Here is a 136,895-nt window from a genome sequence, read left to right on the forward strand (position 1 = left end):
TCCAGAAACACCCAATAATACCAAGCGAGATATTTTTGCTTAGTGAAGTACTTGAATTGCGGACAATTCCTTTAACCGTTAAAGTATCGTATCTGTATCGTAAAAAACAAATGACGTTTCAGGCTCTCAGCATAAGAGGGCAAATGTCTTAAAGTAAAGTTAAAGTTAAAGTTTAACGCAAAGGTCTTCGACGTTATAAGGTTATCGAAAACGTTGAAGTATGCGCAATGCTTTCTCTTTTACTTCTTTAAATGTCGAACTTTTCATAATAGAAATAAAGCGCTGCTTAACTCAAGCTTGTGTGGGAAAAAATGTTAACTGCTGTAGTAGCAATACAGTACTGTACTAACTGTAGTTACATACGATCTCATTATACAGATAACTTAGCTGTTATTTAGAAAGTAGCCTAGCCGACGCTGCATCCGATGTGTATCGTCCATGCGACACGACAAGACAAAAGTTGACGAAAACAGACAAGAAATTTCTAGAACCTCACTGTTAGCAAACTCATTAGTGCATTTAACCCTGCAGAAGAAGTCTTTTGGGTAAACAAATACAAACACTACATTCAGTGAATCCCAACTCACAAAGCAAAGTCCACCTAAAATTGCTTATTCTTTTGTGTCATAGTGCACATTTGCACATAAAGCAAACACTAGCACAAACCTGCCTACGTGAGTTGTCGCAAAAGGTGATGTATAGTTTGCGCGCAAATATAACGCGATAGGCCGAAAGCACCGAATAATACTTGGTAACTTAAACATGCACTGTGCCAAAGGTCTTCAACCATGGTTTACACTTTACAGGCTATATTGAGCTACCGTGTAGTTATTGTAATGCTAATATAGCGCAGTAATTGCGCTCTGCTGTTATCACACAGCATAGCGTTGCTTCACAACCGCAACAATTTAGTTTATTTGAAGCCACCTCTTTTACTTCGTAGCCTTTTTGCTGTAACTTCATTGCGTTATGCAACCTATTCAATACAGCGTTGTACTGTGCTTTTAGGCAACTTGTAGAAAAGCAACCTCGCCATCACGTGACACCGTATGTTTCACTGTTAGTGTGCCATTTAACTACTGCAGAAATTCATCAGAAAAATTGTGTCGTTAAGGCGACATTTCCCCATTAAATGTCATAATTTCGTATGAAGTTTTTGGTAACCTAACTTAACTTACTGTAGGTTATCATGCTATATCATATCATACAGTTTAGTAGTCGGGATAGTTGTTACCTACATTTATTACCACTAACATTTCAATCACGTTTTTAACATTTGTCACTGTTTTTTTTCTGTTCATTATAACGCTTGCTAATAACGACTAGCTTCATTTTTTGTCCCCACCACGCTAATGACGAAAATAAAATGTTTGGTTGATCGATATGTTACAATATGGTAACTTAAAAGTCTTAAAGAAGTTTACAAAAATTAGAATGCGTAACAATCAGAACTTACCCAACGGCTGGCTTGGTAACCGGGGCTCGAGGGATGAGAAATCATCATTGCGTTTGAGTCGTGCAATAACTTTTCTCAGTTCAAGAATGAACATTATTAACTTATAATATCAAATTCTCCAAACTAACAAAACCGTTTATCGTTAACAACGAGCTTCATGACCCACTTTGTGGGAATGAGACCACGTCAGGTTAGCGTGAGTTTGCAATCGATGGTCTACATTGTAAACTCTGCAACCTACATGGCCTATTTTCACAGCTCCTATGGCCAAATCATAACTTATACTCAGGCATAATTATTATTAACCGATCAATTCCCATGATGTTACCGAGCTTTTATTTGCGCATTGTCTGATTAGGAACTCTGGAATTTGAAATTTTAGATTAGGTCTACTATTTTTAATTGCGTGAGTTGCATGACACGTAGTGCACCGCTTGTCGTTAGCTGGAGGCTAAAACTACTGTATACTTACTTGGCACCACAAACGAGAAATCACTTCTAAACAATTTTCAGTTTGGTTTGGCAACTTTCAGTTTCTAGGCATCAGTTTTAGAATTTTACGATTTAGCGTTATCCTTATTCCTTGAACTACTAAAAATTTCCAGCTTCACAAAGAAATGCGTGGTTGCGCGATTCACGCCAAAAACACGTTCAAGACGCTACTTATATTTATTTGTCTTTTGACATTGAGGCTGAATGGAAGGGCATGGTGAAATAAGAGAAATAATTATGACGTTATAATACCTGGTTCCTGATATAGGAGTGCTTTAGCAAAAAAATCCTACAGATTCTACTCAAACAAGGTTTTGTTGCCATGGAATCCAAAAAATTGTTTTAACATTTGATTTACAAATTCACTGATTATACTAATCAACAATCACACTACTCTGCATTTGACGATTCATCGATTTGGTTTTTGGGAATCGTTATAGTCTACTGCTCGAATTTATGGTAATGGTTTTGCTGTTGTGGTACTTTTGGAACGCCATATAACAGAAGTTACGACCTTGATTTATCATTCAATGAATGCGTTGGTGTCGAGGAGTTTTTTGGCGTTCGGCACATCTGTGCTGTAACGCTGGTGGGAAGTTCACATCCACAAGACAGCTTAAATATTATTCCAGAAAAATTGCTAAGAATGAGGTCAGGCTTCAGATAAATAGGTGTAGTGATGGATGGAGTTTCTTATCTCTTACAAACTGGTACCGGTATATATTGAGATGTGCGCTACCTGAAGATATAAGCTAGACTTGGCATGTTACTGGCTCACTGCCGACCTATACATCTTTGTCGGGTTCTGTCTGTCTGTCAGTGTGTTTAAATGTTTAATCCTATATATTGCCAAACTTATTCCAACTTATGTTGACATTTACTTCTTGCAAATATAGGCTTTTTTATTAACATTGGAGTGCCCATAACAGGTAGAAATGGCGGAAAACTCTGATGCATTTTATCAGCTTCAACAGCAGGGACGTTCACAAAAGGCTACAACATTACTGGAACATTTGTGTATGCTAAATATTGAGAGTCAACCGTCAACATGTCGAAATACTTCCATCGTTTGTACGATCGGTAAATTACAGTTGCTAGTTACATTCAATTTATTACTCGGAATGCGCTGAAATAATTATTATTGATTTGGTGGCCATGCTAACCTACCATCTTATAGCACAATTGTATTATTGCTATCTTGCTTGTTTTAAGCCCTTGGGCTTTGCCACTTTTTCCTGCTCATTAACTGTTCGTAAGCATGTGCTTTATTGTGCTATACCTACAATGGCTAGCATTCCTAACTTTCACTCCGCACAATTAATGGAAAAAAATAAACAATATCATATTATACAATTAGCCATAACTTTTACCTGTTACCTCTGAGATTTCTTTTAATTATCATGTACATAATTATGGGAGCATAGTAACTAGTGCACATATATATACTATATACTGCACATATTCAATCTGAAAATTTTTTGTTTTTAAATGAAGAGCTTTGCAGCAGGTTGCAATAAACTTTTAACTTTTGCCTGTACTACAAGAAATAATAGGTATATATAAAAATATACTGTTGCTTTACAGGACCCGCTTCCAGAAGTGTGGAAATGCTAAGGAACATGATAATATGTGGTATGAATATTGCTCGCATGAACTTCTCCCACGGAACACATGAGTATCATGCTCAAACTATTGCCAATGTGCGTGCAGCAGCTGATAGTTTCAAAAGTAACCCTGTTTACTACAGACCAATTGGAGTAGCTCTTGACACTAAAGGTAAAAATTCACGTATATATACTAGCAGAAAGATTTTAATAATTTTTGATGCGTTTAACTTTAACAGCTATTTTGCATTGCTCATCAGACACAGTTTCATAACATTATCAATTTAAGGCCCAGAAGTTCGTACTGGATTGCTGAAGGGTGGTGGCAGTGCTGATGTTGAATTGGTGAAGGGCAAAACTATCAAACTGTCTTTGGATGAGGCCAATTTTGAATGTGGTGATGCATCAATGATTTATGTCGATTATAAGAACCTTTGCAAAGTTGTATCCATCGGCAGTAGAGTGAGTCTATGTCAGGGGTGGGCAAACTGCGGCTCGCCGGCAGGTTTTTTGTGGCTCTTCTAGTCGAATCGTAAAATTCCAAAAAAATTGTAAAGGCTACCAAGAGTACCGTTTATGAACGTTTCTCTATTTTTCTTTTTTTTATTTAGGCCAGCATTTCGTTTATGATGTAACAGTAGACATAGAATCCGACATTGTTTTCAGGTATAGACTCTATACTCCATGGCAAAGGTGGGCAAAGTGCGCCTCGCCGACATGTTTTTTATGGCTCTTCTAGCTGAAAAGTAATATCCCAAATTGACTACTAATAATATAATAACCAAATTGACAAACATTACTGATTTTGCGGCTCGCTGGTGTTTATAGTTTTCCGCAAGTGGCTCTTTCATTGAACAAGTTTGCCCACGCCTGGTCTATGTGTTCTGAAGCAAATGGTTAATAAATTTCTAATTTCTGTTGCTTGTCAAGCAATAACCTAGTAATTGACTCAAGGCTAATTTTTATCCCAACTGTACATGGAGACAAATGGTGCTTGTGTTGTCCTGCTGATTAAATTACCAGATCTTATATTCTTCACTTCAGTGTAAATAAAGGTCACCTTGCCTTGCCATATGCCGGGATCACGTCACACCGGTTTCTAATTACATCTTGAAAAAGCAATATGGGATTAAGTCTTTTGATTTCACCTAACATGAAGTAAACATCTGCCATTTGGCAGATTTTCGTTGATGATGGCCTCATATCCTTGTTGGTCAAGGAGAAAGGACCTAACTATTGCATTTGCGAAATTGAAAATGGTGGAATGCTTGGTTCAAAAAAAGGAGTTAATTTGCCTGGAATTGAGGTTGATTTGCCAGCTGTCAGTGAAAAGGACAAGTAAGCTAAACAGTTGACCACTTACAGTTGCTGTCATCACTTGCAAGTGTTTTGTTCCAAACGATATCTACTGTACTTGTATAGCTGTTGTATGATTTTGGTTTTGCTTTCTTAAGCATCTTCTTGCGTTGCACTAAGGTGGATTGAAATTATTTTGTTTGATATAATTTGACTATAAGTTTCTGTTTATATTTTTTCATGACGCCAAGCGACAGTAAATAACGTACAACTGCACATACATCTAAACTATGGTTGAAGTACCTATAAGCGATTAGAAAACTGTTATTGCATCTTTTTAGACAAGATCTTAGATTTGGTGTTGACCAGGGTGTTGACATGGTGTTTGCTTCGTTTATTCGCAAAGCTGCTGATGTTCACGCTGTGCGTGAAGTTCTTGGGGAAGATGGCAAAAACATAAAGGTTGGTTGGGCTGCGGCTTACAATTTCATGTCAGTAAATTGCACACTTACGTATTAATATATAAACAAGCGGTCATGTGTGTTAGGGCAACTGCAACTTAACTTAAGTAAAGATTACAGTTTTTCTTAAGTCTCCATGTGTAGAATAATGGACCAATTGTTGTCTTACAGATCATATCCAAAATTGAAAACCATGAAGGTGTGGTAAAAATTGATGAGATTATTGAAGCAAGTGATGGCATCATGGTTGCTCGAGGCGATATGGGAATTGAAATTCCTGCTGAAAAAGTATACATACTTATATTGAGTTACATGTATTTGTATTGTGTGTTTTTAAAGTGTTGGTTTGAAAGTTAATAAATTTGAGAACTATTCTTAGAATATTTTTGTTGTGAACAGGTTTTCATCGCTCAGAAAATGCTCACTGGCAAATGCAATCTTAAAGGCAAACCAGTAATTTGTGCCACACAGATGTTGGAAAGCATGATAACGAAACCACGTCCTACACGTGCTGAAGCATCTGACGTGGCTAATGCTGTACTGGATGGGTCTGACTGCATTATGTTGAGTGGAGAAACTGCCAAAGGTACACTATTTCTATTTTGTGTTCAACATATACTGTAAATCGTTACATGTGTTAGCTTATGACAATTTTTTAAGACTGTAATTTGGAACACATTGCTTTTTTTTCAGGATCTTACCCTCTTGAATGTGTGAAGATGCAACATCAAATTGCCAGAGAAGCTGAGGCCTGTATTTTTCACCGAAAGGTGATATATGTCGTAGTTTATTCAACCATACCTTTGTCTGTTGGCCTTAATCAAACTAATAAAAATGTCAGAGTTCCCAAGCTAATATGGTTTGTCAATCTTCAAACAATTCAGTGTAGCTTAATGTTTGCTAAAGCACTTGTCCTTTAATTAATGCGTTGTCCACTACTTTTTTAATTTACGCTGTCTAGTGTTTACTTCTGCTGCTCTGCATCAGTTTACAGCTGGTTGATCAAAGATCGCTATGCATGAGTGCCTTAGGTTTATCAGGTCTTGTAACCACAGAAGTTTTGCATTATGGGCAACTAAAATTTCAAATTAGTATGGTGATATTCTATTTAGGTGTTTGAAGAATTGAGAATTTCCAGAGGTCTGGCCACTGAACCAACTGAGGCAATTGCCAGCGCCGTTGTTGAAGCTTCGTTCAAGTGTCACGCAGGTGGGCGCACATTTTTTTTGTAAAACCTTATCTAAAGAAGACATAAGATTAAGATGAAACGTTTGACTATTTTTCCACTTAATTTAAATATTTTCTGAAACTGATAATTGAATTTGTTCTTTATTTAATGGTGCCAGTAATTATATTCAACATACAAAAGGATATAAAATAGTTAAAACTGTAGCATGCTGATTGATACAAGAGCGAGAACTGTAACGTTACAAAATTAATCAAACTAATTTCCTTTAGCTGGTATTATCGTCCTAACAAGATCTGGAAAGTCTGCTGCGCTCATTGCAAGCTATCGGCCTCGTGCTCCTATTCTGACAGTCACTAGATTTGAACAAACTGCGCGTCAGCTTCATTTGTGGCGCGGATGCTTCCCGATTGTTTTCCAAGTTTGTTTTTTCTATAAAACCTAATTCTATTGCTCGTTGCTGCACAGCTAAATATTATCTTGTTTTTTCTGGTTACGAAATCAGGAAGTAAACTTTATGCTGAGTATTTCCTTATCAAAATCTTAATCCTCGGATGGAGGAAAAATGTTAGTACTATTAAACTCGAGGATGATGCCCGAGAAATCTCCCGATTTTGTTGGGAACAAAGGAAGGCGTAGTTTACGCTTTGCGTAAGGCCATTACAACAGTAGCGTTTTATGGTATCGAACCCGCATCGCATTATTGCTGATCTCGCGTTTTAACCGCTCGGCCACCGAGCCTAAAAGAACGTCTGTGTTTAAATTCTGCAGAAACCGGTCGTGTCTCCATGGTCTGATGACGTAGATGCACGTGTACAATTCGCAATCGAAGTCGGCAAGGCGAGGAAATTCTTTGCGAAGAGTGACTTTGTGATTGTCGTCACTGGTTGGCAACCGGGTTCTGGCTATACCAACACAATGCGTGTTGTTCAAATCGAAGAGTAAAATAGCACACCGCATCTACTGAAAACACGGCTTCAGTTGTTATGTTCTGTACTTAAGCTTTGCCATTGCCAAAATATCTTATCTGTTTTTAGAATAGTTGCAGTTTTCAGGTACCGTATGGTATTCCGTTGTGCTGTAAAAAGGATGCATGATAGTTTTTACTTAGATATTGCCAGCATTATATACGCGGTATTACAGTTCTTTGCGTGTGAAATATAGATACATATTACTATTCCTACTAGTTTGTTTTCTGTATTCTACGTCGTAAAGTTCAAAGGGCACTGTGTAGAAAAGCAAATTTGTTTTGTCCTTAAAGTATATATTCGGTTTTGACAAAATATAGTAAATCAACGAAACACAAAGCTTGATGTTTCAAAACTGACTACTATACATAAAGAGTACAAAACCGAATGTTACGGCAGAGATCGTGCCGTACTGAAGTACGGTGCTGGGGCTAAATGTGTTGGGACAATCTTCTTGAAACTTGTAGTCTGCCAGGTAGAAGTTTTCCGCAAACAAAGTTAAAAGCCATAGAAATCCTAGAATTACGCAAACGACAAAATTAGCACCAAGAATCGCATTCGCTCTGCCATTCCTTTTTCGACAGAAAATTACGGCTGCTGTACCTGTCAGAACAAAAGCAGTGAATGTTACTACAACGTTTTTATGACTGGAAGCTAGTAGAAATGATCTCTCGCTTAAACCTTCGACCACGAAATGAGTGACTAAAATTACTGGGGTAGCCTAACCTTATCACGCACGAGTGTGGACAGTTAAACAACATATTTTTACAGAAATTAATTTACTGCTACCTGGTACAGCCATGATCGCTAAAGAAGATAACACCGACCACAATTGGTCATCTTCTGGTCGGACATTGTAATTTAAACAATAATAGAGTTTGGCAAGTACAGCCACACAGTAGCAAAATTGCTGGAAAGTTAATTTTGGATTGCAGCGTGGAACTTTCAGCAATTCAGGGCATTTTCTTTCTTCAACTTTTCCCTCGGGTACTTTCGTCAAAGGTCTCCTACTCCGTCGACCCATATTGAAAACATAAAAAGCAAAAATAAGTTCTGCTTCTTTTGATCAGGAGCTTTTACTGGTGTCTTGATGAAGCCTTTGACAATACGTTTTCAAATGCAATACATTTTGATGTAACAATACCTTTGTTTACAAAACTGTATGAAATCTTTTCCTGGACAACCTGAAACTATTGTATGTCCATCAGTCTTAAGCTTAAAATAAAGTGCCTAGGAAGAAAATTCCAATTTTCTTCATGCGAAAAAATACGAAAGAAACTTTTATTATCACCGTTGAAAAACGAGATTCTCAAAAACGTTCGCCGCAATTTACTACTTTTGAGCTTATTGTGAGCTTTGTGGTGATAGTACTCGTTCTGGAGGTTAGACTCGAAGTGCTAAAGGGTTGGGTCACCGCCTCAGAACTAGAAGAATACGAGAAGAGTACATTGCGGATCATAATCTACGCAGCTGCAGCAATGTTTTCCGGTAAGCATTGCAAGATTAAATATATTTCCTGGTTAGAAAATGGCGCATAGGCTAGCTAAGAGACCGCAGGATTCTGTAGTAGCCTATTTACAGTCAGTGCTTTTCAATCTTTTTAGTTTTACGTTGTACACACTTTGACGATTTTTTGTGAATTTCAGATGTTGTAATAGATCTGCACAGTAATTCCTCGCTAGCTTTTGTTTAGTTTATATAAGTTATCAAATTCACTGGCTTGCGTGGTCGGCTGAATTTCAAACAAAAGTAAATTCATCTTCAATTTCCGCAAATTAATAAATCTGCGAGTGACCCGAGCTAGACTGTTTACAATTAGGCCAAGGACGTTAGGTTAAAGTACTTCATAACGAAAATGCCAATCTAAAAGTAGAGTTACAGCAAGTGTGTTTCTATTGCAGGCTGGGTCAGTCAAAGCCTTGTCCCTTCAAAGTCATCCGAAGCAGCATTAAAATTTGCATTGGTATTTCTTATTTTAAGTGGTACGCTTTGGGTTGTTATGTGCCTTCTGACTACATTCTCTTTTTACGAGGTTAAAGAAACATGCTTTATGTTGATAAATCTTACTTTGCTTTCTGTACTTGGATTTAATTTCGGTATAATAGTGAATGTTAAAAGAAAAAACGAGAATAAACAATTACTGTGAGTACCTGGACAGCAACAGGCCATCTTCAGTAGACTTATATTGCGCATACAGTAATAATTAATTATTATTTAAGCTAGTTGCATCATGACAGGTTTTTCTGTAAAAAGGTAGTTAAAAGTTTACAGGTCAGTTTCATTCGGGAAAGTTGCTTAAAATAGAAGTATGACAACTATCGCAGATTCTTTTTATTTGATTCTTCTCTTTCAAAACATATTCCAAGGTTTGTTTGATTCGAATTAATTTTTGGATCCAATTAATCTATCTTTGTATTGTAGTTAATTAACTTGGGAAATTACATGCGCTTATCAACTTTAGGCTAGGTTATCTTCCGCACCCTTATCTGTAGGGGGAAAAACGTCAGAGTTATGTGCCTTTGTTTTTACTCAATATAATTGCGTAATAGCATTCAATCGAACGTAATAGCATTCAAGAGTTCTTCAAGTTTATTACGGCAGTTTATTCTTCACGTATTCAGCATCAAATACGTTACAAATGTGAATTTTCCTACATTTTCACTTTAAGGTTTTAAATAATCTGAGAACAACTTAACTAGTGCAGAATACATGTACAATGTACAAGTATATTAACATTAGCTATTGACTATCGTCAACTTTCTTTCACACTTCCTTTGGTTGGTCTTTTCCATCCATACAAAAACGTCGCACCAAGAACCATTATCGTCCCAGTCATAAACAACCTGAATTATAAGAAAGCATAAACACATTAATTACACAGATATTAACACAAGCAACACCGTCAAGAAATATCCCACTTCCATCTAAAATTCTTAATATTACTGTCATGGTTAATAAAACATGATTTTATTGACAGAACAAATTTATGGAGGTTGATATAAAAGTATGAATACCCTGTCAGTTGAAGATCCTCGAAAATAAAATGTGAAATCATACTTGACAATATTATTGATATAGATGTTGCGAATCCCTTGATGATGTTGTCAGTATATTGCACAGCACATGCAACTAGAAGACCACCATAAGCCTGTCAAAAACACAAACATCATTGAATTACTAAAGACCACCAGAAAAAGTATTCGATATATTCGATCCTGCTTATTAAATCATATTGGTTTCAGCCGATTTTGGATTTAATTCTGGTAATTCACAAACTGAAACTTTTGTTACAGACATACAATGCAGCACCATAAATAAAAAATGTATCGTGTGTTAGAGGAGTCACCTTGGCGGCCCTTAGAACAACACACTTCGGCTGTATTAAGAAAATACAAAAGATACAAAGAGATACAAGATACAAAAATACAAGAAGTAGATTCTACTTTATTTGCACGGTTATCCATGAAATGATTTACTAAAGACTGGATACCTGCAGTAAAAGAACGGCAATGACAAGGGCATCATAACCCTGCAGAAATCCACCTTTAGATATTGCCTTCCAGTCACTATATAAGACAGTCATTGCAGAAAACAACATTCCAAAGATGGCTTGAAATGGTAATGAAAGGTGTTAAACGCTTTGGTAAACAAAATCCGTGTAGAGTCTGAGATGTATAGTATTTACTTTTGTAACAGAAATCACTAGTGTACATTTCAGCAATATGAAAAGGGCTAACAGCACACATTACTTATAATTACATTGGGGATCTGCATAAGCACATTAAACAGGAATGGAAAATAATACAGCTGATAACTTAATTGCAGGAAAACAAAATTCATGAATTGAAATGTGATATCAAACGTTACCCATCTGAATGTTACGAATCCACAACGATAAAGAAGACTGCTTCAGTAACAGTTCGAAATAGACACCGGCAAATCCACTACTAAGACAGGCTATCAGAAGGACAGTTAGACCAAACAATCGATTGGTCACAGTTAAATCTGTTTCTTCTGTTTCGGTTGGCATCTATATAAAAATAAAATGATGGTCGTACTTACCATATATCAAAGCACATAACGGGCAATTACATGAAACTTAACAAATACACAATAGCACTTGGCAAATAAATTCTGAATGTTTGGGCGACAATTTTGCATTCAACTTAAAATGAACATTTTAACTGTATCAAAAAAATGCCGAAGGATATAGCATATAAGACATGCTTTCAGTTGTATCTCATTTGATATTGAAAACATTTTACTTGATCATACAAGCGAGTCGAATCTTATACATCTAAAGTTATTGTTAACGTACAAAGAGCACGTCATGATAATACCTGAACGAGAGCCACACCTATCATTAACAATAGCAGGGCAGCCCATTGTTGACGTGACAGGGATCGTCTCAATAGAATTACAGAGCATATAGCTGTTGTTAAGATTTTCAGTTGATAGGTTACCTAGCAATAAATGTTTATTTTGTGAAGCTGTAAAACCAATAAAACAACGTCAATAAATCAATTAAAAATATAAACATTTTCCCATCACAAAAATATATAAGTTAGCAGTACTTTAGGAAAAACAACTACATCTTTGCATAGTTTTATATGTCGATTCACACCATAAATATCTCCACAACAAAGAAACCTGATAAGTAGCAGCATCCAGGTAGGACAAAGCAACAAACAAAAGGTTGTTTTGAATAGCATATATTCCTGATGGCACAGCAACCTTTATAGTCTCCATTGGATGTTCGAAAAGCCCAGTACGCAGTTCAACGTAAAGCCTTCGCCAGTTGAACTCTAAATGGTGGATAACAATTCAATGAAGTAAAAAACCTTAATACAGTACAAAGATGAAATATATGTAAAAAGGTGAAATACAGACAAAACAATTTTTATACTAATAAATGTCAATAAATAAACATTAAAAAATTGTATTCAAAACAATTCAGAGTTTTAGGTGTTTCTTAATACCAAAAATAAACAACGAAGGCTTACTTGCACCAACGAAAATGATCAGCAAACATGTAACCAACTTTACACACTCAGCCAGAAATATTACTGTGCTTGTTAAGTATCTTGGGCCAGTTTTGTGCACAGTTCTGGTGTACCTCAGTATTAAGACCATGAATGATGTTTGCATTACCAAGAGAAGTAGAACTAAATACTTAACAACAGCCATGATTGGACTATTCTCTTAAAATACAGATTAAAAACAAGCAAACGTCAAGTGCAAGCTAATTCTACAATCACAGTTAATATCATGATAGTCAGTACAAGTACATAATGTGCAAATAATAAACAGTACAAAACTTTCTATGACTACAAATACAGGCACAAAAAACTATGAAGTTCTTTTGATTTTGATGCTTAAGATAGAATTCAAGGCAAAAATACTTGAGTTGAATAACGATTTTTGCAAAATTACGATAAGAAACATTACAAAACCAAAATAGTACATCAAATTTCACTTATGCAGTGCAAGAATACAGTGTACTTATACAGTGCAATATAATATAAAACATCTTAATTTTCATTTCAAGTTTCACTTAGTGCAAGGAAATTTAAAATACTAAGTGCGATACTAGCAATGAAAAACAAGTACGATACCAACCTGATACAAAACACAGAAAAAACAAGTGTAAGTGCTACAGGGTGCAAGCTGCAAAGTGTAAAAAAAGTATATTATTACAACATAATAAATAAATGCCATATATTTTTAGTTTTAATATAAAGGTATCATCAAATGGTGCTATGGTCGCCAATCAGTGGACTTTAGTCAATGTATAAAATAAATATAAAGCATAAAAATATAAAAAGGCCTTTGGATATTTACAAACTTCATACAGCCTGCAACAGTCAGTAATGCATACTTTTTTAACAAATTTCAGTTCGGCGATGAAATTCAGTCAATCAAGTTATATTTACATACATAATAGAGTAAAAAAGTTTTATACTATGACAAAGAGCATGGAATAGCAGCTTGGCTGCATAATTAAGCTCATTCAGCAAAATTAACCTGATCCAGTTAAGCAGAAAATTTACAGTGTTGAAGATGAAGTAGTCACTAATAACAACAAGATTGCATCCTGCAATAAGGGTACCACCCTACCAGCTCAAAATAGATTTAATGTCATTAAGTTCTTTCCAGTGCAAAAATAAGAATTCATAAATGCATATTTATAAATGTACAAACAAAAAGTATATAAAATATATAAAACGTCATTCATAAAAACACGTCATCATATGCATGAAAATATATACTTTTTATAAAAATAAAAAACCTATATCCTTTAACTGTAATGAATATATATATATACTCACAAGCCACAACAAACTGCAGGATAGTTGTCTACACCATATAGTCATTCTCTTCAGATGAATCTTCATCAGCAAAGCTAACATGTGAAGTTGACACAGCACTCCTAATACGACTCATAAGTGATTCATCTTGCACTTCATCTACATTAGGAGAATCAGTAACAAAATCCACCATGCCACTAATACCATGTATCTTCAGCTTTGGTTCAGGGGTCTCTTCCGAGCGTTGTTTCGCCTGTTGACTAATCCCTTGCCAGCTCTTCTTGATATTTCTTCTTCGTTCACTCTCTGATGTTTTCTGATGGTGAATAACCATAAGTGCACGATCATCTGGCTTTACTTCATGTAGTGGGTTAACACCGACCTCACCTTCGCTAGTTATACGCTCTGCATTAATACTTATGCCATACGAAGACTGAAATTTTAACTTTTCATTAATCCTGTGCGAGCGTTCCATGACAACAACCATCGACGCCCACTGACGCCTCCAAACCTTCTTTGATCGTTGTGTGATTTTTTCGTATGTTCTCGTCATCATGGCAATCAACATGTTAAGAAGAAGTATATGCACCAACATCATGAAAATGATAAAGAGAATTATGGAAACAGCTGGATATTTGCCCGCCATCACATCTGAGTAACTAAATTCTCCAAAACTCATCTGAAACAAAGTCATGAATGTGCCATGCTCTGTTAAGAAGGCATCTACATTTTGCCCCTCAAATTGATAAAAAAATGCAATCCCAAGCGTTCCAATAATGATTCCATAAATAACAGCAAACCGAACGATGTCACTGCCAAAGATTTTATAAATCATAGTTATAAATGGGCCAGTTAGTTCCCAGTTTCTCAAAAAGAACAACATGTATGACCACACGCCAGGCACTGCAAATACAAGCAACCAATCTTCAACTGAATATAACTCGGCAAATCTGAATGGAATGCATAGCAACAAAAGAATACATGAGACCTGATAAAAGATTCTGGATGGAATAGTTGCAACATTTTGCCAAAACCCAAACAGTGATTCAAGATATATCTCCCGTACCAAGTAATACAGCACAAGAATAACTATTAGAATTACTAAACATTCAAACACATATCTGGCGATATCTGTAGCAGTGGTTCCATATCTCAAGTCTGATGCAGTATTCGGGCGCAGATAAAGGGCAACTGATAAGAATAAGATGTGCAAGACAAAAGAAGCCAACAACCGATAGAATTTCATCTGCCCGAATTCCTTCCATTTCTTGTTCAACAGCTGGTGCACAACGCCATCAGCAACTAGCTCTAAATGATTGTCTTTCTTGCCACGAATAATCATCATCAGTGCAGAATTCCAATCTGTTTCACCGTTGGGACCAATAGTGTCAAGCGATTTCAGTGGGTATGCAAAGCAGGTAACAGTGTTATAGGACCAATGATGCTGGGATGAAATTTCTAAAATCTTCTTAAACATTTTGACTCTTCCAAGTTTGGCAGCTAAAGCCAATGGTGAAAGATTTGTAAAATTCATCACGTTTGGGTCAGCCTTACTCTTAACATGCTTCACTGCATAGTAATACATATCGGGTTGATCGTGAATAACGGTCAAATGTAGGACGCTGTTACCATTACGATCTTGCTTGTTTGGGTCTGCTCCATGATCAATCAACATGTCATAAATTTTATGATTTCCAGTACTTGCTGCAAAAGACAATGGGTATTCACCGTAGTAAGCGTAGCCCTCAAATTTGTGTTTCCTCAGTTTGATATCACCTCTTTTCACATCGACAGGGATAAAAAACTTTCCACGAGCTCTAGCATGGATATCAATATGACCAGTTTCCAACAGTAGCTTAACTGCTTCAATATTACCATTAATCACAGCAAAATGAAGGCAGGATTCACCATAGTATTCAAAACCTTCGTATAAGTCCCAAGCCAGTTGAGGATGCTTTTCCAAAAGTGCTCTTGCTACTTCAATATGTTTTGGTGATCCGTTTAGAAAAAGCATATGAAGAGGCGTCTCGCCTATAGCTCCCCGATGTTCCAGTTTCCACTTTGCTTTATGCTCATTAAAGGGCCTGATTACACTATCAAGGGTGAGGTTGGAAGTGAAAGACAGTGTGTCTAATCCGTCTGTTTCAACAATTGGACTTTGTGTAATGGTTAATATCGTTGTCATAGTTTTCCTTTCTTTTTTCTCCAAGTGCTTTTTGGTAACCTGAGTTTGCTGATTATGCCATTTCTGGTATGTCTCTTCGGTGACAATCTCACCATCTTCAAACAAATAAAAAGGTTTGATGAAACTATCAAAATATTCTTGTATTCTCTGCTTTTTGACTTCTGGGCTATCGTCTGGATTTTGATCATAAACTTTTAGGAAGTTGCCACCACCAGAAAAATCAACCATTTTATAAATTTCGTTCTTTTGCATTTGCTCGTTTTGCTGCTTCCATTGTGAGTCAGGATCAACATTCTTCGTGTTACGATAGAAAAATTTGTTCCACTTCTTCATGTTTAGATTGTGTAAATTTGACTGAAACAACTTAACATCAATTGCAAATTCAAGCTACATGATATGGTTTTGTGCATTCACAAATTTTCAATGTTTATCAGTGCCCATCAGATCACTTGCATAGCCTTAAAAATATAACAAAAAAACTAAAAAATTCACTTAAGCCTGCCAAAATTATTTGGAGAGTGTAGGATCACATGCAAGTCATTCCATGGCATTTCAGGCAGCTTAAACACAATTTCTCATGTTTTTACATACCGATACCATTTTTGTAATGACTAACAAAAAAGATTTCAATGATATCAAACAAGGAGTTTTGAAGTTATAACAATTAAAGATTAGGTATATTTTTTTATTAATTATATATATTTGTGTTTGCTCTAGCAAGCCAATATGGAAAAATACAACTTTATTCCTTTTGTTTTTCAAATATCTGTCTCAAGTCTGTCTTGTAAGCTAGAAAGATATAAATTTGTTACTCTACCCACAACCCGTAGGCTTCTTATGGTGCCACTTGCCATACTAAAATTGGTAAACATAACTGGTTTCTTGTCGATCTTTAACAATGCAAAGTTGCAAAAAAACATTACAATTTTTGAAATTACAAACCATTTCACGACTAAATTAGCGTATTGACTGGATATCTTGCATAGAATTTCCTAAAATCATTAAAAAGATCCATTTCCCCATTATCTTTATAATTATTACAGTGCTTTAGCCGCAATTTACCTTAAAAGGTTGTTGCCTGGGACAATTTTACTTTATATAATTACAAATTTATATAATTACATTGTGTCTGTTGCCCTGTAGAAAGAAAAATGACTAGTTTTTACTCTAGTATTGTTAATGCTTGTTTGGTCTTGGGTAATTGCATGATTAATTCTAACTAGATTTTACATAATATGGAAGCTCATTAACTCAAAGCAGAAGAAAGTGCTTGTAAATTTAAGCTGGGTTATTTAAAGTTTAAATTATGCAAAGTCTGCTTTACTAGCAAAAAATATCCGCCAAATCAAAGCCATTGTACCAATGAAAATTTAAAACTATTTGTACGAAATCACAACTGTCTGCAGACACTTTGTTATGAGTCATGACATGATAAGCCATCTAGTGGAATCAATTGTACATGCACACACAAGACTTATCAATGTGCTCGCTGAATTTTTACAGGTTCCCATCAAATCATACCAAATCCGACAAAGTTGGCTGCTTCAACGCTAATTTATTATAAATAACAAAGATTTAAGGCTTTAGCGTTTGGTAAATTGATTGCACAAAAATACATTTTTTATTTATTTATTATAAATCGGTGTGAAAATAAAAAGTATGCTTATGCCCAGATTTTGCGAGTGAGTCTGAGAGTGCAGATTTTGCACTGTAGAAAACTGAAAGAATGAAACGTAAACGCTCGCTAAGCTATTATATGTGCCTGTTGCCTTCAGTTACGGGTTCGCTGTAATTTATCTTCGTCCTTTGTTGCCCGGATCCAGATATTCGAGATTTAACACTAGAAGGACGGCAATTTTCGTATACCTAGAAGGACGGAGTGCGTCAATTGACGCAAAAGGTCAAAACGGCGCAAATCTAACGTTTTTTGTTGAGAAAACTGTGCTGTTGCTCCGAAAAAACTACTTCTATCGCATGTCCGCTATGTCCATTTTAATTAACAAAAGCAATCGCATTGAAAATACAAGCCGTCGTGCCTAAACACTTCTGTTTCACGTAACTCCTTGTTCTTCTTGCACTCTTTCGTGACTTCTCTTCTGTTCTGGCGCATTTTCCCTACGAGGCTGCACTTCTTTTCCGCAAGTCGCAACGCCAGGTCAAGTGAGGTGAAAAAATTATCGCAAGTGACGTTGTAACCTCCTTGAAAAAGCGGAGCCATGAGTTTCAGTACAACGTCGGTGGGCACACTCCCTTGGGGGCTCCTTGCGTCATCTTTTCCAACGTAAGGAAAACCGTTGAATAATTATTTGTTTTCGACGTCAACTGTCAGCCAGAACTTTAGACCAAACTTGTCTGGTTTATTGGCCATATATTGGATGAACTTGCAGCGTGCCTTACACAGCAATAGTTGCTCATCCACAGTTATCTTCCACTGTGGAATGAGTGCTTTTTGGCAGATTGATATAAAACTGTTCCAAAGTTGTGAAGCGAGTGCAAATTTATCATGCAATAGATTCCTACGCCTTTCCGTCTTCAGATCGAAGCGAAGGAATCGTATGAGCTCCAGAAACCTGTCTCTTGCCATGGTTTCGGAAAACATCGTACATCCCCACGAATTCCCCCACAAACTCTTCACAGGGAAATTGCGCCCTCCTGTCACGCCACGAGCAACCATCGACCCGACGAATTTCTCTAATTTATCTAACTAAGAAACTCTTACTACACTTACGCTTCGATAAACTTCAAAAATTCCGATATTAGGCTGCGCTTGTGACGAAACTACTCTGTTTTGCAGAAAAGTCGACTTGCATAGTTTGTCGACACGTTTGTCACACCTCTGTGCTGGCAGCTGTGACCTAATTCGATAAACCTGTAATTATCAGCAGAAACAAAACATTACTCTCTATTGCGAGAACTGGTTTTTGTAGTGTGAAGTAACAATGCGTCAATTGACGCGCCCCGTCCTTCTAGGTAGTGACCACGTTAATTATCTCTACCGGTAAAATAAAAACTTCATATTCATGGGTTAGTTACCTAACACTAATGTAGGAAAAGTAAGGAAATATCAAGGTTGTGCGATGCCCCACTTAAAAGTTATAGATTCACTTAGGTTGAAAATGCGTCAATTGACGCGCCCCGTCCTTCTAGTGTTAATAGGCTTAACTGGTTAATTCTAGTCTCCAGCGAACTTGTAAATAAAATGTTTTGTAGGATAGGCCTATATTATGCCTAAAATTTCGGAAATTTCATTGTCAACATCCACCAGCCCATTGCCTGACGGAAATCGAAGCGTAACATAGCTAGGCTAGCTTTACGTACCTCCGGCAGATCCGGACGTTCGGGTTATAGCCTACCATGCACTGAAAGAAACATCAACATTCTGTTAACAAGTCTTCGATGCGGAGGAATCCCCTAACCAGAAAAAACTATATTCCATTTGCAAAATGTTAACATTTTTAGCAATTATGGAAAATTAAGAAAAATATTCGGCTTATTAACGCTATTAAAACAATATTTGAAGCTGATTCAAAACAGCTGTTGAAATATAATAGAAATAACAGAAAAACTAAAGCACTTATCGGCGCTACCGTTGTTATGCTCTTGGGCAAGATATTAACGACGCTTTTTGCTGTTTAGCGGTTTTTGTAAAACTTGTAATTCGGGCAATATCAAATAAAAAATACAAATAAAACAAACATTTAAAGAAAAACGCACAAGCACAAACAAAAATCTGTCACTGGTCCTCGAGTAACAGCATCTTTTACGCAAAAAGTACCGGTATCGACTATCGAGTACCGACAAAGTATCGAACTACTTGTCAAAAATAATACCGAATACCGGAATGGTTGGTACATTTTTTGCTAAGTACCGGTACCGTTACCAACGGTAATTTCAAAGTACCGACTGCCCACCTCTGCCAATGGGTGATATCAGTAGGCTGTTTGGCTATCTTACAATATTTGTCTAAAAATCTTTGCAACAACCAATGTGCGTTTAGAGGTCGTTTTTGAAATATTATAATTAATTATTGGACAATGTTCACTCAAGCATAACTATACTTTGAAGGTAAACCGCAATAACTCCAACATTTTAGCCTTAAAACTAAGCTTACATATATTTTAGTGATTTGCTAAAAACTTAGCAATATGTTTCAAATTTTGTGCCTACGCTAAAACCTATCATTCAAATTTTATTAGTGTTTGTTTCTAGTTTTTATAAACATAATATCCATGTAAGCCTGATAGCTTTTGAATTGCCCGAGGCTTAATTGCGTTTTGAAAGTAAGTCGATCAAGCACGACTGTAATTAGGCCCTACTATATCATCAATATCTTGTGACAAAGCACTTAGCTAGCCTACCAGGCAGACGAGTTGCAGCTTTTGAAATACTTGGTAAGCGTAGTCAGAAAAAATTCAACAATGGGTTGAACTTCCAGTAAACTGCAATTCTTCTCAGTTTTGTAGGAATCAGGAGGAACTTTATTGTTTTTTAAGTACAGTAGGCCAAGATACGTGGCTACGTAGAACGTACTATATTTGGATCAGATCAACAATTGCAGCGTATAGCAAAAATAAGCGATCAAACGACAAACAGCGCTGTGCATAACAGCAGTTTCCATGTTTTGGCACGTTTTTGCTTTCATGCGTATGTCTGATATCTCCAGTTGCACGTTTACAGACTTAAGCGTACGTTAACTATACAAGGCTTGTAAGCATTACACTTGTACGTAAATAGTGGACTGGGCATTGCTATTTTCGGATGCTTTTGGGCAATGTGCAGCACGTTGTTTTCGTCAAGAGAAAACGACAATTAAATAGCCTATTCAATTGGCTCAACAAGCATTTTTAATTAATGCTGTCAAGATTGTCACAAACAACTGCAATCAGATTGTTGTAGAGCTTTTAACTTACAGCTTCAGGCCGCATAAAGCGAAGTTGAAGGTTTGTGTTTAGCATATACTTATACATGGATATGCATATACAGTATAGTATAATGTCAATTTGTTGTAGTTTCTATAATCAGTAAGCATTTTTCGTACAAGCCAATGGGAATTGACCATATCATGGATTTCTCCAAAATTAAAGTTGGTTATTGTGCGAGGTTGACAAACTCTGTTTACACGTGAGCAAGGAGTGTACTCAATTGTGAAAATTAGCCTTACTGCAAAAATGACCTTGGTGAAAGATGAACTTTATAACGTGTAATAATTTATTTTATGTGCAGTTGCTCAGCTTCAGCAACAACGATAATATAAATTTTTTCCCAGTAAGGCGCTGTCATTAAACGATGGTCAATACATGTAGCAGAATTGTAATGACTCGAGGCACTTTTTCGAAAAAGGACTTCGCTTGACTTGTGTCACTTTCTAGAACATAACTTAAAAACTTGACTTGACTCGGGTCGGTCCTTGTTCAGTAGACTTCTGCATCAAGTAAAACCATTTTTTCTTTCGTCCAAACTAAATAGATGTAGCTTGAAATGAAATTTGTCTGTCTATCCGAATGAGTTCCGGCCGCAAAACGAAACAAACTTTAAAACGTTTCTTGTTGATAAAAAAGGTGTTTTTGCGTTGGTTTTTTGTGCCTTGGCTTCAGACATCATTCGACTTGACTTGATTGTTAAACGATAAATGACTTCTTGACTTGCAACTCTTTTGATAACTTGGTTACGACTCTGATTCATAGTATAGAAATATATCAATTATATTGTACAATACGTAAAACTTATGTATTGGCTATGGTTAGGCATAGCTGAATTAGACAAAAGCCTCGGGCAAGATTTTTGACAAAATTAATCTTAAGGCATGATATAATACAAGCATGTTCTACAATAAGTTTGCAAAATTCGTAGCAGTATTGTGTTGCGTTTGCTTCCAGGAAACATGCACCGAAGAATACAAACCAAACTGGGCATCTTTGGATGCCAGACCTTTACCGACCTGGTAAGTGGTTTAAGAACAAAACGAAGCAATTAAATGTGTAACTGCAATCTAATCATAAGCATTTACGTTTAAAGGTACGACAAGAGTAAAATTGGCGTCTTCATACACTGGGGCGTGTTCTCCGTCCCAAGTTTTGGTGATGGCTTTTTAGGCGAATGGTTTTGGCAATTTTGGAAAGGACAACCTCGTCCAGTTGCCGTCGAGTTTATGAAGAAAAATTACCCTCCTAATTTTCAGTACGCTGACTTTGCTCCCATGTTTACTGCGGAGCTGTACGACCCGAATCATTGGGCTGACGTTTTAAAGGTAAGAGTACTGCGTACAGATTTTAAGCTTTAGAAGGCAAACGTTGTACTGTAAAAGTACATTATGATTCAACAAACGCTGCACGGTGTATATCTCCAGGCATCTGGCGCCAAGTATGTGGTGTTGACATCGAAACATCACGAGGGGTATACGAACTGGCCTTCCATCAACTCTTGGAACTGGAATTCAATGGACGTTGGACCTAATCGTGACTTGGTCGGAGATTTGGCCAAAGCAATTCGCAACCGAACGTCGATTCGTTTTGGTTTGTACCATTCCCTGTACGAATGGTTCAACCCATTGTACTTGAAAGATAAAAAGAATATGTACACGACACAAGACTTTGTGAGGTAGAGATGTCATGGTGTTCGATTTGACATTAAATGGTCTGACTCGGTGTGAATTGACAGGAGTTGAATAAGCCGTGTATATAACTTATATTTTCTCAGGACCAAAACAATGCCGGAGCTGTATGACATTGTGAGACGATACAAGCCTGAGGTTATCTTTTCAGATGGACAGTGGGAGGCAGACAGTAGTTATTGGAACAGCACACACTTTCTTGCCTGGCTTTATAACTCAAGTCCTGTCAAGGTATTCTTAGCACTTTGATTACAATGTAAAGGCTTCTTTCATTTTATAGCTTATGTTTATTATTGGCATGTGTGCCGTTATAGCGAGTTGACGTTAATGTTTGTTCACAGCAAACGATAGTGACAAACGATAGATGGGGCAAGGACACCCTTTGCAAACACGGCGGTTACTTGACTTGCAGAGATCATTACAATCCAGGTGTTTTGCAAAAGCGAAAATTTGAAAATGCTATGACGATTGATAAAGGTTCTTGGGGGTTTAGAAGGAACGCGGAACTCGCAGATTACATCACAATTCAAGACCTTCTGCAGGTATGTTATGATATCACCATCTTTATCCTCGGGCTGAAGAAAGTCTTTGCACGACTTGGTGATAATTTCTCGTCGCTCCTGCCTCAGTTGCCGAGCTAGCCTTTGTGCAAGTTCCAATGGATACACAATTTTCTTTGTTATTTTTTGTATGTTTTGTTTTGTTAATTGCTCAAAGTTGGAGCTGTTCATCTAGAGTAGACCACTGAACAGAAGCAAACGTCGTTCATGTCTTGTTTAAGGGTATTATAACAGTGGCGCAACTGATAATCGAATCCGGTTCGTATATTTGCGAGCAATGTGGTTTAACTTTTCCGCCACTTCACTGTCGAAGATGAAACACGAAACGTGACTAAAATCGAATCTTTACAATGTTTACCGTAAAATGGTGTAAAATTGGTGTTTTTATTGGTGTAAAAGTACTTTTGTTATTTTAGGAATTGGTGACGACGATTAGTTGCGGGGGTAATTTGCTGATTAACATTGGCCCCACCAAGTCTGGTACTATAGCACCGATATATGAGGAACGGCTGCGTCAAATGGGGCAATGGCTACAAATGAACGGAGAAGCAGTGTATGGAAGCAAACCATGGAAATATCAAAATGACACGACGAACCCGCATGTTTGGTACACTGCCAAGCAAGGAGGTGATGTTGTTTACGCTTTCCTCTTCCAGTGGTCTCAATCGGTCACACTCAGGTCTCCTCTTGCAAGCTCCTCATCTGCAACAGTTGATCTCCTCGGAGGCAAACCAAGTCTAGTATGGATGCCTTTGAAAGAAAAAGGAGTGAAAATTGAAATTCCCGCATGGTCTAATGCAAAGTGGGTAATGGTATTGAGGCTCACTGGGTTTGCTGGATAAGTCTGTATTGGAGTTTCCCTCGCTTGTGTTAAATATGCTCCTCGAATAAATGTAGATTACAAAAATAAAAAAATTTTCACGATAATTTATTTCGCTTCTCATTCTATTGTTGATTTAATTTATTCCTTCAGTAAAATCTTTTGGGCCTAATTCGTGCTTCAGATAAAGTTTCGGGCTCGGATTAATAATATGAGGCCTGCTTACAAATCGGCTGAGGTCATCTGCGCTAAATTTGTTTGTTTTGGAATTTTCACTATTTGGTAGATCATCAAAGAATTTTTGTATGATTGATCATGCTATAGGCCTACTGTTTGAAATTATTAAGTTTTCATGTGGAGTACAGCATATACTGTGTACTTACATAAACTTTATTTCGGTGAAAACTTTGTGATTACCTTAAACTACTGTAGATGAGGCCGCCGTATGTATATGTAATAAATAATGTATGCCGCATGCATTTTGACGCATGTCCAACTTTTGCTCGATTTCCAGTGGAACACAAGATGAACAGAGATTGTAGAAAACTGAACGAACGAAACCCAAAGGCTTGCCAGGCTGTTATTTTAGCTTGTTGCGTTCAGTTCTGCAGTTACAGGTTTGCTGTAGTTTACCTAAATATATCGTTTTGCAATAGACTTTGGCTTGCACCATCGAAGGCTTAGTAAAATAATCGGTTGATTCTACCGCGAAATTTTGAACAAAACGGTTTTCTAAGCTATAAACTCCTTTTAATTTCGGAAATTGGTACTGAAGCTCACAGGCTGAGTTTAGTAAGATTCTCTCAGCTATGTGTAGCTATGCTCCTTGAATGTATTCAGAATTGTAGATATGAAAACGAAACAATAAAAAGGATTCCCCTTGCTTGTCTTTTCGTCCTTAACACCTTCCTCATTTTAGTCATATGTTTTAGAGTTTTAAATGTTCGTGAGTTTTCTAAGGAAATAGAGATAGCAGCCAGGCAATAACTTACAGTAGAAATTAATCGGCTAATATACGCTTAAAATCTCAAGTCTGTTAGCGGTGTTTATAGTAAGTTATAATTTGTTCATTCACTTTAGCTGTATTACAGTTTACAAGCTTCATAGTAACTTCTACATATTGGGCTACTTTTCTAATACAGCATAGGCCTAATTGGGTTACCTAGTTCACTGAACTAATATGGCCATTTTCTGGAATTGCATCATGGCATGTCATCAGGCTAGATGCTTACAGGAAATTTATTTCGTTGGAAATTAACCTTAGACAGCTAGCTAAAATATGTTGTGTTCTTATATATTTTTGAAGGAAAATTCTGCAGGTGAGAGTTTGACTTGGTTGGTTGGGAGGGATGCCACCTTAGAATTTAAGGTATAGCTGTTTGACAGTTAGTCCTAACCCCTACTTAAGCTCTTCAAATTTATAAACCTGGATTGTGTAATGATATGGTGGTTATTGGAATTCATTTAATCCAATGATAACTATTAGGCGAGGTGTAGCCTATGATTTTGAACATTTTTCTGATATCAGGCGTTTATTCTTTTTCAACTTATGCTTATTGCATTGTAGCTGAAAGCGTTGTTTGTACCGTGCAAAAGGTAAAAGACAAAAATATGACGACGTTTTGTTATGATCAAATTAACAAAAGCATCAGTTTTTCTTATGGTAGATGGAGCAAATTGCTTTCAAAGTTTTGTTAAAGTCAAAAGGCGGTACTTCTGCAAAAGTGCATTTTTTCATATTCTGCTGTACCTCTGGTAAAGGTACACACGTTTCTAATCCCTTAAGTATGTCATTCAGGAGAAAACAATAGTTGTGTTGTTACCAAAAATAAGAGGCTTGTGAGTAGGCGCCGTGGTAAACATTACATGGGCTAGGGCCATGGCAACTTCCCAGTTTGTTGCTGCAACTTAATTTCTCGTAACAGGAGCACTCGGCGAAGAAAAAGTATATTTTTATCGAAATCGTTTAAAACAAGAGACGCACTGCTTTAACGAGCTATTATGAAACAAATTTAATGGCCCTCAAGCGAACACAAGTGTGTCTGGCACAAAACGAGCACGTAGGGTACTTACAGTTCCAAAAGACTGACGTGATTCCTATTACAAAGGAAGTGCCAGAATAGCGCACTTAATGCGAATAGTTGTCCGAATAGGATGATGGATATTGTGACTAGGAGCATGTTAAAAATGAGCAGGAAGTTTATTTCGTTTATAGGATACAGTTGGTATGGTTTATAATAACTAAAACCGGCATCTGCATTTGCTGTATGTTTCATTCTGTTACACATTTGCAAACAGTAGCATTTGATTAGAGTGACGCTCTCTCGGCTGTATTTTCATATGTCACCGTATTTACTGGTAGTCAGGTTTGCCGCATTGTGCAAAAAGATAACTGAAGCATCACTTGAAAACAACCTTTCATATTTGATGAAACACTATAAATTTGACAGTGAAGAATGTCAATCGAGATAGGACAGCATGGACTAAAGCAAAGAAGGCTGGGAATATTAAGAAATTCTTATCCACCAAATGTTGTCATTCAGACTCCTTTGTATGAGAGGGCTATTACATCAGGTGGGGTTGCTCGATTGTTTTCTTATTGATTTAAGTTTAATTCTTTTAGGTTTTACATGAAGATGTATGTTTTTTCGCAGCTAAAGCGCGGTCAACTAAAACGACAATTAATAATGTCTTATCAAATGACGTTTGCAAGGAAAAGCTGAACAAGCTGCGTCAGATCAGTATAGATAATGCTGCAAGAACCATGAAGGTGATATGTTTTGGTAAACAGAGATGTCAAGTATTTAAATTTTATCATGATTTGATAAGAAATGCCTAGCGTAAACATTTTCTTTAAAGGCACTTCCAGTAAAAGTCCCCGAAAAAGATCGCCCACTAAGCAGATTGAACGCAATCAGAAAAACGCGTTGTTCCACTGCGCCAACGTGCGGAGATACAAAAACCTTTAACAGTCAAGCTCGACGTCCCCGAACTACATCTTGCTCTTCGACTAACGAACAAAATCTTAGTAAGATAAACAAACAGTTCTTCGACAAAAATCGTCTTCCATCTCTGGAAAGACAACGCCCAAATGCAATGGAAGCTGCAAAAGAAATCGATTCTTACAACAAAAGCCAACATCGAAGTAAGTATAGTTTTAAAGACAGATGTCATTATACGAAAGCAATTCTTCTAATCAAAATCTAACATCTTTAGCGGCACCACGTGGAAGTACTTGCTTACGGTTCGCATCCAGGAACCTTTCACGAAGCTTGTCTGCGCCTTCTAGTGTTTATCGTTCTAGTACGCTGCAGGGAATTCAAAATCCGATTGGGCCCAACGCAAACGAGACGAGAAATTCCCTTTATTCCAAGGGAAGTTTTGGACACATGATTTTAAGTAACGGCATGCAAACCGATCGAAAACGAGCTTCCACTGCTCCGTTTTCGAGAAGAAAACCTCAAAATTTCGGAGGTGTTTCTGGTGTAATTTCCTGTAAAGAAGGCTTAATTAAACTAGATGAAGGACCTCTTGGAATTGTAGGCGAGACGTGTACAAGCGTACGCTACAAACAGCCAAACGCACGTCTAAAGCATTCAGTCAAACTCAGAAAAGAAAAAATGATTCCGCGAAAAATGTCAGAATGCCCTCCCGATAATCCACCTCCTAGCCCGCGTCAGAAAATCTGTCTCGTTCCGAAAGCTATAAGTCAATCACTAGAGGCAGCAACAGGCTGTACCTGCAGAACGGTTAGGTTCAGTTGCACCAGCAACCAAATCCATGAGTATAAGACTACAGAACCTATCAACGCAGATGTAAATCCTTCATGAGAGATTTTCGTGATTTAGATGAACACTGTAGATTCACATTATTAACTTATCTTCTGTTTTTTTTGTTTTATCTTTTTCGCAAAAGTATTTTCGCTGTCCATATCGTGCCACTTAAAGCCGGTCTTCTTAAAACCACTCTGCTAACCATTTGCTACACTAAATGTCAAAGCTTTATGAACGGTGTTTTTGTGTGGACAATGTATTTCTGTTGCCAAAATTGTTTATAGCTGCATTGCCCTAACACACAGATGCTGGAAATTCAGCAAGCAGTTGTTACTATAAATAACCAATGAGTTGCGATTTAATATTTTGCGGTAGAAAATATTTCAGTAAACAGGTGATCTTTTCATGATTTCTTCCTCGAATGTGATTCATTCAAGTTTTTATTTCACAGCAAGACTTGCAATTTTAGATCTTCATATCATCCAAGAAAAAACATTAAGCTTCGTAATGGTTTTATATTTTCTATTTTTTCATTAAATAATGTATTATTGTCTGTTTCATTAAATAACGCCAAACACTCAGTTCATTAATTGAACTGGTATTGTTTTATTGCAGCGCTTTCAATGTACTTCACTGATGATGATAATCTAATAATAATGTCCTCACCATCAGAGCGTAACATTAAGGCACATGGTTTGACATAGACATCAAATAATTAATAACATTCATGTATAAACACTACGATCCCCTCGATGGTTCTCAGTTTGTAACATACGCAATGAACCAAACTGATGAAGACTAAAAAACTGTATCAAAATTATTATTTTTATCGCCACCTAACGGATAGGTTTTCACCGAGATTTTGCAAAGTATTAATGTCGTCCTTTTACATAAAAGCAATAATAATCAAATCAATGTATGTGATAATGCAATGACGAAGATTTGCATTTGCGTTTGAGTAAGCATTACAACTTCCGCAAATGTGAACAAATAGCTTTCTCTGTTCTGATTCAGGGCAATGCAATTTCAATCCAAATCTATTCAAGACAAGTCCAAAGCGGTCAGCACTTAGCAAAGAACATTTGGATTTCAGCGAAAGCTACATGAAGCATATCTATAACATATATACAATGTTCTGTGCATTTTAGAAACTCATACTTAGCGACAAAAATCCGTTGACGTTTAAACAAAAAGGTTGATGAATTTAAGGCTATGTTTTACATGCTTTAGTATTTCTGTTATTCTTGTTGCAGTAGAAGTTATCGCAAATATCGAGGTTGGCAAATGTCCACAAACTCGTTGCAAAATTCCACGCGCTGTAGATGAAGACCTTCACAAAACTGAAAAACCAATTTATCAAAACGTAGAAAAACGATTACAATAATTCAACAAGTGGTTGACCAAGTCAAAATTAATTTCCAACTTTTACAACCGCCTATATGGAGATAATCCTTCATATCCGCACATTTCCTCGGTTTTTAATAACGATAGGCTGATATGATGCATTTGGATAATATAAAAAAATCAAACTTTTAATATTATCAGAACATGTTTTTTATTTTACTGCTGTTACTTGTTTGATTAACTAGGACGTGAAAGTTCACCATGACGTTGCTGTTCAGCGAAAATTTATCCGTTAGGTGACGGCAAAGCATAATATTTTTCATACTACTTATGATCAATGCCTACTCTACGCCTGGCTCATCAGAGTATATTACACATCCTTGGACTAGTTGTGCTGTTAAAAGCAAAAAATAATAATAGATAAAAAACATTTACAAATGTTTCTTAATCTCTGTAATAGATCTAAAACTCCAAGCATTGTCGTTGAGAACTTGAATAAACCATGTGCAAAAATAAAATCTAAACAGCAATTCAAAATGTGTAATGTTCTTGAGCAGGAACGCTTTTGCAAGTCAAATACATGTGTTTGGAGGCTAAAATTTATTCCAACTTCATAAAAATAAACCCGTGTTTATTTCCCGGTTTTCTGCTTTATTTAAAATTCTTAGAAAATGGCTTAATGTTAAATAATACGAATCAGCAGTGGCTATTAGTGGAATCTTTAAAACTGCCAGGATATAAGTGGTAAGATAAATAGAAACAAAGCTGTCCGATTGCTTACAAAATACGATGAAAACAACAAGGCTGTAAAAAAATATTTACGCCCTGGGAGCCGTGAAGAAAAACGACCCATCAAATAAGGTTATTGCATCCTGATTATGGTGGATCGTGTATCACGTGATTTGTAACTCGATGCCTTATCGGCTTATCGTGGATATAACACTGTATTTTCAAAACAGACTATTCATGCAGGCTTTGGATTGCTTTCTTATTCATCAATCCCTCAGAAAACTACCTGCTCATAACCTAAATTTTTCTGTTGAATTATTGTCATAAAACCGATACTTCTAGTAAAGTTTCTTTAGGTATGAAGTTAATTAGCACCGAAAGTGTTTGCCTTTTAATCTGCATATTAAACTGTTCAACCATAACTTTTCTTTTTTAATTTGGCAGCTAATCCAGCTGTTTTGGACGCAGAAAAACATTTTTTTTCTAGGTAGCTTTTGTTACGGCTTTGAAGACACATGGAATGGTATTGAGAAAATCTCAGTCGCGTCATTTTAACCTTTTTGGAACGGTGGTCAAAATAACTTCAGCGCCGTTCAGTCAACTCACAGCAGCCAACCACATTTGGTTTGAAAACTTAATAGTTTTCGAAAAGAGAACAGGGTTGAGGTTTGGAACCATTTTAAGAAAGTTTACAGTGTCTTGATAAGCGATACAACCTCGAATATTCAGCGAAAAGTGCTGAGTTGGCTTAAAATGATGGGAGTGCTACAAATGACATTGATAGTGCTCTCGGTGATAAAAACGTCGTAAACAACTCAATACGATCTTGTTAAATCGCGAAGAGCTGTTGATGACGCCAAAAAGTCAATCATTTACAACATCGATTTGATATAGGCAAACTGTGGTGATCAGTTAAAGAGAGTAAACGTTAACAAAAACAAAACGGTGACCAACCGCTTCACACCAATATCACTGCCTTGAGACACTTGGGTGTGCTCCATTGCTTTGCGACAATATTAAACTGCTGGTATTGACTTAAACCAACGGCAGCGGGTACGCAAAAGGTTTTGACTTGAAATACCGCAATAGGAACTTATTGTTAAGGTACGCTTACTGAGGAACTTGTTTCTGCGTTTACTAACTTCTTTCAAACACAGACTTCTTTGCGTTGGTCCGGCGTACCTAAATACAGAAAAAGTGTTGTATTTTACAAATTATTGAGCTCTGTACCGCCCCATGTTCAAAGAATTTTTTTGTCTTGATTTTAAACCTTCAAATTTCCGAAACACACATAGGCGTGCTTATTATAATCTAAAGCGTGCGGAAAGAACAGGAGTAATCGTTCGGATAATTGCAGCGAAGCCAGATATTAAGCAATAGATCTTTGCCCATAATTTCCTCCTGTACAATCCCGAAATTAAAGCTTTTAAAACCGTTGTTAACCTCAACAGTTTAATTTCCTTAGTGACAGATCACGTCTGACAAAATTAAAACTAAAAGCATTAATAGGAAGTAATTGTTTTATTCTATACATTGCTTAATTTAAAAAACGTCTGATACTTTTGCTGGTACGTTTATTGTCGAAGTTGTCATCAAGGCTTATTTCAAGAAAATGCTTTGTGTTTAATTCAGCACAAAATTAATCGCTCCCGCCAAAAAACTGTTTTCGTGCGAGGAACTGCATGGTATTCATAATTGTGTTCTTGTCTTTTTTCAGATTTTATATCAATTATTCATTTGAACATCACTTGCTGATCAATAATTTTACCGAAAATTCCAGACAAACACAGAATGCAATAAATTATTCATGAAAACAACCGTGATTTGCCGATGTTACTTTTTCAACAATATCGAACTGGGCCTGTGTTTTATTCTTCCTTCTATGCTCAGGATAATTTTCAATTGATTTCTTTCCGTTTCAGCTGGTGCACGAGACGACACTTCACGGCTCGTTCGACAGCTGCAAAGCGCGCTTGGATTACCTTAACGTTGATGGGTCTAACTGTGCGTAATAGCCAGCAAGACCCGAGCCTTTTGGCTGTCGAATGAATCCAGTTACAGTTTTAAAAATCGATCAGTTTATCATAGCGCTTTTCATTGTTATTTGTTTTACCAAGACTAGGATTTTCTTGTCGCGTATTCCCTTCTCTATTTTCATCAAATTGTCACAATTTGACTTTTAAAAACAGCGTGATTTGTATGCCAATCTGATTCATTTTTCTGTACTTTCAATTTTTCCCGTATAGTCAATGCCAAAGACTATTCAGCCTATAACCTACATCTCCCGTACTTTATTCTACCGTTTCAAACAAATGCAGGTGTCCAATAGCTTAGCATATTGTTCCAATCGCGTTTACAACTATTTCGCATCAGTCACTTTCAATGTGAAGTGCCAACGTTGCAAACCTTTACCAACACGGTATATATCACAAATTTGTTGACTGTTTGTGAGCGTATTTCTTGTTATATTATGCTATACAATTAACAAGATTGGCACCGTACTTTTGGTTCATCACTGTCAATGCTGTTAATGTCTCCAATCAATTACGAAAAAAAACGATACGATACCACACACCAGCAATCTATCGTGTGCAAGTTTAAAAAGAAGCGACCCCAATTAACCACAAATTTTGTAAACTGATTTTGTTGAGGTTACCGTCAGGATATAGAATTGATAAAATGTCTTTTTGTCAAAGCTCGGACATAGTTTTCAAACCAGCGCGGAAATCAAATCTTGATTTGTTTCCGAAATCACGTGCGAACATTTAGCCGTGGGCGCCGGTTGAAAGGAAATGGTAACAGTTGCAATTTCCACTTGATATATTTTATTTATACGTGGGTTGATACATAACGCGATTATGGTATAAATGTTTTACGACTAAACAGCTTTACTTTACAACACAGACCTAAGGCGCCACAATTTCGAGACGTTGAATTTGAATTATTAATAGGTAAAGCATATGTGGTTCTAGCCTGTACTCGCTGTCATGTTGCATTGAACTAATAAGGAAAAACGCAACTCTTATTTTGAAAAACGCTTTTAGCGTACATTTCAAGGTAATTTGTTTAAAACGGCAAACTGTTCATGGTGGCGCCATATTTTCAATTACGTCACAAAAGGACATGGTTTGGGACGAGTATAGGCCTGTCCTGGTACTTATGAGATATCGATGGTGCTTAAGTGCAGGCAACAGGTCTGGACTTGCTGTGGGAGATTCCCTTTTCGCGGTCTAGTAAAACTATACTTACTAAGGTAAAACTAGTAGCTTTCGGAACCTTTTGTAACTGATTCTAGAGACTCTAGAATTGGACTTCTGTTAAATTGTCAATTTAATCTCCAAAACAAACAAAGTCCTCTTTAAAAAAAACGCGAATGAAAAAGACCTTTGAGATATACTGAGTCACATGAACAGACCTACAAATGTAATGCAGACCTGAATTATATTAACGGATATAAAAGTTAGCTTAAACCTAGTTCAGATGGATTTTCCAGTACAAACCAACACTAAATTTTGAGATTAAACTGGTGAAATTAAGATACACGAAGACATCATTTAAAAATTTAACCACGCATTCTTTTCACTTATTTTTAGTGGAGTGAAATTCCGTTGATTACTCGAATCATGCTTGGAAAATTACGAGCCCGAGTATAAGTTCAGTCCCATTGCACTTTGCCTTCACATTTACCTGTATGTGAGGATTTGTAACGCTAAATCCTGCAAACGTAAGTAAGTAATACATATTGATTACGATAAATAATACGATTGATTTAAATAAGTGCAATGGACTAAAAGCTTATGGTTCTACAAGCGAGAGAAACTATTTGGTTACTGAAGGCCTTTGTAGAATTAAGGAAAATCGGTGTTCTAGACGTTATTTGAGATTGACCGTCAAGGTTAGGCCAAAGTTAAAAAACTTGTTTACTAATAAGCACATAATTTTGGCTTCCCGCGCGTAGTAGTTTAATTTTTCGGAGGGCGCTTACGTTGCGGCCTATTGACTATCTTGTGATATTTTTCCCGCCGTGTTTATGTAAAGTTCACTCTCTTGCTGGCTGGCTACTTCAATCAATGACTGTTTCACATCGTTCTGCGCACTTTTGAGCCACTTGCTGAAGCATACAAACACAATCCAATACACAGACTGGCTCTTAGTCATTGTACAAAGAGAAATGATAACTTGCTTGTTTGACGATTACGTCATTGTTTAATGAGGCGTGTACGTCATAGCATAGGTGGCTAGAAATTTATTACTTTAAGCGGGACGTGTTTGCGAGGTAATGACGTAATGCTTATTGTACGATACCGTCATGACAGACAGAAAATAAGTGTAGCGCTTATAGGTCCTCATCCAGAGGTGGGCAAACTGCGGCTCGCCGACATGTTTTAGTTGCTCTTCTAGCTGAATAGTAATATGCATTATTGTTCATTATCCATGCATTGTTTACTGTATTTGTGTTGACACTACTGATTTTGCGACTCGGTGGTGTTTGTAGTTTTCCGCAAGTGACTCTTTCATTGAACAAGTTTGCCCAGCCCTATTAACCCCAATAGCAACGTCGAAAAAAATCCAAATTTTGTAAGAAGAATCCAAACTAAACGTTTCAAATTTTTCAATTTTATTCAGTACAAATGCCCAAACCAAACTAACTCAAACTCTCACAGTTATCCAAAAACTTTGAAATAATTGACAAGTTTCCATATTTACCCTGCTATCTCTTGTGTGGTGGGATTATTTCGATGTGGGTACATCGCTGATGGGTTCCCGCGTTTGTACGTCATAAAATTTGAAAAACCAACAAACGAGGTGGGAAGGTTCTCAGTGCTGGGTTAACAAATTGTAAAATGGCGTTACGTCATAAAACCAGCAGCGATGTGCGGTTGCTAGGATCCTTTTTACCCGATAAATGTAAGATAACTATAAATATAATTAAACGAGCTTTTATCAGTAAGTATTGTAATTTACGGCATACGTTTGGGAGTGCTTTAAGTCCTGCTTAGTTTGGGAAAAGATAAAATGTCAAAACCGCCAAACTTTATTCGGCAACTTCAGTCGCGCGGGACGGAGAGAAAGCACTTGATGTGGTCATAACTTTCAGATTCACGATAAATATTGCTTAAAAGATTTATCCGTTCAAGAGCTGGGTGTGGTGGTTAAAATAGGCCTTTTAATCCGCATCACGCGCTCTAAGAAGTTGTTTGGCCGGCAACAAACAAAGTTTTAACGCAAAACTTACAGCCGGCGCTATTAGTGTAATTACATTTGCACTGACATGCATGCAATTTTCCCCAAGAGTTTATTGGCCGACAGTAAGTTATTGGCCGACAGTAGGTTTGATCCACGCCCTGCCACGAAGCGAAACGCGTTGCTTTTCTAAAATATTGCGTCGACCGGCAAATGATTTATGCGACTTACAGAGCTGTGTTTGTAAATAAATCCCGATAATCGGCCCTGGGGGAACTGTCACGCTACGGGTTTGTAATCACGGAGTGGAGTGAAATTAGAAACTGGCTGTTAAAATTAGCAAACCAAGAAATGGCGGGAAAAGGGAGTACACGTCACAGCGTACCCATTACGACGGTGAAAATGGAGCAAGTGTGGCGTAATATTTACGCCGATACCCACTAGTTGTAGCCCTTATATAACTGATCGACGTCGTTTGCGTTTGTAAGTGGTTACAGGAGAAGGAAATCGGCAAAACTACTGGTTGGAAGAGGTTAAATTAATTCCTGAAAGGAATCTATCAGTCGCATATACGTGGAGTACAAAACCAGTGAATCAATAAACACAAGGCGTACAAAGCGAACAAAGGCAGGCGTCGTATGGTCAATTGCGACGGTAGTCCTTCGTGCTGTCAAATAAACAAATGCGTTTCACATAAAAACATTTGAACGACGGGCACATAATTTTTCTCCGACAGAAATTGCATCTTTTTATCTAACTTTGTTTATTAGCCACGACAGTAATAATTAATCTTTATTGACGGACGTAACGGCGATGCGCCCACACGTGCAAATGATGACAATCCAACGAACCGTAATACAGGCAGATGTTATTATAAAGATTGAATTAAAACCATAATAACGGCTTAGATGTGATCAAATAAGTAACTTGACTCAGCCGTTACGACAGCGGCATCTCGCCTATTATGGACCGTCTCGAAAACTTTTCTTTTTATCGTTGGAAAGACAAACCAACGTCTTGTGATATGATGTCATAAAACCGCTCTAATCTAAGTGGCTCACAAAAGCGGCGGGGACAGAGTCAATGGCGAACGAAATATGGAAACCGGTCTGCTTGGAGTAATTTAGCATCGTCCGCCTGACAGCTCGCCATACCGATGCGACAAACCTATACTATCATTCCAGTCAAATTGCCACAACATGCAACGGGAAATTGTAAAGCAGTTAAATAGGCTTACAGCGGATGGTTACATGATCCTAGTGAACAATTTAACCTGAAGTGGATAGGTCCCTTTCTTAGCGATTTCTTTGCAGGCGTGTGATGCGCAAAATCCCGGGTGTTATCCATATCGAATTACCATGGCGATAGTTTTGCAAAATACTTGCTGATTCGGAGTCCCCGACCACAAGCTATTTATTAAATTTTAGCCCTTAATAAGCTCTGTACAGTGCAAGTAGTGTAAGGAATGACCAACATGTGACAGGATGTCAACGGATACTTCTTCCTGCTGAAGTTGGGTAATCTGATACGTTTGGAATTCTCCAACAATGGCAATAGTGAGGGTAGTGCCAGGCTGACTGCCCACGGATTTGAGTCATGATAAAATAATAGAGATCACATTTCCGCGTACGTTGGATTTTGATTAACACAGGTGCTGTCCAGGTAGAAAATATGCCGCTGGTATTGCTGTTTACATGGGAGTACATACAGTAGTAAAAGCATTCCTTAGACTTCTTCGTATGAGCCTTTTACTGACGACCGGCAACCGCCTTAGTAATGTCACGCTGCTGTGACGTTTTTACATCACGATTATTAGCGAGGAAGCGCGAAACTTCCGTAATCGAAGCGGCTTTTGTTTACTTTTTCGGGCCCTTTAATGCAAACAATGCCTACCCTTTTAAGCCTATTAAAGCATAATGCCCTCATATTTTCAATCCCTAATAAGCTTTTCGAATATTTCCAGCACAAGGTTGAATTGGAAAATTTTGTTTTTCATATCTGTCGCAAAAAAAATAACAACACAAATAAATGGCAATGAGGAAACTTGCGTAAAATTGGCGTTTCCATGAAACAAAATAAACAAACAAAAAACATAAATATATGAGAATCGCTCAACACAGTCGCTCACCAGAACCACAGAGAATAGACAAATTAATCTGCGTCAAATATTGTAGCAAAAACCGGCAATAAGGACGTGCAAATCGGCAGCTAGCGAACAGTATGATTGGGGCGCAATAGCTACAGTGAAAAGTAAGGCAGTTTCGACTCTTGTTCAAATTGGCAGCAGCAGGGAATAATTGGGCAGTACTGATGAATTCTGATGGCCTTGTGACGAAATGTAAATAACCTGTGAAAAGAAAGTAGAACATTTCAATGCGTTGAAAAATAACGACTTTTTGTAATATTTGACTTTACACTAAAGAGGTTAAACCTTCCATAGCTGATGCGTTTAAAACAAACACACTGTAGTACTCGACGTTCTTTAGACGCCAGTATAAATGAACCTAACCCACCAGCAGAAGCACCTGGCTACGACTACACAATGTCCTTTGTGAGCAAATAAACACACACGAATCTATTTTGCGAATAACGGTTGTCACGGGGACAAAAGAACAGCGGAGCGTGAGATTTCCGGTGCCTTATCGCGCGGGCGCAAGCTAGGTGCGCACAGGAAAGATTGCCATAGCAACTATATAAGGACTGATAATAACTGCTCGCAATACATTTGTCCTATGCTTATTATATATTAGTTGATAATACCACCACTACATTGGGATATGTGCAGCCTCATATGCATCTGCCAGCTACTGTTTCATTAAGTGAGCACACACATGCGCGCGGTTCCCACAGTACGTGCCACGGCGGATTCCAGGTGTTGGCACCTTTTGTCCGATGTCAGGTGAAAGCGTCGTAGTATTTGAGGAGAGAAATTACACGACGCCATTGAAAGCGTGTTTAAATGCTTTTTAAATGAGGTTAGAATGCGGGTACAAGTTGATTGAATGCGCTACTTAAACTCTGTCGCCAACTGGCAATGTTAAGCCAACTTTTCCCACGACTTACGCTCCAACGGAATTCGCTACGTAAGAACGTCGTTGACAACGTGAAAGAATCGGTACCAGAATACACAATTCTATCATTAATTGGATTAGCTCGCAAACCAAATCTTAACACGTGGATGCGATTTACACAATGTAACCGCGACAGTTCAATAAACAACACTGGTGCCCGGCAAGGTGGTAATATAACTTCCTTCACAATCGTATTCAAAAGTCATCGGAACCTCTGATAACGTTATTTTTTTAAACTTTGCGGAAAACATAATCTTACCGTGAAAGAAATGCCGGCGCCTTATTCGGACTGCTGGGTCGTAATCGGCCTGGTAGTAGTAGTATTTGTAACCAATGATTGATTTGTCCGTTTGGTCGTGGAACGCAATTTGCGCTGTTGAACCATTTCTGTAATACAATAGACGGGTTAAGCGATGGTGCAACACAGCAGGTTCATCCAGTTGTCGAAACAGTAGGGAGCCACTGTCGCTGCATGAGAACATGTTAAAGTTTATTGCCACAATCGTACAAGCGACGAACTAATCCATCGCAAGAAACGACTATATCTTGGGGCGACGGTGACATTTTATTACTTGGACGACGCGTTACAACGCCGAGAGAGTTCCCATCATAAATATTAATAAGAAAGCATTCTCACGGCGTTTCGGCACATCGTAAGGTGCTATTAGCACATGTAAGGCCATATTTCGACCGAATGGCTGAACTATTACATGTTAAATCGTCGCAAAATAACCGTATTCTTCTTTTCTATCTTTTCCGGAGTAGGAAATAATAAAATGACAGAAATCTTCAATTTCCTTACTGCTAAAAGAGAATTGTTTATCAAAGATTAAACACTCAAATATACCTGTTATTTTACGTTGTTTCAGCGGTTGTTCTTTTCGAGTTCGCTTGCTACACTGTCTTGCTGCAAATAGTTGCCTAGACGCTGGGCGCTTTGAAGGCAGAGTGGTTTGCATGTCCATCACAGTGTTTTCGTTATCGTTAGTGGTGGACGTGATGGCCTCAGCAGCTTCACAGGGTACCATTTGTTCCGATTGACTTTGGGCGACATCTTGTCTTTGCACAGTATCTTCACTCATTGGGGCGTTTTGAGTGGGCGCTGTGATTTGGGGGCTGGTGGGCAGGGGCACGCGCAAGGCAGTAACAAGACGAACGACGGATGGGTTAAAGTTGGAGGATGATATTTTTGGCGGACTCGCAAACGATGGGACCTTTCTGCTCAGTGGACGTCTAGCAATCATCGACGCGCTCTTCACCGGGCTGGCGTTTTCATCACGGCAGCTTAGTGGCAAAGGTGAAGTGCGAGGTTTGGTTTCGCAAAACAACTTCTGGATACGGGGGGAATTTTTCGGAACTGGTGCACTGTTTAAATTTCTTGCTTCCGAATGATGCGGACGACACGGTCTCGTGTAGAAATGAGGCACCTTTTCAGGATCTTGCAGTTTCCACTGGTAACGCGGGACCTTCGGGGACGTCGGGGCCGGAATGGATGCCTCGCGGGCGTCGGATGGCTCGTTGCCAGCGGAATTTTTTATGCTGAAGTCGAAGCCCCACAAGTTTTTTAAACGTTGGCGTTCAGAATCAAATAAGTGTTCAACCATTCGTTTAGTTTCAGATGGGTCAGGAAAACTGAAAAGTCGTCTACAAACGGGACTGGATGGCTTGATATGTGGACGCTCTGGAACAATTCTTGCCATTTTTTGGGCTGGGATAACCATATTATATTTAAGATATATAGAAAACAGTATCTTCCACTAAGCCTAAATAATCGGATAGAGAAAGCTATCAGCCTGCAAAAACAATTCATATTAGTATTGAACATAACTTACAGAATAGGCATGCAACATGTGCCTTTCATTCTGAGCGAATTCATGACTCCCTAATATATTAGGCCTGCTACAGTACTACGACAGTTAAAGACTTACTCGCTACAGGTTGAAACGGTATATGTATCTGAGCAGCAACTCTCTACAAGTGCAAACCCAGTAACTAGCTTATCCAGTTGTCCCTGTCAACCTAGGCCTATAATGTTTCATCGCAACGTCAAATATCAATTGTAGGTATTATGAAAATGACCGCATCAATTCCTGATGATTCCTTGTAGTCAATTTCCGAGTAAAATACAACTAGCTGCAAATTCGAGCACAAAAAATCGGCCAAGTTTATCACAACTAATCTCAGCCTAAACAGCGACCGATCTTCAGGGGCTTGCAACTGGTTGTGTTACGGCCTTTCTTTACAACTGCGAGCGAGTTGTACGATGCTTGTCTGGACTCGCCTCTCAAAACAACAAGTTTAAACACCAACCGCTCCCAACCGTTTCTTATCCACGCATTTGTCCGTTTTTCTTCTTTTACTCGCGCTCGCCGCTCCTTCGGTTTCTTTTTTGCTTGGTGTTTTTCTTTATTTCTCTTCCTCCACCGCGAGTACATCTGTCGCGTTCGTCACTCAACCGTAATCGATTTGGTTTGCCCCATCGACTGGTGATGTGCAGTGTGACGCTTAAGGCTCCGGTTGAATTACTGCTATTTGCCTCGACCAATGAACGTGCTCCATAAAGTGAAGCATCACTCAAACTAGTCTGTTTCTACTCAACGCATCTCCAGTTTTAATTTCGTATACAAGACATTGACATTTACTTTTAAAAACTATACTCATGTATCGGATGATGCTTGAACGTGGCGATTCTCCATGACACTTACAAGATCCGCTAAACAACAGTTGTTATACCGCTGTGCGAATTTATATATTTTATAATTGCAGTTATAAATCCGCCTCCCTACTGTTGCTTTTAAGCAACCAATAGAACCGAAACTTTATTACTTTCATTTTGATATGTTGTTACAAGTAATAATTTCGCTGGTTACAGCTTCAGTTTAATTTTCAGCCTAAAAACACTTTCGCATCGCCTGGAAGCCTTCATCGTTATTCAAGTCGACTTTTATGAGCTCCACAGGTAGCCGGACTGGCACGCGCTAAATTTCATGGAATTCAATTTTGAAAAAGCGCTTATAATTGCTGAACAACTGCTGTCGTTTCAAAAGCAACATACGGCAGGCGTTAAATAAAAGAGACATATGTGACCAAAGGCGACCCTGCGCTTTACGCCTGACAATTTGTGACGTGACAACAGATGGAGCGAAAAAGTGTGGCCAAGTGTGCAAGTGTGATATCGCAAGCAATCAATAATATACCATCTTGTGAGGCATTGTTTTTTAAGTCGCTGTGAAACAAGGGCATTCAATCGGTTATATTTTCTTTCCGTTGTAAAACACAAATTAGTTTGAACCAAATTGGTTGATAAATTGTAGCACAATCACAAAGCAAGCTAACAGCCGTGCAACGAAATGCGATATTTAAGAAATGTTAAACGTACGTATTACGCAGAGCGACTGTTTTTTTTTCAGTACTGGCCTTATTAGTCTGATTCGAGTTCTGGTTTTGTCTTTCATCGCTCAACACTTGGAAGTTAAAGCCGATTTTAGCCGATAAAGTATTTTATAAAATTTCTTAATTTGGCAAGATTTAAACGTCTTTTAGACCAAAGTTCACTGAGAAAAACCGAATTAGCCGTTTTCAATTAAGAAAGCAGCAGGATTGACTGCTTCGTTTTAAACGTAGTCTAAAGGCAGAATATATAACAACACTTAGAAGGTTAAGTTTTAATTATTGAACACGATGGTACACTTATGAAGCAAGCTCAAGCTCGTGTTGAATAATTTAAAGTAAATCTTTGGAATGCTACAATGTATTCTGCAGTTGATATTATATACTGAGGTTATCACGGTTCAACCGCAGTCCATTTTCATGCACGTTGCATTCAAAACCAACACAACGACAACCAATTGTACAAAAAGGAAGTGTAAAAATCTTCTTAACTTTGGAGTTGTCCCAACACAGGAATTGCTCAGCCTTTCGAAAAAGCGGCTTCTGCAGCGTCTTATAAAAATGTCCGTATATGCAGCTGTCGCGTCCCTGGCACGAGTCATGGGATTCTAGTTGTTGAGTTGGCACAATGATGAATCGGCAAACTTATGACTCCATCACGGGCAATTTTTGCACGCGCGTACACGAAGTTGGGCTCTTTGTTTGCCGTTGCAGTGAAAATGGAATGCGTTTGCAGTTTGTTGTTTTCCTGTATCCGTGTGAATTTACAAGGCAAAAGCAAACTGTCCAGCGATCATGTCCTACTTTTATACGTTTTCGCGCCCTTATTTCGTTTTCTCTGCAACTAGGTGCTATTTTGACAAGTTCTTTGAATTGCGCAATTTCTATGGCACTCATTTTTGGAACTTGAACTACTTCGAGTTGGCCTCGTCAAGTTTAAAACATTCGTTTTTATCTAAATTACTGTCTTTTAATCCGATATTTACAGAACATAAAAGCAAATATTGACAAGCGGTTACATATACCACGACGCAGCGTCCCGTCAAAGACGATATATTGATCAATAATGGCGTAGTCAAGCGAAACTGACAGAAAGTTGACATGCGCAAATAAAAGGCAGTAAAATATCTGGATAAAAATAAGTAAAATTGCGATTAGTGTTCTCTAGTCTACAGAACTCACTTCAAACATTTTCATTACATTCCTATCAGACGTCCTTGGACAGGTCATAAACTTCGGCAGATGATTTTGTACGTGACATGGCGCCTGTCGTAGACTAAAATTTTGCGCAACTGGCGCGGGTCTTTTTGCGAATTGCGGTTACTGCGTCGTGTAAAGTTCTTTCCCCTCATGGATTTCCTTCCCGAACTTGACATAATCGCGATTGTTTTGTCAAAATTGAAGGCTTGCAGTCTAGGTAGGTGCTAGCAAATAGTAGCCTTTAGTTATACCGTACGTCGCCTTGGTAAAATAAAGCGTTTGGTTCCTTCCGACGCTCGCATAACTTTTTGCTATCAGCCCAAACATAATGCTCATGAGAGATCATACGATAGGTTTTATTCTGAAGCAAAATCGTTGCTGATCATTCACGACATCGCAATTTTCCGAAGACCGAGAAGAAAGCGTTGTGAGGAAAACTAATAAACAAAGGCCACGAAACCCAGTAAACATGTTTTTTGGGAAAAAAGCGTAAATTATGACGTTACAATTTCAGTAACTTGCTTAGGTGCTGACGCGCTGCGTCCCGTCATCTTAACCGAATCAAGCTCTTAAATTGATCATCATCGTTAACAAGCAGTTTGTCAATCTAGTTCAGTCAACCCATGACTGTCGCGAAACGAATTGGAAGACACATATTTGGCAGTCTGACAAAACTGCACTATGGACCAACGTGATCGTATCAGTTGATGACAACACCACGCCTAGTGTACCTCGACACACGAAATGTTCATTATCCTAGGTACCTAATAGCCCTAGAGTCAACAGGCGTAGTATGCTTTGTTATCAAACAAGAGTCTGTGATGCTCGTTTGTGTTTGTTTTCAAGAACACTATTTTCGAATAGGGTTTCATCTTACAACAAAATCTGTGGGGAAAACTTATCGCTTTAACCAAACCTGGCGATTCCCAAGTTGTGCGTTGTCATTTACTATTGACGTCGTGATTTTGAAGGTCGTATATGCATTTAAAATTCGAACTCACGCCTACAAGTGCGTCAATTAATCTCGAGGTGTTTTGGAAACAAAACCAACTAGAATAAATGTAATCTAGGTGAAAGCTATTTAAACAGCTATACTCAGACAATATTGTGTAATGTATGATCGTTTAAGTGGCGTTTTCTCAATAAATATCATGTTTTCATGCGAAGGTGAATCTACACAAGTTGAAAGAGTCGTTTGTGGGTTGAAATTGATCACAAGTGATAACTTAAATACGACGTAAAGATAACAAGCAACGCCATTTGTGCTCGTATTGTAAATGTTTGGAAATTGTTATTGTTGTGATTAAGTCTATTGCGAAACGATCTCGGTTGACCTTTTGTATACATACGGGACGACGCCTGACCGCACCCAACCCACTATCATTGCTTTTCTGCTGCCTCATAACAACGTACACCGTTGTTGAATGTTCATGCCTGAAATACATAAACCTATTTGCCCTCTGCGTATACATTTGGAACAATTTTACCTTGGGGCATGATATCCCAATTAGATAGTAAAATTGTTTTGGCCAGCCACCGGTTCGAAGAACGCATAAAATTCATCGAAAACAAACTTTTAACGGCAGGCTCGCAAAATACGAAAACAATAAAAGCAAGTCGATGAATTTGAACGGTTGATTTAAGCAAGACAGATCGCTTACAAAAGCTGTGACCAGTTTAGGAGAAAGCGCACTGCAGAGACCCTTGTTGTTTTCTCTGTTATGAAACATATTTGAGGTGTTTGTGATGAAGTACGCTAAGAACCCGTTTTGATGACGTCATGTTCTTAATAAACGTTAAGTTGATTTACAAGCCGTGAGCAAAGATAGCCAGAAACCGCAATGAGTCGCTCGTCCCGCAGTTTCCCGCCCAGAACAGTCACGTGATAAGGCGAGGTTGCAAAGCTGCGTTGAATGCTGCAAAGAGCACCCAGCAGCGTAGTATTTCGAAATGCTTCTCAGTGCATAGAACATAGATAGATTAAACTACTTGCTAGCTGTCTCGGCTGTTGATTTAGGCCCGTTTGTTTTGCCAGCTAGTGCGAGTAACGAGCACTGCTACTCCAAATAATACGATTTTATGAACAAACAAAAACTCGTTATCTATAGTTTCCATAACCTAATACAAGAACTGAACTCTGCACGTTGCAAAAACATAATAAGCTACACGTACGTTTTACGTGACTAAACGACCGTCGAAAATTTACAGCCATAGTAATAAACCAAAGCGAAGCATATTCAAATGGTCAGCCAGTTCAAAGACTACAATTCTAAATCATATTAATCCTGTTCGTAAAGCCAATATCAACACTGGGTTAGGGTTTCTTTGTTGTTAATAAGGAAGCATGATGTTGTAAGCTTCTTAACTTGAACTTTTGTCCGGTTTTAGAAACAACCAAAAGGGATTTGTAACAAAAACTGTATTATCCATGTGGTTTAAAATAAGTTTTGTTGTTTGTCTGAATATTAAAGCAGTGGAAAAGAAATTGGAGCATATTTATTAATTACTACGTTAATCCGGAATTCGGATGTAACAAACAGCAATAAATTCTAAATATTAATTGACTGTCCTGCGTTTAAAATTCATTTATTTCCGCGTATTCTCTATTTATAGTTCCCGCTTCACGAACACCGACATGGGTCGTTTTAATTTTCACCAACTTTTAGATTGCGTTACGATTTCGTCTGATTGGTAACCGTAAGTCTCTAAATAAGGACATGGCGTGATATAAGTTGAAAACAAAACGCACAGTAAGCAAAGTTGTGGTTTTCGGCGTTCCAAACCTTGCCTATGGATTGCCAATTGGCCTGATTCAGATAACATCGTACGATAGCGCGTCCAATGGCTGACATTGCCATTTTCAAACCCCCCGTGAGTTTCAACTATAAGATCTGCCATTCGAGACCTGCCAATTCGTCAGCATCCCTCCATTCTTAACTAAGGTTGATGGTGAAATGTTTTCTTTTTTTTGGGCAATAGATCAACGTTCCTATATGTAAATGGCTCTAGTTGTAAGACGGCTTCTTCCCACTGATTCAAGGTAATTGTTAATCGAAAATGTCGTTCGCTCTTGACTCAATTTCATTAAAATGAAATTTACTGATCATTTGTTCGGGTATTTGCTTCATTATGATTGTTTAAGATAACCCTATAATTAATGAGAAAGTTATTTTGCAGCGAACCTAAAGCTGTTTAGAATGGCCACGTTCGGAAATCGGCTATAAATCACAAGATTATGATAGCGTGGACTCCCTATGGCTTCTGTGATAAAGAACGCAGCTGACCCTGCGAAGAAGGCCTGTTTTTTAATAAGGAACGCTATATAAGGAGTAACAATAGTCGGACGTATTATCCACACAGGAAGTGGGCGTCGAAATGAAACATAGAAATTGACCAGAAATGCGGTCCGTTTTTGCCAAGCGCGCATGTATCATAGCCTACTACTGTTATAGTAATACCGGTTATCAAAGCCTGTCGTGACAACCAAAATAACATGTTTGCGACGGCCAATAAGCTAACGAAAGCGCTTGAAACGATATTAGAAAGGGTTACTCTCGAACACGGATGGGATGACAGTTGCGCGGGTTTAATGCAGGTCAAACGCAACGACTTGTAAAATTGTGGTTCTTTGTTTTTCCTGCCAGGAGTTAATGTTTGTTCAACAAAAAACGGGAAGCATCGCTGAGTACAATAGGCTTTTTATGATTATGTTATGCTAAGCGATAACTTTGTTTCAAATTAACCAAGGAAAAGGAAGTAGCGGTGGTAGTTTTAAACCCCTTAATTACTCTGCTTCGCTAGATATGGCACGCGGCCGTGTTGCAATTACGCAGCCGTTAACGTGAAAAGAACGGAACAAATCATAAGAAACACGGACTTAAACATCGGAGTAATTACTTTTTTATTGCCTAATTACTACCCACATGTACTTACACGCTTTTCGCATGGAAGGTTTGTCATAAACAAGCAAAAAACTGTCCGTTAATTGATGAAAAATCATTATGAAAGTGCTACGCAAGAAAAATGTTTGGCCAATACTGATACCATATTTGTGCAAATTAACCACAATTTATTTCAGTCAACAGCGCGGTCCATGAAATTATTTGTCATTAAGAAGGTATAGGTCATTGTGAAGGACATGATTAAATTTCCAAGTGTACATCTTCGCTTCCACCAGCTTGGAAGTGCTAACAGAATGCAACCTCAAAACAGCAACTGGCGTTTACGCAAGTTGTATTTCACGCAAGGTTCTATTTGTTCTATACAAGTTCTGGCATTTTCGGTAGTTGTAGTCAAAAGTATTGTAATAGAATTTTTTAACCAAAAATAGGCCGCCTGGCAAGCATATAGTAATAGCTCGTATGAGCAACTGCCTCAGCGAAATGTTGAAGCGGCTGTAAGCTGTTTGGAATTACTGTTAAGTTCCAGTTCGGCTGAACCAATAATTTGTTTTTGATTATTATCTATATGTGCTTGAATATCCAGAATCCGCAGTATATTCCACTCTTTACGGCCTTAAAATTTTCACGGCGTTTTATGCGATATACTATATTTTATACTGGACGTTTAGCTCACGCGACGAGAAAGTCACTGATCAGAGGTGGAGGTTTTATCATTTTTAAGAGCGAAGTTACTGGGCTACCTGACCACGAAACTAAAGTATTTAATCAGAGTCGGTGACACTTTGATAAAGTTTTACGGAGTTCTTACGGCTCTTCCCCAACAAGATGTTACTTTAAAAATCAAAGGTTTCTTTCCGGTCGAACATGACGTGTGATGGCACTTCTGAGGAAACTTACAGCTATTTTGTTTGGCAAGCGCGGTGGGGTGCTATGTAAATGGTACCAGCTTGTGCAATGTCCGAAATGATTTCGGACTGACAAAATGCCGTAAATACGGTCTCCACGAAGTGTGATGTTGCACAGCTGGGAATACATAGAATGGTGCTTGACTTTCCCTAGCACTTAATACGTTCTAAAATATTTGTTTTAGCTGTTAAGCGGCCAATTTAGTCGCCTATTAACTAGATATCGTTGCATGTGCATACAGTTATTTGTTTGCGCTCAACAATTAAAGATCACACCCCCTCATAGTAACATCGCACTTTAAATGGAAGCAGTCGCAGCTGTTGTTGTTTCATCCATAAATTATTTATTAATCTCCTGACATTTCATCGTTTGCGTTGAGTTATTTAAAATTTAGCAAAATGACAAGTCATTTCACAACGATTATTTTAAATATTAATCGTGCAATACTGCATCAAAAAATTATCACAGAAAACGGGCACGAATGAGATCGGAAAGTTGTTTTCAACGTATTTGTTTATCTTAAAATATCTCTTGGAAACCTCGACAAGCAGCTTCGGAATGTATAAGCGTCAAGGCAGTGCTTAATATATCATATAGCTACCATAGTGTAACGGCATTTCGTAGTAGACTGAAGATGATAATTCACTCAAGTGTTTCGTACCACTATGTGCACGAGTACTCCGTCCAAGATAAACAGGTTAATTATAACTTTTCGCTGTTGTCATAGCGATACTGACGTAAGCAGCATAGTAAAATGGTACCGGGAGTTTACCTGTGTTGGAACGGAGAAGACCAAAATCAAGAATCTTTTCTCAACATAAATTTTAATCATATAATGAAACGAGTGGCAGCAAAGCGTGAACTTTTAGTTACAATGTAAATGCATAGAAAATAAATATACTACTACTGTACATAAAGAAAGCAAGTCGTGTCGAACGGAAAATAACACGAAAACTGATGGACGTCTGAACATGGTCTTGGCGATGGCAAGTGTGACTTCATTGGTTGTCGGCGTCCTAGAAAAAAAAGACAAGTTTTAATCGTGCGCGGCTCAACAACCAACGATAGTAAATCGAAAGGCACCGCTGGGTCATGTTTTGTAATAAGAGATACAAGCTACGATAACTTACAGGCGCGTAACCTTAGGCTATAACAAAACAGTTGTCACTTTGCAACACATTTTGTTGATGGAAGATCACAAAAATCTAATGGTCGTTAACTTAAGGCGCGTGGCCTGTTTTATGTGGCACCTGTTTTTACGTGACCTTCGCATGCCTTAGAAAGTTTCCGTGTTTCCCCACGAGATTTTAAAAATGCGATCTTTAAATTTGGATTACAAACAGTAGCGATAGCGATTTAAGCTGCGTCGTAACAGGTGGTGTTTTTGACTACAGTTTTCTTTGTTAAATGTAGATAAGCTCATGTTTACAGAGCCTTCCCTTGCCTTGACTTGTAGTGGGTAAGCCAAAAAGACGTTATTATGACTCAAAGGTTCGATGCTGCAACATAACATGGACCTACGAAAAGCAAAACCAAACTTCAAGTGGAAAATTACTAATTTGCGCCATCTCCCGCAAAAGTAGTTTCAAGATTAGTTAAGTCGCCGTTCCGTACCATTAAGCGCGCACACTTCCAACCATAAAGAAGATCGGACAGCTAGGCGCACGCCAGCTATTAAGATTACTTGATTGTGTGCTCAAGCGTTTATGTTAAAACAGCAGATATGTTGCGTAATAATTACAGTCTTACTCCGTGCTAAACAGATATCACTTTGCTTTTGCAAAGTTACAAAATGGCGGTTTTAACCTTTCGCAAAAAGTGGACGATTTCTGGGGCTATTTTTACATGCTGGATGATTTATTGTTATTTCGTGTTTTTGTAACATTCAATGAAGTTTTCAAAAGCGACATAAAATAAACGTCATTGTCTCCAAACTCCAAAAGTCCCTTTGTGTTCAATGATGCGTTTTTTTTTTCAGCAAAAAGAGCGAAAAATACAATCGAACTGTTTGTTTCGACAGACAACGGTCGTTCACCACCGACGTCTACGATTTCCAAAAACAAACCGAAGGGGGTTTCCTACAAAGAACTTGCCCGGGCCGGCTCGCTTAATTTACATGTCCATATAGATTGATATGCGTTACTTTGTCTCAAACATCATGCCCGACACATTCTTTCAGCTTTATACCCACCATAGCTTAACCTTGTTTTGGTCGTAAATCGTATAATAACGAACGGGGAAACGCTTTTAATCCTTCCAAGCACCCACCAAGACATAAATCTTTAGGGAACTGCAAAAAGGGACTTTAACTGCTCTCGGTTTAACCGGCAGGCATTGGAGACGAACTTGCACAGAATAACCCCGGCAGTGAATCATTTGCTGAAAAGGAGCAACGACCCAAAGCCGCCACGGTTCGGCGGTAATTTCAACAAGAAGTTTAGGAGTATTATCCATACTACGGCGAGCTTGTATGTTTTAGGTATTTGCCGGGGTGGAAGTATTACCTTGATAAATTCGCCGTTGGTCTGCCGCGCTTGTTTTAAAAGAGACCTGACATCTCGATTAGGTCTACGTCGAACAACTTTTGCGCCAAGTCGTGCTTTTCCCGGCTGGGTGCGATGGGCTGGTCGACCTGATTTCCTGCTGCGATGCGCATCTGTAAACAGAAAAATAAACGATTTTAGTGACTTGTGATCATTATCGTGGGTTGCTACCCTTCCATTAAGCACTACGCGTGACCTAAATACACATAAAAGAGGTCGTCAGGCTATCTTTCCTGCTACGTCATAATGGAAAGCTGAATGACTGAAAGTAACCATATCATTGCACCGACAATACAGTAATGCTGTGTGTAATACGTATGTAACTATTTGGCTAGTTCATGTTAGTTAGAAGCAATAGCTTAAATGATAATGGTTAGTAACGCATAACATCCGTTTTTAATTATTATGAACATATTTGGTGTTCCGACTAACATTCTAATCTGAAATTCCATTGCCAAGAATTGTAGTACGCCCATTCTATTTTAGGTGAAATGAATTTAAATGAAGGTAACTACAATACGTACCAAAAAAGTCTACAGTTGTATATGTGACCGATTTTACAACATCAGGAAACTACTTCACTGACAAAATGTCGGCGGGAAATATACGTCGGATAATGTGTAGATAAACATTCGGCCAAATGCGAACTAACTATGTCGGGAGAGTCGCAATGACAGTATCTTTTAAATGAGTACATTTTTTATAAGAAACTGTAGAGGCCTCTTTCCGGATGTTATGAAACTCTGGTGTTGGAATAACTTAAAATTAAGAACTGTTTTTCGAAATTGTCCAACTTATCTCAGAAATTTGCTACTGGCGCAACCAATCGTTTGTTGTGCTCGTGTTAAACGCGACCAGTAGCCAGAATATTGTACGACTATATTCAAAACCTTACAGTAATTTAACTCCAATTCTACTATTTTCTTAACCAAAAACCGCTAATTCGACTTATGTTTATACCGAATCTTGCTTAAACAAGGTCATGTCTTGATCAGTTAAAAAGTCGCTCTATAGTCTATAAGCTTTGTGCCCAAGTTTAAGGCCAAGTTACTAGAAGCTTCAACTCAAAGTTTCTTACGAAAAGGTACCTCAGTAAAATTGCGGTTAGAAACAACCGACATCGAAGTTATTTATTTCTTAAAATAAAATTCGTAAAAAGTTTGCTTCTTCACAGGGAAATCTATCGTAAGGAAAATAATTGGGCATCCATATTGATTTCGTGAAAGGAATAAGACCAAGACGAGGATTACTCAAAAATATTTAAACATACCTATTACCGGATGTAATAAGATAAATACCGTAATAACTAGATAAACATGGAAAAGACACGATAACTTGTAACTATATTATTTAAGCCGTTATGAAATTGTTACGGGGATGATTTAATTCTATTATTGGTATAACCCCCCCCCCCCCCAAAACAGTATACATTTGTTCTAAAACGGTAATTCAGCGCTGGTTCTATTCAAGAGTAAACCTTAATTGAATCAGAACCCGGAAATACATGTTGGAAATTGTTGCACACGTAAACGTTTCTTTTTGACTCTGGTACCACTTAGGACTTATGTTAATACGTCAAAACAACAATTGCAAAACATTGACAGCTTTTACATGACAAAACTTTGCAAAAATTACCGTCATAGTCGACACATGGTCTCATGCAAGACGGGATGTAATACATGAATTTCATATTACCTATGAACTTACTTCTTATTTTGTCTTGACGGCAGGGGTGACGTGCCGGGACTGATTCCAATTCTTCCGGTGAGGAGGGAGGTGTGAGACATACTAGTACAGGCTGCTGCGTTTGCTCACTTGTGGCTTCTTTGTCGATACTATACGTTGGTTCTTTGGACGACAAGCTTTTGAATTCTTTAAACGGCGAGCACAGAAACGGTACCGGTGATTCTGGCCGTGTGGAACGCAGATTCTTTCCTAGGTTTATCCGCATCAGGCTTAACCGCTTTGAATCCCCAGAAAGGTCCTGCGCCTTGTCGATTGGTACCCAGTCATATACTGGAATAACTGCTGTTTTTGAGCTCGTTCTTCGATGCTCTTTCTTTAAGCACCCGTTTGATTCGATAATGGTGTTGCGACACCAGCGTTTTAAAAATGCAGTCTGTTCTTTCTTCATGGCATCTGATAATAGTGTTTTAACAGCAAAACCATCCGCCGTAGTTCTGTTGAACAAATTAACACATGTTGAGCTGACGGCTGGACTATCACTGGGGTGTATAAGGCGACCAGTCCGCGTAAAAGCGGAATTTTCAGATGGCAGCTTGGGAATATTGCTACACTGCATATCTATTACCTAAACAAAATCAATATCATTTAATAATGTAATTAATGTGTAGCAGTTGCAACAGTTGCAATAAAATTGTTGTGTCTTTCAGCAGCATGTCATATTGACAGATAGAAATAGAGATGTCATGCATAGATTTAGCAGAAAAAATTGGTCTACAAGCGGAATGGTTTATACTATGTTGCTTGTTAAAATATTCCACCAAAGTCATCATCTAATCATATATAGTTTAATGTACACACGAATTCATGATACAGGTTGGCAGTTTCTGCAAGCTTCTACGCACCAGAAAAAAGCAAAATAAAATGGCCTATTAAATATGCTACCTACGTCTGATAATGAAGGCCTACGTACGTAAGTGCACACATATCCGTTTCTGTTGACAAGTCGTAGCATTTAAAAGGTGTACAATAGCCGAGTTTAAAATCCGTGCGTTTAAATACCTATTGTACCCGCCGACTACGTAGTAGAGCCTTTAACACTGTTGACACTTCTATTCTGATGTTACGCCTGATTTACAGTTGTACAGGGTATTATCGGTGGGACTGAAATTTAAATCACTGCACGCCTTTTGGTAGGTAATAAATGGAATAACTTGTTTTTGTTTCCTTTATATTCAGCTTGCGAGGCTAAAGTGGTGCAAATATAACAACAACTTCACGATCTTTTCTAAACCAATTAACTCTGAGCGTTCTGAAACGTGCCTGGGCCTGCCCTTCGTTCACTGATTTGATGTCACGATCGTCTGATTTTTTACTACAGACTCATTGAGCTATGACGTAGGCATAACAGAAGCGGTTTTGTGTGAACCCGAACTGCAAAGCACTTCCATGTTGAACAAGGTATAGCCTTCAAAAGCGATAGTTACGTAAACATTACCCGGGCGTAGTCTACTGCACTAACTACAACTTTTACTAAAACCAATAGTTGTTCCAAAGCGTTTTTTCCACTACATCTGTTTTCGCAACTATGTCGCAGAAAAACGTGACTTGTTAGTTAAACACCTTGGCAATCTCTGGCATTCTGTAGTAAACAAAGTGATTCACCGCTATTTGTACGCATTACAGTCGATTTAATCATTATATGCGTAAGATTCTGAAGCTATATTAAATCAGCAACTTTTAAGGAAAAGTCCAAATCAAGCGTACGAAACGGTTCCGGCAGAAGTTTTCAAAAATATCAAGCGCTCACCAAACCTGGCATAGCTGAAATGCGAATCGCCGAATCTACCTTCCCTCAAGTTCCCGCCAAGTAATTTCCCCCGCACAGAATTCCCTGGGTTTCACATTGGTTGGTAAATGTGACGTTATACACGGCGAACAGCATTCTTGGTCGCACTCGTACATACCACTAAAAAACAACGTCACCAACGCTGTAGCACATTAATAAACCTTTGGTAATTATTCATTATGAAACCGATGGAATCCCAAGCTACCTATTACCTCCAGTATGTGCAAAGGTTAGTACCTGGTCACTATCACCTTACTACGCCCGTGTGTTTTGCGCGCGCGCGCGTGTGTGTTTGTAGTAATGCGCGTGACGTCATCATGATGAAAAGTTTCTCGAACATTCGTTGTACAGTACTGCAAATATTTTGAGCATTAGTACAATGTAGGGGCTTTGGCTTTCCGATAACTGTTTTTGTTCTTCTCGTGGAATAAAACGAAAACATTCTAAATGATTAAGTGGCATTGACAAGCCAGCCCTCAGAAACAAGTAAACGACCTCTTGAAATTGTCGTTTCAGCGGTAATTGTCATTATTACGGTAATCTTTTGCGCTTGTTACTGCTGACAATTTACAATTGCTATCTGCCTGGTCTCATAAAAAGTGCCTAATGGGCCGGGTAACCGCCAAATAAAACTGAGTCATTGCACTGATGATGCAAGTTTTTGTAAGACCAACAAGAAATCAACGGTGTTGCCAAGATGACTACAATAAAAACTCGGCCTACGTAGTGCACACGCGATAGGCTTGCTTTATATTACCTGTTGTAATGACTGATGTGATAAGAGAAAAGACCTGAATTGAGTAACCAGGTGCCCACTTTTCACGCGACAGTTGTTATGTGTGTTTGGTTGTATTGTGACGCAAGCTTATTAAACCTCAACAAAACCGGTTGAGGCTGTGTGTTGGTTGTAAATACTCGGTAGAATGCAAAAAACGAAGTTTACCACTGGTACTCGCCATTTCCAACAATCGTAGGAAGCCTGTGAACTTGCAATAACAACCCACTGTATAGTTTTCAGCAACGAGGTCCTTTCAAAGAGTGATACAAAGTGGTTAATAACATTTGAGACCTGAAAATAATTGGAAACACTTTAGTGCCAAGTATGTTTTACAACACCTGAATCTTTACCAGCATGACGGCAGCTATTGTTTAGGCGAGTACCAGCGTCCACAATTACTTGACCTTCTAACCCAGTAAACAAAATGCTACGAAAACGATATGGTTGAACTCTTGTTGCAAAATAGCATTCAACGGTGAAATAGCTTTCTTGGTTCAATTCTTCACCTTTAATACACTCTTTACGTCATAAAATATAAATAAAGAAATTAATACGAAAGAAATGAATTGAATAAAACGCAGTTAATAAAAGTTGTCAATACTATTTCTTTTGGTTCAAAGCAGATTAAAAAACAAGTCTTTAAAGCAATCTTTTAAACCGAAAAGCCTGTCGTCGTTTTAATCGAACAACTGCCATTAATTTAACGAGAGCAATCGGCCTTATTAAAAACACGAACAATCTTCTCGCTCAGCCTGGAGAAAGCAATCTCCCGCCATATTTCATCACGTGATTAAGGCGTCATTAGCGCTGCCAAAAGCGCGGGAAACGTCTGTTTAATGAAGACATACACGGCATGCAGTTTCCTCTATTGCCTGTCAAATTAATTTCATAATTGGCGATTAATCAGTTTAGTAATGGACGCAAAAATACAAACAGACGTGAATTTGACGAATCGACCTTTCTTGTTACCCTTTAAGTTAATAGAAAAATGCATTAACGTGCTTTACCCATACCTTGGGTAGGAAGCGTCGACGTTTTGTTCAGGTTCACCGACTACACCATAAGCGGATAAGCAAAGCGATTTTCACTCGATTGTTTTTGCTACCTGTTGAGAACAAGCTGTAAGTATTATGGCCATTTGCTTCTTGCCTTGAAAGCTTGCGGTTAAGTTCGCTGACGCCGAGTGGGTGATACGAGTTCGCTCACAGAGAGGGACGCGAAATGAGTTGAGTATTTTGAACACTTATTTGCTTTGAAACTCGTTGAAAGGGTCAAGATGCATCTCTCCGGCACCCGCTAGCTTCTATTATTAGTAACGCTCTTGCAACCTGTACTCCGATTTCACCACCTTTTATTTGCTTTGGTGACGACATTGTAAAGTGTGGCGCAATCGACACCAGACACTTTTCTCAAAAACGATCACCTTAACGCGATCTTAAAGAAAAGTGAGCTGTCAATCAAAAGCGAAGAAAACCACCGGTTAATTATCTGCAATCAGAAATAAAAGTAATGTTTGCGGAACGAGTAAATCATATTCTCAAGTGTTTGAGCAGTCATCGTTGTATTTATTTTAGTTGTAATGAAAGACGAGTGGTTATATCTGCACGTTTTCAAGTTGATCATTCCACAGGAGCAGATCTTGCCAATGACAAAAGCATATACGTGTATTAATATCGATTTGATGCTAAAGGTTTAGAAAACTAAATGCTGAAATGGCCAGTGCCAAGTGGTTGTTGTTTACACAAAAGTCTATTCCAAACCGGTGACAGCGTTAAATGCGTTTATCGACAAACAATCGAAAGTACAAACTTATACAAAGATTGGTAAGATAGCTGAAACCAGCAACGAAAACATGAACGAAACGATGTAATCATAACATTAATCTTTCACGGCCTAACGTCCCCGCGTAAGCAAAGCAAAACAAGACCTCCGGGTATGCGTCTATTCGAGTCTTGTACGCCACCCAACGGATGATGACTTTGAAAATAATCGTTTAAACTTCATCAGAAACTCGATTCCCGTTGCTGACAAAAACAGAGGTTTGTGGTAATGGCGCCGGTGCAACTGACGCCCAATTTTCTTGGCGCAGACAACATTTCTTGGCAACGAAAATGAGCCCGACAGAAATAACTATGTCAGCAACGACGGCCAAGATAATGAACAGAACATAGAAACCACCATTATCTTCTACTAGATACTCGAATCCCGCGTGTGTTGCATTCGTTACCGAAGACACGTTCATTAATTCATTCGTCGAAGTCGCCATGGTAACAACGCTGACGTTTGTTGACGTCACTGGCATGGTGGTTATATTATGATGTTGAGAGCCGTAGGTAGTTGCAGGAGCAGTAATATGTATGGTTTTAGGATCATCATCATCAACTCGGCACTGCAGGAAAAGCATGTTTGCTGTCACCCTGTCGATAAGACCAGTGACGTACACGTCGAACAGTGCGGATCCACGATGATACGCAGGGTTGTAGCATATGACGTCATGATATCCTTTGGCGTCGGCTAACCATGAACCTTGTGTCAAGATCCAGTCGACGAAATCCAGAATTTTGCAATCGCAGAGCCATGGGTTACCGCTCCAGTCGATGTACAGATCCTTGGCGACATTTGTCATTGCTTTCACCTTTAAGGAGCCGGTAAGATAACGTTCGATAATTGTGATTGTTGTGTCATTGGTTTGGTCGATGACCTGTGAAATTTTATTTGTGATTTTGACAAAAAAAATCCAGATTTACTGTTTGTATTGTTGCCTGCATAACTTTACTTAAAACTGGGCAAGCGTCACATGTGATAACAGTTGGTTTAAATAGCCTTGCGTTTTAAAAGAGAACAGTTTATACCTTAATTCCTGCAAGTCCGCTGATCCAACTTACGTCAGGTGTTCTTAATTCGTTGTTGCGAAGACTGAGATGGCATAAATCCACACACTGCCTTGTGAAATCCCCTGGAAGATTAGAAATGAGATTGTGCCCGAGATCGAGATAAACCAGCGATTTAGCGTGTCTTAAAAGCTCGGAAGGCCACGAAACGATTGAGTTGTCAGAAAGGTCAAGACTCGACAAATGTTCCAGTCCAGCAAAGGCGTGTTCGGCGAGCACTTCTATACCGCAATTTGCTGCTTGTAGATTCGTAAGAAGGGGAAGGCAAGAAAAAAATCCATCCTCTAAATATCATTATTCATTATACACTTGGCAGTGTTATATGGTGTTAACAACGTTATTTTCGTACTTGCATGCCAATCGAGATTTTGCTTCAAATAATATTTTGTTATTTCACTGTAGGTTTTATAACGCAGAGACATTTGATGGAAAGCCAAAATCTAATAATTATTTTAAAAACGTTTTCTACAGTTTTTACTTTTTTTTTGTTTGTTCTGAGTACAAAATACACCGATTTTATCGCCAAAAGGAACGACTTTTAAAGATAACAAAACGAATATACATAGCTATCCTCTTACCTTTGAAAATTTCTGGCACGTAATTTGAGGAAATTCTCAAAACAATTAGACTCTTTAAACGACAAAGGCACTCGCGTGGGAGACATGAGGTGTTACGTTTCTCTGCTGCTGTCAAATTGTTATGACTAATGTCTAGTTCGGTTAGTTTCGTTAATCCTTTGAAAGCGTCCGCCTTCAAAACAAGTCGTTGTATTAAGTTACACCAACATATAAACAATGTTCGTTTTCCTCGTGTTTGGATGCAACGCGTTCGAGAAGAACAAAGAATCTTTCGTCAATGTTGTTTACTACAAGTTTCACTTAGCTAAATTATAGCAAACAATATCAGTAACTACCAATATAAACTAAATTATACCTGGAAACACGGTATTTCATTGTGGGCTAATGACAAGTAATCCAAATTGACGACTTCGTCAAAATCAGCTTTTGCAACGACATGGTCAATGTTATTCCAAGAAAGGTCAAGGTCATAAAGAAAAAACATTCCGCCGATAGTAGATGCAGGAATTTGAGAAAAACGATTATTTCTCAAAGTCAATTGTTGCAATGTGATTCGAGATTTGCTGCAAATCAAGTTTATTAAAGTCAATACAAACCATAAATTTGTACTTTAGTGATACGCGATTCCTTTAAAAGTATAATATTCCATGATTTAAATAGATCGGTCCAGGTCAATAAAAGCAAACATTACGTACTTTCAGCTAACATTGCAGTGACTTTCCTTCCCTGCTTACATAGGAGATAAACTTACCGTATGATTTCATCTGAACTTAATGACGTCAACAAATTGTCGCTGAGGTCAATGACCCGTAGGCCAACCTTGTCAAGTTCCTTTGGTACTGAAGTAAGATTCGCAGAGCTGCAAAAGGCAGCGTAAGCAGTGACTTCACACGTATATGACACACGATTTTGCGCTAAAAATATACAGAAAATTGCTGACATTAACGACCTCATGTTTTGAACAAGCGCGGCACTAAACAGCAGACTACCATCAGCAATACACTTCCCACATCTGTAACTTTTCATTGCCATGAAGCCACCCTAGAACTTATTTGGCTCCCGCAGTGCCATACTCTCATCCATTAGCTAAATGCCATTGTCTTGCGACGTCGTAAACTGCTTTGTGCGTGCTGATCTGGCAGTGTAGCCAAGTAAAATGAATAAACAAATCTGGGTCATGACACGTCTCTTCTATAAGTAAAATCTTTACAAGGCTCAATCCTTTGAAGATTTGGCAAAATTTAGGCGTATAGGCAGGGTTGCCATCGGTCTGGACTCAAAAATAAGGACGATTAGTAAACCAAAGAAGAGTACTACCTTAAACAGTGCACAACAGGGGAAGGCAATCAATGTTCCTAAAACAAAAACAAAAAAACAGACTCTATTTGCATGTTCTTAATTTTGGTGTCACTTTGGTACAAAATGGTAGGCTATACTAAAGGTGTCGATATGCCCAAAATAGGAACCTCTGCCCTTAAAATAAGGACGAAAATAAGGACAAATCTTAGAAATAAGGATGATATGACAACCGTGCATAGGTACAAGTTTAATCAACAAGATCACTGCTCGATATCATGATGCTCATCCAATTATTTGGTATGACAAATGCAATTCCACCCTACGTACAACATAAGTAGAAGTAATGTACAAAATTTACAAAACTTCAAGAAAGTACCCTTTTTATAGTTTGTCTGACGTTTGACTTATTTTATATTAAGACAACTTTGTATAATCTCGATTGTAAGCATTGTCAACATTTATAAGATAAGACCGACGAAACACTTGTGTAAAATTTTTTCACTTCCATTGCACAAAGTAGAAAACACAGTAAATTGACAAAATTGGATTGCATCATTATACATGGCCAAAAACGTAAAACACAATGAAAAATACTCTAATAATAATTTGTACTGAAAATATTTGTGTGCAAACAGGTATGACAAATTGCACAATTGATAACAAATATTAAATGAAAAACCATCTTCCATGGCACAAACTTCATCAATTTATTATGCTGCGGCAGACATAACTGTTAATCAATGGCACAAAAGGACCTAAAGAAATCAGCATATACATAAAACATATATTATTTTTCCTATCCGACTACATAAAGAAATATATTTTTATAATAATAATAACAAGTAAAACATGTTCTGGTTCAAATAATTACTCAAAACCATTGAATCTCAAAACAAGACACCACTTTAACCCAGACCAAGCTGGAATATCAACTTTTACACCGGATGGTTTCAATGGCTCCCATGTCAGGTTTTTTGCTCCTCCAATGAGATCAATTGTAGAGGATGATGAAGTTGCAAGTGGTGATCCAAGCTTGATGGATGAAGACCATTCAAGTACAAATGCATAGACTTTGCCACCTTTAGCAGTGTACCAGACATCAGGGTTTGTCGTGTCATTCTGATGTTTCCATGGCACACTGCTGTATACTGCTTCTCCATTGATACCAAGCCACTTGCCCATCTGACGAAGTCGTTCCTCGAATATTGCTGGAATAGTACCCTCCTTGGTGGGGCCAATGTTTGCCAGCATATTACCGCCACAGCTTATTGTTTGCACAAAGGTCTATAAATCAAAAATGTTGTGCATATAAAATATGCCCATTACAGTATATAAAATATAATAAATTGACCAGGTTATAAAGTATGGACGCACAAACAACAACACAACAAAATATTGGCAAGCAGATTTCCGCCACAGCTTATTGTTTGCACAAATATCTTTGAGGGAAATAAAGAACTCAAATTTATGAGCTGTAAACGAAGAGCTAATGAAAAAGACCACATACGCATATTCATCATACAAACCAGTTACATGTGAGTGCAGTTAGATTAACTATTAATCTAGCTACTACAGTTTATTTTACATCAACTAACCTCCAACAATTCTTCAATGGTTAAATAATCACTCAGAGGTGCATTTCTTCGATATCCCCAGGATCGTTTATCAATGGTCATTGCATTTTCCCATTTGTGGGTTTGCAAAGTTCCAGGATTATATCGGTCTTGACATGTATAGTAGCCACCATGTTTGCAAGGTGTTGCTTTTCCCCAACGATCATTGACAACAACCGTGTCCTAAACATTTTTAACAATATAAACGACAAGTTTTCCTTTTTGGTCATTTACTGAAAAATTCAAGGACTTCAAGACACATGATTTTTTGAACTTGCATCACTGCACAAATGTCCTCTGCAAACAACTTTAAAAAATAAATAAATGCTAAACCTTAACAGGGCTTGAGTTGTAGAGCCACGCCAAGAATTCTGTGCTGTTCCAGTATTCACTGCTTGCCTCCCACTGACCATCAGACCATATCAGTTCAGGTTTGTAATTGTTGACAAGATCATACAGTTCAGGCAATGTTTTTGTTCTGAAATATTCCCCTTATATCATGCATCATAAATTCATAATAGTCGTGTTTTGTAAAGGTAAATCAAACAGCATCATACCTGACAAAATCTTGTGTGTTGAAGCCATTTGCTTTGTCTTTCAAGTAAAGTGGATTAAACCATTCAAACAATGAATGGTATAGTCCAATGTGTATTGAAGTTCTATTTCGAACAGAAAATACCAAATCCCCAACCAAATCACGACCAGGTCCAGCATCATAAGAATTCCAGTTCCATGAATTATTAGATGGCCAGTTGGTAAAACCATCATGATGTTTCGTAATAAGATTAATATATCTTGCACCTGATGCCTAAAAAAGAAGATTTAGTGAAGAATTTCCGACAATTCTACCTGAACATTTGCAAGACCAAACAAAATGGACGTGCATGAAGAATGTACTGATCGATTCATAAATCGATGTGCAAGCATGTCACATATATATTGCTATGGACATACGTGATTCAACTACCATATGTAAATATTTGTTCCATGATTTAGTAACATGCAATTCTAAATGCAACCCTTTATCCTTCAGGTAAAAATAGGCAAATGATTGACAGATGTGTTAATACGCACTCACCTCAAGCAAATCTGCCCATGAATCTGGATCATAAAATTCTGCAGTAAATTGTGGAACAAAGTCAGCATATGTGAAAGTAGGTGGGTAGTTTTCTTTCATAAAGTCGACGTAAGATGGATTTTTTGCACCTTTCCAATACCACCAAAACCACTCACTTCCAAAACTTGGCACAGAAAATAATCCCCAAGAAACGAAAATACCAAATTTTGCTTCATCAAACCTACAATTATACAAAAATGTTAGCGCATTATTGTTTATGGTAGCTTTGAAAATACACTATTTGAATCTTTTTGAAGTACAGAACGAAATACTAAACTATTTTATTTTTTGTGCTTGCAAGATGTTTCAGAAACACATACTGCATTAACAAATATAATTGCATCGCAATAAACAAAAAATTGTTTGTGGCAGAAAAATATATGTACAATTATGCATATGTTATGTTTTCCTTTGTTTTAAATAAAATAATTTTATTTTATCATGGCTGCTCATGAAATGAAAACACATTACACTCTAATGAATACAAAAATGTATTTTCTATTTGCATGTATCCTATGTCGAACTGCAAAGGTGGCAGCACACAGTGTACATTAAATGAAGGTCTGCAGTAAAGAAGGAATAGTTTCAACTTTTATCACACAATGCTGCATTGTAATGAATTTGAAACTTAAGTTGCTTCCTCGTAGAATCCAATGGGAAAGCAAATGTATTAAATAAAATTGTGCGAAAGTACTGTATCTGTTATAAAATTCCTCCCTACTGCAATGAGGTAGTCTAACTTGCTCAAAATGAAACTTGAACAGGCCTGTTTGACGAATTACAGAGTTTTATTACGGCAATATACCGATATACAGTACTTTGTTGATGCATATGTTGATTGAAGAATATTAAGCAATACAGTTTGTCAAAACCTGTTTTCACAGGGTAATACATGCTTGCAACTTTTGATATGACTACATACAATGTGGTGAAATAAGAATCAATAATAAGCATTACAGAACAATGTACACTTCATAGTCAAACATAGGGTAACTGCAGCTACAAAATCAAATCATTATAAAATGAGGTTAAACTCCACAAAGATACATAAAACATTCATATATATATAAATATGTAATCATAACAATCATTGCATGATAATATATGCGTTAGTGTTAGTGAGTGGTTATTATTTACATGAGAGGGAAATACAAGACACTAACCATTCGTTTACTGCATTTTTGCATTACTGAGTATACGATATATCATCAATAGATTGTATAATCGAACAGGATTGGGTTAAGTAAAGCTGATAGGTTAACAATTACTACTGGACAGCCATGAATTACAGTAAGATGGTTACTGAAAACCATTGAATCTCAAAACAAGACACCACTTTAACCCAGACCAAGCTGGAATATCAACTTTTACACCGGATGGTTTCAATGGCTCCCATGTCAGGTTTGTTGTTCCTCCAATGAGATCAATTGTAGAGGATGATGAAGTTGCAAGTGGTGATCCAAGCTTGATGGATGAAGACCATTCAAGCACAAATGCATAGACTTTGCCACCTTTAGCAGTGTACCAGACATCAGGGTTTGTGGTGTCATTCTGATGTTTCCATGGCACACTGCTGTATACTGCTTCTCCATTGATACCAAGCCACTTGCCCATCTGACGAAGTCGTTCCTCGAATATTGCTGGAATTGTACCCTCCTTGGTGGGGCCAATGTTTGCCAGCATATTACCTCCACAGCTTATTGTTTGCACAAAGGTCTATAAATCAACAATGTTGTGCATATAAAATATGCCCATTACAGTATATAAAATATAATAACTTGACCAGGTTATAAAGCATGGACGCACAAACAACTGTTAGCTACTAATTCAAGTCAACAATGTCGGCTATACAAAGCTCATACCTCTAGCAATTCTTCAATGGTTAAATAATCAGTAAAACGTGTATTTCTTCGATATCCCCACGACAGTTTGTCAATGGTCATTGCATTTTCCCATTTGTGGGCTTGCAAAGTTCCAGGATTATATCGGTCTTGACATGTATAGTAGCCACCGTGTTTGCAGGGTGTTGCTTTTCCCCAACGATCATTGACAACAACCGTGTCCTGGTGAAGAAGGTAAAAAAATTAAAAACTGCTCCCAAATGGGAAAATATTAACAAGAATTTGATGGAACCAATATCAAAGTAAACATGATGTGTAAAACTCATAATACCTTAACAGGGCTTGAGTTGTAGAGCCATGCCAAGAATTCTGTGCTGTTCCAATAATCACTGCTTGCTTCCCACTGACCATCAGACCATATCAGTTCTGGTTTGTAATTGTTTATGAGGTCATACAATTCTGGCATTGTTTTCGTTCTAAAGTTATAAATTTTGTAAAAATAAAAGTATTTTGATAAACTCTAAATTTAATAAAACTTCACATATTGGGTTTTTTTTTGACATCACAGCAACAAACCTAACAAAGTCTTGAGTCTTGAAGCCACCTTCCTTGTCTTTCAGATAAAGTGGATTAAACCATTCGAACAGGGAATGGTAAAGTCCAAAGTGAATTGAGGTTCGATTTCGAATGGAAGCAGCCAGATCACCTACAAGATCACGTCGTGGTCCAACATCAACGGAATTCCAGTTCCATGAGTTAACAGATGGCCAGTTAGTAAAACCTTCATGATGCTTGCTGGTAAGAGCAATGTACTTTGCCCCTGAAGCCTGAGGACAATATGCTTTATTATGAAAGGAATACTTTACATCTGCATAACGTTGTTACTCCAAGCTTGTGCAATTTAGCCAACATGACTGGAAAATATTAAGTAAATTTTAAGTTCCCTGAAGTGTTTTAAATTGGCGGCAAATCATCATGAAAACAAGATTAGAGGATAATATAATTGATGCATTTTTAGCGATCAATTAGTGCATACTTGTTTGTACATTCTTTTTTACAAAAAAGATTTGTTTGATCTAAAGGGAGTACCATATGGCCCGACAACGGCATTAAACATAGCACCAGTGCTCAGTGGTGCCAAGTGTTTAAGTCACTTAGGCATTGTACCCTTGGTTTTGTCTAAGCTAGCATATTGGATTATATACGGTACAGCAACCTATCTGGTATGGAAATCTTTATCCTCAGACTAAGAAAAGTCTTTGCTCAATTTAAACGTAGCAATGATTTCTCACCGCTCAAGCCCTACTGGAGTCACCTCACTTACAAGTCCAACAACTTTTGTCTGGCTTAGTTTAGGTGCTGTAATTGCTCACATTACACTTGTTTCTTTCTACTATTGTGTGTATCTTTATAACCTTTTACTACAGAGTTATGATAGCCTCGACTTGAGTTTGTAAACGTTATTTATTGAAGTCTATGTGAAAAATTTGAGGCAAAAGTGCATCAAATTAAATAACAAATAATTAATATTTGACGTTTCTAATCTATAACAACCTAATGAAGTGATTTTTCATGGTGCTTATGATATGATGACCGATGTTTTGATTAATTTCCAGCTGACAGGAGCTAGTTATGCCTTGGGTACCACAAACACAACAGTTACCAAAATTTCGAATTAAAGAGCCTTGAGATATGAGTTGCTGTTTACATGAATCTGAGCAGTCGATTCACAAAAACCAGAAAAACTGTTCAAGTTATCTGAAAATTGAAATAAAGCGAAGGTAATATATCGAGATTCCACTGCACTTAGTGCAGTGCATTTGGTAGAAAATGCTTAAAAAATGAATTGTGTTGTTGAATATGATACAAATGTTGAAAAGTCATAGCAAAATGCCATGTTACTGTCACTACTATAGTTTGTTTCCTGTAGGCTGCTGCATTAATTTTTTTAATGTGTTATCATTATGAAGTAGCAAACAAGTAAAATGTTACCTACATCAAACAAATCTGCCCAAGAGTCTGGATCAAAGAATTCAGCTGTGAACTGTGGAGCAAAATCAGCATATTCAAAATTTGGCGGGTAGTTATCTTTCATGAAATCAATGTATGCAGGAATTTTTGCTCCTTTCCAATTCCACCAAAACCACTCACTTCCAAAGCTAGGTACCGAAAACACTCCCCAGTGCATAAAAATGCCAAACTTTGCTTCATCATACCTAGATATTTCAAACGAACAAAATGTTACATTAGCAAGCATATTTGCTGCCAAAATGAAAATACATGAATCATCGAATAATGGCCGAGTTTAAAGTGATGGCAACTAAATATGTATCTCTGTAAGTGCTAAAGGTATTCAGTAAGACATCTACTGTAATGAGTTTAATAATACTGAACCAGCGCATTTGTCAGTCAAGCACATATTCAAATGTTTGACAGCAAATTGTAAATTCACATGTAAACAATTTGGAAAATGCGATTCACTTGATTTTTCCCCAACTAACTGCATAGTTCATGCTATGATGCTAGTATAAGCTGTCACTTGCTTCTGTAAAAGTTCTTTTGTTTCACTTCATTCTGACCCCTAATAAATTTTCTTATAAACCTTGCACTGTGATAAGATAAAAGACTAACCCATACATTGTAGTCACTGAACAAATTTTATTTATCAGATCCTAGTTTATAGTTACAACTAATCATAATGTATTTATTTTTGAATACAAAGAGCTTGAAAAGTGTATATGACAACACAGTAATGATCACGTTCCTAACATGCAAATTACTCAAAAACACACACAAGATTAGAAAGAAAGATTATTGAAAAAAACTGTATGACGCATAACGATAACTATTTTTAAAATATCATAAAAAACGGCTACGTATAAAACTACCTTAACAAATGAAGGCTGGTAAGAAGTATATATTTAATGATTGCTTTATACAGTTGGATATATTGTACATAATGGTTCCTGGTCGATTAAACCTAGACTGACTAAACCCAGGAGAACCTAACCAACATCTATGAGCAGAACATTCACTGACTTCAAATATCCTGGTTTAATTGTCCGTTAGCTGAATTGTCCGTGAGTTGAACTGACCATCCACTGGATACAACACTTCTGGATACAAACAGTTTATTAAAGTATTAGAACTGCTTTGAGATAATAGATCATCTAGTGAGATATAAGGGAAAGAAATCACTGGAATCCATTGAATCTCAAAACAAGACACCACTTTAACCCAGACCAAGCTGGAATATCAACTTTTACACCGGATGGTTTCAATGGCTCCCATGTCAGGTTTGTTGTTCCTCCAATGAGATCAATTGTAGAGGATGATGAAGTTGCAAGTGGTGATCCAAGCTTGATGGATGAAGACCATTCAAGCACAAATGCATAGACTTTGCCTCCTTTAGCAGTGTACCAGACATCAGGGTTTGTCGTGTCATTCTGATGTTTCCATGGCACACTGCTGTATACTGCTTCTCCATTGATACCAAGCCACTCTCCCATCTGACGAAGTCGTTCCTCGAATATTGTTGGAATAGTACCCTCCTTGGTGGGGCCAATATTTGCAAGCATATTACCACCACAACTAATGGTTGTTACAAAGGTCTGTGAATTATAACAAACAGCGTGTTTATAACTTGTGCATGGCGAATATGGAATTCATCATAACAAGTTACAGATTAACTATCTCTTGGTAGTGGTACCATCAGCTTCAACAAACCTTGAGCAATTCGTCAATGGTTAAATAATCACTCAGAGGTGCGTTTCTTCGATATCCCCAGGAACGTTTATCAATGGTCATTGCATTTTCCCATTTGCGGGTCTGCAAAGTTCCAGGATTATATCGGTCTTGACATGTATAGTAGCCACCGTGTTTGCAAGGTGTTCCTTTTCCCCAACGATCATTGACAACAATAGTGTTCTGAACAACATTAAACAAAATATGTCCGTTAACTGAAACTAAGCTGTACAAGTACTTACACTACTGCTATTAAAATACCTACCTTAACAGGGCTTGAGTTGTAGAGCCACGCCAAAAATTCTGTGCTGTTCCAATATTCACTGCTTGCTTCCCACTGACCATCAGACCATATCAGTTCAGGTTTGTAATTGTTTATGAGGTCATACAATTCTGGCATTGTTTTCGTTCTAAAGTTATAAATTTTGTAAAAATATAAGTATTTTGATAAACACTAAATTTAATAAAACTCCACATATTGGGTTTATTTTTGACAGCAAAGCAACAAACCTAACAAAGTCTTGAGTCTTGAAGCCACCTTCCTTGTCTTTCAGATAAAGTGGATTAAACCATTCGAACAGGGAATGGTAAAGTCCAAAGTGAATTGAGGTTCGATTTCGAATGGAAGCAGCCAGATCACCTACAAGATCACGTCGTGGTCCAACATCAACGGAATTCCAGTTCCATGAGTTAACAGATGGCCAGTTAGTAAAACCTTCGTGATGCTTGCTGGTAAGAGCAATGTACTTTGCACCTGACGCCTGGTTTAGAGAAGAAAGTTACATTCTGTTGCTAAACTAAATAGCTTGTGTATAAGGGTATACGTACAAATAAATTCTTTAATGGAATAACAAAACAAATCTTTTTATGTAGAAACATCTTGCAAATAGGTGGAGAAATTTTACCATTTAAGTGTAGTAAAGTAATTTGGTTACTAACTTTAAACAAATCTGCCCAAGAATCTGGATCAAAGAATTCAGCTGTGAACTGTGGAGCAAAATCAGCATATTCAAAATTTGGTGGATAATTTTCTTTCATGAACTCAATGTAAGATGGGATTTTTGCTCCTTTCCAATTCCACCAGAACCACTCATTTTCAAAGCTGGGCACGGAAAACACTCCCCAGTGCATAAAAATGCCAAACTTTGCTTCATCATACCTAAATAAGTCATGTCAGTCAAGAAGTTAAAGTTGACTGCTCAGTCTTCATTTGAACGAGTTAACTGAGGACTCTGTTGGGAGGGCACATGTCTTCCAAGTATGCACTTTGCACCTGCTTAAATTTGATCATCTAGATCATCCTTAATAGGTTAATGAGTCATTTAATAGGTATATCCATAATATACTCGGGAAGCTCATATAACTTTAAGTAGAAGGGATCAACTAGGTTACTGAATCTCAACTATATTCAAAGTTATTTAAATTGATGGCAAATAACCATGAAATCTTGACTGAAGAGTAAAAAATGCACTTTTAGCAATTGACACACATTCATTTAGTTCCTTTTTGATAAAAATTTTTAAATTTGTTTAATCTAGACAAATTGCAATATTACACAACTGTGCTAATGGCATTAAACATAGCAACGGTAATGTTTAACTATCATAGTGGTTTAAGCTTAGTAAACCCCGCCTTGCCTCGTAGATTATCATCAAGTGCTAAAACCTTTCTGTACTCACCTTACTGTTCTAATTGCCTTTGTTGCATTTAGTGCAGTAAAAGTATAATTTACGCTCTTGAATCTTTTTGTTGTTACACAAATCTCTATAGCCTTTTAACTATAAGAGAGTGACAACCTCAACTTAGGTTCTTAAATGATACCATGTTCTAGAATTTTAAGGAGTAAATAAAAGCATTAATGAGCAATTAATTGTTGATATTTCTAGCCTATAAAAACCTTTCACCAAAACATTTTTTGGCTACTTTCAAGATTGCAGATGCCATTTATGCCTTATGGACTGCAAAGCAATTTTGAGGTAACCAAAAATTTGAGTTAAAAGCTTCAAGTTATCCCTAACTGTTTACATGTATTTTACTAGGTAATTTACCAAGGCTGGATTGGACCACAATTCAGAATTAAGCAAAGTCAAATCTTTGCTGTATATACAGTGCAATATACAAATTATCACACAAAAAGACAAGATATGAAATATAAATTTTACGGATAGGACGAAAAATAAATTTTTTAAGTTTTTATTCATGAAATAAAGCAACTACATATTTTATGTTTGATAAATTTTCATAATATTAGATAATATTTTCACATATCCCACAAATTCAATCTAGAAACACAAAACTGATCTTGCAGTATTTGCATTTTCCCAATAAACTAGAGAAAATTTACAGCGACAAAAGGACACAGTTTCTGTTTAAGCTTATTTTGAAAAAGCACTTTTCCACAAAATGTAATCCAATTGTCACACAATACAAAATGTATTAGCTTTTTATATAAAAAAATAAGAGGGAAGAAATATGAAATCATGTGCACTACAAAGCTATCAAAAAAGGCAACAATTCTACTATGAGATGCTGGTTGTTACAAAGCTGAAAATGGCGGCTGGTTTGCTTAGCAATTAAAAGGCTGGGCTCACAGTCATCTAAAGTAGTGTTCCATATAACCCAGTGGTGTTAACAAGACAATGCCTGTCTACAAGGCGTTAATTTGCACCTGTTCAGTGGTAATGGTAAACACTTTCAAATTTGGGTAAAAATACAAAAAATTACAATTATCATGAAATGTACACAGGCAAGCTCTGTAACCAGAGTTCGGGCAGTGAGAAATCATCAGCAAGTTTAAGTAATGCCAAAACTTTTCTAGTCCATAGTTAAAGATTCTAATACCAGAATTTTGGTACATGTGCAATACTTTTATGTAAACATATACCACAGCTATTTCTATGTATCATTATACAACAAACGAAAATATTTTGTTGTTTAAAGATGATCTTTGTATCAAACATAAGAAGAAAATTATTAAAGCATGCAAAAATTCTTATCAAATTTAGGTAAAATATTTTAAAGCAAAACATCTGATGAGTTATTAATGCTATGGACAAAACTTTATTTCACATCAAACAGGTTATAGACAATGATATGAACTAGGCTTATACTGATTTGGGCAAATCTATTTTTGTTCATTTGTATTTATAATAATACTAATGCAAAACTTACGATGCTGAGGACTGCAGCAAAATTGTTCAATAATTCTTGAACAACTAGAAAAAATTGGACAGCAAAAGAAAAAAATGGTCAAAATGAAATAGTATAACATTTCAAAGAACTGTAGAAAAATGTAGCCTAGTTGGACTAGTATACAGTTAATTGGCATAACTGGTTAAATTATTCACTAAATTACAATGAAATGTAATACAGTCATGTCCAGCGTGTCTTAATAAAACTTATACATAACCAGCTAATCATGAAAACAACCAGAATATATATCTCTACATATGCCTAGCCTATACAATGCTTTTTGTCAGGTTTGTAGCTAAATTTCGTAAAACTCACCAGGAGGGAATTGGACGTTTGTCTAGCGAATCCCAGGTTGGTTCGTATGTTGTGCTTGAAGCAAAATTCAAACAGCACGTTGCAGCAAAAAGCAGAACACAAACAAAAATCTTCATTCTTCCCTATTATGCTACTATACTAAGTTAAAACACTAATCGGAAACAAAAAATCCGATGATCCAAATCCAAAAGCTGAATGATAAGCAGTCTCATAAGGCGCCCATAACATCAACCAAAGATTTTGCGGATAACCGTTTCCAGGTGTCCCTGACTGCCTGAGCTAAGCGTGAATGAGCATCAAGCTATTGAAAGTAAAATAATCTAAGCCTATAACTAAATAAGCAAGCTGGATAAACGTGACCAAGGCTTCCTTTACTGAGAGATCTGCTAGGCCTAATGTGCACTTTAACAGACATGTAAAAACATACGGATTTTGTGGCTTTAAAAGTAACCTGGGCAGCGTTAATGTTGCTTCGCCGTTTGCAAGGTAAGTAAATCTTACAAACAACTCCTTTGTTTACCATCTGGGGTTGATCACATACTTGTTTTGCAAAAAATTTATTTCCTCTGCAGTGATTGGTCATGCGGAATAACAACAACTCATGCGTAAAGTGTTATATAATAAAAACAGTGATATATAATTTTTGCAGGGGCCAAAGTTTACCTTCTGACCCGGGCCCATATTGCGCTCTACACGACCCTGGGTAAAATAATAGTTGTTTTCGGACTAAAAATGTTTGAGCACTTGTTTGCTTCCTCATTGCTCGAGCCTCGTTTACCGAGCTAGAGTTTGTGCAAGTTTCGATTTTACCTTGTTTATTGTTCGATTTTTTATATTGTATTCTCTGAATTTAGAACTGTTCAACGGGTTCACTGAACCTTGGGCAAGCATTATTGATGTCTTGCCCAAGAGTCGCCACTAGGTATCGAACATGGGACTTGGGCCACATAATCGCAAACTCAGCGACCTAGATAGAGCGATTTTAGATGTTTCAAATTATGGCTTATGTCACTATGGCGATTATTATTCTTTATCAAAAGTACCTTAAAGATATTATTTTGAAATGTATTTGTGTTAAACTGTAAAAAAACATATTATATGTGTTGCAAAAATTATATTAATTTCTAATTATTTCAAACTAACTCTATTTATTTCAAATAATTTTATAATAAGTAGAAAAAAGCAGAAGGCAGTAAGATTTTATTGATGTAAAAGTTATTACATTTCGTCCTGTAGAACTGAAGTTGAAAGCTTAACAAAAGGGGCGTTAATTTCATTCGAGTCATATTTCATTGAATGGCTCTATTCAAGTCATATAACGTGGTCTAATGGTACGCAATGACGATAAATTTGCCAATGTTTTAGCGTCGGTGTATACTAATAGGCAAATATTTCAACACCTTTTGCCTCACTAGATATCCGTTAAGTAGTAGGCTATTTCCACGTATAGTCAATTATTTTGATCGTTTACAATAATCCCAAAACACAAAAGACTTCCTGCAATAGATATGCCCGTGTTGCAGCCGCTTTAGGCTTAGGCTACTCTAATTTTACATCAGATCTGGGTGTGAGGTGCAAAAGGTATAGATATAGACTGAATAAATTAGAAATGGTAGACTATTTTTGCTAGAAAACACTTTTAGACTGCTGCGGCATTGTGCATAGATAAAAGTTTTGTAACCGTCATTATAGGCTTCAAGGGTGTTTCCAGTAGTTGCCAATTAACTAATAACTTACGTATTACAGCCTCCTTCATGGTTTTAAACCGTATAAGTTATTTGATTATAATTATACGTAAACTAAAACTGTTGGCTGTTTGTGTTTGTTTTATGCTTTTATTTATTTATTTATTTTAATTTTTCGTTAGTTTTACTAAAACATTTATAGTCGCGAGATATGAATACAAAGTCGATGGTATCAAGGATGGTTGGTTTTGTTGGTTGGTTGGTTGGTTTTGTTGGTTGGTTGGTGTATGATTCGATCGCCTCACTTGCAGTTGTGCGGTGCAGGTTTGTAAACTCGGATAGGTTGCATTATCAGTTTGTCACTTTTGTGCGACCTGTTGTTTTATCACCCTTGAGCAGGGCATTATCTGTACTTCTGTTCAGTAGTTGTAGAGAACTGTACCACAAGACAACAAGACCACATAAAAGCAAAAAGGAGGCGTTGTTCCTCAGACAATGCTGAGACAACCTCACGGTAACCACGAGGTTTGGGCGGTAAAAAGTCATGTTTGAGTTTTAGTCGTACAAAAATTTTCTTTAGTCTGAGGAAAAGACTTAGATAACTTATCGTTTTTTCAGTAGCTATGAATAATTATTTAGTAAACAAAGTAGCGGAAAACTATTGAGAGATAAAGGTTCCATCAATTTAAAAAAATACTTGTTGTTGAAAAGTTTTAGAGACTCGTACTTGAAAGTATCAAACGTATGAGAACAAAATCATATACTTCTTAATGTTCTGAAGCACATATAAATTCAACCTAGGCCTACATACAGCTGCTAGTAAATGGCTGCGATTTCGGTGGAACAAAAACGATAAAAATTGATGGATTTTCTCACAACAATACTTCGAACAAATTGTAACTGGTGCGCGCCGTGGATCGGATGATTCACTGGTGCATTTGTGCCTCAAACAAAAGACCTATAGTCTGTTCACAAGCCTTGCAATTCCGGTAAAGGAAACATCGGTATGAATACCTATAACTACGTAACACGTTTGTGGATTAAATACAGACCCAGAAAGGGCGTTGTGAAATGTTGGCTTCGTTTCATGTGAACTAGTTCGCGTAGCGGTAGCGATTCATCAGCGTAATATTTTTTTACCTTGCTTTTAGTAAACTGTGTCGTACCGTCATCATTGAAATGACAGATCGAAATAACGTTACAATGTTGCGTGAGATGTTCAAAATAAAATGTGAGCATAGTTCAACGATTTCGATATGCTTTTGTTGTCGGAGTGCTGGTTTGTGTTCCTCGTTAGCTTGCATCTTCCCGAAGCGAATGCAGGTAATCATCTCAGCATTTTACTATATACATGCGAAGATGTGTAGTGATTGCTTAACTTTAACTCCGGTAAAAGTTTCAAATATATTTTAAGTTGACTAGAAAAGAGTCACAATAACCGTGTAAGTTAGCTTCTAGTTACATTAAATTAGTCTCAAACAAGATTTAATTTTACACGAAATCATTTTTTGTAAATGTTCAAATCATGCAAACAAGGGCGCTCTACTGATTGACTTGCTTTAACTATAGCCGATAGGGCAGGCTAGCTATCATTGGAGCTTACCTGATAGTTCAACTCATAAGTGAATGCCTTTAATATTTTGCACTTACTTTCTGTTGAACTGACTGGTATTCGCCATATTCTGCGAAGATGACAGTAAGGGCATTTGAGGGTAAACTACAATTTTACATACAATATCAGTTTTATTCACTTTCAGGAATCAAGGTACAAACATGCGAAGCAACTAGCGAACCGTATCAAATCACTTATACAAAAAGATGCACAAAAGCCTGTGTGCAGGAATGCGGCGCCACTCCGGGTATGAAAGAAGCAAATTTATTTGTGTCAAAGTTTCCTTAAATTCTTAAAATTTTTGTAATGACCACCGATTGTGTATTTCGCTTCAGCCATCACAGAAAACTGCCAAAGAATATCTAAGAAATGCAGTGGACTTCCAGCTACATGCGGCGACAGTGGCTGTGAGTGCACGCCAAGCGTTGAACTTTCGGGAAATCTGAATTCCAAAAATACCATCAGCGTAAATATGATCGAAAAAATCGTTTGCAAGAGCAAAGCAGTTGAAGTTTAGTAAGTGCCATGTCTGTTTTTGAGGCTTGTAATTTTTCGGAAAAATAGCAATCAAGTAAGATTCAAGAATATTGTTTACTTACTATTGCAATGAATATAAGCAGCATAGCAACGCATACTGATTAAATTTCAAATTACTGATAATATTACTGATTACCAACGAATACAAAGCAGTAACAAGTAACGTTGTACAAAATAGGCCCAGTAAGTAAGTATTCCGAGTAGGTCTTGCTTATCAATCAATATACCCATTGACAGCGTCAGCAAATGTGCTCTGAATGAAATCGGCTTTAAGTTGGGAGACTTGTATGTCGATGGACCGTCGTTACCAGCTCAAGCTATCATGCCCATAGATGAAGTTATTCTGGATTCTGATGAACACAACACCTGTTTGGGGTCAATGTCCATAACTGAATCGGGAATTCACTACTTGTTTAAGATAAATGAAACCCTTGCACCCTGCAAAGGAAATGTTACGGTAAATTGTTATAATATTTAGAAAAATCTTTCAAACTACAACTTTTAGATTTTTCTCCAAAAATGTATAAGTAAAAAATATATTTGTAGGTTGGAGAAGGGCATAGAAATATTACATACGCCAACGCCATCAAAGGTGTCATCGGTAAAGCTGACTCGGTGATATCAAGACGCCACGCCATTGATCTATCTTTTTCTTGTACTTTTCCGGTCGTCCTCAATTTTACAGCGAACCTTGGATTGCAAACTTCAAATCATCGGGTCGACATATACAGCGGAAAAACCTCCGGAGAATTTAATGTCGAGCTCGACCTTTGGAAAGACACTTGGTATGGCACTCATTACGTCACAGGCGATGAGTTTCTCACAGAAAATTACATTTACGTCTCCGTTGATGCGGTAGTGGCAGATTCTGATCGTTTAAAACTACAGGTATAGTATTTTGCTTAAATATCTATGTAAATGAAAAATTTACTATTTACAACTCCTGAAAGTAAAGAATTTGTTTTAGATTTTGCAAGCTATTGCCACCCCATCAAATAATATTAATGACGTCATATCATATGCGCTTATAATGGATGGGTAAGTTGAGCTGTTGCAATATCACTCCGGTAACCTTAGTGTTAACTTTGCGAAACTTGCGATCATACAACAGTATATATTTTTAATAAGATGTCCAAATAATGATGACCCAGACCCTGACGGCATTAAAGTAAAGCAAAATGGACGGAATTTGGTCGCCAAATTCAAGTTTAAGGCGTTCCAGTTTTTGACGTCATCATCTGAATCCCAGCAGATATATCTCCACGTGATGGCTCACCTGTGCGACAAGATATTCGAAGGAGACTGTGACTTAGTAAGAAGTTTTGCATAAAAGTATAGTCCATTACTTTCCTGATTGATATTTACGCCGCTCATTCTTGTTTCAGAGCTGCAGAAATCGTTCTAAAAGGGAAGTGAACTCGCTTGAGCGAAAACACAACACAAAAGTGACTTCCTCACCGCCCATAATTGTTTCCTCTCGACGGAGAAAACGTAGTTACAATTCGATCGAAATTCAACACAGCCTACATTGTTCTGCTACATAGGCTATACGCAACGTTTTGATATGATATACACTGTATATAGGGAACCACTAAGCAAAAGTTTATTACGATTTCTTAAGATATTTTCTTCTGCAGATGATAATGCTACTTCTCTCAGTATTACGGTGATGGAAGCCCTCGACTATATCACGGAAAGCTGGGAAATGACATTGCTGATTGTATGCATACTGCTACTTATAATTGCTCTTATGATCTCTATGTGTGTCTTACTTGTCAAGTTACGTAGAGCTATTGCAACTACAGCACCGCTTAAAGCAGACGAAATACAATGAAATCGTGGATATAATAAAAGTTATTCGGCCACTTTGCAACATTTTAATCCTAAAAAATCATTCCAGTAGTTCATGATTCTTCTGCTAAATAAGTAATAGCGTCATCGAGCCATTGTTGGAACCGACTGAAGCTATCTAGAGGTGGGGGAGCAACTTTGATTGCATTCTTCTGCTTGTCTGACTCGGATTGATTCGGTGGAGATGCAAAGATAGTTTCAAGGTTGGGCTTACTAGCAACTATTTTCTTGACTTGTTTTTTCCTTGACGACACAGTGGAATGTGTGACGTCTGGTAGTGAAGAACGTCTTGCCCAGGATGGGCCAGTTTTTGAAGATTTTTGCACTGAAACGAAATAAAACATAACAATTGAAGTAAAACTCACTAAAATCGCAGCCAAGATCGCATTATCTTACACATTTAAATGTATACCTTGCGGTTTTTCTTCGATATAAACAAATTCTTCCCAAAATTTCTCTGTAGCCCAAGCTCGCAAAGACTTGTAGCGTTTTACCAGATCAAACCCCAAGATCGTCTATAAGAGGTGGGAAACAGCGCACGTTATTTCGTACAGTTATATTTGATGCAGATTCAGAAGTATAAGGTACATACTTGATTGGATAAACGCACCACTAACATGAAATACGGTGACTAACTTGAAGTTTTCTCAAGCAAACAGGACAGAGAAATGCAGGACGTCTGTCTGATTCCTGTAAGTGATTTGACCCGTTCATGACGCAAGCTGACCAAATACAATGCTTCAACCCAAACATGTGGCATATTTCATGAGACATAACCTATCATCAAAGCAAATAAGATAAATTCTTTCGGTCTTCGTAGCAAAAATTGATCTTAAGCAAAACATACCTTACAAGCACGAAAGAGTAGCTTGCTGCACACTTGAAAAGAAGACCCGTCCAATCGCAAAATGGGATTTCCGAAAACAGAATAATCCAGGCTACCGTCCGAATTGTTCCTAACAACATCTTTACCTTGAGTCCATGTTTCATAAAAGATATCATCATAACGAGCAAGGCTGAACAAACCAACACCGTCGTTGGATGAAGCAAGACCATAAACGAAATCCCATGACGGTTTGGGGTACAGGTCTATCATAGTAAGTGCGATAACGCAGTATGCGTAAGACGGTTTAACCTAAACATAAAAGAACATTTAGACAAAGATATGCACCTAATATTAAACACATGATTTATCTTCTATCGTACCAGACCCAAATCAAAGTTTACCTTTTTAAGGTGAGTTATAATGTCCGAGGCACGTAATTGAAACTTTCCCGTTAGCTGATTTACCCGATACTGACATTTGGTTTCCTCCACTGACATCGAAGGCAAAATGACAACCTGATATGAAAAAGAAGAGCGGCTTTGTTGTGTGTGGAAGCGTAAGTATGGATCAACATTACTGTATAGAGATTCATGGATACCTCATGCAGCGTTACTTACTTTGGCTTTTTTAAAGAACATGTTGCAGAACGATTTCAACCACACCATAAAAGATTTGCCGCCTAAGCATTCATCAGTTTTTGGCAAGGAGCCCAAGGGCACAATACAGATTGTTTTTGATTTATGGGGCGTTGTTATTGCGGACTTTGAAGATCTTGTACCAATTACAGTCTGCGGTCTAGTTGGTCTTCTATGACCAACTTCCACGGACTGTCCTCCCAGCATAAAACTCCTCCAAAAGGACTCATAGGTCTGTCCATCTTCGTCATGATTAAGAAGCCAGTCGGCCTCAGCCTGTATGGTGATTGGCTGAAAAAACTCTGATTCAAAAAATTGTCTTTGTATCGGCGTAAAATTGGCCTTAAAAGATTTTTTCACCACGTTGTTGCAGCCTATTAAGGCATCTTTCCTCTCCCCTGGGGAAGGAGCAACCCATAGAGCATCTTTCATGGTTGCTGGTTCTTTTATATACTGTAAATAGTTTAGGCTATAGTCGTTATTGATGGACTGTTACTAAAACAACTTTTAGTTTATGATCTATTTTCCTTCATCCAACAGAAGTCTTATGTCTCACGGACCCGCTCAAGCTTCCATTTTGTAGGCTAGACAACTGCTGACTAGATTAGATTGGCAACATGTTTTATTTCAAGACAGAAGCAGATCTAAACTTCTTTCCACACCACCCTCTGTTGAATGAATCACCTGATACAATACCCGGTGTTTTAACAAGCAACATGATATGATCTCAAATTTTGTCGATGTTACTTGATCTGTAAGGATACTGCGCATTTAGAAAAAGGGAAGCATCTTTGAAGTTACATGAAGTTTGATGTATCATAAAATTAGTAGGCCCGAAACGGTGGGCATGCGCCTACTTAAATCGTACCAAGCTACAGGAAATAGCTCAAACGCATGTTGGGCTATTAAATTTTGAGGAAGAATTGTCACGGGATTATTTTTATACACCGTTTTTATATCCATCACGTTATACACCGTTTTTATATCCATCACGTTATACACCGTTTTTATTCGCATTGTATTGTCTTTATATGCATGTTCACGATATGCCGTGTTTTACTTGTTTATACTCGTGACGTCTCAGATCGTTAGCCCGAGGGCCCAATTAGTAATGTATTTAGCGTCCCACGGGGAATCCTTAGTCGCGTGGAATTTGTTTTGTGGGAATGTTGCGCTCGGCTGTGTGGTGCTGAGCTAGTGTAAAATCAGTCTACGTTTGGTTTTAATAAAGAGAAGACCTTTGTTTTTATCTAAGGAAGACTCGTAAAAATAAGAGAGTCTGGCTAATTGACTAGCCGTTAAGCGGGGAGCTTTCCTGGTCAGAAAAAGTTTGGTTACAGAATTAGGCTTAAACAGTAATTGTTCCAACAGAAGCTTCATGATTTTCAATTTTAAAAGCCCTTTTTGACCTACACGTCGTGCTAGCTTATGCCGTTCCTAAATTAAGTGACGATACTGTTTATACATGTCTTCACACAAAGGCGCTTTCTATTTTCTGTGCGAGGTTGTAAAGAAGTAGGCGGGATCTTTCGATGCCCACCAAGGGTGCTACCATACTTTTGCGCATTCCGAGAACATTGCCACCTGTTCATTATAGAACAAGCTAAAATCTGCTTCTTGTACAGTATTTGCCAAGACGAAAGCCACAATTGTTTTCTTGTAAGTGTAAAGTAAAGTGTTGGTTATATCAATCTTTTCCGTCACTAAAAATTGCCTTAAAAAAAAGAAAGCTTTCTTTGAAAACTTACTCTTACGACAACTTACGTTTTGTACACTAGAGCGCCTGGTTTGCAATGAAGCGTCAAGGACAAAAAAGAAACAATAAATGAATACGATACCTATGCTCGACACCTAGCGCGGCTTTGAAATGTTCTCGGGCAAAGCGTTCACGACACTAACTTATGTCAAGTAGTGTTGGGGAACTATTCCAAGTTCCAGTAATAGTGTGGGAAAAAAACAAATTAAAATGCAGCTATCGGAAATCTCAGGCCGACAAGCGAAAGACTTGGGTTCCGGTGATGAGGACCAAGACTTTCCCCGAGTCCATAGCTCTTGATGCCACCTCATAGTCCTGCGCGATGTTAATATGCAACGCGACAGCGGGCGCGATGTTACGGAACTGTTTTAGGACCTTGTTCAACAGTTTCTCAAGAGACAGCCGCTTCAGCTCGGTTGGACATGGTCATTGTCACATCCGCTGACCACGAAAACACAACTTATCTCTGTATTCATCGGTTAGTGGAATGCGAAGGTGGAATATCCACTCTCAGATCAACAGTAAATTCAGTGATGTGCGTTTATTGTTTATTTTTCGTTCAGTTTGAATTGTGAAGACTCGTAAAAATGGAACGTAATCAATAACGTAAGTGCAATATTAACGTTCACAATAGCTACACATGAAAATAAATAGCAATTGTTAGAAATTTTATACATACTGCGTAGTGCAAACAAGTTTAACTTTTCACCACGATAATGATTATGCCGACACTATTAACTGCTACCACGATTTCAACAATTGCATTAAATTATACTTCTCAAAGAAAAACACTGGTAGCTCGTATTGCATGAAGAAACATAGAGACCACTAAGTTGTAGTTAAGCAAAAATAACAAAAAGGAAAACCAAAAACATCGGTCAGCTTGCACCTTGTTTTCAATAACTGAGACATCACGAACCACCAAATGAAACCCATTCCTGAACTTTGCTTTGCCTCTTTTCACGAAATTCTTCAATGAGCGAGCGTAACGTCTGATTAGGGGTTAGTTTCTTGTTGGTCAGTTGTTTGTTAGACAACGGGCTTGTTACATTTCCTTTAAGGAACCATGCCTCGATCATTCGACGTTCATATGTGAACCCATCTGTGAATAATAACTTACTTATTTTTTCAAAACTTCTTACGTAATTAACTGGTAGATAATTAATAGGAGTTGTGGTGATGTCGTTTAGAAAGTGTTTTAATAAAGTGACGGACACGAATCATAACAATCAACAGCTACGTTTATGAATGTTATGTTGGTTGAAGCAAAGTGAAGCTAACTAAATGTTAAGAACAACTCCAGTCTCCAACGGACACATACAACTGTCTTACCCGCTGCGATAACTGGGTTAGACATGATGTCCCTTGAGATTGGACAAAGATACTGGTCTGGGACTTCCCCTGCAAAAAAAGGCATTGGAAAATCAGTTTGGAAATTGAACCCAATTAAGAGAGTTATATAATACCTTGTTATTTGTGCTACAAAAAAACTTATATTTGTCAGTTAATCATTTTCTGTCATCTGTTTTCTATGCATGTTATATGCAAATTATTATCACTACCTTCATTAGCCGGTCTGACGTCGGTAACTTTCACCGGTGTGTTAGACGGGTTCAGAGAATCTTGCGTTGTGGTAGTAGCTACTGCAATAATAAAACATGATTAAAGTACCAGTTAACAATCCAAAAAGGTTGTTTATTTAAAAGGCTTACACAGATAAGCCATTTTATTGGAATTTCTTGACAACTAACTCTACTGACAGACGACATGCCCTTTTAAAAATAATAGTTAGTCAACTGTTAAACCAGGGGCTTTTAATCGGTGTTTATGGCAGTAAGACTGCCAAGCAAAGAATTGGTTAAACTGGTAAACATGTCCTGTATTCAGACGTAGACAGTCGTCGGTAACGGTACCGGTATTTGAAAAAATTGTACCGATGATCCCAGTATTCGGCACTGCTTTTAAAAGTAGCTCGGTACTCGGTGGTTTTATATAACCAACCCTGCTTCAAGTGCGATTTTTGCCTTACTATATGGCCCAGTTACAAGGTGCTTCACGTCAAAACAAAAGTGATGTCACTTCTAACTTTGTTAGACATTTGTGGATTAAAAAAGGATAGCAAACGCTAAAAATTGGCATAAAGGTTTAATTAAAATAAACTGCTGAAAAACACTTTCGCTTAAGTACTGAGTACCGGGATTAACTAAGATTTTTCGAATAAAGTAAATCGGTACTTTTATGCAAATGTTATGACTAGGGCCCGCAAAAGTCAATAAAGTCAAAATTTTTTAAGGACCTCGTCTGACCATGAATCAAAGAATAAAGTTGTTTTCAGCACCTAGGGGATTGTTACTAAGAAGTTTATAGGTCAAAATAAAGTCAAAATTTTCAATAAAGTCAAAATTTGTCAAATTATGGCTTTTGACAAAGTTTTTGTGTTTTTTGAGAGTAATTTTTGTAAAAATCCTCGTGGAAGCATTGTAAATCAGGAACTGCGACACAATTAAACCATATTAACCCATAAAAACAGGAAATAAGTCACAATGCCCACTTGGATCAGCAGTAACTTTTATCGCAAATTGTCCATTGTTTATTCATTGTTGCGTATTTAAATAATTCTTATAAAACACTTCCTCTTCATAAACGTGGTCTTTTCGAAGATCAACAGTTTGGATTTTAGGAATAGCCTACTGACATTCCGTATTAGGCTACAAAAATGCCTAAGCAAGCTAAATCGTCTTCAGCAAAAGTTAGACAGATTTGTCGAAATTTTTCTGATTAATTGTTTAATCTGCTGTTTATTAAAATTTACCATGCGGAGAAAATCGAGGCAAAGTGCCTTTTTCACAAGGACAAAATAACACAAGCTACCTAAATTTATCGCCAAAAAACACGACGCACTTTTTATAATCCATAAAACACCTTGACTTTTCGACAAAATATTACGTTTGGGTCTGAAATCGACAAAATGTTATGTTTGGGTAACTGGAGGAAGAACTGTGGCCTCTACAAATAAGCAATTTCGTTAGGTCAAAATAAAGTCAAAATTTGATAAAAATAAAGTCAAAAAAATTTTTTTTTAGGTCAAAATAAAAATGGCCCTAGTTATGACGGTACTGGTATCGGTACTGAAAAAGTAACGCGGTACAGTAATTTGGTACTATGGTAAAGCAGTACTGCCTACATCTGCCTGTATTAGTAAACTCTAAACTACTAAAGTTGCCACCGCATCACCTGCGAGAGGTGCCAAAACTATGTAAAGGTTGAAACTCACTGAATTAAACAAAAAGTGTACACTCATGATACCTGAGCTGTTCTTAGCAGCCAAACTTTGTACCACGCCTGCCACAGCATGAGGGTCCAAGTTCAATGCCTTCAGGTTTATATCCTTTAAGTTTAAGTTCCTTAAATCTAATCCCTTTAATGGAGCTTGGCTTTGCAGTGATTTTATCGCTCTCATGATCTTGTTTCTATGACCTAATGATGCTAAAGAAGGATAAAAGCGATAACAGTTAGGATAGAATTAAATAATCTATTTCAAGTTTCATTTACAGCTTGTACAGGTTCTATTTTAAATGTGACGGGGTCTATAAGTTTAATAAGGCTTTTGCAGTTAAATTCTAGCAGTGCATCATTGGCTGATTCAGTTAATCAACATCAACACCCAGCAACTACCACCATGCCCGACCATAACCGTTTTACTTCAAAATAGTGCCAAATAAATATTTTAATGGTTTTACCGATAAACTTTACAGTTTTTACCGATTCCAAGATCTTTTTGCAAAATTTCAGCAGCAAGACCATCAAGTTCTCGGCCATCGATATCGTTCTCTTTGAATATGTCAGCATATTGGCTGAGTTTTACCTCGTCATTTAACCATGACGCTACCTGCTCGCAAGACCAGTCTTGGTATGAGGGCTGGGCTGCAAAAATCAGTTTTTCTAAACTGTGGTTGTTATATTAAGCTGTCACATCATAACCATATTGAGACTGGGTAATTATTAATAGTTAACAATCGTAATTAACAACCAGTTTAAATAATAGATTATATCAATAGTAACTTTACAATTTTAAGCAAATTGCTTTAAGCAAATTTACTCTTTTCACTTAAACTTGAATATAATTATTTGATCAAATTTATTTGCTTTTACTTGCTAGTGGTAAAAAGAACATAGAGCTCTTTTCTTTAAATATTCCACTTGTATTTTTTTATTTCTACTTGCAAGCACTTATTCCATCTTTTCCAGTTTCATTTACTTGACACTGGTACTTGTTAAACAGTTAAAAGTTACCAAGCACTTGTACTGCTAATGCAAGATTGATATTTCACAAATTTGTGAGAACACCGTCGCTTCTATCTATAATATACAGAGAAAAAATGCCAATGCTTTCAATACCTTGTGTGAGTTCTTCAGTGCCATCAGGCATGGTGATAGGTGGAGGTGCCTAAAAGAATATCACATTTACTATGAGAAAATGCTGTCTAATACTTACATCTACAAGGTATATAACTGACAGTGGTAAGGTAGTTCTGGATTTAAGTGTACACTTAAAAGCCTTAAAAAACGTTGAAAGCATAGTTTTGTTCAAAAAAGAATGCGTAAACCAAACTTACCTCACTTGCAGCTTTAGATGAGTACAGAACAGCGTCATCCACCACTTGCTCTAAAATATATAACAACTACAAAAACCAAAATACATGTGGGGCAGTGGGGCCTGTCTATGACAACCAGGCAACCTCTGTACAAAGTAATGTAGTACAAGGTGAATTTACAAACCTTCTGTCCCATTGTTTAATTTCCATATGATAACTTTTTTGTCATACGAGGTAGAGGCAAGGTAATTTGTCTTGGAATATGCGACGGATGTGACAATAGTTCCGTGTCCGTCCAGTTTCATTTCTTGTTCACACAAAATCTGCACCGTCACCGCATGAAAATCATTAATACGTTTAACTATATCATATGTGTAAGTTAACTCGAAGAAAAACATGTCTCCGCTGTCAACCCCACAAACTTTATCAGAAATGTCTGCGGTAGAAAACAGATATGCGGCCACATAGAAAATGCTGTACGGAGAATATCGCACAGTAACATTAACTTAGTTCGTGTCACTGCCTCGGGTCTCCAGTGCTTTGTTTTGGTTGTTAAGTGAAGCGAATCCGGTACAGAATAGCAAGACAACAAATGCAATCAAATTGTAGATATACTGTATATCTATTTATACTGTAGAAAGGCTTAAACTATTTAAGAATTAGGGAATTGAGACTGTTTGCAGCTAAACCAATTCTACACACTGGGTTCCATATGATGATGGAGCTGTCAAATGAGCTTGATGCCAGGTGGTTTCCGTTCGACGAAAAGCAACAAAAACTCACAGGTCCATCATGACCCTTTAACTCTTGAAGAAAACGCAACGACTTAGCTGTAAAAAAAGCAAAGAATATGACATACATGATACATAACACAGTAAAAAGGAATTATGTGGATGAAACATGGGTAGTTTAGCAAAAAGTTTTGTTTACTTTCATTGCTGAAAATCCATAATTTAACCTTGTTGTCATGACCTGATGATGCCATCAAAAAGCAACGAGTTTCACTAGTAACTAAAAAAAATGTTATAGTTTGAAGAACAGAACGGGTAAAACTTCAAAATAATGTACTGTGGTTGCTCCTAGATATTAACCATACTCTTCAATTGACAAAATGAAACTGCAAATTAAACTTATTTACTCACGAGATGAGTGAAATGTTGGTGAAAACGTGATACAACTCACACCACATGATGAGACCCCAGCAGCGTGGGCTTGGATTGGCGAACATGTGGCCTGAAAAAAAGTAAGATATTTCAGGATGACAATTGAAAAGTTATGGCCGTATATGATCCTCATTCGGCTTCAAATTCAGTGGTAACGTACCTGCATTGTTTTCACATTCCACACTCTTATGTCTCCCAGACCAGAACCAGACACAATATAACAATCACAAGGTGTAAATGTAGCTGCATAAACATTGCCTTCAGAATGTCCAGAAATTTCCCTATGACAGAAAAAATGCATGATAGGATCAGTGGATTAGATGATTAGTGTCATGTCAGTCAATTCCAGCTTGTTCCTTTAAAAAATTCTAAGACCTGGCAATAGCCACCTTTAGCAAAAAGTTTACAATTTACAAGCAAATACCTAGAAGGAAAAAACAACCATTAGCAACTGAAACAAGGGTACAAAAAATCATTGGAAGCAATTGGCTAAGATAACACACGATGAAAAGAAAACAGGTTACCTGGTAAGTCTTTTTGACACAATTGAGATTTCTTGTGTTAAATCATGACATGAAAAAAACAATGACAATAAATCACCTCAACTGTTTCTTCTTCTCTATATTCCACAATGCAATAGAACCGTCAGCAGAGCCAGTGACAAGGTAGTTAGACTTATTAGAAAATGAGCAGACTTGAGCTGTGCTAACATCAGTGTGTCGAAAAACAGCCACAATCTGTTTGCATGATATTTTCATTTTGGTAGGAATATACAGTATGTGTAATAAACACAGCAATGCAAAATTCTATACACTGTATATTCTGGCTTACAAGACCTCATTCAAGCATGCATGTTTTCAGGAAGTTGTGCTCCCAGTGGTAATGATTACGTTACATGATTTATTTTGTTTAAAAGCACAATGCATTGTTACGAAGTTGTACCGTCTCGCCCACGAGTGAGTGTCATCGACTAAAACTGCATGACTAATGCAAGGTACAACTAAGCTATTGTAGTCAAAGGCAAAAACTCGGCATAAGCTTACATGGAACTATGGGGTAAAAGCAATATTTTGGACCTTAAAACTAGTATACGAGGTACTAGAATTCTACCTATTACCAGTTAATTAAAGTTTGTCACTATTTACAATATATACAAGAACAAATTCGGAAAGGTTATAATAAGCATCTTTACCTGGGCATCTGAATCAGACAAGCAAAATAGATGAGCTTTTCCATCACTACATGCTGTTGCAAGCAACGAGCCAGTAGTGTTAAAAACTACAAAATTCACTCCATATTTGAAAACATTGATCGGCGAATATGGAAGTTCTTGGAAGTTTGACGTTGAATAAACCCTAACTGTTTTGTCACCTGAAAGCAAATTAATAACAACAGTTTTTCAAAAAGGAAAAGTTAAATAAATGCAGTCATAACAATGGGCTGATTGTGAGCATCATCCCACGTTTTAAGAAAGCCGACAAATGTACCGTCTTAATAGTTGCCTAAATGTGACATCACGTTGTGTACAAACGGTTAACTGAATAAATTGGTGGAAACCTTTGTAGGCCAATATTATTGTTAAGATACCAGTCTAGTTGTACCCAATAGCAAATAGGGAGAAAAATGTCTTTAATTCAATTTCCAGCAACTACATTTTAAGTATCTACAGCATGCATAAACAGAGGTATAGCAGTTTTGATACCAATAATTCCCGCTACATAGAAATTATGCATACATTATAAAATCACCTGAGCAAGTTGCAAAGTAGTCTTCTGAGAACGTACAGCAGTTAACTTCTTTAGTGTGGTTTTGAATTACTTGATACGACAACATTTTTGGGATCAAATTTTGCCAAAGAGTTATTCTACAACTACCATACTAGGTCTATATGATATAACATGGAATAAATGTCTACACACAGTAACTTACAAACTCATCTATGGAAGAGTTAAAACGGATGGTGAAAAATAAAAAAGGATACATTTAGAGAGTAAAAACCTCTTATTCCATCATAGGATGCAGAATTGCCGACAACGCTAGGTATGAACGCTACAGGCCTAGTTATGTCTGAGACTGAGCGTCTGTGTGTAGGCTATAGGCCTACACAGTGAGTCTGTGCCTGAGTAATTACCAGCCTGTATAAATCTAGAGTCTAGACTATGCTTGTAGCGCCCACAATCATAAATAGTGTAAACAACACGGATAGACCTAGTAAGAAAGTTGCAGCTTAATCTAATTAAGATGCAAACTCAAAACTTGGTGAATTCCTGGTTATATAGGTTGAATAAACTAACAAAGCCTAATTTGTTATTATATTGAGTCACGTGCTCAAATTGTTTGCAGTGCTTTTCTTAAACATGAATAGCCCAATGTGATTTGTTTTCACAACTTTTTTTTGCCGAAACAGTCGTTAAGTTAAGTTAAAAACTTTCATATAGTGTAAAAATTAAAGCTTTCTAAAATTTTTAAAAACATAAATTTAATAAACAAAGTACTAGCTGTTCAAAGTAAAGGTAATGTTTTGATGTTTTGTTTCGTATTTTAAGTTTGACGTCATAATTAGAGCATAATGGTTTTCTGATTAATGTTTTTCTTACAAATAAAACTATTCAAAGGCTTTTAAAGAATTCCAGGTTAGTAACACCTGGGTTTTTGCTGAACTGAAACGAATAAAAATTATTAAAATCTGAGGTTATGCTGTTATTATCTTTCATCAAATTATATGTACTGCACTAAAGCAGGAAATTTGACTAACTAACTAACTTTAACTGAAATGGTAACAGGCTTACTACTGTAAACACGTCTTTTTCTCGGATGATTAGAAAAGAAAAGTTGAGATGTAAATTTACACAGTTTGAATTTCTTGATTTCCAGAAGAAATAACATGCATGTCGGGAAATAGCTATGACGAAATGTCGGATACCGATCAAGTCTCAAAAATGCAAGAAAGCAGCGAAGGTAAAACAATCGTACATCATACCGTAGTGGCTTATAGTTAACAATGTTATTGTTACAAATGAAATGATGGCAACACGGTTAGAAATTACATCACTGAGTGGTCTGTTTTCCGGTAGAGATTATTTGCATAAAGAATGTGTGAATCCTTGTCAGCAGCTTGTGGTAAAGAATTATGGTTAGACATACGTGTCAAAATTCACTTTATTCAGTGTGTACGTAAATTGCGAACGCGTAAATATGATATTTTGCCTGGTGGAAAGGTTCATAAAAACGTGTTCTTAAATTGCATGCGCGCTAAACTATCGTGTAAAAAACCTAGCTCTGTTGGCCGAACGGCATACGCAATTGTAAATTGTGAAGGCGTTCGTAATTTGTGAACATGTTCGTAATTCCTGTACGCGTTGACAAAAACACACGTTCCCAAAATGTCAACACGATTGCACTTCACCAGCGTGTATAGGTGAGTTAATAGTGACCTGTATCGCCAACACAGCTAATTATATTTGCACGATAATTCAGCGTGCATGCAATTTGTGAACTCGTATGTAATTTACCAACGCATTATTATGACGCTTTCGATCAGGTAAAAAATCAAACCTACGCGTTCGTAAATTGTGAACCCGTACGCAACTTGTGAATATGTTCGCAATTTACGAACGCGTTGAAAGAAGCGAGTTCTGACACATATGGCTAACCATAAAGAACAAGTTATACCCACTATGAAACACTCCTTTGCTTAAGTTAAGAAAACAAAATCATTCTCCAGTGACCAGTAACCTGTACGTTGTTCGTCACAGACGAAGATGCCGACTTTTACTCAATACATACAACCTCTAAATTATCTACTTCGATCAGGGCAAGCATGCAGCTTGAAATCACGGATAGCGAATATAGCGATTTTGAAGGTTCTGTGAGACCTGAAGTAACTATTTTCGTAGCATTTCATGGAAAAGTTTAACGTCAGTTAATTTGGCCTTTTTACCTCTCCACAGGTTTCGACAAATTTCTTGAAGACGACAGGAGTATTGAAGACAATCCCAAAGATAACAGTGAAAATCTCGTCACAACCCAACCTTCTGATACTGATGAAAGAGTGATGGAGAAAAAACAAAGTAAACCTGTAGGGAAACTTTTTCCGGTAGTAATGTTTGGAACATGTACCGGCCAGTACGGCGATGTGTGTCAGTGTTACATCTGGTATCTAGAATGTTGGCTTACAACAGAGATTATTCGGGTAAACGCGGAAAATCAAGTCGTAATAAAGCCAGCGTAAAATCATACATCTACTGACCAAAGGTTGGCAGTCGGTACTTTGAAAGTATACCTCCAGTAACGGTACCGGTACTTGGCAAAAAATGTGCTGACGGTTCTGATATTCGGTACTGTTTCAAAAAAGTGGTTTGGTACTTTGCCGGTACTCGGTACTTTTTTTACAGCAGATCCTGTTGCAAATGAAACTTTTTCCGATGTTGTGATCTCGCTAAAGATTATTTCAGGTCAAAAATATGTAAACACCCTCTTTAATAATAACAATTATGATAATAATATTCATATAGCGCCCTTATCCGATAAGAAAAATCGCTCTTAAGCGCTTAAACGATCACATATGAAATGCAGTAATAATCGCATATAAAACAAGACAGGTGATGAATGATGCATAAACAACAAGGCAGGAGCAATTATAAGTCATAAGCGCAAAAGCTGACGAAACAGCATAATTTTCACAAAACAATACAGAAAACAGCAACTCACTCTTTGCGACTTTATTAAACATTTTTAGATTAAAAAAAGAAGAAAAAGCGCTAAAGTTGGCACTATGAGTTATTAAAATAAAGTTTTAACAAACATATTTCTCAAAACCTTGAAGTAAATTAATTATTTTAAAAGTACCGAGTATTGGGACGAACTTCTTGTTAAAAGTAATTCGGTACAGAGATTCGGTACTTTTACAAAAAAGTATAAACCTACGGTATCGGCACTACAAAGTACCGCGGTAAAGTAATTGATACTATGGTAACGCGGTACTGCCGATTTCTGACTTAGTTATCATTGCACTGAGTCTGCCAGAATGAAATTGACCAAAAATTGAAAAATCGCAAAAAGAGCAGGAAAGACTCTTCCTAGAAAAAAGTGCGGAACAGTTGTAGTTTTTGTTCGTAAACGAAAGTTAAGTTTTAAATGAATTAATTTTAAAAGTAAAATTTTCAGTGTCGATTTCGATACCGTAGGTAAAGGCAGGAAATAGCCTTCGAAAAATAGCAGGCCTAAATCAAGTGCAGTAGCTTATCGACTATCGTAGTATAGGCCAGAGATTTATAATACTGTATGACGTAGCCAGCGTCAAATCCGTTAAAGTATTTCATCGGAATTGGTATAAATTAAGTTTATATTCAAGAAAATAGCAGTATCATTTTAATCTTGCCTTGGTTATGTTTCTTCTTTGTTTTTCAGAATGGCTTCCAATAATTCGAAAGAAAATACTTCGCAAAAATGTTCTTAAATCAGGTCAATCTGGTTCAAGGTCATCCAACGACCAATCAATATTACCGCAAGAAACCCCATCAGTAACACGACCTGAAATCATGGATCGAGATTTGAGAGGTACTTCGAGACCCGAAGTAACTATTTTTGCGTTTTTTTACGATAAAGTTAAATATGTCTTTTCAGATTCTAGCCAATTTCTTGAAAACGATACGAGTATCGAAGACCATGACACAAATTCCACTACCAGTGAAGACCACGTCACGCCACAACCTACTGATACCGAAGAGGGAACAGTAGAGAACAAACAAAGTAAACTTGTAGGGAAACTTTATCTAGTAAAGAAATGTTTAATTACAGTAAGACAGTATACCAGTGTGACATTTATTTCTAGTGGACTATCTACATAGGTGGGCAGTACCCCCGGTACCGAATTACTGTTCCGCTGTACTTTTTCAGTACAGGTACTTCTGGAAAACATTACCGAATTTCTGTACCGAACTATACATGTTAAATAATTTTTAATACTAATTTTAGCATGTGTTGATCTTTTTTAATCTAATACATTTGCAAGCAATTAACATCACACATATGTTTTGACCTGGAGTAACCTTTACATGGAGCATAACTACAGTGAACAATGCATTTTCAGCAGCATATTTTACCCAAAAAGTACTGGTCCTGCAAGTACCGACCAAGTACCGAACTAGTTTTTTTAAATAGTACTCAATACCGGAAAATCGGTAGGCCTACATATTTTGCCAAGTAATGGTATTGTTACCGGCGGTACCGGTAATCAGTACTTTCAAAGTACCGATTGCCCACCTCTGGCTATCTAGAATGTTGATTTATGCAAGGAAGGTTATAAGCCAGAAAATCAAAGTCGTAAAAAAGTCTATGTAGAAATAATTTCCTCTATACTAGACTCATCTCAGTAACTCATTGACACTGCCTGAAAAACTACCGGTAGCTTATAACTTTGCGAAGATTATGGCCGCAGACAGTTTTCCTAGATAAAGTAGGAAACAATTGTATTTGGTTTGTGATAATATTGTGATAATAACCAAAATTAATATACAGATTATGTAGGATTTACAATTCTAATACTAATGTGTTGTTTTAGCAAAGAGTAACACGAGCCACAATCATTTCCTGTATTATTGTTGTGACGTAATATTTGTGCCTTTCTTGCACGCGTTCAGTTTGTCGAAAATAAGTTTGTTAGCGTAAAGCAGTACGAATTAACAAGTCTGGGAATAATCAGCAATCAGTAATTTAATGCAGTTGAATATAGCTAAGCCAAAATGCTATTACATTAACTGTTGAAGGAAGTGCTGTTGATGTGCCAATGTTCTGTCAATTTGTAATCGTATAACGAAGAAACAATATAACCAGTTTATACAATCAACAAATTTGTGCAAACTACTGAACAGTACAACTTAAGATAAGCTCAGTGTTAAGTCAGACAACTCTGCTTGTCGGCTTCACAAGACAATCAGCTTTTAGCTGAACAATCGAGTCTAGGATTGATTAAGCAAACAACGACCTTGAGGCTCATTATATCGAAGACAATAAACATTCAGACAATCAAAGATTGTATTGGAGTGATTGGTACAGTCAAGTTCAACAACAATAACCAATCATTCCATTACAGGTTCTAGAAGCGTTTAAAATTTTATTGTCGATTCGACATTAAGTAAAATGGAATACATGTAACTATAAGTAACTCACAACCTAAACAAAAATTATATAGGTTTAAACCAAATATCAAGGACTGTATATAAGACGGCATTTAAGTTATTAAGTAATAGGAATCCATATTATATCGTAGCCAGCACTAAATCTGTTAGTAACTCAATCGCAATTGTGTAAATTGGAAGTTGTTGTTCCAGCAATATTTTTTAACCTTGCTTTGTTATGTTACTTTTTATGTTACTTACTATGTTACTTCTTTGGTTTTCAGAATGGCGTCCGGTAATTCAGAAGACGATACTTCGCAAAAATGTTCTTACATCAGGCCAATCTCGTTCAAGCTCATCGAACGACCAATCGATATTACCCAAAGAAATCCCATCGGTTACACAACCTGAAATCGTGGATAGCGATTCGGGAGGTACTGTCGGACCTGAAGTCTTTTTTAAGTTTTTTGCGATAAAATTGGATGTCAGGTAATTTTGCCTCTGTTACTTTTATACAAATTTAGAAAACTTTCTTGAAAACGACACGAGTGTAGAAGACCATCACACAAATTCCACTACCAGTGAAGACCACGTCACGCCGCAACCTACTGATACGGATGAGGGAGCAGTAGAAAACAAACGAAGTAATTTTGTAGTGAGAATTTCTCCGGTAAAAATGTTTCAAACATGTACCGCTACTGCAATGTGTATTAGTTTTGCATCTACCTCTGGCTGGCTCATAATGAAGATTATTCGACAAACGCCGGAACGTCTTAATTGTGATAAGGTCAATGTGGTTTTCAGGACAGTTTTGATATTCAGAATCGCGTCCGATAATTCAGAAGAAGATACTTGTCATAAACGCTTTTAAATCAGGTCAATCTAATTCAAGTTCATCGAACAACGAGTCGATATTATCCAATCAGACCCTAACAATTAAAATTGAGTATCCAGTAAAGACGATGCTGACAATCTTTGCATTCTGCGGTTTTCTGACGGGCATTCTGATACTACTTGTCGGAGCAATGTGTGAGTGATATCGTTATAGGCTACTCTGAACTTTAACAAAGACTACACGTTTTTCACCATTCATTTATGGCATTTCACAGTCGTGCTTGAAGATCCTAAGCAGGCTAGCCTGCGTGCACAGATGGAATATATTGAAAACGAAGTCGATTTAACTCTATTTAGGGGCGCTGTTCGAATTCAGTCCATAAAAGGACAAGCGGTTTCCTGGAATAGCACAGTCAAAATATCTGACCTAAAAGAAGTCATTTCAGCGGTATAATTGTATTTCTTTAAAAAGAAACAAATAAACTTGGTAATTTAACGATAAGTTACTATATATGCTCCCGAAGACGGAAAGAGGGAAAATATGCTTTATGAAAATTCGTTAACTATTATTTATATGAAGTTAAACGCGGCCGTTTTAGATTCGAGGAGGATTTGAAGCGGAAGGTTTTTCAATTGCGTCCGTGGAATTTTTCCAACTTTCACCCGTTAACGTAACTGTCTATTCTTACTTAAACCACACTGTCACTTCATTAAACGCCCCAAAGTCGACAACAAACAACACTTTAAAAGTTAGTTTGTATCTTACTCGTTCATCATGTTGATAAATATACCCACGTTTCTTGATTGACAGATTGATTTTACAGGCCAATGGGTGGCGCATGATCGTGCGGGCTACGCTTGAATGCACTGGGAAACCTTCAAAAAATGCAATCGGCCTAAGAGTGGGAGCGGTCGAAATTGGAATGATTCAGTTTATGTTAGACAACTATTTGGCTAACCAACGAATAGTAGCTCGAATGGAGGCAATCGAAGGTTAGCTTGTCAATATTTTAAACTAGTTTAAAGCGGAAACTGCTGGACGCGAGCAGCCAAACATCTCGCTCATAACTTTTTCCTGTTTGGAAAGTCTCTGCTTACTATATTCTTGTGTTAATACAAAAGCACAGCATGACGTATTATTACTATTCTATTAACTTTGCAGTTTCAGATGAGTTTAAAGAAGGTCTGAAAGTTGCACTAAGAGCCGTGCCGCGTCTCGCCAACATTAAAGTAGAAGAAAACCAGGATAGTAAGTTCAAGTCTCTTAGACCTATAGCTTGCTTGCGCTTTGAGACTATGATTTGCCAAAAAAACTTTTCTTTTTTCCACAGCCATCTTCATTGCATGTCACAAGAAAGGTGCAGACATGCCCCTGTCAAACATTTTAGTTCGATGTCCGCCAGACTGTCACGAGGCTAAAGTTTCCGAGATTATTGGCACCCATTCCTATCACATCCAATCCTCAGTCTGCCTAGCAGCCACCCATAATCACGTGATACAAGTAATTGCATTGGTTGTCAAATAAGAACGCTCTGGATAGTGGAAATTGACCAATGTATTTCACCTGTCCTATAGCCCAGTGCATTTCAGTACAGCGCAGTTTAAAATCGTAGTGAATTGGAAGAATGGTCCTTTTATTTAGGCCATGCTTGGTGTTAAACTTAATCAAGCGTAATAAATTATTCAATATATGCCGTCCTCATAAAAGCTTTTGGCCCAGTAAAACGTTTCGGTTGGACATAACTGGGCTAAATCTTTGGCGTTATTTTCAAAGCTTCAAAACGGCGGAGTGGTGGAATACCTTGAAAGTGGAACCGGCTTTGTCTTTGAAGGGATTCCTTCAAACGGTGTCAACTCAACAAGCAGAGAAGAATTCAGCCGCCAATTTATAGTTAAAAGTAAAGTTCCTGTTTTTGCTATTCAGCTTTACAAGAGATACCATATAGTTGCATGTGAGACATGACGTTTTTAAAGCCAGCAAAACCAGGATCCACACAAAAACATTTTGTCGGCTTATACTACATTTGTTTTAGTTAACTTAGTTCTTTCACTCGCTCTCACACTGGGCTAAGTTATCCTGGCGAGAATCTTTCTGTGCTGGATCTAGCTCGTAAGGTAGAAAATCATTAATTTTTTTATTTTTGGCGGCCGTAATTTCAGCTAAACATTTTCTTCATAGAACCAGGGTCCTCCTGGGCTATCCCGGACCCAACTGTAACTCCTACCACGACATTGAAACCGCTTCAGGAACCAACGCTAATTTTAATGGAAAGTGAGCATAGAGACACATGAATATCATATAATTTTAACAAAAAATATTTTGACGTTATCTTGTCCTGACTTCTGTATAGTTGCTTTCATGTTACTGGAATTGGATGGACAAAAAGTAAGCTTTTCCATGCTCACAGTAAGACATGTGAACAACCTTGTTGTGGAAGCAATAACAATAAAAGTAAGTTTGCTTTTCTCTAACAATAGGCTGCACTGCCATGTTTTGTCGTGGGCTCCACCACTCAGGTTAAATCCTTTCTTATTTATTTACTCGTTGTATTCAAAGTTCAAAGCAGCTTTGCAAGCAATTGGTTTTGATATTGTCTTGATAAAAGTGGCTAACTTGTCGCCCTCTCTGCTCAATGTTGCCTCCGTAAAAGTCAAGTTGCATGTCTACGGGGGATTTATGGCCAACGCCTGGGTAGGTTTGGTATAAGTGGTAACGTTCAATCGAAAGACTCGGAACTACTCACAATCTGCTTGTTAGTATAGGCAATGTTCCCTTACAAACCGTGGAAAAACGCTGACGTTGATCGCTTGGAGGAAAAAGTAACGGAATTTCTTGGTCGAATTCACACTGTGGACTTCGAAATTAAACGTAGATAAAGTATCCTGTTTGTAAAGAGTTAATAAAGGACGAGTGACAGGCTGACAGCGATTTTACAGCTTTGTTTGTGCTTTGCAGTGAACCTAAACTTTGTGAGTCAACTTGAAATTACTCCAAGTACGACACAAGCTCCAATAACAAAGTATACTTCAAAATGCGGGTACGCTACGTGAAGTCTTGTTTTATTACTGGATAGGTCTAAAAGTTAATAGCATACTACCGTTTCTTTTCGTAATTAAAAATAGTTAAATAGTAAATAATTTTTGCAACGTAGATGCGGAGATGTTTTCTTCATACAAATTAATGATTCTCCTGAAAAGACAAAAATCCTTTCCATCTACAAATCATTGTTAAACGCCTTTACATTTGACCAGGTTGGAAAAAGTTTAAGTTAAGCAGCACGTTGCACGTTTAAGCTATATCGTCATCTAGATCTTTTAACTCATAACATTTCAGACAAGCATCATAGCTTAAATAAACCTAGACACATTGCTCAAATTTCTGAAACACAGGCGAGACTGCAGTGCGTTCCACTGCAGGTTACGCAGACAACAACGAGCTCTACGTTATTAACTTGATATTTTATCTAAATATTTGACAAGTTTTAAATGCCTTGTAAAACGCGTTAATTTTATAGCCATAAGCATAAACTGTTGGAAGCAGAAACCTATGCAAGTCATCAAAGTAGTTTACCATAAAATAGACATCTTTGTTATTTTGCAAAATTTTTCTGCTTGAAGAAGTTCGGTTAAAGTTTGTTGAGTTATAAAAAGCTGTCTGACGTAAAACGTGTTTTTCAGTTAGAACTTGGCTTGGGCTTAGCTCTAGATGGAACCATCATCACAAGAGTTGGACAAGATTTAGCAAAGGAAACGTTGAGGAGACTCGAAGAGGAACTGAACTTGCCAGAGCGTAACGAAATAAGCCTTTGGCGCCTCCTCGTGGTAGGACTTTTAAACATTTTTATAGAGCAGTAACTTCAAACACTTGTCGTTCTATGTATTCGCTTGCAGGATCTTGAGTCCGAGTCATCGTTTTTAATGCAAGGAATCGGAAAGAGGAAAAAACTTTTAATAATTTCGTCATCTTATGTATTTGGTGCGGATGCCAAAAATATCGAAATTTATCTCAATCGGATAAAAGATAGAGGCGTATCAATTGCCTACGTGGGATATGAATGGGATCAGAAGTTACTTCAAGCGTCAGTTACTGCCCATGTTTTGCTAAAATATACCTAGTTCTGCAACTGACGTCTTGCATTTAGTCGCTTTTATTTGACAATACGTTAATCAAATTAATTCATGCTCTCTATGACAGGGTATATTACCCATTAAAGTTCGCGTCCAAACCATCTTCTGATTTCGTCTTCCACGTTGACAACTTAAATTACTTTAATCGGTTAGCAAAGTTTATGGGCAACGTTATCAGGTACCATCACATACACTTTTCGTTTATAAGGTTTAAATATTTTGTCTTTTTAACTTTTAAATGTGACTTATACAGAACTATATTTTGTTTACCATTCAACTCAAGTGCTAAGTGCTTGGGTGATTTTTTTTATATGAACTTTACGAGTTTCGGTTATTTTTACGCATTCTATATGATCATGTTTATTTGATGTTTATTATGTATAAGGCGGTATGTGTGCGAGTCACCGCCAACAACATGCGAAGATCTACATTTTGCCATTCCACCGCCAAGTATGTAATTTTCTTAACTGTCTGTAAAACTCCGGATTTTTTGCTGGTGAAACACCTTTACTAGGCTTTAGCTCTTACCTTAAACATAGCCTGAGCGATTTACGTTTATTGGCATTGATGAAGCTACATATCTTGTTATCCCCAGTAAACATGCAATACAATTTTTCCGTGGATGGCTCCCGAAACAGTTATACCAAAGGAATCCCAGTCGGCACTGGGCTCAAAGAATACACCTCTGAAGCAGGTGATAACTTGTCTCGATACGATTTATGCTCCCTAATAAGTTTAAATGAATTGGATATCACCAGAATTTTTGTATTTCCAGGCTCCTCTTATAACGGAGTTGATCTGCCGGCGACCCAAACTTTCCGCAAAACAGAACCCGACAAAGATCAGGCTTTTTATCGGCGAGATCGATGTGGACAGCAAGCTAATCAACCCTCCTTTCCATCCGGTCGAATCGTTGGTAAAACTATGACGCAATAGTCAACGCAAGTATTATACGTCATTCAAAGCATGTTTTTGTTGCAGGTGGCTCGGAAGCTTTGCCTCATTCTTGGCCATGGGCAATCAGCATTAATTACGTAAAGATGCAAAACGGGCGGTACAATTATAACTTCTGGAAATGCGGAGGGTCAGTTATTGACAAAAGGTGGATATTAACCGCAGCCCACTGCTTCGCTAATGGAAATACGCTGGAGTGAGTACAAAATAAGATTTACTAATATTGGAAACATCAATTTGGAAAGGACATACTTAGGACAACAATGTTAACATTGTTAATTAAAAACCTGAGAAGTGGTTTTATACTTTTGCTGGTTGTAGGAAAGAAAGCAAATATCAGGTAGCCATAGGAATTCACGACCAGAGAGATATGAACGGATTATACGGTAACATTTACAAGATTGATCGCATCGTCCACCATCCCCAATACGACGATTATAGAAATAAGTTTGACATAGCTCTGCTTTACCTTGACGTACGTATAGGCTAATTACTGAATAATTACTTTATGTAAGTTTTTTAAATTACTTTATTAAATCATGTTAACAGCAAAGCCCCGGTAAGGCTTGTTTTACAAATACATGTTCAATGCAGCGCGATATTCAATACCGTCGGGAGGTGGCGCCAGTGTGCCTTCCAAACGCAGACGTCATACCAGCAACCGCGAGAGAATGCTGGGTCGTCGGTTGGGGATATACCAGCAACTCGGGCAAGTTTTTTTTTGAGTTGCAAATAGCTAGAGCCTGACATAAGAATATTTTCGTTGATTTGCCGACTAAACCTACGAAATTTTATGCTATCGTTCATGCCGTTATATGCGGTTGTTTTTTTCATATATTTTATGCGGTGTTTCCTTTGAACGTGCAGCTGATACAGACCGCTATAAACTCAAGCAAGCCGTACAGCGCATTGAGAGCCCAACGAAATGTCAATCGGTCTACAAGCGATATTATTACGATCCAAATTACAACTTGTGCTCGAAAAGGTCAACAACCAGCAACGTTAACATGCAGTGCAGGGTAAGAAATAAGTTTATTTACACAACATCACCTGCAGACATCTGTTGTGTGCCTGCTAGTTTTTCAAATAGACTTAAGTCTATAAATATAACTAAATATTTGCCTATTACACAATAGGGGGACTCCGGTGGGCCACTGGTGTGCCGGGAAAATGGCAGGTGGGTGCAATACGGGATATCTAATTTTGGACCGAAAATGTGTGAGTCGGGTGGTGAGAGTGGATATTTTCTGGTTTCGTCTGCCATGCAGTGGATATGTTGTTACGTAAAATTATCGCCATGTACTTTCGTCAAATGCAATTACAGCGATATATGAACCATTGTCTGCTCTGTTCAATTAGTAAAACCCTTGAATTGTAATTTACAGAGGCAACTTGGGCTAACGTTATTGCAAAAATCACCTTCTTTGTACTTCACAGTTTAAAATGTACAACGTATTTTCTCTGGAACTGTATAGTTCATGCTCCAGTCATGATTCAGGCCGGGCAAACGCAAGTACGCTTCTGCTTGCGCGGCCCGCAAAGCCGGCCGTTAAACCTTGCGCGACTCCTTCGTTTTCGTGTGCGAATTTGGAGACCATGATGTCGTCTTTTGGTGCAGTTACATTTTGACCATTTACTCCATGTGGAGAGCAAGCAATTTCGAGCTAAAAATAGGAAGTAAAAAGTTTATGACTTCAAATGTTACCCTACACTTGCTTAGGTGAAACATAGTCGTCGGCAAGAAATTTAGCAAACTTTAAGAAACATTTAAAACACACTGACACTTTTGAAGGTGAAACACCCGTCCTTCACAGTTCATATTGTCTGCTTTGCCTAAGCACTTACGACACTTAAGCGTCGCGGGTTTGCAGCGTTTCCTTTGAGCTAGCTGGGGAACCTCACACGCAGAAAGGGGCGCAAAAGGTGAACGTAGAAGCTGGCGTGTTCTCGTTGCCACGCCTCGTCTTCCGCATGTCACTGAGCAAGATCCCCATGGTTGCCATGACGACACTTCACAGATTTCGGACCTCGAAGTATCTTTTAAAGATTAGCTAATTCTTATAATTGTCAATTTAATGTTATTTCGTTAGTGAGATTATAATAGTCATAAAAGAGTAGTTCGCAAACGGTTTAAATTTGTGTTCTTAAGTCCTACTTGTGCCTCTACTGCACTCGGTCGAGCTACAGTTCCTCCGTTCCATCATAAACGGTTTACAATATCTGTCTGGTGGCGCGATCTTTAGAGCTCTGTCAGTCAAACCAAAAAGTAGGTAGGTTACCAAAAGCGAGGCAGCTATAGCGATTTATTACAGCCAGTATAACGTTCTCACCTTTTTCGGAAAGTCTCACAAGTTGAGCTGCATGGCATCCACTGCGTCCACTCAGTGTATGTGCACTGCGTGGCCACCGGCGAAACGTCACACGACACCATGCATCGATTTTTCTCCATCTCAAATTCTAAGCAGTTTTCGGCGCTGACTGTTCGATTGAGGAACCTTTTTCGCAGTGTCTCACCTGCAGTGTTAATATAATAGAATTGAAATAAATTTCCTTGTCAATACGTATATAATTTAGAGTTTCATTTGCTGTACCACAGCACTATAGACAAAGCACAACACTGCAGAGAAGGCGTTGATAAATTCTTCTGGTTTCCAGCAATTAAAATTGCCTATATGCGTCCTATGTGTAACTAGGAACATTATATCAATTGCTTGGAACCTTTTCCACAGGTCACTGAGCATGGCATCCAAGCGCTCCACGGGAGAAACGTGCAATCACTAATTTGTTGAACGTCACAAGGACCATTGTGACAAGCAGATCGTTGCATGACAAATCCTTGACAGGCGTTTCCGTCACTTGAACCTGTAACAAAGATGCCATGACTTATCCTTCGTTTCTAACGAAACTTGGCGTATAATTACACTGTGTGGCTATAAACGCTCTATGAGTTTAATATGGGAGTGCAGTATGTCCTAAAAATAATATTTGGGTAAATTTACTTAAAAAAAACTCAGGCTAATTCTGGTGTACCTATCAAAAATTTTTTTCGCAAGGTAGAGCCCACACCACAAGATTCAGAACACGGCATCCATTCAGACCAGTCACCGTACTGGCAGCTTTCCACGCAAGACGACGACGTCATGCATTTACTATTTTCCATTTGGAAGCCCTTACAAGTCGACGAAGCGGCGCTTCTAAGTAGGACTCTTTTCCGGAAAGTCTGACCCGGTCCGCAAGTTACCGGACAGTGTGTCCAGTCCGACCAAGGCGAATACTGGCAACCACGCATCTCCACTGTCTCTATGGGTAAGCAAGAGAGAAGAATCAGTTGCTGTTGATGGAAGAAAAATGTTAGGTTTATGCCTCCATGATGACGTCATACCTTCATCACAAAGCATTGACCTCAGGCATTGAGTTGTTTGCGTCATCGGTTCCGAGCAGTTTCCGTTGTCGCTTTCAATCGACCTTTTAATAAATCACTTGCAACTTTGTATATTTTGATTTTATTTAAATTGAAGTTTTTTTAAATAGCAACAAGTGGTCTTCCCAATTTTACCTTTTCCGTATTGTTTGGCCAAAACCACACGTGACTGGACATGGCATCCATTCCGACCATTTTGAATAACTGCAGCCGCATGGGGGCAGGTTGCACTTCAACATTTCTAAAAATGAATGGAAGAACGTGTTCTGCTTTTTGTGTATGAAAACTCTACAAGTTGTACTGAAAAGTAAGCCAGGAAATTAACAAAAATCGCAAAAGCTTTACCTTTTAAAGGGTCGTGGCAGTTTCGCTCCTCTGATGGCCATTTAAGCAAACGGGTCCTGATTCTAAGAGAGGCGCCACAAGTGAGGCCACAAGCTGACCACGTTGTCCAATCTACAAAAGCCTCCGATAGATTGATGAATCTACGCTGTTCAAAAATTTAAAAGATCTATAGAAAGTGACGTCACCAACCTGAATAGAGACATATCGTTGCGTCATTGCCGCCTTCACACTCGTCACTGCCCTGGCATATCTCTTTCTCCATTGACGCCTCGCAGGGACTCGAATCCGGTTGAAATTTTACCATCCTCGTTCGGATCTAATACGTGTTTAACGGTAAACTAAGCGCTCGTGTCAACAACAATGCCATACCAGCCCCTCTTTCTTACTTTGATTCCCCAGCCACAGGTCACTCCACACTCAGACCAATTACTCCATTCCGCGTACATACATGGCTGAGGTACGGCGTTGCCCGAACTTATAGGCGTTACAATGACGTCAGCATTATCTTCAGGCACCATTTCGCTGTCTCCACACTGATCGTCCTGCAAAATATGGAGTATTTCTTGTGATGTCGATGTTTTCAAAATTCCGTTGGTATACGGAGTAATGGAGATACTGATACTGCGGCCATACGGAGATACTGAGTCTCCGAATGACGATCCTTGCCACTGGAGGAATGTGACTGCTATTCTGATTGAAAAAGGGCGAGTGAGGATGATCGGAGGTAGTGAGAGGTCTGATTGGTTCGTGGGGATCGGTCGGAGAGTTGGGGGACATGTAACTGACCCCGTTGTCAGTTCCTGCGTCCCATGGGACCAGGTCGTAGCTTCAAGAAAAATTTGTTTGTTGTTAGCATAATAGCAAAAAGTATAGAAAAATTTCAAGATAATTATTTGAAAACGATTTTTCAGTTACCGCCATTTAACCCAGGCGGTACGATTATGTGATAAGATATCTATCGTATATGATATTTCATCATTGTGCAACTTATTCTAACCGTCTTTCCCCTGCCCAACCGCAAGACTCTGTACACATGGTTTCTTTGGTTATTCCAACATTCCAGTCAGGGCTCGGTCCAAGCATCGTAAGCGCGGTCACCAGATGTCTTTCTTGGTCAACACCAAACTCATCCGATGGCGGTTCACGTCTACAAATGGATCACGCATATCATACTTTTGTTAAAACCAGGCTGTATACAAACATTGATTTTACAGCTACATCAATGACCCATACAAACCAGTTTGTATTCCTTACATATTTCTTGGTTCATATGCGGGCCATTGCGCCTTGGTTTTAATGACCGACAAAACGTCGTCAGTGTGGGCCCGAATTTCACTTTCAACGTTACCGACCCATCCCCATTCGGCCACTTTCTGGACACCGTCACTTGCATAGCCGCCGTATTCCCAGATTATGTAGTTGCCAGAATGAGAAGCACCAACGATGTTGGACCAATGAGTGGAATAAGCTGAGAAGAGCATTCTTAACTGTTGAGTTTAAGCTTACCTAAGCAGAACTTACCAAATTATTCAAACTAAATTTTGAAGATATTTTAACGACTTGTAAGTTCCAGATATTTTCTAACTTTCTTACGAGGATAATCTATTGGGTGTGACTGCGGTGACCAAAGTCCATAAAACGTCATTCTGTATCTAGCGGTACCACATGCGCAACACCCTGTAGTGTTTGGTGCTAAAGATGCTGTGGTCTGATTTCTTACACAAATGTTGAAAGTAAGTCCGCCCTTGCCCTTAAACCATATTGGACCTGGACAATAACATGACACAAAAATTTGATCTCAGTATATCTTTAAGTTTCCAAACCTTACAAGTTAAGATTGAAGTCGGGACAGAAAGTAAAAGTGAAATGCTACGGATGTTGTGCATAATTCCTTACTGACAAAAATTAACAACAAAGATATTTATAATGCAGAAATAAATTAAATACATTTGTGTGCACAAATTTTGCACAGCATATCGTTATGTGTTGGTCAACTTCACAGACGTAAGGGAAGAGACATTATTCATTTAAAATTTTAAACTATACGTTTCATCATCAAAATCATCCTTTTAAAAATTACACATGTAGAACCAAAACATAGAAATTACCTTTCTGAATTACACTTCCAATAATTTGTACGCAACCACCAACTGACGCCCTCCAACGAACTTGCACCCGGCTTTTTTTACCGTTGGTCACGTGAGTAGCGACATTGGGGCATCCCCGTTTCACTTGCGCCATATATTTGTTGACAACCTTCAACGTGCAGCAGTTTATGCGGAGATTACGAATTGAAACACAAACCTAAAGACAACGATATTTTCTCACTCACTGCAAATGAGCCAGCAGCCTGGTTGTCTGTTGCAACCGCTTTCAACGCGAATCCTCGAAAAGATATTTGACCTGTGCTCTGAAGCGTAACTGGAGAAGATAGAAATCATGCTAACACAAAATTAACGGAGCTAAACGTAATGCCATTTTAATTTATAAATGCTGTATAAAGCTTCAGCAACGTAACATTCAAACATTTCCTTAAATTTTTAACACTTACCTGCACTCTACAAAAGTATGACAGTAAGCTAAGCGAACTAATCAGTAGCAAACATAAACCGACGGATCGCTTGTATTTCAACAAAATTATAAATTGCAAGTAAAACATACTGACCGATGTATTCTTGTTCTGGTTCAAAGCCTCTTTCGACGCCATCAATTTTTATTTGAAAACCATTATCTCCATTCCTTGGAGCTGAATAGTACTTGTTCGATGGATCTCCTTGGCAATTAAACTGGTCGCCAACTGTCCCAAGTTGGCCCTTGCTTATGGAGATGGTTGCAAAAAGACAGCAAACAAGGATATATGGAAAACATAGACTACCCATCGCTACCTTTAAACTCCATTCAAAATTTGAAATTGTTAAACAGCAAGCACACAGCTTTTAAAATGTCAGGTTATATCAGGAACTGTAGTCTTGAAAAACCAATGACCGTATTGAAAATTGCGCTAAACGAATTTTGTAAGCGCCCAATAACTTATCCAGCATATCGATCGCAGGGCTCTCTCATTCGATTTCCGAACATCATCCACTCAAGCGCAATGACAAAACTATACCTGCTGTATAACATTACTTTATTTCCTGGGATTCAACACTTTCGACGTCTGTTGGTTAACTTTTAGCGAATCATCCATTCCAAATTTCTAAATTAACTGTAGCTGGCTTTCCCGTGACTTACCTGAGCTGAAGCGAAGTGATTATCGTGATTAAACCGTGAAAAACGACAATAGCTAGTATGCGTTGTCAAGCATAAGCATTTTGAAAAACGTATACCAAAGGTATTTCGGCTGACAACGCTTTTTGAAGGTAACTGAATTTGTATCGATATACTGTTCACAGTCATGTATAAGACCTGAACTATAGCGTAACGAAACCAAAAATACATCTGCAATATTTTGAGCCAGCATAGCACGTTTACTCTTGAAGGGATTTGTCTTAATCAGAAACAGCAGCGCACCTTCGCATTTCAAACCGCTTTGTGTTTTGATGCGTGAAAAATGCGCTTGAACATTTTACGCTTGAATAAAAAAACAATTTATCTAAATGAGATTTTAACGAGGCAATTTCTTTTCCGTTTTACCGCAAGAGAAGTTGAGAAGTTTTCGAAAGCGTCCTCCACGGAAAGTCAAGTGGTGTCTGCCTTTGTTACTTCCTTGCTGTTTTGACTCTTACAATTACAGTTACGTTAGTGTAACCGCCTTTAAAATACGGAAGCTATTTCAAACAAGCAACCTAATTAACGATAATGTTTACCATTTCAAGAATTCCTTATCATTATAAAATGTAATTAGTTAAAACACACAAACAGTCCATTGGCAAAAATCGGCTATATAAAATACAACTTTTAATATCGTACACCAGATTGACGTTTTATTTGGCCAAATGTATAGAACAACGCGTATTACGCATCTCGTTGATTGATTTTTACATGCAGCGTTTTGTTATATAAACAAAGAAACCGCAAAAAGAAAAAGTGCAAAATGTTAAACTCAAAGCTTTCATCTTTCAAAAACTCACACACATAATTATAGTAAAGCGTTTTTGGTGCAGACGCTACGGAGCTTTCTCAACATTTCAGTCTCCCGTAGCCTGACCAGGCGAACGAACAAACGACACCAAACCTTTGATTTTCAGCAACTTGAAGACGCCTATTGTTAGCTGCCTGCTTACTGTGACTGGTGGTTAGCCTTTCGATAAGCCGCAACTGATTTTCCATGGTTGGTCGCTGTGACAGAGATTTCATGTTTGCCGAATGCACTGGCCTTGGCTGCGATGGCCGTGACAAGCGTCTTGTCATATCATCGATTTGTCCCGTAGAAAGTTTTTTCTCGCATCCTTTTGACTTTCTTTACACGTAAGTATAACAACATATGATTAATTACACCTTTGCGTAGACTCGTTTTCGTTTTTTCGGAAACCAAAATTTGTAGTAAACCGTCACCAAAACAGAGTAGCGATTTCAACATTGCTACATATAAGACCGTAAATTTATACGACACAACAAATGATTACGTCACAGTAAGATTAAAAACCGATTATATAGACTTGTAGTTATCGACCTTTTTGAAGGAATGTTGTAATCGCCAATGGTTTGATCGATGCAAATCTTTTTGATCGGGTCAAAAATCGCATTGGTGACGTAGGACGAAACTACTTGCTCTTGAATGGACAAGTTTGGTTCATATGAGTTCATATTCGCAACTGCCTGCAAAGATTTGCACAGTTTAATACGTTAAGGTTTTCGCACGGAGCGGTACAGGATTACGTAAGCTAGAAAAAAATATGCAAACCTGATTAATTTGCTTCAAGCGAAGCTCGAGGTTACAGAACTGCCGCTGCGTCCGCGCCCTATAAGTTAACGTTACGCTGCCATTAATTACCTTTTCTGATAACTAATTAATAATTAAGGGAAGCATTGACCTATAACAATTCCTACCTTTATACTCATTGGGTAAGATTGGTATAAATCGTAAACTCGTTGCAGTTAAAGTTAATAAAAAGTCAATGTTACTGTATTTAAGTTACGTACAAACTGTGGTGGTCTTTGGTTTGACTCAATTGCGCAACCGTCCGGTCGAGATTTCTCAGCACACTTCGCGTGTTGGCGCACAAAAAATTAAATTGTTTATCGTTACTGGTACGTCTGTGATTCCTGTATTACAACAAAGAAGGGTTTATCTCATGTCTGTATATAAGCTCTTCTTCATAAAACACTTAAAAGCACTAAAGTTTGAAGCATGGTCAACATTGGAAAAGCAATAACACTGTGGTAGGAAACTTACAACGTCATAGAGTTTCGTTCGGATTTGTAAAGACGATCGACAATCCGGTTAACTTCTTGTGACGTGACAATTGCATAACCACAGTGTCTTTCACGAAATGATCTTTCACGTGACGACAAATAGGGATTTCTCCTGCTGGCCGGTGTGCTTGCTACTCATTAACATACATGAGAACTCGTCATACGAAAAACTGACAGTGCAAGCACTAGATAGCTTTAACGTAACTGGCACAGCAAAGCAGAATATCGAAATTGTAATGAACACAATTTGCATGTCTTCATGCGGATAATAATTCCTATAACGCGTTAGCTGCGATGTAACAAGCTTTTGTATGATTAGCCATATTTGTCACAATTCGCTTCTTTCAATGCGTTCGTAAATTGCGAACATATTCACAAGTTGCGTACGGGTTCACAATTTACGAACGCGTAGGTTTGATTTTTTGTCTGGTCGAAAGGGTCATAATAACGCGTTGGTAAATTACATACGAGTTGAGAAATTGCATGCACGCTAAATTCGTAAATTGTGAACCCGTACGCAATTTGTGAACGTTCGCAATTTACGTACACGCTGAGTAAAGCGAATTCTGACACGTATGACTAACCATAGCTTTGCTTACAACGTCTTCAAGGAAATCAAAACAGGAGTGTCTTAATGGCATTATAGCCTCCTGCGCAAACACCCTGTAAAGTATACTTTGTTTGTCACCAGGCATAATTTCAATGACAAAAGATGCTCAGTTGGTGAATTAATTCTTTTATGAACCAACGTTTCGCAAACCCATGCAGGTGAGCTTCGTCAGGGCAGATTACAACAAGAGAGACGTTGGCTCATAAAAGAATTAATTCACCAACTGAGCATCTTTTGTTGTTGGTACGGTATAAAGTATGCTGGGGCTCTCGAGAGCCCCGTTACTTTTTGCTTTATCTGTAATATAAACTATTACTATAACCAACTTTTACGGTGACCATTTTTGCCAAATGCAAACAACCTAACAATTTGAACAGGCGAATAGGCTCCACCATAACAACCAATTCATTATAAAAGAATTTGTAACTGTAGAAAGCTATAATGTTTCTATCCCCTTCAACTGCTAATTTTAAACCAAACCCGTTGGTAGCATATATCTGAAAATGACCATGAGGCACACACGTTGAGACAGCCCTGGGTAAAAGTAAACGGACATCACATCGTCGCAAATGAATAACATATGAAACCCAGGCTGTAATCCTCCTAATAGTGCTTATGAACTATAGTCGTGCTACTCTGTAACTTTCTGAGACTTTTTCCTATAAATTGCGTAGTAGCAAGTTAAGATGGACAACAGACATTTTGTTCAGTGTGCAATGCCTTCATTGTACACTGAATATTGTACATGCTTACCAATCGTGCCTTCATTTAAGTGCTCAACTCTTGTTTTTTGCTTTTCAGATTTTAAAACTTTATTACTGGAAACTTCGGCTTCGGTAGACGGAATCTTCATATTGAGGCGTTTCTTGTGTGCGTTTTTCTGTCGTAAGGTGTGTACAGCATATTTTGTTAAAAAACCACGTACCAATTTTAGCCTATATAAGCTAATTATATAGCCTATATAGCCAATATAAGCCAATCATGCCGGCCGACGTGAACATATTTCTGGAATAAAATTATTTTGTTGTTGATATAAAACGCATTTCCTTTACTGTATAGCCTACAGGCTTATACGATCTTGTGAAATTCACATTATGAGAATGTTTGGTTCACGCTATTTGTTCATGAAATACAAGTAACTCAATTCGCTTTTTAACCAGCAATTCACATACCCGCTTGTCTTCGAAGTGAAGACTACACGAGAAACTTTTTGCATTTTTTGTAGAATGCAAATACTTCTTGTTTTTAGTAGATGTATCACTTGCATAAGCTACATCACGCTTTTTCTGTCGCCTCGTCTCGAATCGTTTTTTCGAAATCTTCACTTTCTTAGAAAAATTGTAAAGGTTTTTAAGTAATAGAATGTATAAATGTACTATCCTAGGGTCACTTATAATTCTTGAAACTGACCTTTTGATTTAACGATGCTTCTTCAGCTTTCTTTGGATGTTTTTCTTCTACGCTTTTTCTACTTTGACATTTCTTTGTACTAGCAGCAAATGATAACACGTTGTATCGTTGTCTTGAATTTGTTGTTAGAAATGAGGTCATCAAACAAAGATACTCGATTTTGCTTTTTCGGGTATCGTCGTTATTATTATGATCGTAAATGCCATTTTTGTCGGTCGATAAACACTCTCTGTGCGTCAAGTCAGGAAGAGATTTAGTTCTTCTGTTTAACAACTTTGAAAAAGCCAGCCTTTCAGCTTGGTCTATCAGAAAAGCATGTGTTTGTAAAGACTATAGCCTATTTAGGTATTTGCAACCATACTAAGTTTCTTACTGGAGATTCAAGTTCTATAGCGTGCAACCTACCTAAATTTTTCTTTTTGTTCTCGTCCTTTGTCAGTCGTTTGAGTTTGCTTGACCTGTTCCAAGTTAAACAACTGGAAGTTCGATTTCTGTTTGACCAGCCGCATCCCATATTTGCGATATGTTGTTAATGACTAAAAATATGTCGATAAATACCACGGCTCGAAGCATGTGTACTCATAGCCACGTCGTTTGTGAGAGCTGAGTGTCTCTTGTTATATTATTGATAAGCTTTTGAAGAGTATTAGAAATCATATTTATGTCAAGTACTTTATTAGAACCAATGTTAATATGCTACAGTATTTATCGATACAACTGCCTCATCTATAACCAAAATACTGTAGACGTAGTGAGCTTGATACTCAGAAATATAGTGGAAAAGTTTCACAATTTTTCATTTCATCATATAGTATCATTTCTATTTGGTCGTTGACTGTGGAGATCGAAAGGAATGGTGTTAGTTAACTTGTTATAGCATTATCTAACAAGCAATATACTTTCAAAGACTTAGCGAACAGGAAAAAAGCGGCAAAGTCCCGAGAGCTCAAAACGTGCAAGAATTTTAACTAAACAGCAATGCTATAACGATAAAAGTTCAACGCGATCAACAAAACTAAGTGTTTACATCGACGTTGACAGAAATGAATAATTAAAAACAAGAAAAATGAATGACAAAAAAAACCAAAATCATAAAAAATACACAGGGACATCAATCGATAAGGTGGAATTGCCTCTATGCTTATACTTAAATCGAAACAGATACATTGGGAGGAAAACGAAGTGGACGTCCTAGCGAAGAGTTGCTAATGCACAAAAGAATGGTTAAAATGAACCCAACACCAAAAGAAACACCATCCCATGGATCAAAACCCCGTTTTTGTGGCCAGAATGAGGGCGCTATACCAGGGTCCTCAAGTGGACAAACAATTACCAATGAATGCGATAGTTTAAAATGGCATACCTCAAAGTTCCCAAGAACTTGATGTTTAAAAGTTAAGTTAAGACGCATATAATTAGGCTACGTTGTATAATAATAAAGTATATTGGTCATTAAAAAACGATTCAAAATGCTATGTTACAGTAATATAGTAAAATGAAGTTTTTATCGTAATGCTGTGTTTGCTTTCCACAAAATCTTCATGTGTAAGTGAAGATAAAGCTGATAAGTCATCGATTGAAGAGATTTGAATCGTAACACTGAGGAGAGGATTGAAATGGTGAAAGTGATAAATCTACTCCATGATGATGTTCCAGGATGTCGGTCGTGTTGATTGTCGTCACAGTTCCCTGCTAGGTTTCACTGCGAAAAAACTAACTTATATGCTCTCGAAACTAGAAAAAATAAAATCAGAAACCGAGACGGCATAATTTCAAAAGAAATATTCTGTTTTTTTGGATGATGCATGTGGATCGTTAGAAGACGTGTAAGCGTTTGGTGACATTTAAAGTTTTTCAATGAAGCAGGCAGCATGTTCCACGATTTGACACCAACAATTTTTATAGACTGCTGAGTAGTTTTTTGTTTACAGAATGGTAAGAACAGATTATATTACTGGATCTAGCGCCTGAAAAGAGTAAACGTTTTTACTAGCATAAAACATGTTATAAAATATGAGCGGCAGTAGATTATTCAGGTATCTGTACATAAAGATTTTAGTCTCTAAAGATAGTAACATAAGTAAGACATTCATCGTCCACAAGTCAAAATCATTACGAGAGACATATTTTTTTGAAAAAGTAGGTTAACCCGTAATCATCCTATTTAAATAATCACATATTTTTGCATGTCATCTAGCTAAATCTAGTAAATATTCATATCTAATTGTATGGAATTGCCTTTAACACTTAATACTTTTCAAAAGGAGACTTGTTTTGCTGTTTCTTGTGAAGGCATCGATACTGTGATTTCTATCCGCTTTGTTATGGAAGTTTGATTTCCATGGTCTGGTGATTGCCATAGTTGTGTTGTTTTGGCTTTGTTCTTATTGCTTGAATTTTCCTTGTTGATTTGCTTAAATTGCTTTTGTTCTTGCGTTTTAAGCTTGATTGTTTTGTCACTTTTATCAAATACTCAACTAAACTAATTTACGCATGGCTGCCATAAGCACTGGTGAAAAAATATTGCAATTAGCTGGTAGCAATTGCAAGTGAATGCTGTTAGTCTTAATTCTCTGATGTGTTTGTGTGCCAGACACAAACTGCAGAGTTTGGCATAAGCGCACTCAATAGCCTACTGCATTTCATGAGCTTCAGTGCCTCACTTAAGGTGCATTATTTTGCACTTAATAACTTGGACTGAACTTCTGTGCACTCAATTTTCGGATCTAGTGCAGAAGTGCATAACCAGAAGACGTCACAATTTGAGTGGCTGCTAGGGTCTATTATGCAAAGGCATCCTGTGGTTGTGCACTTCTGCACTAGACCCCAATTTTCAATTGGTCGAATTACAGATTAATAATCAAAGATTGATTAAGTCAAACTTTGTACATTACTGTCTAATTGTGCACTTCCATTGCGCCTGAGCATTTTTGCACACCGCAACCGTCATTTTTGATCACTTGGCGCATCCAAGATCTTGCTGAAAACTGCCATACTTTGCAGTTTGTCTGTTTGATGTCCGTTTCGTTTGATAAATGAGTATGACAATCTGACTGTGGTCCGTGAGCTCCCAGGGTGCATTCCATATGAGTTATGCTGAAGATCTTCAGTGTGAGCTACGGTCAAGTGGCGTAAACTCAGTTTGACCATGGCAACTGCAAATTCACTTTGCTCATCCGTTTCTCTGGGTTTATAGACGAAAAAGAACACAGTGTCTACTTTTTGTGTAATGTGCCGCAGATACAATGCAAACTTTTAGGCATTTCACGTCACATGACCTCATGTCGAACAAAACTATTATGAGAGATACAAAGTACTGTAAAATAGAAACTAGGAAACCTTTTTCCAATACTGTTTTTTCACTGTGTAAAAAATTGTAAAAAAAATTCACGTGCTACCAATCGGAACGAACTGTTTCCAAGTCGATGTCCAAAATGTTTGCAATTTAAAAAAGAATTAAAGTGGGTCGACAATTTCTATTGTTAAATATAGGAGATTGAAGAAATCTTGCACAAAGTTGTTGAAAAATTGTATAGGCAATGGATGTCTTGGCAATACCAACAACCCAAAGATAACATTACTTATAAATGATACTTATAACATAACGAATAAATGTTCAATAAATAAAGTGAAGTATGTATACAACAGTTGTAACAGCACAATTTGCTTCGTATGTTCTATGTTTTGTCTTGTTCATGGTAAATAATTAATTGGTATACTTAAGAAGCAGTAGTGGTTTTAAATGTGCTTATTTCTTTCAAGTATAGTTGTGGGTGTATAACCAGTAGGTTGCTTTTTTGCTCATGAAGAACAATACCTACATTTTTCAGGTGTGAAATTTTTGTTCTGTCCTGTCAACAAAATAACTACAATGCTTAGGTACTTAGTTGCATTAGCTACTGTTGTTACTTTAACATTTGCTGAAACTCCAACTCCATTGGTTATATGGCATGGAATGGGTAAGTAGTTATCATGTATATATATGTATATAATGTGTTCAAGTATGTGTAATAGTTGCCATTGCATTGTTTTGGAGAAAATGTTTTGGTGTACATAACTCCGTTGATTTTTGTAGTTTTAATCTGTTATTCCTGCCTCTAATTTATGATATTATATTTCCGGTTTATTGTAATTGACGTGGAGTGGTGACATTTGTCTTGTTCAATTCTCTATGCTTGCCAGTATTTGTTCTTGTCATAACTATTTTTAGTTTTCCAAATGTCAGCTGTAACTTTTCCCATTGCTGCCTTTCAAATTGTAGGTGACAGCTGCTGTAACCCATTTAGTATGGGTTCTATAATAAGGATGGTAGAAGCGCAAATACCTGGTATTTACACTCTCTCGCTTAAAATTGGTGACACCACAACTGCAGATATTATGAACGGCTTCCTCAAACCAATTAATGAACAGGTCTTTTGCTGCAATAGTAATAAAACTTTGCATCAAGTTCGTTGTATATATTTTGTTTTACTTTGATATTTTTATATGTCCACAATTATTTATAGTTATAATGTTGTTTTACTTACGCACAAACAAGCTTAGGTATCTGTCAATGACTTGCATTGGATAACACAGTGTTTATAGTACATATACAAGTATGTAACTTTTATAGTATACATTAATACAGTTTTCGATATTCTAATACAACGTAAGTAGTAAGCATCATAATTTTACTAGATTGAGATGGCTTGCTCCATTGTTAAAAGTGATGAAAATCTTGCGAATGGATTCAATGCCATGGGATTTTCACAAGGAGGGCAATTTTTGTGGGTTGATTTGCTTATGTTAAAGTTGCAGTAATAGGCCATACACAGTACTGTTAATGTTTTTCCTATGTCAGACGAGCACTTGTGCAACAGTGTGACGGAATAAAAATGCACAACCTGATTTCGATCGGCGGGCAACATCAAGGTGTGAATGGTTTTCCAAAATGTCCGGTTGATGACTTTACAATTTGCAATACGCTACGCCATGTGCTGAATACTGCAGCTTACAACCCAGCCATACAAGACCAGTAAGTGGTGATATTTTTCTTGCTGATATCATCATATATAGCCAATGTTGGTAAGGTTTACTGTCAGCTTTTTTGATAGTATAATTGAAGTTATTTGGCATTATTTTAAAAATAATGATGATCACAGATTTAATATTTTGTATCATCTGACTTGCTTTCTTGAAATTTTAATTTTCACACAAAAATATATTTGCAGTTTAGTGCAAGCAGAATATTGGCATGACCCTATCAATGAAGAAGAATACAAGACCAAGAATATCTTCCTTCCCGATCTTAACAATGAGAAGACTGTTAACGAAGTGTACAAGCAAAGACTGATGTCACTGAACAAGTTTGTCATGCTTCGCTTTAACAACGACACAATGGTGCAGCCTGTTGCTAGTGAGGTAATGTATTGATGGTGTTTTGTTGTCTTTAAAGTCGGTTTAATTTATTTGCTTTGCTGTAATGAAAATCTTTATTTTTCCTCGGTAAATTAAGTGTATACAACTATACATTCGCTTGTATTGTAATAAGCATTCAAGAAAACTAAGACACAAATTACGAACAAATATAGTAAAGTCAAGAGTCCTGCATTTAACTTCATGGAAATCATGACTCAAGAACAATACCATCAGTCTCCTACAAAGAGTTCAATTACCATATTAAAATTTCAGATTTGAACAAATTGTTAATTGTTTACAAATGATAAAGTGTGTTCTATTAACATATTTTACAGCCACGTTGTTGTGCAATGTATTGCACTTTAATAGTCTGCAAAGTATGCAACCTCGCTAACAATCCTACCAGAAGTACCCTAGTTACATTTATACAAAATCAAACTGTTTATAACCGGCATCTTTTCTTTTCCAAGCGTCTAACATATTTACTTCACGTATGAGTTCATGATGTCTTTTTTTCTGCAAACATTTAGTGGTTTGGATTTTATGCTCCTGGTCAGGACGTGGTGGTCCAGTCCTTGCAAGAATCAAATTTATACAAGACTGTGAGTAGATCGGTTTCTTGCTATTGCAGTATGCTTGAGTTGCTTTGCTTTGAAAAATTGTATTTTATTATACAATTTACTTACAGTGAACCCTTTTTAGGAAATTCCTGAAATATTTCAAGTTTTTTGTGCATTTTTCAACCCATATTTCACAGAACAAGGTATATTTTAGGATCAACTTGGCCTGCAAGCAATGGACAAAAATAACCAGTTAGTTTTCCTTGCAACTGATGGAGATCATCTGCAAATAAGCACGGAGTTCTTCAATGAGCAGATCATACCTTATCTTAAGTAGAGAATTTTGCTCTTCTTAAGATCAAGTTTTGTGCTTTAAACTTGAAATTTTTTTTTTAGAACTTATATTCTGTAACCTTTACCAGCGCAAATTTTAGATGGAAGGGACATGGTGTAGATGAATGTATCAAGTGGTTGTGCCTATTAATTCTTTTCAATTTGGAATTAATTTTTTTACCGAATCGTGTTTTTTAGATTCGGTCGAAAATCGAATGTTTGGAAAAAGGAATCGAATTATTTCGGTCGAATCATGTAATCTAGTATTGCAAGTATTCGTATCATAAAAGTTAACGTAACAGTGCATATAGAAAGCGGCGTATATAATTAACAAAATGTGATAATTGAACTAACGTATACTAAGTTGTAACTTGTAACAAAAAGGTATGTATAAATGAATTACTTAGATTTCCTGTTACGAGCAAAAATAATCATATCCCCTATTGTTTCAGTTTTCCTGCAATGAAAGAATTTTCAGGCTGGTATATAGAAGTACAGTATTTTGCTTAAATTTGGTTTTTGGCGAAATTTGGAATGTATTTAAATTGGGAAAATTTGGGCATTTTTACCCGATTCGGCCGAATTAATTCGCCCTGCCGAAATTTCGGTGTACGTCCAATTTTATTGCAATTGCTATTTGTCTATATCTACTTATGCAGTAGTAATCAATTTGGTGTTCACTGTGATTGATCTTGTACAATAGGAAATAAAGGAGCGTAAAAAGTACGTTAATTGTAAAATATGACAGGTCGTTATATCTGCAAACACAGTCAGATGGAAAAGAAGAGCTAAATCTCTATAACGTGACCGATGGCACAAATAGATGTGCCCTGTCAAAACAAATTACTATTTCCGGTGCCAACAGAATGTATAAGTTTCGTTTAAATCATTAGCCTACACACTATGATAACAAACTTCGTTTGGGCCGATTAAATTGCTTATACTTGGTGGACTGTTTACTTTATCGCAGTCGAAAAGAACCTGATGTTTAATATGTACCCTCGTACAAAAAGGAAAACTATCTGATAAGTGATTTTAGAACACGATCTGGCTTATGTTAGCAGTAAACATGTTCTCTTTCCTTACCCGACCACACGTAGGGGAACCCTTACATGAAGAATACAAGTAGCTTAACATCAACGACAATACCAATGGTTCCTGGCTGAAACTTCTGTGAGGTTCCGACGCACTAAATGTATGAATAAAAATACTTACAGAGTTCAATTTAATTAGCTTGCTTCTTTTGGCATAACAATTTAATTAAAACACACTGTAATGTTTAAAACGCAAGCGCAATGTTTACATGTTAAGAGGATTTCGAAGCCAGCTACGCACTTGTCAGCCTACGTCACTCCGCTCAACGCATTCAATCTCTTGCAGACTCATTTGCAAGTGGGCTACATCTTTCGCTGGGTTTGCACGAGCAGGTTTTCTAAAAACTTACAAAAAGTCTCGGGGGCGAGGTAGATGTAAGCTCGCGATGTTTCTCAACCTTACAACGACGCCTTATTTCATATATATTTTAAACCTGTGGTTCTCAACCTTTCATGGTTCGTGGCCCCCTTACAGTTACCCTCAAAATCCGTGGCCCCCTGCTCATCAATAAAAAAATGTAGAACGTTGCATGTGAAACACTTTTTACTTCACTACTGTATGTGTAGTAGCCTTCGCGCCGCTAATTTTGTACAGCAAGTAGCCAACAAGCACAAAAACTTAACTTGTGTCCAATGTTCCCTCTAATTTTTCACGAGTCTGAGCAAACACACTAACTCCCTGAGCGGTCCCTTGGACCACTGTGAGCAACATCAGACGTGCGCACTGTGGCCATTATTATGCGTTTATTTTATTTTCAATTCAGGTTGAATTTTTTTCTTGTGCGAAGCACAGATTTTCTGTGCGCGGAGACCGTGTCAGCAGTGCGCATTTGCGCACGCGCGCAGCTTAGAGGGAACATTGCTTGTGTCCCCTTTGTCTCGTTGTCCCCTACTACTACTACACTATAGCTCACTAGTGAGACATTTGCTTGTGGTCCCCGTAGAATGCTCCAATGGTCTCCGGTTGAGAAATTCTGTTTTAACCTATAGCAAAATGAAAGAACATGTTGCTGACGAATATGGTATGGTATAATATATCCTCTGACTGAAGAAAGTTTCGATAGAAGCACAAACTTTTTATTGTTTTTTTATTTAATTTTTTTTAGCGAATTTGGAACTATTCACTAGGACCACCGATTAGGAGCAAACATCTTTAATACCTAACCTAGTCTAAGGATATTGCAAAGGTAGCACCTATTGATGACACGCTAAAAATTTATAAGGATAAATAATGCATAGAAATTGAATAAATATTCGATTTATTCTTACCAATAGCTCGCAAAAGGTGAAAGAAATGCTTTAGATTTGTGTTTACTCGATTACTTATTCGGTTACTGAAACCCTCTATTTTATAAGTGGGCAGCTTTGTGCAACTCTGCGCAGCTACATACAGATATGTTTTGACGTTCAATGGCAAAAATATAGCCTACGACCAAAGAAAAAACATTATGAGTGAATGCCAATTGGTGAAATTTTCGCATCGTCTTGTTTTTACCATAAGGTATTGCAGTATGTAATTCTAATATTTCTATATCCTTGTGGGGCTACCAAACCATTCTGTTCTTGGGTCGCTGGGACTTGGAATCGGTTTCTTTGTAAGTATAGGCCTACGTTATCGTTATGCACCATTGTAGGTGTAGTGGAGTAGGCTTAGGCCCAGCCCCCAGGTCGTCATTTTAGAGAAAGTCAAGCTCTGCCAGCACGACTAATTATAGCATAATAGACCTAGTAATATAAAATGGTAAAAAATAAACATTACTTTTGTTGCATAAAGTAGATCTGTTATAGCTTAGGCCTATATGAGGTTATGACCATGACCGTGGAACATTCCGCCGTTATAACTTTGCTATAGGCTAGACCAAGGCTATGTCTTTACCCGGTCTACCGGTTATATACTGTAGATAGCCCTCGGTTTAAAACAACAACGTAAAGTTACCTTATTCTGTTATTACTGTACTACGACTGCATTTGATACCTGTTAGGCTACGTAGGCTACTATACATACGCATCCCCAGTGTGACGTTCTGCCAACTGTGATCTCTAATTAACATAAAGATCTAAAAACGTAAACACTGTGCTATTTTTTGACTAAACAAGGGCAAAGTGAATTTGTAATTGTCATGGTTGTGCCAAGACATGATTTTGGTCTGAGTCATGTTGAGGTCCCAGACTGGATAGCATGGTACCAGATTCCAGTCTGGAATCCCTAATTGTTTACCTTTTAATTATCCAGACTGCTGAGTTTGGCCTATCCAAGCATACTTAATACTTATTTTGCATCTAATGACTTGAACAGAACTTCTGTGCACTTAATTGATTTAAAGATTAAATGAGTCAAATGTGTACATTACTATGTAATTTTGCACCTAACTTTAATTGCGTTGGAGAATATTTGCGCACCCACATTTGCCAGTTTTGGTTGTTTAGTGCACTAAAGATCTTGCTGAAAACGGCCATACTCTGCAGTTCGGCTGACCATGTTTACAGTTTTGTATGTCAATTTGAAATCAGACAAATTTGGAAAGTTTATCTGTTCATATATATTTCAAATAAACTTGTCCTTTTTAATATAAACATTTTGAAATTTTCTGCTTTATAACTGTAAAGGTTGCCATGGCATACGAGGTTTAATGCAGAAGTGCAATGGATTTGTATTTCCTGACTCCTTTTAACCAAATTGTTACATCATTTGGTTGTGAACTTTTGCTCCAGTCTTGCCATACATTCTTTTGTAAGATTTGCCTTCTTTTGAAGAAAAACTGGCCGAAGTATTCTCTGAGAACACTCAAAAAACCCAAATGTCATTTTTAGCTTGCCAATACCATTAACAAAGCATTTGAAATAAAATGGTCAAAATATGACTTAAGAATGAATTTAGATGTTATATTTTTAAGTGCCTATATTTCAAACTGAAAAAGCATTTAACCACCACCATTGAAACAACTTTTTTGCTCCTTGCATTTTCAGGAATTCAGCATTGTTTTCAGGTTTTTTTCACAAACTGTTTATTACAGTTTGAATTTGATGATAGCGCAAGCTTACAAGTTTGGGCTGACACACCTGATGAGCATTGTTTGTATTTCAATTATGCTGCAGTTAATGCAAAAGCAATTTGTTGTAAATGTAGAAAGATGAATGCTCTGCTTTGTTAAAGATTTCTTTTAAAATCATTGCAGTTGACACAACCTGTCTTGAACAATCATTACAGCATCTTCTGCATATATAACAAGTTTTCACTTTCACTCATCTACATCTACATGTATATACTTTTTACTTTTATTTTGCATTAAGGGATAGAAATAGCCTGAGCCTTGTTTTTGCCCTTCACATAACCCCAAATTGTTTCAGTTTCAAGTCAGAGTTTCAGTTCGCAGTTTCAAAATTTAATCAATTGTTCCTTGTATTGTTGCAAAGCTCATTGAATATTTTATCAAAATCCGTTGTAAGTTCAAGAAATGTTGCAAATCAAGCAATTCCGGTAAAAACATAACTTTCTTTGGCCAAGATAATAAAAATTAAAACGCAAATCAATACTCTTGCTTTAATTCCAAGGATAAAAACTGCAATTTATAGAAAATTAATAGTTTGAAGGAACAAAAACGAGTGGGTTTGCTTTCAATCTGATAAAACATGTGGTAGCTCCAATTTAAAAAGATTGCAAACTCTCTAATTTACATTATGTGTGTTCAGGCACATTGCTTTTTTCTACAAGTATATAGTTTGTCTGACTATGAGTGTCACATTTATTGCCATGGTTATGCTAGCTACTACATTTATTTACTTTACAGTTGTATGAAAGTAAATTAATTATCTGCAAATGACAAGATTCTTCCAGTTTGTTTTTTTTTTTGAAATTTATGCACATATATATAAGAACCCTAACATCATTTATTATAACATGACATGATTTAGTTTATATAGATAACAGGAAAATGGCAACTATTAGAAAGAAGCTTGTAATTGTTGGTGATGGTGCATGTGGTAAAACATGCCTGTTGATAGTATTTAGCAAGGACGAATTTCCAGTCGTATACGTTCCAACTGTTTTTGAAAACTATGTTGCTGATATTGAAGTGGAAGGGCGGCAAGTATGTGGTATTTTATGACAGTGACAGTTGATACTATGCTGTATGTTTTATACAGTATGTTAATAAAATTGCCATTTTTCTCAGTGTAGTTTTTATCTCAGCATAAATAAAATTGATATCTAATTGCAGTGGAAGCTCGTTAACTTGACTTTCATTAACTTTTGACATCTCAACTTTCATAATTTTTGACATCTCTAAGCAACTTCAGCGGTTTTTGCAAATGCGTTATTAAAAGGCATTTAAACAATTGCAGGTCATCATCGAAATTAGTTGAAACATCATTCACTGCAACATAAATCGTTTGCTGGCTTGAGTCATTAACAGATTGCTATATAGACTAAAATATCAAAGCTCAGAGGTTTATTTGTCGACTGTGTAATTTAGCACCTTGTGATTTAAAATTTACATGTGGGCTCTATTTATAGTATAATGTTTAAAAACCTGAGTCAAGGATGTCATGACCCAGGAGTATTATGAAACCACACACAACAGTTGAAAAATACATGGCCCGGCAGTTTTTTTTAAAGATGTTTTACGGCTAGAATCCACCATTATTTTTTGGCTTAACCCACAAGAAGTAGTCCTACAATCTAAACTCTCACAACCCAACCAAAACATTTTGTGAGCGTAAATTTTTTTTAGTAATATTTTGAATTAAATACCTTGGTCAGACTGTTAGTTAACGAAGTCTTTGATGCACATTAAGGTATTTTACATCAGTAAGGATTGTAGGCATTTAGGCGAAGCAGTTGTAACATAAGCATGTAGCAACAAATTAAACCCTTGCATCACAATCACACTGAATAGGTTAAGTTTTAAGTCTCTTAAATATCTCACCATGGCCTCTAAAAATTTCTTAGCAGTTTCCAAAACCAAACCTGAAGAAAAGATGTACTTGGGTAACGTTAACCACCTTCGAGTAAATTGAACCTTCTGATAACCACTCAACGAAATTTGACCAGCCCATTCAAGTTCATGAGCTTCTACTGTGTACCATTGTACGTGCGCTTAGTTATTTGTATATTTTTCTAAAGGTTGAGCTTGCTTTGTGGGACACGGCAGGCCAAGAAGATTATGACAGACTTCGACCACTTTCTTACCCTGATACTGATGTTATTCTTGTGTGTTTTTCCATTGACTCTCCTGATTCACTAGAAAATATTTCAGAAAAATGGATGCCTGAAGTCAAGCATTTTTGCCCAAACGTACCAATTGTTCTTGTGGGGAACAAAAAAGATTTAAGGTTCTTTGGAAAACATTGTTTTATCAAGTACAGTAACAGTAACAGTAAAACCCGCTTATTGGAGCAGTTTTGGCTAAATTGATACGAACAACCATTTTCTCTGTGTAAATTTGCCACCAGTCAAGAGAAGGCTGGCTATCTGCTTATTAAAGCAGCTTGATATGTAGCAGCATGAAGAGACGTCAAAGAGTAGTTCCTGCTGTAGATCACACACCCAAATGTGAAATCAGACAATCGAAAATAGGTCGTTTCCTTTTTTTCTTGTCCCTGCAGGAATGCAGAAATATAGTTTTATCCAGGATCTCCCTATAGTCAAAGATGGATCTTATGATTGGTATACCGGTGTTATCAAAGAAATATCTCAAATCAATAAAATTATTGTATTTTTTCAGAAACTTTTATTTCGTTCTAAAAGGTATCTCACAGGTGTATGAATTTAAAGTAAATGAGCATAAAATACTCTGATATCAAAAATTGTGTGACTCTCATTGTACACGTCTACTTTTAAATTGAAAATAGCTTATTTCAGTGGGTTTAGCCATTCCCAAGGTACTCTAATAAACGGTTTTTGCTGTATTGCTTTCAGTAAACCTTATGGCTTCACTTCATCTGGGTTACCATTAACGTGGTTCAGTATTCTTTTTGTTAGTTATTAGCATCAATGCTATTGTCATATTGCATTATTCGCAGACACGATGAGGAAACAAGAGCTGAGTTGGCACAGCACAAGCAAGAACCTGTCACATATGAGCAAGGTCAAAGAATAGCCGCAGCTATTGGCGCAGCAAGGTACTTGGAATGCTCAGCAAAAAATAAGGAGGGGGTTAGAGAAGTTTTTGAGGTTGCTACACAGCTTGCAATCATGAAGAAGAAGAAAAAATCTGGTGGATGCAACTGTTTGTAAGCCTTCTCAAAACATTTTATGCTCATATACTTCTTGATTAGCAGGCTCAGTGCATCAAAGAATCACGATTTAAGCACCAGATAAATGCTTTCTTGTACTTTAATCTTGTTGCCTTGTGTGAGATTTACATTAGAGCATATGGAAGTTATGGTTGGTCTGACTTTTCAAACCTTTTCTGAGCGGTAGCAAATGTATTTTTACAAAAACATCTTTGGCACCAACATAACTTTCTCGGTGCAAATGATGTGTGCTAGAAGGCAATGTGTTTGTTGAATTATGCACCAGTAGTTGCTAGTAATGCTATAGCAAGATTTGGTGGACAAATTTACATTTCTCTTTTGAAATCTTTTCCTGTTATATTTGTCTTTAATGTTCTATTACAGTATTTTATTAGTAGGGAGAATAAGAAAAATAAAACCTTCTAGAAGTATTTCAATCAGACATGTAATCATACACAGAATGAGCGAGCTCTGTAGAAACAAAATATATAATCTTTATTGAAGCAAGACATAATGCGTCTTACGTTATGTTAAAAATTCCCATATTTCCAAGTACATATGTAGTTTGAAACACGTCTATGCCATATTGCCTTACTTACTTTTGGAAATACTTGCATCTTGGTGAAATTGATAATATTTACTGTTACTGCTTTCTTACTAGCTCTAGAATAAAGTGCTTGCAGTTACTATTTCCTACCATCTGTCGGAGGGGGCCTTAATCTTATTAACCGTATATAATGCAGTCGTTTTTCCTACATTTTCTTATAATCAGTGTTTGGAACGTTGTATTTGAGATATGTATTTTGTTGCAATAAAATTTATCATGAAGGGACAACAAGATTAATATTTAAACCAAAATTGGTGATGAACGGATCACATAAATTTGGTGATGCTATAATTACTATGAAGTTCATTTACATGACTTTCTCTGAACGATACATTTTTGTATTGCTGTCTACATCTTTGTCCTAAATTTGTCAACAGGAGAAGCAAGTTATTTTCAGTAACTTGCTGAAATATAAAGCCTTCAAACATGTCTCCTCGCTAGTAACGGTATTGGTATAAAATTATGCTGTCATTCATTTGTATTAAACTCCCAACAAGGAAGCTATATGCATTATACATAGACAATCAAGTTCATGCAAATATGTACGAAGGAATAACTACTGGCAATGTAAAATTGGCATTTCTAAGTGGCAATCACTGCAAAGCAAAAATGAGTTAATGGTTGTATTTGATCATGCCCCAAAGTAATTATACAAAAATTTTATTGCATTTCAAATTTAAGCAAAATTTTTTATAGCCTTGGTATACAATTTGTTATCTCCAACCAATATACTTTGTTACCTTCAAAACTAAACATCTCAAAATAGTTTCAGAACAATATGGCCAAATAAAACTTCGGCCCACCATAAACAATGGGCAAAAAATTGTTTAATGCAGGTAAGTATATACAATTCACTTCACACAGAGAAATAACGTCAAATAATGTCAGTTTAAATCTGCAAACACATAAGCTACTACTAATACAAACACATGAATACTAACTGTTCCGCAAGTTATTGCAAAAAATAGAGCACTGTGCAAAGCAAACATGAATTGTTGGCAGCAGTTCTGTGAAGCAACAGAATATACAATATGCTTATTATTACCTAATTGTTAGATTACAAAATGATTATTGTCATGCAACTTTCATGAAATTTGGCGAAGCAAATTCTAATACAAATTTTGAACCTGTAAAAATGACCACAGTGTCACGTTTAAAAGTGCCTGTTGTGAGGAATCTTAAAAATAGCAAGCATTAAAACTGTTTCCAAAACCGACAAGTGCATACACGACACATGATTAGATACTAGCACAGGGTATAGCAAATGTATCGCATACAATCAATCTCATTTGATAAGATGAAAATAATGACATGAAGTTATGAGCACAGAACAGGGATATCCTGAAGCGAACACAAATTCTACTACTGACCAGTTTCCGTTCTTTAAGCATTATTTTCTTACCCTTTAAAATTGGCGAGGTCGGATAGGCTCAATTCTTAAAATCTACTACTGTATTCGTACTCCTATGTATTCAAATCTTTTTCGATTTGGCACATCCTTAGTAATGAAGCTGACAAAGCTGCTCATTCGATTGACACAAACGTATCTTCAGACTCGTACGTGTTTTCATCGCCAGCAGTGCAAGGCGTGGTCGTTCTGGATGGTGGAGCGGACGCATAATCCCGTTTTTTTATCTGATAATGAAATAAAAACTCAATTGTTTTCTTGGATCTAATTAAACAATTTCCAGAATTTGGGAGGCTGTTTTTAAAAAATTCATGCTTCATATAGTTTCATACCAGCTTGCAAACCTAATTACCAAGAATTCAATATTTTCACTTTCGTAACAAATAGCGACTACCATATCGCTGCAAATCAATCAGTCAATTATTACCTAAGCATATTTCGGTGACGAATCAGTTTTCGTGACAATACATATCACAATTGAATTTAATAAAAAGTGCACTTTAGCATAGTTAAAAACGACAACATCGATTCAAATACATCAGAAAGTCGATTTGAGAAAATTACTCTGTTTGGCAGTGATAGTTGACTCACCACAAGAGCAGTTGGCCGTTTGCTTAAGGAATGCGTTCGTGGTGGTTTCGGAATCAAGTTTGGCTCAAACTGGGCTCGCTTAACCATTTCATTGTCTTGGGCCAGCCTGGCCTGACTCGCTGGCAATGACTTTGATCTCAAAATTTTTGTATCGTTTGGAGTTTCCTGTGAGTCCTGAAGCACTACATCAATATAATTTTCAAATCTATTGACGAGCGACGAGCCCTGGTTGCTATCGGCGGATGGACGTTTCTCTAATTTCTCTTTCGCTTCTACAGAATCTGGTGCAACAAACAGTAAATGGTAACTGTTAAATAAATGGAGGTACAGTACATTAGATTTAATTTTCACTAAGCTACACCCACTCATGTTAAAACTCGGTTTAAATTCTCCACCACTAGAAGTCTCTGGAGAAAAATGTCCGAGGCCTTCGTCTACATCTTTGTTATTGTTGGTGTTGTTGTTATACTAGAAAGCCATAAAATTCATAAAAGTGCAAGCATTAAGTGAATGATATTACAGAAAGTCAACCGGAAACCTTCAAGAACTGATTTAAACAAACCTCATTAACTTCGGCAATTGTTTCCACAGTTTTTACCAAACTTAAGGTTTTCACAGATGATGGTGAGATTGGTGACCCCACAGCTACATATAAAAAATAGCATCTAATCGCACTTTTTATTTGTTGTGCAAGAAAAATTAAAATGTGTGAAATGAAAAACAAATTTTTCTCCACAAAATGAAATCTTACATGAAGAAGACTCGGGAAAGGAGTCCATTTTGGCGAGCGGTGCCCGAGCTTTCATTTCTTGATCCGTTCCATACCTAGCAAAAACCAGATGTTAATGTCATGTGTAATGTCAGTTTTAGTAATCTCATTCACACTTCGTAACAGAGCAACTGTTACGAGCACAAACGTGAAGTAATATGAAGAAAGCAAACTTGAAAATGAGGTGAAACTCAATCAAAAAGAGTTTATTGAGAAAAAAAAGAAAAAGAGCAAAGCAAATGGCAGAAAAAGAATGTTCAGATACTGTAGCTTGCATTAGTGTCATAGCTAATCCAAACTCAATGACTACTAACCTCCAGTTTTCATCCACAATATCTCGACTATGTTCCTCACATATTCCGGTCCCCATTAAGATATCAGGTTGTGCTTGTGAGTTCTGAAGTTGAAGAGTATCATAAAACCAAAACTGAATATTAGTTGTGTACTTATTGCATGCGAAGGCGATATAATGCACAAGCAATTAAGTTGACTGATTGTTGTATTTTTTATCTTTCTTTGGAGTATTTTGTGACTGAAAGTTAAACTTTAAAAAACAAGTAACACATTTGCAGTTGAAATGCTACTTGATACAACAGTTTAATTCGGGACTTGTTTGTCATGTTTTTTCAGTTTTACCAGCTGACAACAGACCAAATGCGTTCTGGTTTAGATTTACAAAATAAACTGGTGTAGACTGGAAGTCAAACCTTTATTGTTAAACTCAATAAAAAACACAACGAAAACAGTAATTGGTAGTCTGGCATTGAATGGAGGTGTGGGGTATTGTGAATGGAAACATGAGTGCTAATTCAAGTACTAAGTCAGTTACTGACGCTTGGGAAATTGTTTAGATAGACACATGGTAAGTGGAGAATCAATGTAAATGGCCAAGTGATTGTATCAGGTTTACTACCAGAGAAAAATCCTTACTTTGAGCAGATTGGTCTTTTCATTATCGTTGGAGCGTAACGGTGTGTGACTTGGTAACGTTGCACTCTGTGAATATCGCTTCACGGTATCACTCAGTTGAGCAGCTTGTAAAACCTGTGACAAGTCAATAACATAATAATTAGAAATTATTATTTGAAATACTCTTTCTAATTTTAACAAAACAAAACTTTGAGTGAAGATTAACGTTTCATCTGATTTCACTTGATATAAAGTTTGATTATTAATTTCGTTTTCATAAAAAAAGAATTGTTTAATTTAAAAAAAAGATCATCAAAATCTTTGGTAACTACTGAAGACTTAAAAGATTACTGAACCCACTTTTTCCATTGCTTTAAGTAATTCCTGAGGCCAATGATGAGTAATCATGTTGTGCGAAACAAGAATTTCTTGAAAGTCTTTGGTGTTGTTGGCCTCCAGGGCCACATGCTTTCCAGGAGCTGCTGATCTAAAGTATTCATTGGAAACCATTGTATAACACTAATTATTACCAACTATCACCAATTATTAACTAATTATTGCTAATTAATTATTAACTAATTCTTTCTTTAACATCAAGCAAAAGCAAGCACATGTATTAGTTCAACCAACCTTCCCCACAATCGTTTCTTGTATTCTTTCCTGTAAACAAAGTGAATAATTCGACCAGGAGGAAAGAGGTCTTCCTGTTCCAACACTCCATCTTGTGCTGTATCACTAAGACATTTAAACGATATTTGCTCCACAAGCTCTCCATTATCCTGAAGAATTGGTAAAGGTATTTAAAAGCTAGTTTGCATTATTACCTGAAAGAAGTTAATGCAAACGATGCTAGAATGGGAACCTGGTCATTGCTTAGCAATGAATGGCGATCTTCAGCTGAACGCAAACAGTTTCCTAAAATTATTCGATATTTTGGTGTTTTAGTATGGCAGAGTAGATGCAAAATGTCTTTTTTCATCTTTTCCAGTTGTGCTATTCCAGTTCGCATTATCAAGTCTTTACCAAAGACGGCAGTGTAAATGTAATCCTTGGAAGCTTGCACGGCAGAAAGACTTAAATCACAGAAAAAGGTTTGTTTAATGTTTCAACATATAGTAATATTGTAGTTAAATATTGTGGCAGATAAAGACGAAAAACTCCAAATAATATGAAACAGACAGAAAATTAAAAATGATGTAGTAGCATGAGAACTCACTGTTAAAATATCACAAGTCCAGTCATTCTAATACACAGATCTCTATGGCTATTCTCACCTTAATAATCCGCCCGGAGGAGCAAATGCATAGCACACAAGATCATGATATACTGGACGCAGAAGAATGGCTAAAATTGACGCTACGCCAGCACCCAGGGAGTGACCTTAACAAAATCTGGATGATTAGAATCACTGAACTACATAGTGTGGTAAAAGGGGCATAGTTCTTAGCATGAAAAGCTTATCTTACCAACTATAACTAATCTGTAGTTTTTTGTTTGTTTGTTCAAATCACGACCAAATGCCTGTGACAGAATCATTCTTTCCATAAGTTGCTTCTTCATATGTACAGCTGCTTGCACTATACCCTGCAATGCCATGCAGGGTATTAAAAGTATTGAAAGCCCATGGTACGAGTTTAAGTTCATTTTTATGACTTTTATGATTTCTTTGTCTTTCTGATACATGATACTAAAAAGGTTGTGCTTAAATTAAACACGTTCTAAACTTGATTGAAATCTTTTTTTCAGTGACCTTGTGACCCTTCCAAGTCCCATCTTGATTTCCAGTTACTTGGATTGGCGTGGATTGCGCCACCATATCAGTCAAGGCATCAATTTCACTTAATGAGCCTCTTATTGTTACAACAACTGCTTTTTTGTTATGGTCAACAGATACATAGAAAGGTTGGATGTAAATCTAAAGCATAAGAAACTAGTTTAAGGGTGACTTGGAAAATAACTTGACTGTGAAGGCATCCAGAAGACTTAGGTATGTATACTATTGTATACTAAATATTACTATAAATTTGACTGTACACTATGCAGTATTATTGGCGAAAGTTTGTCAATAACATCAAAACTTTTACTAATGACCAAACTGAGTCCTATGACAACCCTTGCAGTACACCAAAACAGTTAAAACAGTAGGTTGCAACTCACAAAAATTTGTTAATGATTTGACACATGTGCTATGGTGCACATAAAAGTGATCTATTATTTTTAAAAAACACTTGCATCATTTTTCCACGACGCATATACAATGTCAGTGTTGCTGATCTTTCTGTGAAGAGATTGCTGCACCGCAGATGTCTGGCAGTTGCAAGGATCTTTATTGACGTTTGTTTTTTGAAATTGGGAAGACTGCTCTCCACAACAACTACCTCCGCACCTTTCAAAAAAATTTCTATACAATGTCTATCAGTCTTTAGGTTTTGTATATTACTCCTATTCTCTCATCACAATGATCACAAATATGACCAAAAGTTTGCAATAAACAGTACGTGTCATTACATTTAGAATTAGACTCACATGCACTGGTTCATTAACTTGCATAATCCTAATCCAGGATTATCAACAAGGAAGAAAAGTGATCCGTATGATGCAACAGCATAATGACAGTAGTAAATGAGATCACTTAAATGTTCTCTCTCACGCTGCGTGAAATGAAAAGATCACAAAAGCATGCAAAATCGATTTTCATACGAAATGTAAAAATCACTTATGTACTGGTATATATCTTTGACCCTTTATTTGCATAGTCCCTTACTTTGACTCAGTGAACTTATCCAAATATTTACGTGCAAATATATATATCTAAGCTAGAGTTCTAATGCGGTGTGTATCAAAAAAAGAAAATTTAACTCAACAATCTGAAATTTGCTGACCAAACCATGTTAAGATAATTTTAACGATTTGGCAGCAAAACGCCCTAAAAAGTAGAAAACAAAAGGATACTATTTCTTCAGTTTCAACTTTGTTAGAAACTTCGTGCCATACAAATAAAATTTTGAAAACAAACAAAACTACTCACAGGATTGGTGAAGTCAACATAAACAGTATCCCTTTTTATCGGTTTGCCACACATGAATTCTTCAACCTCAGAATCATTCTGTCAATATACAAGCCATAGTTTAATACTTTGGATTTGTGCTATATATGTCCTTAAAATCTACCAAATCGAAGATGTTTTGGAATACAAACAACCCTTGACACAGATATTATCACATCAAGCAAGCTGTTAAAATAATGGTATGTTGGCACAGTGTTCAGAAAATCTCCAAGGATTTCGTGTCATCATTAACTTATTCTATTATTAATTAATTAAATTATCCAGCAGTTGAAATGCTTTCAAGTTGGTGAGACTTAAAACATGATGTTGAAGCAACTAATATGATATCAATTCCCAGTCTATCACAAACATAAAAAAGGTTAACTGTAACGTCCATAAAAGTAAATATGTCAGTGAATGTGAACATCAGCTGTAAATAGAAGTAGGCATAAATTCATAAGATACCTTACTACCTCTGCAAATTATGTAATTACAGTTACAGGGTAGGAGGCACTATTCTGTAATCATGTAAGTAAGTATAATAATTTCAACACATCTTTCCCCTACATTTTTAGACATATTTAGTTTTTGCGTTGTAATTTGAGTTAAAATAATGTTATATGTGGCAGGGTAGGTTTACGACATCAACATTTACTATTAATCAAAGCCTGTTAGCAATTGCGTTAATCACAACATTCATTGTTAAAACAATGACATGACAATGGTATGTTCATGAACACAATTTTCGATTAAAACCATTTCTTGAAAATACTTAAGGCCTTGTGCTATTGTAATAAACAACGTGTCTGAAAAGAGATACGTCATTGTAACTGCATGGCCATTCATGTCTAAAAACTTCACTAAAACACAGAGAGACTTCTTTTATCCTGCATTAAAATTAATTAACATTTCCACATTGTTGTTGTGCAAAAAATAATCAATTATGCCTGATATTCTACAGTAGTTAACATTATACTTAATGCAAAACTAAAAAAACCGTGCAGCAATTTATACCGAAATACTTAAATCAAAAATTATCCAACTGAAAAAAAGCAACGGGCCACTGCCATAATGAAATAGGTTTCACATACCATGGTAGCAAACAACCATTTAATGTCTACCAGTAAGCATAAGCCAAAAATATTCCCTACTTTTTCCCAAGCACAAAATACAATATTATTTTCAAATCTAGTAACAAATGACGGAAGAGTTGAAAAAATGTTGTGTATCATATTGTTGGATGCATGGACATGACTGATAACTGAGTGGAAACAAAATATTGCAATCCCTGAGTCCTGGTGGTAACAAGCCACTGCGTTCTTACACAAGCAAATTTTATATGAGAATTTTACTAGCGCATCCATGCTATCAGTACAGAACATCAAACATAATTACTTCAGAAGTGTCCTTGCACCAGCATTCCTATATATTAAAATATAATTCCAGTTAGTTTTAGCAACAACAATATAGCCACCACAGTCAACACACTGACCAACAATTCTAAATATAGGCTACAAAATGTTTGATTACTATTTAGTACTATGATGATGTTCAGCATTAGTAAGCGATTATTTGGGGTGCAACCAAACTACATTTTTTAATGCATCTTTCAGTTTAGCAGTTTCTTCAGACCTCAAAACATGCAAGAGACATTGCTATATTGTACCGATAAAGTGCAAAACACATTTCAATAATGATTTATTGCGAATGTTAGCCAGAGTTGTGAGAAAGGTATACAGTATGTATTAAGCCCTTTGTAAAATTTGGCTCTAATTTAGATCTATTCTTATTTGGCATGCTGCCTACATACATTTTAAGCAAACGGTGCAAAGCACATAAGACTGAATAATAATAGTATACTTTGACATGCTTTAGTTGTAAATGTTCTTCCATATATATACCTGATACTTTTAACTTTGCCAATGTCTTGTTATTGGTTTTATTTTATTATAAGTTGTGTTATACATAATTAGGTAAATATCTTAATTTCAAAACATCACTCAAAACGGTCCACTGAATTTTTTTTATAACCTAATTGAAGAAACAATACTCAGCCAAAGATTGAAAAAATATCGTTGCATGTAGACTTGTAGTAAAAAGAAAAGAGTTAATGATGGCACAAAGATAACAATCAAGAAATTTATCAATTGAGCATAGCAGTTGGAAACAAACCTAGCAGTTTCTACAATAGCTAGATAAGAATTTTCAACATATCATCTACAAATTTAAGCAAAAACCCAATTGCTTACCGCTTCCACCTGTTCTTTCTCCACACAGCATTGCTTGTGTCGAAGTAGAATAAGTCCAGCGAGTAAGTCTGATGGCACGACATCAACATCTTTAAAAAATTTTCGCAAAAGATGGGATACTTCCTCTAATGCAACCTAGATACAGATATTTCAATTGTATCAAAAATGCACATATAGCCATGCATGTAATCCACACAGGTTAATGGATCTGGATCACACCTACAGGTAACGGTAAGGTAAATGTTGGGTAATTAGGATAAATTATTGTTACCTGCGTGTTTTGATTATCCCTCGTGCAGCAACAAAATCGACGCAGGCTTTTTACCCATGAATTCTGCAAAGATTGATCGAAATCTGCCCTATGTAAGAAAAGCATAAGGTTATTTGTCACCATTATGTATAAGGAAGCAAGCGTTTGCAATTCACGATTTCCTCTATTGTTATATTCATTCCTACATGGCACTTTTTCCGTGTAACAGTGATAAATTTTGGTAACGAACATATGCAACTACACGCTTCATGAACTACCTGTACATTCTCGTGGCTTGGTGTAACAAGCTACTGATGCAATCATTATTCCAGTGATTGTTGTTGACTACAAAATTTGTACGAAATTGTTTGACAGATTTAGTACGGACCTTAGTTTATTGAAGTCTGCGTTTGATAAAGACTCCTTCTGTGTTGCCCTCTTCACATGGTAAAAGGATCTGCCAGTCGAGTCGTAAGTGCATATTGCTACCAAAATGACAATGAGCATAATAGCAAGTGTGATCCCAACCATTGCTGCAAATTCAAAAAACGACTGTCGAATAAACTATAAAAAAGCTTAAATAACTTTTATGCTTATCCACGCATTCAAATTTTATATGTAACAACAAAAACGTAAAGTTATATAGCCACATTTGACAACAGATTAATATGTGTTCTGTAATACCGGCCGCAATATATATGCATAAGAGTATTACACTTAGTTATATACAGTACTGTATAGTACTTCAATATTTTGGTGTGATTACTAACTTCACTTTGCAAAAGTTACATAGAGATAATTTCTGCTTTATTCAGCATTTCCATTGAATGTAGTGAATTACAGCCCAGTGCCCACTGTAATTTAGTGTTTAAGTCAGATAATTGCTGTTATTTCGTCATTTTACAGACTATAGTACACATACTAAACATACAAAAAATGCCTCTAGGCAGATAGTGCTGGGTAATTTACTACTGGTACACTAAAGAGCAACAAAGCAAATAGTACGTAAATCGCATTGATATAACACACAATGTTTGGTGTTTATCGATACACAATACTTTAAGTGGTATGTTGTATAAACCAATGGCTTATTATAATTCAACAAACTAATATACTTACCACCTAACATATAAAGAAAACGACTGAAAACAGTACAATCTTCCCACATATTTTTCAGATAAGAAGCAACCACTATTGAGAAGATGACTTCAGTGACACCTAGAGCTAATTAACAACACACCAACTGCGTTAATCACTACACGAAATATTTTGAAACGAATTGTTGAAGTAAAACACAGAGTATTAGTCCATGAGAAACGTACTAATCCTGCAATAAATAATGTATTCGACAGGCTTGCGTGGTTCCGCGTTGACTACAGTTCCCTGCATACTGAATGCAACCAAGATTGCTTCAAGCACCTGGAAAATCAATACCGGTTGAAGAAACTTCAATTTATACTAAGTCTAAGTTACTTTCACGCCCTCTGCATACATACAATTCAAAATGATCAAATTGATATACTAACACAACAGTGATAATCACAAGAAATAAAGTTTAATACATGTAATAAACTAATAAGTAATAACACTTACCAATCCAATTACAAGCAAGGCTATGTAGCCAAGGCAAGATGCTTGGATCCATTGTGCACATTTGGCCTTTTCTATATCTGTCTCATTGGCATTGATGTTTTTAAGATTGCTAACATCTTGGCTTGCCCATAAATGAAGCTCAGAAGATATTGAAGTGTAGATTGTTAAAACAAGAAATCTGTAATGTTCAAAAAGAGAGTTTATATAAACACAAATCACGGTAATTCGTTCCTTCAAGCTTTCTTTGTAAATGGCATATATTCAGCTTCAACAGCAAAACGTATATGTACGAAATAAATACTCAAAAGAAAGCAAATACTTACAAAACAAAATGAATTATGAAAAGAATTGCACCAGGTAACACAAAGTCATCACTACCAGTGGACCACCGTCGTTTAAAAGCTACAAATCCTGGCATGTTGTCCTCTTAGCTCCAATGCCATGGCACATTAAAAAGCAGTTAATAACTAATTCATGGCTAGAAAGAATTTACATGCACAACCTAGCTGCTGGCTATGTGCCAATAAAAACAGTTCGTAAAAAAGTTTTGAAAAATAGAGCTGTGGATTTATGGAGGTATGTTTAAAACTAGGCTATATATGAGAATAATTTAATAGCCTCTCATCTACATCTAACAGCTACAGCCATTTAACATACTGGATCAAAATTGTGGACTCCGGTGGTTGCGTGTTCAACCTACAGTAAATAAGTAGACTATAAAAGTTATGGACAACACCAATTTATAAAATAAGAAAAATGGTAAGTCTGTGGAATGCCGTACTAATTTACAGGAATTAAGCAATGTGTGGATTTATGAAAGATCTTCATAATAAAGAATCCTACACTTATATACCTAGGAACATGTAGCAAAATTTCATAATTTATATAGAAAAATGTTTTTCAAAAACTTGAATTTGCTCCTGAGACAAATAGAACTAGATTCTATATATATATATATGTATATAACCTCAAAACTAATCTTCGTACCAGCACAATGCATGTTGTATTTCAAGTTGTCTACTTTTAATTTTTGGCTAATTTACACCAAACACCAAGTGTTAGAAGCACATAAATACACCTATATCTCATTAAACACAAAAATAGCAGTATCACAAAAATTAAAACTTATCGACATTTCCAAAATTTTCAGATAAATTAGAGAGTTTGGATTTAGTTTGCGCATTTGCAGTAAATCATTTAAGGAAATCGCTAAAATTGTGTAATTCGGAATTTTATTTTATCTATAGTTTGGAATATTCTAGTAAACTGTGATTAAGATGGGGTGGCATATAATCATATCTGTTCCGAATTAAAACAAAGATTGGGTCAATGTACTTGGCACTCTGACTTGACAACCTGCATGCTGGAATGGGAAGGAGTTACGAGGCAATAGAAAAGAAATTATGACACAAAAATTCCTCCATCCTGGTATCAAGGTATGGCATTGCAAAAGGAAAAGAGACCCAAGAATGATAGCTAGTTTAATTTACAGTAGATTGGACTTGTTGGATGCAACTTTATGAAATTTGTTTTGCTAATTCCGTGCAGACGATAACTTTGTCTACATGTAGGCGGAATAGGTCTACTTGTTGCCACTCTCAGTGCACAACTACTCACCAGACTTTGTCTGTCTGTCTTGGCTATAACAGAAAAACAACTCACAATCTTGATGGAATGCAATAATTGACGAAATAAACAAAGTGTGAAATTAGAAAAATATATACTGGAGTAATTTCAAAGTTTGTGAAAAATGACAAGTGCATAAACATTACAAAAATATTCATTAACAAGTATCTATTTCACTGGTATTTTTTTACTTAGTGACTTAGATAGGCCTAATTGACATCCGAATAAATAAGTAGGCTATCTGTTTCCCCAGCCGCTGGTTATCAAAATAAAAACGGAAACTAGGTAAACAACAGTCGGTTAATAGCCTAGTTATCGAATTCGGAAAATGTCAATACACAAACGTTACACAGCAATTACCCAACAAATTCAAAACAAAGCCAATTTCCAACTTCAAATGATATACTACATTTTCCTAACGATAAATTAATCTAAAACTATAGCCTAATTCTCCCTGACACAATCTCCCACCTTTCATTAGCGCATGCCAGTAAGAACTGGTTCTA

General features: G+C 37.1%; 20 protein-coding genes across 30 annotated transcripts; 8 read left to right on the forward strand and 12 right to left on the reverse strand.

Moving 5' to 3' along the window:
* Positions 1-2,337: 2,337 nt before the first annotated feature.
* LOC143451978 (pyruvate kinase PKM-like) lies at positions 2,338-7,674 on the forward strand. The gene is made up of 12 exons (XM_076952776.1): positions 2,338-2,599; positions 2,878-3,028; positions 3,533-3,724; positions 3,842-4,014; positions 4,733-4,890; positions 5,190-5,310; positions 5,481-5,597; positions 5,709-5,895; positions 6,003-6,079; positions 6,422-6,518; positions 6,768-6,916; positions 7,267-7,674. The coding sequence occupies exons 1-12, from the start codon at positions 2,483-2,485 to the stop codon at positions 7,438-7,440; spliced, it is 1,713 nt and encodes a 570-aa protein (XP_076808891.1). The 5' UTR covers positions 2,338-2,482; the 3' UTR covers positions 7,441-7,674.
* Positions 7,675-7,680: 6 nt separating this feature from the next.
* Positions 7,681-8,541, reverse strand: LOC143451985 (uncharacterized). Its single transcript, XM_076952787.1, has 2 exons — positions 8,253-8,541; positions 7,681-8,066 (listed from the first exon to the last, which is right to left on the reverse strand). The coding sequence occupies exons 1-2, from the start codon at positions 8,485-8,487 to the stop codon at positions 7,813-7,815; spliced, it is 489 nt and encodes a 162-aa protein (XP_076808902.1). The 5' UTR covers positions 8,488-8,541; the 3' UTR covers positions 7,681-7,812.
* A 1,493-nt stretch (positions 8,542-10,034) lies between these two features.
* LOC143458590 (UDP-N-acetylglucosamine transporter-like) lies at positions 10,035-12,650 on the reverse strand. Its single transcript, XM_076955380.1, has 7 exons — positions 12,467-12,650; positions 12,114-12,268; positions 11,804-11,926; positions 11,331-11,493; positions 10,954-11,072; positions 10,478-10,611; positions 10,035-10,306 (listed from the first exon to the last, which is right to left on the reverse strand). The coding sequence occupies exons 1-7, from the start codon at positions 12,648-12,650 to the stop codon at positions 10,216-10,218; spliced, it is 969 nt and encodes a 322-aa protein (XP_076811495.1). The 3' UTR covers positions 10,035-10,215.
* An 8-nt stretch (positions 12,651-12,658) lies between these two features.
* Positions 12,659-17,073, reverse strand: LOC143458580 (transient receptor potential cation channel subfamily V member 6-like). The gene has a single exon (XM_076955367.1). The coding sequence runs from the start codon at positions 16,287-16,289 to the stop codon at positions 13,821-13,823; it is 2,469 nt and encodes an 822-aa protein (XP_076811482.1). The 5' UTR covers positions 16,290-17,073; the 3' UTR covers positions 12,659-13,820.
* A 4,488-nt stretch (positions 17,074-21,561) lies between these two features.
* LOC143458879 (alpha-L-fucosidase-like) lies at positions 21,562-24,435 on the forward strand. The gene is made up of 6 exons (XM_076955776.1): positions 21,562-21,897; positions 21,972-22,203; positions 22,303-22,553; positions 22,653-22,797; positions 22,908-23,108; positions 23,543-24,435. The coding sequence occupies exons 1-6, from the start codon at positions 21,776-21,778 to the stop codon at positions 23,966-23,968; spliced, it is 1,377 nt and encodes a 458-aa protein (XP_076811891.1). The 5' UTR covers positions 21,562-21,775; the 3' UTR covers positions 23,969-24,435.
* A 1,161-nt stretch (positions 24,436-25,596) lies between these two features.
* Positions 25,597-28,533, forward strand: LOC143458887 (uncharacterized). The gene is made up of 4 exons (XM_076955785.1): positions 25,597-26,520; positions 26,601-26,716; positions 26,806-27,091; positions 27,163-28,533. Exons 1-4 carry the CDS (start codon positions 26,403-26,405, stop codon positions 27,774-27,776), a joined length of 1,134 nt encoding a protein of 377 aa, XP_076811900.1. The 5' UTR covers positions 25,597-26,402; the 3' UTR covers positions 27,777-28,533.
* Positions 28,534-36,946: 8,413 nt separating this feature from the next.
* On the reverse strand, positions 36,947-40,313 carry LOC143465600 (uncharacterized). The gene is made up of 3 exons (XM_076963987.1): positions 38,895-40,313; positions 38,307-38,434; positions 36,947-37,323 (listed from the first exon to the last, which is right to left on the reverse strand). Exons 1-2 carry the CDS (start codon positions 39,766-39,768, stop codon positions 38,328-38,330), a joined length of 981 nt encoding a protein of 326 aa, XP_076820102.1. The 5' UTR covers positions 39,769-40,313; the 3' UTR covers positions 36,947-37,323; positions 38,307-38,327.
* A 7,939-nt stretch (positions 40,314-48,252) lies between these two features.
* Positions 48,253-53,000, reverse strand: LOC143465934 (uncharacterized). 2 transcript variants are annotated; one of them, XM_076964471.1, is made up of 4 exons: positions 52,621-53,000; positions 51,696-52,299; positions 49,950-50,101; positions 48,253-48,461 (listed from the first exon to the last, which is right to left on the reverse strand). In XM_076964471.1, the coding sequence occupies exons 1-4, from the start codon at positions 52,684-52,686 to the stop codon at positions 48,444-48,446; spliced, it is 840 nt and encodes a 279-aa protein (XP_076820586.1). In that variant the 5' UTR covers positions 52,687-53,000; the 3' UTR covers positions 48,253-48,443. The 2 variants fall into 2 exon arrangements, with proteins under 2 accessions (XP_076820586.1, XP_076820595.1); XM_076964480.1 differs by having other exon boundaries at positions 52,645-52,992.
* A 1,456-nt stretch (positions 53,001-54,456) lies between these two features.
* On the reverse strand, positions 54,457-59,182 carry LOC143465902 (uncharacterized). 3 transcript variants are annotated; one of them, XR_013118673.1, is made up of 6 exons: positions 58,519-59,182; positions 58,123-58,330; positions 57,768-57,939; positions 57,151-57,473; positions 55,312-56,999; positions 54,458-55,170 (listed from the first exon to the last, which is right to left on the reverse strand). XR_013118673.1 is itself a non-coding variant. In XM_076964428.1 (5 exons), the coding sequence occupies exons 1-5, from the start codon at positions 58,797-58,799 to the stop codon at positions 56,292-56,294; spliced, it is 1,692 nt and encodes a 563-aa protein (XP_076820543.1). In that variant the 5' UTR covers positions 58,800-59,182; the 3' UTR covers positions 54,457-56,291. The 3 variants fall into 3 exon arrangements, 1 of the variants encoding a protein (XP_076820543.1); XR_013118674.1 differs by having other exon boundaries at positions 58,463-58,583; XM_076964428.1 differs by having other exon boundaries at positions 54,457-56,999.
* A 118-nt stretch (positions 59,183-59,300) lies between these two features.
* On the reverse strand, positions 59,301-71,381 carry LOC143465916 (alpha-L-fucosidase-like). Of its 3 annotated transcripts, none has more exons than XM_076964459.1 (6): positions 70,889-71,381; positions 61,758-61,977; positions 61,237-61,487; positions 61,013-61,157; positions 60,662-60,862; positions 59,301-60,350 (listed from the first exon to the last, which is right to left on the reverse strand). In XM_076964459.1, the coding sequence occupies exons 1-6, from the start codon at positions 71,002-71,004 to the stop codon at positions 59,934-59,936; spliced, it is 1,350 nt and encodes a 449-aa protein (XP_076820574.1). In that variant the 5' UTR covers positions 71,005-71,381; the 3' UTR covers positions 59,301-59,933. The 3 variants fall into 3 exon arrangements, with proteins under 3 accessions (XP_076820574.1, XP_076820566.1, XP_076820558.1); XM_076964451.1 differs by lacking the exons at positions 59,301-60,350; positions 60,662-60,862; positions 61,013-61,157; positions 61,237-61,487; positions 61,758-61,977 and adding exons at positions 62,566-63,512; positions 63,659-63,859; positions 63,969-64,113; positions 64,214-64,464; positions 65,634-65,853 and having other exon boundaries at positions 70,889-71,146; XM_076964443.1 differs by lacking the exons at positions 59,301-60,350; positions 60,662-60,862; positions 61,013-61,157; positions 61,237-61,487; positions 61,758-61,977 and adding exons at positions 66,282-67,248; positions 67,364-67,564; positions 67,647-67,791; positions 67,892-68,142; positions 68,321-68,540 and having other exon boundaries at positions 70,889-71,149.
* A 1,444-nt stretch (positions 71,382-72,825) lies between these two features.
* LOC143469401 (uromodulin-like) lies at positions 72,826-76,587 on the forward strand. 2 transcript variants are annotated; one of them, XM_076967092.1, is made up of 10 exons: positions 72,826-73,577; positions 73,725-73,896; positions 74,331-74,432; positions 74,521-74,701; positions 74,960-75,179; positions 75,269-75,610; positions 75,690-75,760; positions 75,851-76,034; positions 76,108-76,213; positions 76,360-76,587. In XM_076967092.1, exons 2-10 carry the CDS (start codon positions 73,830-73,832, stop codon positions 76,554-76,556), a joined length of 1,470 nt encoding a protein of 489 aa, XP_076823207.1. In that variant the 5' UTR covers positions 72,826-73,577; positions 73,725-73,829; the 3' UTR covers positions 76,557-76,587. The 2 variants fall into 2 exon arrangements, with proteins under 2 accessions (XP_076823207.1, XP_076823200.1); XM_076967085.1 differs by having other exon boundaries at positions 72,826-73,896.
* Positions 76,588-76,626: 39 nt separating this feature from the next.
* LOC143469413 (archaemetzincin-2-like) lies at positions 76,627-78,704 on the reverse strand. 3 transcript variants are annotated; one of them, XM_076967113.1, is made up of 7 exons: positions 78,595-78,704; positions 78,017-78,487; positions 77,801-77,914; positions 77,421-77,708; positions 77,210-77,350; positions 76,986-77,088; positions 76,627-76,898 (listed from the first exon to the last, which is right to left on the reverse strand). In XM_076967113.1, the coding sequence occupies exons 2-7, from the start codon at positions 78,464-78,466 to the stop codon at positions 76,627-76,629; spliced, it is 1,368 nt and encodes a 455-aa protein (XP_076823228.1). In that variant the 5' UTR covers positions 78,467-78,487; positions 78,595-78,704. The 3 variants fall into 3 exon arrangements, with proteins under 3 accessions (XP_076823228.1, XP_076823233.1, XP_076823221.1); XM_076967118.1 differs by having other exon boundaries at positions 78,017-78,325; positions 78,395-78,688; XM_076967106.1 differs by having other exon boundaries at positions 78,017-78,688.
* Positions 78,705-80,316: 1,612 nt separating this feature from the next.
* LOC143461430 (WD repeat, SAM and U-box domain-containing protein 1-like) lies at positions 80,317-87,500 on the reverse strand. 2 transcript variants are annotated; one of them, XM_076959247.1, is made up of 15 exons: positions 87,297-87,500; positions 86,741-86,919; positions 86,149-86,285; positions 85,709-85,829; positions 85,528-85,618; positions 85,316-85,396; positions 85,088-85,215; positions 84,570-84,708; positions 84,407-84,456; positions 84,189-84,237; positions 83,553-83,714; positions 83,097-83,276; positions 81,353-81,430; positions 81,123-81,191; positions 80,317-80,892 (listed from the first exon to the last, which is right to left on the reverse strand). In XM_076959247.1, the coding sequence occupies exons 1-15, from the start codon at positions 87,379-87,381 to the stop codon at positions 80,702-80,704; spliced, it is 1,740 nt and encodes a 579-aa protein (XP_076815362.1). In that variant the 5' UTR covers positions 87,382-87,500; the 3' UTR covers positions 80,317-80,701. The 2 variants fall into 2 exon arrangements, with proteins under 2 accessions (XP_076815362.1, XP_076815361.1); XM_076959246.1 differs by having other exon boundaries at positions 81,353-81,433; positions 87,297-87,499.
* A 933-nt stretch (positions 87,501-88,433) lies between these two features.
* Positions 88,434-92,658, forward strand: LOC143449596 (uncharacterized). Its single transcript, XM_076949862.1, has 6 exons — positions 88,434-88,506; positions 89,304-89,411; positions 89,499-89,618; positions 90,958-91,107; positions 91,174-91,299; positions 92,642-92,658. Exons 1-6 carry the CDS (start codon positions 88,437-88,439, stop codon positions 92,656-92,658), a joined length of 591 nt encoding a protein of 196 aa, XP_076805977.1. The 5' UTR covers positions 88,434-88,436.
* Positions 92,659-92,687: 29 nt separating this feature from the next.
* On the forward strand, positions 92,688-99,430 carry LOC143445835 (uncharacterized). Its single transcript, XM_076945174.1, has 24 exons — positions 92,688-93,100; positions 93,191-93,310; positions 93,543-93,695; positions 93,776-93,948; positions 94,100-94,249; positions 94,325-94,493; positions 94,663-94,749; positions 94,832-95,001; positions 95,275-95,398; positions 95,680-95,772; positions 95,852-95,952; positions 96,058-96,192; positions 96,264-96,369; positions 96,457-96,538; positions 96,653-96,752; positions 97,179-97,322; positions 97,392-97,579; positions 97,696-97,806; positions 98,014-98,078; positions 98,224-98,322; positions 98,404-98,544; positions 98,610-98,778; positions 98,904-99,057; positions 99,177-99,430. Exons 1-24 carry the CDS (start codon positions 92,905-92,907, stop codon positions 99,327-99,329), a joined length of 3,183 nt encoding a protein of 1,060 aa, XP_076801289.1. The 5' UTR covers positions 92,688-92,904; the 3' UTR covers positions 99,330-99,430.
* A 167-nt stretch (positions 99,431-99,597) lies between these two features.
* Positions 99,598-106,091, reverse strand: LOC143445842 (spondin-1-like). Its single transcript, XM_076945187.1, has 18 exons — positions 105,014-106,091; positions 104,681-104,769; positions 104,457-104,604; positions 103,942-104,115; positions 103,603-103,816; positions 103,346-103,495; positions 102,982-103,174; positions 102,735-102,890; positions 102,538-102,664; positions 102,349-102,459; positions 102,139-102,244; positions 101,965-102,047; positions 101,613-101,882; positions 101,301-101,444; positions 100,913-101,096; positions 100,738-100,829; positions 100,428-100,619; positions 99,598-100,246 (listed from the first exon to the last, which is right to left on the reverse strand). The coding sequence occupies exons 1-18, from the start codon at positions 105,225-105,227 to the stop codon at positions 100,077-100,079; spliced, it is 2,817 nt and encodes a 938-aa protein (XP_076801302.1). The 5' UTR covers positions 105,228-106,091; the 3' UTR covers positions 99,598-100,076.
* A 152-nt stretch (positions 106,092-106,243) lies between these two features.
* Positions 106,244-110,433, reverse strand: LOC143445849 (uncharacterized). Its single transcript, XM_076945200.1, has 9 exons — positions 110,129-110,433; positions 109,724-110,025; positions 109,486-109,641; positions 109,067-109,193; positions 107,684-107,834; positions 107,431-107,553; positions 107,192-107,249; positions 106,961-107,106; positions 106,244-106,747 (listed from the first exon to the last, which is right to left on the reverse strand). Exons 1-9 carry the CDS (start codon positions 110,235-110,237, stop codon positions 106,468-106,470), a joined length of 1,452 nt encoding a protein of 483 aa, XP_076801315.1. The 5' UTR covers positions 110,238-110,433; the 3' UTR covers positions 106,244-106,467.
* Positions 110,434-113,531: 3,098 nt separating this feature from the next.
* Positions 113,532-116,739, forward strand: LOC143445857 (palmitoyl-protein thioesterase 1-like). The gene is made up of 7 exons (XM_076945213.1): positions 113,532-113,682; positions 113,985-114,133; positions 114,401-114,489; positions 114,564-114,737; positions 114,934-115,123; positions 115,651-115,722; positions 115,895-116,739. Exons 1-7 carry the CDS (start codon positions 113,595-113,597, stop codon positions 116,015-116,017), a joined length of 885 nt encoding a protein of 294 aa, XP_076801328.1. The 5' UTR covers positions 113,532-113,594; the 3' UTR covers positions 116,018-116,739.
* Positions 116,740-120,993: 4,254 nt separating this feature from the next.
* On the forward strand, positions 120,994-124,179 carry LOC143444719 (ras-like GTP-binding protein RHO). Its single transcript, XM_076943598.1, has 3 exons — positions 120,994-121,195; positions 122,230-122,438; positions 123,129-124,179. The coding sequence occupies exons 1-3, from the start codon at positions 121,040-121,042 to the stop codon at positions 123,340-123,342; spliced, it is 579 nt and encodes a 192-aa protein (XP_076799713.1). The 5' UTR covers positions 120,994-121,039; the 3' UTR covers positions 123,343-124,179.
* A 229-nt stretch (positions 124,180-124,408) lies between these two features.
* Positions 124,409-135,306, reverse strand: LOC143444459 (diacylglycerol lipase-alpha-like). Of its 2 annotated transcripts, XM_076943576.1 has the most exons (24): positions 135,087-135,306; positions 134,764-134,941; positions 134,493-134,589; positions 134,290-134,394; positions 133,559-133,703; positions 133,192-133,279; positions 132,921-133,055; positions 132,067-132,093; positions 130,654-130,731; positions 130,152-130,276; positions 129,858-130,011; positions 129,376-129,540; positions 129,092-129,209; positions 128,900-129,005; positions 128,488-128,698; positions 128,256-128,404; positions 127,986-128,112; positions 127,647-127,760; positions 127,031-127,113; positions 126,699-126,772; positions 126,510-126,592; positions 126,313-126,415; positions 125,948-126,228; positions 124,409-125,583 (listed from the first exon to the last, which is right to left on the reverse strand). In XM_076943576.1, the coding sequence occupies exons 1-24, from the start codon at positions 135,179-135,181 to the stop codon at positions 125,473-125,475; spliced, it is 2,952 nt and encodes a 983-aa protein (XP_076799691.1). In that variant the 5' UTR covers positions 135,182-135,306; the 3' UTR covers positions 124,409-125,472. The 2 variants fall into 2 exon arrangements, with proteins under 2 accessions (XP_076799691.1, XP_076799701.1); XM_076943586.1 differs by lacking the exon at positions 132,067-132,093.
* Between the last annotated feature and the right edge of the window lie 1,589 nt (positions 135,307-136,895).

This window comes from Clavelina lepadiformis, chromosome 1 (assembly GCF_947623445.1).
Source record: "Clavelina lepadiformis chromosome 1, kaClaLepa1.1, whole genome shotgun sequence".
NCBI classification, from domain to species: domain Eukaryota; kingdom Metazoa; phylum Chordata; class Ascidiacea; order Aplousobranchia; family Clavelinidae; genus Clavelina; species Clavelina lepadiformis.

Bases quoted from the DNA above. Each gene is read 5' to 3' on its own strand.
- LOC143449596 (XM_076949862.1), top strand. From the start codon at position 88,437: ATGTCGGGAAATAGCTATGACGAAATGTCGGATACCGATCAAGTCTCA. The intron at 89,412-89,498 runs GTTCTGTGAGAC...ACCTCTCCACAG, and splicing joins CGAATATAGCGATTTTGAAG to GTTTCGACAAATTTCTTGAA. The intron at 91,108-91,173 runs GTACTTCGAGAC...ATGTCTTTTCAG, and splicing joins CATGGATCGAGATTTGAGAG to ATTCTAGCCAATTTCTTGAA.
- LOC143458887 (XM_076955785.1), top strand. From the start codon at position 26,403: ATGTCAATCGAGATAGGACAGCATGGACTAAAGCAAAGAAGGCTGGGA. The intron at 26,521-26,600 runs GTGGGGTTGCTC...GTTTTTTCGCAG, and splicing joins TGAGAGGGCTATTACATCAG to CTAAAGCGCGGTCAACTAAA. The intron at 26,717-26,805 runs GTGATATGTTTT...TTTTCTTTAAAG, and splicing joins ATGCTGCAAGAACCATGAAG to GCACTTCCAGTAAAAGTCCC.
- LOC143458879 (XM_076955776.1), top strand. From the start codon at position 21,776: ATGTTCTACAATAAGTTTGCAAAATTCGTAGCAGTATTGTGTTGCGTT. The intron at 21,898-21,971 runs GTAAGTGGTTTA...TTACGTTTAAAG, and splicing joins GCCAGACCTTTACCGACCTG to GTACGACAAGAGTAAAATTG. The intron at 22,204-22,302 runs GTAAGAGTACTG...GTATATCTCCAG, and splicing joins ATTGGGCTGACGTTTTAAAG to GCATCTGGCGCCAAGTATGT.
- LOC143465902 (XM_076964428.1), bottom strand. From the start codon at position 58,799: ATGGCAATGAAAAGTTACAGATGTGGGAAGTGTATTGCTGATGGTAGT. The intron at 57,940-58,122 runs GTATAATTTAGT...CTTGTTTTGAAG, and splicing joins ATGAAATACCGTGTTTCCAG to GCGGACGCTTTCAAAGGATT. The intron at 57,474-57,767 runs GTAAGAGGATAG...AATGATATTTAG, and splicing joins CGTGCCAGAAATTTTCAAAG to AGGATGGATTTTTTTCTTGC.
- LOC143451978 (XM_076952776.1), top strand. From the start codon at position 2,483: ATGCGTTGGTGTCGAGGAGTTTTTTGGCGTTCGGCACATCTGTGCTGT. The intron at 5,896-6,002 runs GTACACTATTTC...CTTTTTTTTCAG, and splicing joins GAGTGGAGAAACTGCCAAAG to GATCTTACCCTCTTGAATGT. The intron at 6,519-6,767 runs GTGGGCGCACAT...AATTTCCTTTAG, and splicing joins TTCGTTCAAGTGTCACGCAG to CTGGTATTATCGTCCTAACA.
- LOC143458590 (XM_076955380.1), bottom strand. From the start codon at position 12,650: ATGGCTGTTGTTAAGTATTTAGTTCTACTTCTCTTGGTAATGCAAACA. The intron at 11,927-12,113 runs GTTTCTTTGTTG...ATTTATTGCTAG, and splicing joins TGGATGCTGCTACTTATCAG to GTAACCTATCAACTGAAAAT. The intron at 10,307-10,477 runs GTATTCATACTT...CTTATAATTCAG, and splicing joins GAGGATCTTCAACTGACAGG to GTTGTTTATGACTGGGACGA.
- LOC143444719 (XM_076943598.1), top strand. From the start codon at position 121,040: ATGGCAACTATTAGAAAGAAGCTTGTAATTGTTGGTGATGGTGCATGT. The intron at 121,196-122,229 runs GTATGTGGTATT...ATTTTTCTAAAG, and splicing joins TTGAAGTGGAAGGGCGGCAA to GTTGAGCTTGCTTTGTGGGA. The intron at 122,439-123,128 runs GTTCTTTGGAAA...CATTATTCGCAG, and splicing joins GGGAACAAAAAAGATTTAAG to ACACGATGAGGAAACAAGAG.
- LOC143444459 (XM_076943576.1), bottom strand. From the start codon at position 135,181: ATGCCAGGATTTGTAGCTTTTAAACGACGGTGGTCCACTGGTAGTGAT. The intron at 134,395-134,492 runs GTACGTTTCTCA...GTTGTTAATTAG, and splicing joins CATTATTTATTGCAGGATTA to CTCTAGGTGTCACTGAAGTC. The intron at 130,732-132,066 runs GTAATTATGTTT...GTATATTGACAG, and splicing joins GGTGCAAGGACACTTCTGAA to AATGATTCTGAGGTTGAAGA.
- LOC143445842 (XM_076945187.1), bottom strand. From the start codon at position 105,227: ATGGGTAGTCTATGTTTTCCATATATCCTTGTTTGCTGTCTTTTTGCA. The intron at 104,770-105,013 runs GTCAGTATGTTT...TATCTTCTCCAG, and splicing joins ACCAGAACAAGAATACATCG to TTACGCTTCAGAGCACAGGT. The intron at 101,883-101,964 runs GTATGACGTCAT...GCTTACCCATAG, and splicing joins GTCAATGCTTTGTGATGAAG to AGACAGTGGAGATGCGTGGT.
- LOC143458580 (XM_076955367.1), bottom strand. From the start codon at position 16,289: ATGAAGAAGTGGAACAAATTTTTCTATCGTAACACGAAGAATGTTGAT.
- LOC143469413 (XM_076967113.1), bottom strand. From the start codon at position 78,466: ATGAAAGATGCTCTATGGGTTGCTCCTTCCCCAGGGGAGAGGAAAGAT. The intron at 77,915-78,016 runs GTAAGTAACGCT...TTTTCATATCAG, and splicing joins TGTTCTTTAAAAAAGCCAAA to GTTGTCATTTTGCCTTCGAT. The intron at 77,351-77,420 runs GTATGTTTTGCT...CTTTGATGATAG, and splicing joins TACTCTTTCGTGCTTGTAAG to GTTATGTCTCATGAAATATG.
- LOC143445849 (XM_076945200.1), bottom strand. From the start codon at position 110,237: ATGGGATGCGGCTGGTCAAACAGAAATCGAACTTCCAGTTGTTTAACT. The intron at 110,026-110,128 runs GTAGGTTGCACG...CTTTTCTGATAG, and splicing joins GAACAAAAAGAAAAATTTAG to ACCAAGCTGAAAGGCTGGCT. The intron at 107,107-107,191 runs GTTTGCATATTT...AAATCTTTGCAG, and splicing joins GCTTGAAGCAAATTAATCAG to GCAGTTGCGAATATGAACTC.
- LOC143469401 (XM_076967085.1), top strand. From the start codon at position 73,830: ATGCTTTTGTTGTCGGAGTGCTGGTTTGTGTTCCTCGTTAGCTTGCAT. The intron at 73,897-74,330 runs GTAATCATCTCA...ATTCACTTTCAG, and splicing joins TCTTCCCGAAGCGAATGCAG to GAATCAAGGTACAAACATGC. The intron at 74,433-74,520 runs GTATGAAAGAAG...ATTTCGCTTCAG, and splicing joins GGAATGCGGCGCCACTCCGG to CCATCACAGAAAACTGCCAA.
- LOC143445835 (XM_076945174.1), top strand. From the start codon at position 92,905: ATGTTACTTTTTATGTTACTTACTATGTTACTTCTTTGGTTTTCAGAA. The intron at 95,773-95,851 runs GTGAGCATAGAG...ACTTCTGTATAG, and splicing joins AACGCTAATTTTAATGGAAA to TTGCTTTCATGTTACTGGAA. The intron at 96,753-97,178 runs GTTGGAAAAAGT...CGTGTTTTTCAG, and splicing joins ACGCCTTTACATTTGACCAG to TTAGAACTTGGCTTGGGCTT.
- LOC143465934 (XM_076964471.1), bottom strand. From the start codon at position 52,686: ATGCTACGACTTGTCAACAGAAACGGATATGTGTGCACTTACGTACGT. The intron at 52,300-52,620 runs GTAGGTAGCATA...GATTTTGTTTAG, and splicing joins GTAGGCCTTCATTATCAGAC to GTAATAGATATGCAGTGTAG. The intron at 50,102-51,695 runs GTAAGTTCATAG...TTCTGTTTACAG, and splicing joins CCGTCAAGACAAAATAAGAA to ATGCGCATCGCAGCAGGAAA.
- LOC143451985 (XM_076952787.1), bottom strand. From the start codon at position 8,487: ATGGGTCGACGGAGTAGGAGACCTTTGACGAAAGTACCCGAGGGAAAA. The intron at 8,067-8,252 runs GTAGCAGTAAAT...TTGTTCTGACAG, and splicing joins AGCGATCATGGCTGTACCAG to GTACAGCAGCCGTAATTTTC.
- LOC143445857 (XM_076945213.1), top strand. From the start codon at position 113,595: ATGCTTAGGTACTTAGTTGCATTAGCTACTGTTGTTACTTTAACATTT. The intron at 114,134-114,400 runs GTCTTTTGCTGC...TAATTTTACTAG, and splicing joins TCAAACCAATTAATGAACAG to ATTGAGATGGCTTGCTCCAT. The intron at 115,124-115,650 runs GTAATGTATTGA...GCAAACATTTAG, and splicing joins TGCAGCCTGTTGCTAGTGAG to TGGTTTGGATTTTATGCTCC.
- LOC143461430 (XM_076959246.1), bottom strand. From the start codon at position 87,381: ATGTTGTCGTATCAAGTAATTCAAAACCACACTAAAGAAGTTAACTGC. The intron at 85,619-85,708 runs GTACGTTACCAC...ACTTTTTTTCAG, and splicing joins GGAATGTGAAAACAATGCAG to GCCACATGTTCGCCAATCCA. The intron at 84,709-85,087 runs GTGTGTAGAATT...GTGACGGTGCAG, and splicing joins CCATCATCATATGGAACCCA to ATTTTGTGTGAACAAGAAAT.
- LOC143465600 (XM_076963987.1), bottom strand. From the start codon at position 39,768: ATGGTTATCCCAGCCCAAAAAATGGCAAGAATTGTTCCAGAGCGTCCA. The intron at 38,435-38,894 runs GTATATTTGAGT...ATTGTATTACAG, and splicing joins GAAACAACGTAAAATAACAG to AAATGGTTCAACAGCGCAAA.
- LOC143465916 (XM_076964459.1), bottom strand. From the start codon at position 71,004: ATGAAGATTTTTGTTTGTGTTCTGCTTTTTGCTGCAACGTGCTGTTTG. The intron at 61,978-70,888 runs GTGAGTTTTACG...GTATAATTGTAG, and splicing joins AAACGTCCAATTCCCTCCTG to GTTTGATGAAGCAAAATTTG. The intron at 60,351-60,661 runs GTTAGTTGATGT...TTTGATTTATAG, and splicing joins CCATTGAAGAATTGTTGGAG to ACCTTTGTGCAAACAATAAG.